Source organism: Garra rufa, chromosome 18 (assembly GCF_049309525.1).
Source record: "Garra rufa chromosome 18, GarRuf1.0, whole genome shotgun sequence".
Lineage (NCBI taxonomy): Eukaryota > Metazoa > Chordata > Actinopteri > Cypriniformes > Cyprinidae > Garra > Garra rufa.
The window spans coordinates 9,491,453-9,623,387 of NC_133378.1; the positions used below are offsets into that span (position 1 = coordinate 9,491,453).

Genomic DNA, 131,935 nt, shown 5'->3' on the forward strand with positions numbered 1-131,935 from the left:
GGGGAGTAGGGGTGGAGGAGGGATGCCAAGAAACTATCGCTGGATGGAGGTAAGACGGCTGGTAATATATAGAGGATGCGCTGATTGAATGATTGGTTAAACAGGTTGCACCTGTGCCGAATGGGTTGATTATCTGATCGTGCTCCTCCTGAACCTTGTTTAATCAAACATCATTTAGTATAGTTTTATTCCGCAAGTATACCCAAAAGTTTTCTTTATATGAACTTTACATCATACTTTAAGTATACTACTGTGTCCCTATTTAGGTATTAATTTGTATACAATTTGTTATATTCATATATCTGAACATACAAAACATCAAAAGAAAAAAACAGGGTATCTGCTTGTAAACAAAAAACTCTTGCTTCATGAATTCTTGTGTTATAATCACTTGAATGTGGGTAAGTTTCATAAATATTAAATAAATAAATAAATAAATAAACAACATTTTGAACAAAAAAACTATTCATGATTATCAAAATGTAGATGGAGTTGATCAACACCCCAAAGCTTGACAGTTCTATTCCATAATGTTACACAGTTTTCTATATCTATGGTGTTGATGCTGTTTTATGTCTGAGGGTTGTGTTAGATAACGTGTGGAAGCATCTGTTGTTTCGGTTTCTTCTTCACGTGTGTTTTGGAAATTCTGTACAGAAGATGTACAATAGCGCCCCTATTGTATAACAATGAAAACATAAAATGTCATTTTAAGTATATTTCTGAAAAGTATATAAATCACATTTCTGAGAAGTACATAAAAAGTATACTGAAAGTATACTTTCCTTTTTAAAAGTTTAAAATAAGTATACTAATAGCACACTTGAACAAACTTCTTTTTCGTAAGGGTCGGTTGTGCACTCGTTTTGGCGGTGCATTGTGGGATTGAATGAGTGCACTCGAAAACGTCTACTATGGTTTTGGACACTACTAAAAATGGCTGTCCACTCAAATAGTCCGCTATTTAAGGATATAGAGGGTGATTTCGGATACAGCCCTAGTTTTCCACCTGATTGGCTTCTGTGCATGTTCTAACACCTGTAGCATATCAGTTCATAAGTTTGATTTATTGATAAGTTTGATATCTTAATATTTACCTGCACACTTTAAATGAGTCGTTGTAAAAGTTTTGATTCTAACCCTATAACCTGTCTGACTTGTCCCAAAGCAACACGTGCAACAAGTCTTTGCCTGGAAATAATTGAAGCAATCAAATTTGAGACAATCGATAATTTATCATCCTTATTTATTGCTGTTTAATTCATGCCCCCTCCTTACCTTTGCTTCTATAATTGGAGTGCCAATGGCAAGACTTAAAATAGAATCCAAAATAAGATCCTTTTCTTTCCTCTGTTCTCTCTGGCAGGCTCTGACTCGTGAGTGTGTTATCATGTATACTGGCTGACTGTATTTTATACTGTCAACGTGATTCTCACGAGTGAGCCAACATGAATCCAGCTTGCTGTCTTTGGGGTAAACATTCTGGGACATGAACTCTTGTGCAGGTTCACAGGTAAATGTTTTCAGGTAATGGCAAAAAAAATATGGCATAAGAAAAATAAGTGAAAGTGAAAATATGGCATAAGAAATTCATAAACTTGAAGGATGAACTAGAGCTATTTCTACAAGATCACTAAGTAACCACTTTGGCTACCCTTACCAAAAAGTATACTTCAAGTTTAAGTATACTTAAGTAAAGTTCAAGTATATTTTAAAGTATACTTTATGTAGTAAGTATACAAATATCAGTGTACTACTAGTATACTATTAAGTGTACTATTTCAATACACCTTGGGACTAAATTGGCCCACTTTCTAGTATATAAAAGTATACCTTTAAGTATACTTTAAGTACAACAGTAGTTAACTTTGAGTACACAACTAGTTTACATCTATGCTTCCAGTTTGTACTGCACGTATACTAAAAGTGAACTTGTAGTTGTACTGATAGTTTACTAATTAAATACTTTTTTAGTACACTTTAAAGTCTCAGTAAACTACTAGTTTATAGTTTAGTAGTTTTATACTGCAAGTATACTAGTAAGTGAACTTTACATCATACTTTAAGTATACTACTATGTCCCTATTTAGGTAGTCTCGCGTAGCCAGACCTTTGTTCAGACTGACGGCTGAAGGTCTGGAACTCATGGCAGCTTTCATTGGCCAAGGCCCGCCCATAAAGCCGTTTGACCAACATGTCAAACAACCAATCACAGTTAGTTTCGTTCAGCGTCACGTTTCGGTGCGTGGAAATGCCCCCACAACAACAGACTGGCGTGCAACAAGCCAGTCATTGAAATAACCAGCATTGAAAGTTAACGAAGAAGAGGGCGAACAAGCAGTAAGTCAGTAATTTGTTCGCGAACATCGCAAATGTGTATAACAACAATGGCGTCTACATAAGCATCTTTTAGCGAAACACGAGTAAATCAGTCTGCGTGGAAATCCGATCAAATTCAACTAATCAGATGACGACTTCGACATTCCTGAAGTGTTTCCAGTTAAGTGTACCATATGCATCAGACGTTTAGCCAACGTTCCTTGGGCGTGACGTCTGAGGCTGAGACTACTATTTAGGTAATAATTTGTATATGTTTTGTTATATGACTTCTGAACATACAAAACATCAAAAGAAAGAGCGATATCTGCTTGTAAACAAAAACTTTTTTATTCTAGCTTCATGCATTCTTTTTTATACACACTTGAATGTGGGTAAGTTTCATAAATAAATAAATAAATCTACAACATTTTGAAAAGCTAAAATAAGAGATTATTCTTGATAATACATGATAATCAGAACGTAGATGGAGCCCAAAGCTTGACAGTCATTATTACCTCTTCATGGGTTGACATTTTATTCCATAACGTTACACAGTTTTCCATATCTATGGTTTTAATGCTGTTTTATGTCTTATGATTGTGTCAGATTACATGTGGAAGCATCTGTTGTTTCGATTTCTTCTTCACTTGTGTTTTGGAAATTCTGTCTAGAAGATACAGTGCAATAGTGCCCCTAGCATATAATAATGAAAACACGGATTCTCAGAGCTCAAATAGCTCAAATACAGGTCCTTTTCAAAAAATTAGCATATTGTGATAGTTCATTATTTTCTGTAATGTACTGATAAACATTAGACTTTCATATATTTTAGATTCATTACACACATTTGAAAGTAGTTCTAGCCTTTTATTGTTTTAATATTGATGATTTTGGCATACAGCTCATGAAAACCCAAAATTCCTATCTCAAAAAATTAGCATATTTCATCCGACCAATAAAAGAAAAGTGTTTTTAATACAAAAAAAGTCAACCTTCAAATAATTATGTTCAGTTATGCATTCAATACTTGGTCGGGAATCCTTTTGCAGAAATGACTGCTTCAGTGCGGCGTGGCATGGAGGCAATCAGCCTGTGGCACTGCTGAGGTGTTATGGAGGCCCAGGATGCTTCGATAGCGGCCTTAAGCTCATCCAGAGTGTTGGGTCTTGCGTCTCTCAACTTTCTCTTCACAGTATCCCACAGATTCTCTATGGGGTTCAGGTCAGGAGAGTTGGCAGGCAAATTGAGCACAGTAATACCATGGTCAGTAAACCATTTACCAGTGGTTTTGGCACTGTGAGCAGGTGCCAGGTCGTGCTGAAAAATGAAATCTTCATCTCCATAAAGCTTTTCAGCAGATGGAAGCATGAAGTGCTCCAAAATCTCCTGATAGCTAGCTGCATTGACCCTGCCCTTGATAAAACACAGTGGACCAACACCAGCAGCTGACATGGCACCCCAGACCATCACTGACTGTGGGTACTTGACACTGGACTTCAGGCATTTTGGCATTTCCCTCTCTCCAGTCTTCCTCCAGACACTGGCACCTTGATTTCCGAATGACATGCAAAATTTGCTTTCATCCGAAAAAAGTACTTTGGACCACTGTGTTTTATCAAGGGCAGGGTCAATGCAGCTAGCTATCAAGAGATTTTGGAGCACTTCATGCTTCCATCTGCTGAAAAGCTATATGGAGATGAAGATTTCATTTTTCAGCACGACCTGGCACCTGCTCACAGTGCCAAAACCACTGGTAAATGGTTTACTGACCATGGTATTACTGTGCTCAATTGGCCTGCCAACTCTCCTGACCTGAACCCCATAGAGAATCTGTGGGATACTGTGAAGAGAAAGTTGAGAGACGCAAGACCCAACACTCTGGATGAGCTTAAGGCCGCTATCGAAGCATCCTGGGCCTCCATAACACCTCAGCAGTGCCACAGGCTGATTGCCTCCATGCCACGCCGCATTGAAGCAGTCATTTCTGCAAAAGGATTCCCGACCAAGTATTGAGTGCATAACTGAACATAATTATTTGAAGGTTGACTTTTTTGTATGAAAAACACTTTTCTTTTATTGGTTGGATGAAATATGCTAATTTTTTGAGATAGGAATTTTGGGTTTTCATGAGCTGTATGCCAAAATCATCAATATTAAAACAATAAAAGGCTAGAACTACTTTCAAATGTGTGTAATGAATCTAAAATATATGAAAGTCTAATGTTTATCAGTACATTACAGAAAATAATGAACTTTATCACAATATGCTAATTTTTGAAAAGGACCTGTATACTTAGACTTAGAAGTATAAGTTAAGTATACTTAAATGTCATTTAAAGTATATCAAGAATATTTCTGAGAAGTACATAAAAAGTATAGTAAAAGCATACTTTCCGATTTTTTTGTGTAAAAAAAGTATACTAACTTGAATAACACTTGAATAAATTTCTTTTTCGTAATGGTATCCACTTGGAAGTAACTATTTCCTGTTATTGTGACTTGCGATTCAGACTTAGCCGCCACGATAACAAGAAGAATAACAGTGTATAGCAAACAGTAAAACTATTTTAGCACAAACCAGTGTGTTTATGATAATTTATGACAATAAATTCAAATAACATAACCGCATAACAGACTAGGGCTGCACGATTAATCGCACGATGTTGTGAGGCGCGTTTAGTGAATGAAGCCGGTACTTTGATTAGTAGTAAATCTCCATCACATGCATTCAGCTGGAGCGGCAATTAATACACAGAGACGTAAATCACTGACACTTTTCAGTGATTTATGCCTCTGAACGCTCCAGCTGAACGCAGCTGAACGCACGTGATGGAGATTTACTACTAATCAAAGTACCGGCTATATTGACTAAACGCGCCTCACCCTATAACAGACAGTTTTTTTTTTTTGTTTTTTTTGTATAGTTAAATACTGGAAGCGGCTGACACCGAAAGCTTCGTACATCCAATTTGAAAATGACCGTGTCCCCCTTTTTACCTTAAAAGTACAGTGAATAGCAGAGTTTGAATGGCTGTCATGGGTCATGCACAAATGCTACAGGTAACAAATAAATTCCTTTACTCGAATTTAATTTAACAGAGCGGACTTCCAACAAAGATTTATCATTCTGGTAGTCTAGGCATTATACGATTTAACGATTTTCTATAGGTTACATCTTTACGACAGTAGTGAGATAATTGACCGATTTAAGTGAGTCACTGACTAAATCGTTGAACATTCAAAATCATTAATTCATTTAGGAACGAAACGCTGCGCTACTTTGCTCGAAGAAGCGTGATGATTCTTCTTTGACTGTGGAACTACTTTCATGAATTTAAGTAGAAACATGTTGAGTAACTAAATATATGCAGTAACTAAAATGTTACTGAATATTATACTACGGGGCTGTTGAATGCTTAAATCTGATTGGCTGACGAATGTTCTAAGGTGTGCATTATTTTCAGGGAAACGCACAGCGAATGTAGTTCCAGGCAGCTCTTGACCGCATTACATGTCTATATCACTTCGCCACACGATTTCAGTTATTTCAAAGGTCCTTACAGCCTAAAACTGCAAAATAACCAAAACCCACAACTACACTGACAAATAAATACAGTAAACAATAGGATAAAACGATAGATTATTATTTATTTTTTTTGCCACAAAATGACATTTTATTATGTACAAAAAGCACATATTTCTCCCACTCTCTCTCCCTTACAGACGCACACACATACAGTTTGCACACATGTTAGCATACGTGCTAATGTTGTTAGCGCTGCTCTGATGATTACCAACTTAAAAACTATGACATTTCTCACAAGCGAGGTAACAACTGCGTGGTCTTGGAGAAAATGAACTTAAAGTTTCACTATTAGTAGAGACGCTGCTGCCGATCACTTTTGAGAGACGCACAGACTGAGAGAGGTAATTAACAAGCTTAATCTCTCTCTCCCTTTCTCTCTCTTTCCGTCTGTCTGCCTGTCTGTCGGTCTGTCTAAACTTCATTATTAACTGCATTAGTTTGCTATCAACGGCTCAAGCGTCGTTACTAGGTCTAAAATGACTTTTTGGAATTAGTAACAAAGGGTTGGATGAGCTGCGTAAGAAATTAATCCTACTTACAATAGCGTTTTAAGGACAAAAACCGGACAGATATCTTGAAATATATCATCTGATCAATGTCTTCAGGTGTGGTAACTGTAGTATAAGCAGAGTAGTTGACTTCAGTCCGTTGAATTCATAGAAAATAATGCACATTATTTCTTAGCCTATGGGCGAAACTTACGGCTTATTAGCCGCTATAGGGAAATAAGGAGAAGAATAACAACGTGCACTACACGGTAAAATTGTTTTCACTACAAACCAGTGTGTCCATAAATAAGATAATACATTAAAATGTGACCCTGGACCACTAAACCAGTTGTATGTAGCACGGGTATATTTGTAGCAATAGCCAAAAATACATTGTATGTTTTTCTTTTTTGCCATAGATCATTAGGATATTAAGTAAAGATCATGTTCCATTAACATATTCAGTAAATTTCCTACCGTAAATATATCAAAACTTAATTTTTGAGTGTTAATATGCATTGCTATGAACTTCATTTGGACAACATTAAAGGCGATTTTCTCAATATTTAGATTTTTTACACCCTCAGATTCTAGATTTTCAAATAGCTAAATTCTATTCTAATCCTGTTCTATCCTAAAAAAATGGAAAGAATTTATTCAGCTTTCAGATGATATATAAATCCAGGGTCACAAATAATGTGCTAAAACACAACAATTTGCAATATCAAGCAGCAAAACAAAAAAATAGCTGGACGTGGATAAGACTGGAATCCAGACCCATAAAAATTACAAATGGCCATGACCACTCTTATGGGAAAAATAAGGTGGATAAATTCAGTGAGGAAAATTCTATAGGCATGGCAACCATTCCTTAGTAAGATCCTAACAACCACATAGAATATATTTGCAATGCCATATGCCATAATAAAGCATCCAGAACACCTCGGTAATAGATTAGCTAATACTACAGGGGAATATTCAGAAACCCCAAGCACTGTATATATTTGAAAAGGAATCCCATTTCATACAGCCCTTTAAAATGATACATTGTAGCATTTTGATCACTACAGCAAGGTTTAGAAATATAGAAACTGAGAGTTGTTTTGATAGCTGTTTGCTTTTATTCCAAGACGTTCCCTCAAGTGAACTAAGCAGGTGGTCATAGCAGCCAGATATGACTGCGTTTACCCGTAATTGTCTGTTCCCAGCCTCGGTAAGTGGGTAGAACCAGGTCTCCAGTTTCTCCCTCTCATCAGGCAGCCGCTGAATGGACTTCCGTGCTTGACGGAGCTCGAATAACCTGTGGCAGATTCAGACAGGTGAGAGCCAGGTAACTGCTTCCCTTTTGTGCCTTAAAAGATTGCCGATGCTTGGATAGAGTGAGTGAGTGTGTGTGGGTGGATATGAGATTGAGAGGGGAGTGTAGGCCTTTGATCTTCAGGGGCAGGGAACGGGGCAAATCTTCCAGCGGTCCCTGTAGCTCCAGCCGTATAGGTAACCCAACCCTGTTTTGGCCTCCGACTCAGCGAGCAGGTGCCCAGAGGTGGGAACTGTTTGCAGAGCTGTGTTTGGTGACAGCACGTCTAACTTTCAACTTCTCCTTTACTGCCGGCACATTGTTCACAAATCCCTGCTTTTCAGCGTCTGAGCTTTTCATACTTGCTTGTTCTTTCTGTTTTGCTCTTCAGGAGAAATAGCGAGAGCAGACTTCATTCATGCTGTACAGAAAAACACAAACCTCACAGTCTTGCAGCACTGCAAAAATGTTTTCCTAGAATGTCTTTTAGCTAGTTTTGCAGTAAAAAAGATCTAAATATTGTATTTTTACATGATTTACTTGACTAGTAAAACCTTTTTAAACAGAATATTCAGTTGTTTATATTTTAAGCATAAATCCAACAAAATGCATTGAGTTTTATGCTTATTAAAATTGGTTTGAATCCTATTTATACAGATATTGCTTGAATAAAAATGAGGGAACAAATAAAATATTATTAATACATGACACTGAACCCCAAAACGTCTTAAGTAGCACGGGTATATTTGTAGCAAAAGCCAAAAATATGGGTCAAAATTATCGATTTTTCTTTCATTCCAAAAATCATGAGGATATTAAATAAAGATCATGGTTCATGAAGATATTTTGAAAATGTTCTACCAATTTATCAAAACTTATTTTTTTATTAATATGCATTGCTAAGAACTTTATTTGGACAACTTTAAAGGTGATTTTCTCAGTATTTTGAATTTTTTATACCCTTAGATTCCAAATTTTCAAATAGTTGTATCCCAGCCAAATATTATCCCATCCCAACAAACCATCAATGGAAAGCTTATTTATTTTGCTTTCATCTCAAAATGTTCAAAAAATGTACCCTTATGACTGGTTTTGTAGTCCAGAGTCACATATTTCACTTGCTTCTTTTAGAGAGTAATGAGATTAAACAGATATATATGCTTAAAAAAATCATGGTTTCAAAAGAAAAAGAAACAAGAGATCAGTCTCACCCTGAAGTTTGAAATCAAAACTAAATTTTTTACATTTAAAAAATCCAAAACGTACACATTCTCATTGGTTTCCTCATGACTGAATTATCTCAGCTCACATTTATTTTATAGCTTGTTTATTTCTACTTCTATATAGAAAGAGATTTTAGGGAGAAAACGTGCATAAATGAGATCTCTGCGTCTTTTGAGCCATGACAGCATCCTATGAGCAATTATATTTTCCTCTGGGTACAGGCAATCCTCATGTTTTATTTATTTAATCTTTCTCATTCAGCATCTCTTACCTTTCACCACGTCTTGCATGACACGACTGGAAACTGAACTGACACAAATTAAACCTCAGAGAGAGAGGGGAGTATTGCATGTTTGTGGATCTATATTGAGGCTGCCCTCAGGCAAAGCAATTACCGCAATGAGTGTTTGCATGATAATTGAGCTCTTGATGGTGTTTGGTGTGTGAAAGGTTGACCGATTTGCTGGTGTGTATGTGTGGCTAATGCAGAGATAATGCGCAGCAATGACTACAGTTCTTTTTTTTTTTTGAGTGAGTGAGTGAGTGCAACAAAGGCTCCACAGAAAATGGGCTCAGCTGAGGAATTTTAATGAATTAATGGAATTCATTTGAGCCCATTGTGAATGATTCTAAATCAGATGAATGAGCAGCGCTGGAGATCCTCATGCTGAAAACATGAAAAGCATCAACTACTAGAAAAAGACTTTGAAACAGATGGGATGACTAAAATTAATGCGAAACAACTGAAGCTCTCAAACTAATGTTATTTGATTCTCAGGAACCAGCCACAGTATAAGAAAAAGAAAATGTGTCTCAATAACAATCAAGACCCCCCATGAACACAACAAAAACAAGCTTAAAAATAGTAGGACGAAGCAGAACGAGAAGAGTTTAGTGCTTAGGCAGTACTACGCAAGATCCATCATGGGAATTCTTCCAGAAGCCAATGCCAACATAGTAGAAGATGATCACAATAACACAAACATTGCGTCCTTTACAAACAATTCACAATGTAACATCATCTGCAGCCACGGTGAGAGTACTTAAAGAGTTTTACAGACATCTTGGAGGAAACCTTACACAGCTTCTGGAAACATCCTTGATATTTCCTGGAAGCTTGCATGTTGTGGTACATCTCTATAGTGTTTTTCTAAGACCCTTGATGGCAATTGATCAGGAGTTTGCCTGATCCTTTGAGACATAAACAAATAGTATTTATCACCTAGCGAACTGGAAAATTCCATTGTCCACTTTTCCAATTGAAGAAACAGCGCAATATATCAGCTAAAGCGAGACCCACCAAACAAGCCACGCAAATGTCTCTTGCTCTGTATATTCATGCCTCTTGCGGTAAAGAGACACCCTGCTGTACAAGCTGGGACAGCAGAGTAGTAAATCTGTAGTTTGTTTGGCTGAGCATGGGGTTGAAGGGAGCCCGCAACTTAACTCAATTATTGTTGTTCGGGTTATAAAACACCATGTAAGCGTTGCTCCGAGAGAAATGGAGCGAAACAATATTCGTGTATGATTTATATGGAGCAACAGCAGGAGAAGCGGTTGCTGCTTGACAGCTAAATTTGCGTTGCAGGATCTAGGGGAACTTTCCACGAAAGTCTGGAATGCAGCAGTTGTAGAAAAGTAATTACGAGGGAATGGCTGTGGTACCTCTAAAGGTATGATGGGAAGGTTATGTTCGTCTCTACCGCATACAGTCCCCCCTTTCAGAGTTCGGCTCCCCTGCTTTCTTCCAACCATCCACTCCAGCTGCCTGAGGCAGAAAGAGCGCGCGAGAGAAAGTAGGAGGAGTGCTGCACCGGCCGGCTCCACCCTCCGAAAGCTCCGGCCAATCCGAGGAGCGCTGCAAGCTTCCACTACAATAGGTGAATGTCTCCTAAGTGAGATGAGAAGAGAGAGAGAGAGAAGACCTGTGTAAGCCCCTGACTGACTCATTCACCCATGGGAGTTTGAAGTGACAGAATAAATCTACAGAGACGAGGCTCAGGATAACATTTCAGAGAGCTGAGAGCGGACAGACACAAACACACAAACTGAGCTACAGCTGAGTGAGACTGCAAAGAGACAGACAGATATACAGCTCATCCACAGGAAGACAAGAGTTGGAGTCATTGTCATGTTGGTGGTGTTACTGATCCTGCATGCCGTCTCGTGTGCCCATTCTCACGGGCCGCCGGGTGCCGCCGTGCCTGGTAAACAGTGCCCGTCTGCGTGCCAGTGTGAGGAGGATGGCATCCTACTGCTCGTGGACTGCTCCGAACAAGGACTATCCAGTGTGCCGGCTGATCTAAGTCCTTTGACGTCTTACCTGTGAGTACACCCTCCCGCTTCGGTCACCTGCTTTGCTGAAACAGTGAAGGGTTGGGAAAGAGTTCCTGAGGGATGTTTGGTTTGATTACCTTAAAAAGGACGCTGAGAGATTATTGTTTTATGCCTGAATGAGGGGTTTGGAAGATATGAAAGGCTTTAGGTTAATAACAGAGTTCGCTTCTAGACTTTACGTTAGACTTCAACTCAAATATTAATGATTGTTTAGAGGTTAACACAAATTTATATTATAATTTGCTACAAACATATGTGAAGAAATAGGCTGAGAAGAATCTGCGGTTTCATGCTCTCAGCGGTTGCACAAAAGACATTTTGGTCTTCATAAATCATATTTATGCTTGAGCGCACCTGTATCTAATGTAGTCTGTGGCATGTTTTCTTTTATCTTGAGTAGTTTGTTCATGGTTTATTAGGATGAGTGCAAGTCAGGCTACCTGGCATTTGTCTGATTTGACTGCTTCTGCTAAGTGACAGATGGATTTGCGCTAAAATGCCATTGTTTAATTGAACGCATGACCTTCATGTCAACGAGAACCATATGGGAAGTGTTTTTCTCCTCTGCTTAATGCTTATATTTTAAATTATCATTATTATTTGATTTATTTGTCCTGTCCCAATTATGATTATGGGATAAGATGCATTACATTTTTTTCCCCCTTTGACATTTAATTTCTGACCCACTAGTTTAGGATGTGTGACATGCATGTGACCAGTGTTGATGTGCACCTTCACTTAGGACTGTAATACAAACTCCACGCACATTAGCAAAATAATGTTGACCCAAACGGGACACTTTCAGTACAAGCAAACCATACAGAGCGCTCGGCCGTTCGTTACCAAACGTGAAAAGCAATGCTTGTTTCCCATGTGTCCTGTGACAGTTCTCAGTGCAGCGGTATCTGATGGGAACGTGTGTGTAGAGTGATGCAGTGGGGCGCTCCGTACAGTATTGGGTTTCTCCATGTCAGCTGGAAGCCTGTTGGGTTTAAGTCCATGCTAATCGCTAAGGCATGCCATATGTCCCCTGATTGTGAATGATGACGCAAAGGAGGACTCAAATGTTCGCTCATAAAACGTTGTCCAGCTCACGTGAATCAATAACTGGAGAGAGTTGTGTTTCAGGCTTCGGAGGAAGCGTAGCCCATGGTTGGGAATTGGATTGCAAACACATGTACCGCAACCTTTCAAACATATTGAAACGTCTTGAGCAGTGTCTCTGGACAGTTGCAAGTGCATAAGATTGGATCTCTGTTTTATACTGCCAGTGTTATAGGGAATTTTATTGCGTTGTGCAATATATCGCATGACTTCATATTTGAAATGTATTACTTTTATTCAACACTGTAGCTAATTTTCTTATAATTGTATTAATATAATTCTACTTTTTATAGAATCTCAGCCAGTTTTATTGGTCAAACTGATTCCTCCAGGTATTTCTCAAATTTCCATAAAAACTCCATAAAGCTTCATTGGTCTTTGCAAATCAGACCAGCATTCACATTCAATACCGCGTCTAGCACTTTCTTTCTTCCCCGGAGGAGAGCAGATTGATTGTAAATATTGACTGAGCTTTGATGTGCATGTCATTGTTGAGATGTCAAAGTGTGTGTTTAAGCACAACAGGACCGTTCTGCAAGAAAGCTCTGTTCTTCTGACGCCATTTACTCAAAGTGCTCATTCATCGGCTGTCTTTTTTATGCCAAACTTTTAAGAAAAGGGTTTGCATTAGACATGTACAGAACACGCAAATGCTTTCCGGTCCGATTTCTATTGCTTATGCGCTGGCCTGTCATTATTATTCCACTTTGAACAGCTATAACTTTTAAGCCTGGCCAATTGTTGCATTTTCTTTAAGTTATGGGATGTATGGTTGCCTAGCAACCATTGCTTAAATGTGCAATATTTGAAGACTTTAAATTTTTACATTGTTTCTAATTGGGAATACATTTTCCACAAAGATCTATATCTATTCATCATGAACTGCTTTATCAGCACATCTGAGATATTTTACATTTAAATATGGAGATAAGTAAAAAGCATCATATGCTCAGTGGATTAATTCAACATTATGCTTTAATTACTACTTACTTTTTTCTATGCATATAGCAAGCAGCTATTATCCATCACCATTTTATGCATGGCGGCTCTTGCTTAACATTAAAAACAGTTCACAGAGCGAAAAGCAAAGCACAAGTGGGAGCTGTGTGAACGTGCTACTGAGAAAGCAGGCAGCAGCGCTGGACATTCTGCCAGTATTAAATGCCTGTCCTGTCTCGCTCTACAGCGATTGCCCATATGGGACAACAGGTGCCCTGGGGCGCGGAAAAAGTCTGTCACTAAGAGAGTCTGTTTTTGCACTGATTATTGTTTGTTTCTGTTGGTTTCAACAGGAGTGGATGTTAGGTACATCAGATGAAGAAAAGTTTGCTGTTTTGTACACTAACATGAATAACCCTCGCCTAAACACACTGACTGTTGATTGATTTATATTTGTAGATACGGAAGATATAAAAAGCCTGGAAATTAAGTCTTCACACAAACTTTTCACCAGCAGCACATCAGATATATTTTAATTGCATGATCGCAGTACATCCATACACACATTTTACCTCAGCTAATGCTGTTTTGTATCTGCTGTTCAATAGTTCACCCAAAAAGGAAAATGCATTTACTTACCCTCATGTCCTTTTCAAACCTGTATGACTTTCTTTCTTCTGCGAATCACAAAAGAAGACATTTTAAACAATGTTTTTAACTGTTTTTGTCTATACAATGAAAGTCAATGGGGCCTAAAACAACATTAGGCTCCATTGACTTTCATTGAATGGACAGAAATTGTTTTTCAAAATGGCTTTTGTATTTAATGAGGTTGAGTAAATGATGACAATTTTAATTTTTCACCATTTGGCCTTTTTAATGTCAAAATTATGTTTGTCTTTCAGTACAGATGCAGACAGAAGCTTTTTAGCCTTTCAGGAGACTAAAAGGCATACAAGCACTAGTTTGACCTTAGTCGATGATATTTAGTATATTTAGTTTTTAAAAATAAATAAATTTGACAAACTTAGTTTTGAACTTAGTTTTAATGCATTATTTGGCCAACCCAGGATTTAAAAAAACCTACGATAAAGATAAACCCCTTTATTTCAAAGAAAACACTTTTTTTTCTTTTTAGTGCCGAAAACCAGTTAACATGAGGTCAGTTCACCTGAAGATGAGTGCAAGCATCAACCAGCTAAAACATCAACACACAACCAGCTCAAACCTCAAAGCTGTCAGCCCATTCCCTGAAGCCAAGGTCCATAAATTTTCATCTCTCTCAGGGCAATTTTCTACACAAACACAAATTAATGTTGAGCTCGAGCTGAGGGCTGCAGACACATGTTTTCGCTTACTGGCCCGCCTCAACTTCCAGTGCTTTGGCCTTGAAACCTTTTAGAGACAGAAACAAGAACAGAGCGAGTGTGTGAAAGATGCCTTCAAGATCTGAAGTGTGTTGTGTTATCTGATTTGAGGGCCATAAATCTATTTGAGGCCCTTTTGGCTAGTGATTTATATTTTAAGGGTCAAACAGGAAGAGTTAACACCTAAATCACAATTTAACAAATATTACAAACAGCTGGAACAAATTTTATATACACTTATCAATTATAGTTTAGCTCAGTCAATGTGAAATGCTGTCCGCAACCCATTTTACTTCCATAACATATTTATGAACAAATACAGATTATACCTACATATTATTGGTATTATGTCAGTAGAGAATTTGCAAGAAACAAAGTAGGAGACAGATGGGGGCAGAATCAGTAAAGTACCACAAGATTTGAACTTGGGTTGCCAAAGTGTTTCCCACAAGGCTACTGGCTCCAGCTTACTATAATTTGATAAAATATTGACTAAGTGCTGTTGACAAAACAGATGTTAAAAGTATGTTTCATTTTTGAAGTCATAGTTAACCTAGTATTTAGCGCACACAAGTTGCTACGTAGTTTGAATAGAGCTCGCATCATTTCCCAATCTCTTTCCCACCGCTTTCTTGCATCCTTTCCGGGTCCACGCTCTATGCTGTCAATAAAAATGGTAAAAGCATTAGCGAAAACTTTCAGAGGAAGGACTTCTCAGGATCAGGCCTCAGATCTTCGGGGTTGTTTATGCACTTTTGAATCCTAGCGAATTCAACTCTGGCAGCCTACATCATTAAACGGCTCCAAGGGCTCTAATGTTCTCTCCGTTTAACCACCTAAAGCTCTTCAATGAAACAGGGTGATAATGGTCTTTTCATCCTGGCAGTGGTGAACGCTTTGAGCTTTATAATGTGGTAAGTTTGTAGGCTGATCCCTCAGGGGGTGCTAGCAGACAAACTGCACGGACAATCACTCACAGCTTTGATGCTTATGGTACCACTGCAAAGCAACGCAGCGGGATTCACGTAGCGCAAAGAGCTGAGGAATAACATCACAGCTGAGGTGCTTCAGTGGATTTATATTGGTGTACGTATACCCTCCATCAACAGTCCATTACCAAAACCCAGAGTCTCCAAGAAGCAATACTCAAAAGTTAACAAATATATGAAACACATGGACAAATTTGGCATTCTTGCTGACTGTTCCTCAGAGAACGAGAATAAAAACTTTCTTCAAATGAGGCTCCAAATGTCAACGGGATATCTGGAATGGCGAGTTTAATAAAACCTCCAGCTGACGTCCACAGTTTACAGAGATGTACATGTTTGCTGGGGCGAAATTTCACCATGGGTTCGTGACCGAAGCCAGAAGAAGGTGAAAGTAATGTATTATGTCTGGTGGAAGCGGGACGACGGCTTTGACTCTGACCATAGATTTCAGCTCATGGTACCCCAGTGGCCTGTTTACCTGCTATGTGTGTCAGGACAGGTCATGGACAAGGCATCGGGGAGGGAGTTTGATCTTTTCAGAGCATTGGACAATTCAAACAGACATAGGAATCTGCCACACCGATGTGCAATGTAGTGAGTGAGTGAGAGGGGTCAGGATGTACAACATACCCTCCAGGCTGTAGGACAGAACGAGGTATGTTTACACCTGAGAGTGTTATAACCCTACTTAGAACCAAATTACATTCATAATACATAAGCTTTTTCTCACTGCTTCATTTTATGACTTTACTTTTTAAACTTCCCTATACAACTTGGGGAATTTGTGTAGGGAAAAAAACAACACATTCTTTCATAAATTCCTGAAGAGAAAGCCTGAATGGAAAGAAAAACAAATAAACAAAAACAGGCTGTGCATTTTTTTTTCTTCTCCATGCAAAATGTCTTGTCATTAACACACGACTCCATTTGTGTACAAGCTAGTACACATACGGGGAGTCGCAGACTCAACCTCAGCCTCAAACAAACATGGGAGTGATTGTTCATTTCCTTCTCTTCCCGTTACCTAACAGTGAAACGAGAGCAATTAGTGCCCTGTGAAGTCAGCCCGAAAATAGTCAGAGCCCATGCAGGATAAATAAACCAGTGGACCTACCGCAGACTGCCTCATCTCCAGAACATCTTTAAATAGATCCAGAGCTGGAGAAGAAGACCCGAATGCTTCTACTCAGTGCGCTGTAGAAAAGCCAAACCTGAGGAATGAACTCTGTTTGGGACCCCCCAAATATTATGTAGGATTGAGATGTAGAACTCGGTTATGTCATCAACTTCATCATTCCAGGCCACTTCCTTCCTGACTTCCTGATCCATCTTTGAAATTAAGACACAAGGCTTTCCTTTTTTTTTTTGTAGGAAAGAAGGAATGAAATTTCATATCTCAAGTGGTTCTCCTAGACAGCAATCAGATCAAGTAGACAATAAAGTGAATAATTTGCTTTGCTTTTTGAAATGTATGTAAGTTTCAGAAGAGTTTCAATATGTTATCAGATGTGGCAAGACAACAAGATCTGCCATCTTAAGTAGGGCAGTTCAATGTTTTGTATGAGGAACTTCAGGAAAAAATATCTGACAAAGATGATTCTGTAGGGAATCTGAGTGCCCGATCTATGAAAGCGCAACCACTGAGCAATAAAATTTTCCTGTGGCTTCTGGTGAGGGAATAACAATTGAATCAGTGGCTAAGTGTGGATTCTGTCCTTTTCAATGGCAGAGGATCATAAATCACCCCTTGGGCAAGCTTGACAATCCATCAGAGACCTCTATGGGGGTCTGTGTGGGGGTCTCTTAACCTGTGGTTAAGTCTTTAGCCACATTTCAACATAGGCTCTTTGGATCTGACAGAAGCTATAAACTGTGCTTTTGAGGTGACATGTTCTCACCCCCTCAAACACCACTGGAAACCTTAAGGGAGGACAATGGCTGGGAAAGAAGATACCAGAATCCTGTTCATTAAGTGGAAATGCTAGATACAGAAGCTCAGATTTCAGATTCATGAACCTAACCGTAAAGAAGTCCGGTCACACCAAAGCGGGAATGGTTAACTGCTCATCCAGAGGTGCTTGGTATCCACAAATGTGAGAAGATGTCTACTCAAATAAAGGAGCAAATTAAATCTTCAGAGTTTCCAAATAGATTACATGCATACAGCTTACAGCATTACACAGTCCCCCCTAATGCTTTTTTAATGAGTTTGTTTACATTTGCTGCATTGAGAATATACAACTCATCCAAGATTGCAATATGTGGACCAGGAAGGACCGCTGGCCAGACAGAGGCAGGCTCGTAGCAGGAATTTTAAACTGAGATTTTCCTTATCTGAACTATTTAGGGCTGTGCCTTGCATCAGGAAAGATTTCTCATTGAATCCTGGTTACTATCTATGTATCAGGCTTATTTGAGAAGGTTTCCTCACCAAACTAGGAAAGGGAAATCGCATAACCTGCTTCCCTGTTACTACCGAAGGAAGATTTGCGTCAAACGTTATTAGTGCAGCAACTGGAAATATTCTGTAATCACACAAAAAAATTTAAATTCATCTAGGAATGCAAGTTGGAGTGACACTTTTTTTTAGACTTCTGATAGACTGCTCTAGTTTATTATGGGCTTTGGGGTCTAGCAGGGAAAAGATGAGAGAATGGTTGCTTAAGGAAGGAGCCATGAAGTATGCATAACATGTCGAAGTCGCATCACTCACAGCTGCACATCTCTGAAAGATGTAGAGCTACAGTCCAAAGAAATCTATTCAGTGCCCACTGCGTCATAAACCAGCCAACTAAACTCATACAGTACCTCACATGCAGAAGTGGTGTCCTTAAACTGTGAGGAATATACACATCAGGAGCCTTGTAAATAAGTTATTTGAAAATCACAACTACATAGAGTTGTGCCAAAGAAAACGAGTGCATTGGAAGAACAATTGAAATCAAAGCCAATTTTTGCAATAAACAGAAAATAACCGCTTGTTACCTGGAAGGATGGACCCGGAAAGATCTGCTCAGTTTCCAGTAATGCCATTAAGAAACTCTATTGCAGGCACGAACCTTGCGGTCTATAAAGGTACAATTCTTCATGACTTAAACCACTGCAAGTTTTTACTTGCCAAACTGCTGGCGAACATCAAAGGTATAGGCGAAAAGGCATTACAGATGATTTGCCACTTTGAATAAAGACAGTTGTTCTGCTTTGACTTGAGAATAAAAAAAGAAAAAATGCCCAGCATACAGTATCTGATGAAAATAAATAAAAAGAATAAGAGCTGATGCTGAGGTCACCATCTGAAATTTGTGTTTCAATGTGTTCCATTGGCTTTGACATGCAGATTAGGTTTCCCAACTCTAAGCAAAACTCAAAGCAAATGTCAATGGAAAAACTTTGTCATTTGCCTATTGAACAATCTTTATCTGTAAGAACCATTTCCCATGGCCAGCCTCCTATGAAGTCCGGCAAGGCATCTCGTACATCTTCTTTAGAGTCTGCAGGGACATGGTGAGCTCCAGCCAGTGAAGAGGAGAGACGGAGAGGGCGTTTCTCCGCCCGACCTGCAGCTGTCTCAGCTGCTCGCCACTGGGGACACCAGGAAATTTATTGCAATAATCATCTCTCTAGGCAACACATTAAATAGCACACTCCTGCTTTGAAAAGGCTTTGAAAGACGTTCTCTTTGATACTTGATTAGAGAGTGAAGTTTTCAGGAGGTGGCAAACAGTCTTAACATGTAGAGAGATGTTGGATATTTTTTTTCTTCCTTTTGTGATAAAGCAGTTGATTGGTTAGTTTACTATATATGAAGGGAGTAATTGTTGAGTTTGCATATCAAATGTTGAAGGGACCCAGACTGTATTTTCGATCAGCTTTTACGTTTGCATCATATTTACCTTTATTCCTTAATATTCAACCTCCACCTTTCCACATTTCTACCAGAAGCTGGTCAGAGTGGTTTAGTGTAAACTCGTATATGTCAAAAAGGAGTTTTTGTTTGTAAAAGGCTGAAAAGAAAAAAAACGACAGATTGGGCCCAGTAATGATTTATCGGTCGTTCCAGATGAACGGCAAGTAGAACATGCTGAATGCATCACAAAAATGAAAACACGTGTGATTTACTTAACTCTCTTTGCAGCACAAAAGTCACTTGTAGACTGAAATGAAGTCTGGGCAACATCTGAAACATTACTTTAAAAGTTATGAACATACTTTAGGAGAACTAGGCTTGAGATATTGTAAAGTTTTAACATCGATTAAACTGCAAGAATAAGTCTGAGCTTTTTTGAGCAATGTTGCTTGGGCACTTTCCCATTGAGAATGGGCAACAAATTTCTATTTGGTTACTTTAGATCGGTCATGGGCCCTGTGTCTCACCTGGTTGCCTGTTGACTGCAACATTGCCCAAAATTGCCCAGAATCATTGCTCAAAAATGTTGCCCTGTGTGTCATCAGTCTTAGACCATAAGTGTTTCGGGATACTGCAAGTGTTGGGGCTGCACCCTAGCAGCTAGTGTCTTTATCTAGCCACAGTGGATTAAATCTGGCTTGCAATGTTTTCAGTCACCCCCTCTTGTGTCCTTTCCCTGTCTGCCTCAAGTGTTTCCAGTCCTGTTCCTGGAGGACCACTGTCCAGCAGAGTTCAGATCAAACCCCAAATAAACACACCTGAACCAGCTAGTGAAGGTCTTCCTAGTGCAACCCCTACACCCGGGTCCTACTCGCACCGGGTTTGAGCGGGTCTCTGGGATGGGAGGCAGGCACACTCCCAGAAGCGGTAGGTGCTGCGTAGGTAAAATCTCACACTAGCGACTAGCCTCGTTAGTGTGAGATTTTACCTACGCAGCACCTACCGCTGGCCTCTGTTACACTCAGCCCCCTAAACCTCACTCCCATCCAGGTCACGGCACCAATGTAACACCTACACCCGGGTCCTACTCGCACCTGCTCCAAGCAGGTCTCGAACCTGGGTAAACCGCATACGAGGCGGGCACACTAACAAGGAGGCTAAAGACTGCAGCCTCTAGCGTCTGTCACTAGTGTTCCTCTTGAGATCAGGGGAGTGAGGTTTTACCTGTGCAGCACCTACCGCTGGCCTCTGTTACATAGGCATATTAGAAATATTCAAGCAGGTATGCTGATGCAAGTTAGAGCTAAAGTCTGCAGGACAGTGGACCTCAAAGACTGAGAAACTAAAACTAGACAGACAAGTGAATTTACAGTGAAAACTTTTGCACATAGTATTTATTCACCTTAAAGACCTACAGCATATCAGTTTCTAGTCTTTTCAGAATGTTTTGACAGAATGTTCTGAGGCATTTAAGTCCTGATTAGGCTGAATGAAATAGAAAATGATGGAAAACTATACATCATGTGGCTAGTAGCCTCATCTCAGCTCGTAATTTTAACTTGAACCGCTCTCTTTGGCAGTTTTGACAGAATGTTAATCCACACATCAGTCCTGATGTGCAATTTCATGGATATGTTTTTATGTCATGTGCAGTTCATGAGACAGTTCAGAGGTCGGTCTGTCCTTCCACATAGTTTTTCTCTATTGCTCATCCACTCTATTTACTCATCCCTTCACTCTCAAATATTTGTGGCTCGGTCTTCCACAGAAAGAGTAAGAAGCTCATGTCTTTCTGTCTTCTTTTCTCGTTTTCTCCCTTCGCGACCGCAAATTGTTGTCATTATGTGACGCATTGCAGTGGTGATGGCTAACCAGAGTCTGGCCTGTGGAGAAAACCACGACAAGCGAATTAAGAGCTGAGGGAAATTGAGGTCCTGTGTGTGTGCGTGGACCACCCAGACTCTCATAACCAGAGGGTGAGACCACAAGCAGGAGCGACTCTGACTCTGTTCTGCCGCCCGCATCTCGGTCCCTCACTTTCTGTCTATATTTAGATCTATTTGTTTCTCCTTTGTCTCCTTCTCAATCGCTCTTTCGACTTGGTTCTCTTGGTCTCACACTCTTATCTTTGCGGTCGTATAAATTGAAGCCAAACCCATGAGACCCTATAAGTTAATTTCATTGGGCACTTCACTTATATGCTATGTAATTTAATGTGCTCAATCTATTTTATGGTTATATATACAAAAAAAGGAACATTTTATTACTTAATGGCTGTTTTTTATAGTTTAATAGAAGTAATAGGGTTCTCAGTTGCATGATTGTCTCAGATGTTTTTCCTAAAATTAAAAATAGACACCAATAAGACAATTGTTGACATGACGTAAGTAAATTTTAGCAAGATTCGGTCTTGGTTTTATTATCATAATCCCTGAGGATGTAGCAAATCTGTGCTTTTGGAAATCATGAACACACATTTCTATCAAAGTCGGAAATGTTCGCATGTGTCTTGGCCCTAAGACTTCCTCTTAGGTTCCCCTCTTCCGCATTGCATTCCTCTCCATAAAGCAAAAATGGTTTCCATGCGGATTGCCCATTATGTCAGTGGAGCGATGGTTATCGTTCCTGACCCAGGTCAAGGCGCACTGTAAACAGGACTGTGTTCAGAGGCGGGGTGGTTGAGGAGAGGAGCCACGCTGAAGCCAGACGACGGGACAAGCCCACTATCAGCCCCAGCATCAGGCTGCTGGCTCCAGACTGCTCCCTCTCAAACTCCTTGCAGACCTGGAGCCTCCCACCCCCCATCTTACCGGGGAGGGAATGGGTGTTGGTTTGGGTGTTGGCTTGTGGCTGATTCTCAATGTGGCTATTGAATCCACAATGCATGGTGGATAAAAACTTTACAGCTAACCTGTTACCTGGCCTTTGATGATAACTTACAAAGATCACTTATGAAAAGCAATGGTAATGTTAGTTGTTTTGCATGTCACAGTGTATCCGGGTTCAGTAAGTTGCACTCTATATAGAGCGTACACAAATTCTTTGACATAAAATTCATCAGTAATACCCCAGGCATGTTTTTTAAGCTTTTACTTCTCTTGGCTAAATATGACTACAGGGATTTTCTGGGACATAAAACACAAAACCTATCCACTTTTTTCTTCAATGCGAAAGTAAGCCTTACACTTAGAATAACGAGATAACGTTAACGAGAAAAATAACAACTTGAAGTAACTGGTAAAACAGTTTGCACTACAAACTAGTGCGTTCATAATTAAGATAATACATTAAAATATCAAGCAACAAAACAAGCTGTTTTGTACAGCTAAAAACAGCTGGACGTGGATGACACCAGAAGCTTGACCCATACAATTTACAAATGGCTGCAGCCGCTCCTATGAGAAAAAAAGATGGATTCACTTGCTTGCCTTTACAGCCTTGTGCAAACTATTCTAATTCACACTATTCAAACTTTTTAACTTCTAGATTTAAAAAAAAAGACTAAAAGAGTCTGATGTTTAGTGGAGGTGATGTTACCCACCATGATATATTTATTTTTAGCCAGAAGTATAGCTTTTTACTGCTGGCTTTGAAGTGCCTAGAAAATGTACAAGATTTGTGAAGATTATCTTCATGAATAAAACACCTGAGAACCATAAACATTTATTGGTGACAGAGTTTTGTTTCTGCTATAATCCAAAAACAAAAGAAAAATCCTGTTGGCTTTTTGCCGAGTTTCTAGCCTTTCATTGGCATCCCCATTGAAAAAGAATTGCAATATTTTGATACTTTTTTGGACACTGTTATAGATATATTTTGATTATATAAATTGGCGCACAAAAGAGTGATTTATTTGTGAACCTGGCACCAGTCTAAACAGCAGATACAAAGCATTTTATGGAATATTATGAAATATTATCAGAAAAAGTCATTCTCAGCCCAGTATACATAATTTAAATTGTCAGACATCAGTTTTATTTTGGTCCAGCTATTAATTTTTCTCCATTTAGTGAACTTTAGTGGTGGCCAAAAGTGACATGCGGCTAGTTCTTTGTCCTTTGAAGCTGCATTAAAACTGCAATTTGGACCTTCAACCTACTGAACCCCACTGAAGTCCACTATATGGAGAAAAATTCTGGAATGCTTTCCTCAAAAACCTTAATTTCTTTTTGACTGAAGAAAGAAAGACATGAACATCTTAGATGACACAGGGGTGAGAAAATTCTGTAATCTGTAAATTTTTATTTTGGATTGAACTAATCCTTTATAGATTAAAAATGAAAAATCATATCATTGTGGCACATATTGTGTTTATCGGCTTAATATGGTCATAACCTGAGTTTGGATATAATGTTGCATATAACAAGGATGGGATATAGCTTAATTTAGAGCAATTTACACAAGTCTGACATTAGCATGTCGTGGCTGGCATTTTGAGTTTGTGTTTTAGCTTTTATATATATATATATATACAATGTGTTATCCCACAGGATCCATGTAAGTGCATTACTGTAAATGTAAGTTTTGCTTTCTGTCACTTAAAAACATGCTAAAGATGTTTGCAATAGAGTTTTTTATCCCACTATTTTTAAGTATGTGTAAACCCATAGTCTGAAAGCACTGAATGTGTACATAGTGCGCTAATATGCGGTGAGAAGCAGGTACATTCAGAAAGTCACCAATTCTCCCTTTGAAGACTCAAAGGAAATGTGTTGACAGGGAGTCTGTTGAGGAGGACAGGGTGCGGTTTGATGTTCACGAATGCTCACATTGCTGCCGGCTCAGTGTGTGTTTGGCTGCGGGCCAGGACGATGTTGTTAGAGAACAGCACTGAGTGAAAGATAGATGCCTGTAATTACTCAAGTGCCAGTACATTGAGGAGCCCGCAGAGTTCAGATGACCACAAAGTCTCTATTAGAACTTGTTTTGGTGACACTGAGGCTACAGTATTAGTTAAGCACATTATAATGGATTAAAAATCACAGTAAAGACATTTATAGAATGACTTCTGAAGGATGTGACATTGGAGTAATGGCTGCTTAAAATGTGGCTTTCCATCACAGGAATAAATATACTAAATATATTGAAATAGAAAAAAGATCCTGAACTTTTGAACTGTTGTGTATGCATCCAAAACACCCCAGCAACACTATTACAACAATCCCTCTAGAAAACTGTCTTTGATCTTAGCTTTCTCTACGAGTCTTTTCGACATATGCATGATTTATCTCAGCACAACCAAATGCCACCAAAATCAGTAGAGAATCAGCCTCTGTCTGTGTGCTGCCTATGAGTTTCATTACTCAATTAGGAATGACAACATTAGTGTTGGTTCATAACCTCTAGATTAGTGGATGGCCCTCATCCCAGGACATTATGGTGACTGCACAGTTCATCAGCGACTTCTTCAACATTTCTTAGGCGGATAGAAAAACAAGTTTTTGACAGCAACAATGGAGTGGAGAATTTAATAACTTCCTTCTGCATTCTTATTGAGATCAACAGTCTGCATTCCTTTTGTCAAATTAAACAGGCAAATAACTGTGGAGGGTTGTACAGATGGCATAAACAATCATTTATTACCAATATATATTAACAATAGAAGACAGAATAACAATCATCTGCCAATAGCGACAATAAAACAGAAGTTTTCCCGTTAATTGTCTAATTTTTCAGCATGTTTTGGGAAACTTTAGTGCTAGTGCTTTAGAGTCTAACACTGTGACTAAGCACTAACTGTGCTTGTGTTAACATAAAAGTGATGCATTCTCCTGTTCAAAAGACTATAAGTAAACCATTTATAGGTCGATTTGTTTTTTGTGGTGCACATAATTGCTGTTTGTTTGAGAATTCCATCCAGACTTGCACAGCAACAGCCCAACCAATGGCATAAGTTTGGGGCGGGGCTATAGGTTTGCTAACCAATGGCAGATTGGTGAAGTGTTTGGAAAACCTGTTTGAAAACAGTAATTAGTTGCGCTGCCTGACTTAAAGAATTGTATGTGGGTTAGAAATTTTGTCTGACATATACCATCAAATTATCACAACCGGCTGGCTCATTCTGCTTCTCCAGAGTGGCTGCACGAGGTCTGAAGATGACACAGCTGTTTCACGAATGGCCAGATTCACAGATGACAAAGTGTTTTGTGTTTATTTTGACAACTTCAGTTGCACTAACTTGAGTAAAAACTCATGTAACCTTAACATTATGTTGCCATTGTATTAAAGTCAGCATGAAATCAAAATTTATTTTTTTTGGCTTTTAGTATGAATATTTTAACGTAAGGTTATCTAAAAGCTAGTGTGTTTCAAAACAATGACAAAATTCGCATTTACAAGATATTAGCATTCAAAACCTACAGTTTCTAACTTCCACCAATAGGTATCAACGATTTTGATCACATCACCCTGCACTTCAGCTTCTTATCAAAATTTCTGTCCAATCAAATGATCTAGAATCTGAAGTGTCCTGCCCACTACATTATAATTAGACGCTGAAGCTGCAGCTAAAATTGGTCACTTGTTCACATAGTTAATATTCTCTGTATGGCGAATGGCACGTAGTGCACTATTTAGGGGGTAGGGAACGATTCTGAGTGTAAATATGCTTTCTATTGGATTGCACTGTCATGTGAACTGATCATATACGTGAATCGTCTCAGACCATAAAATGCATCAGACTTATTTGAATTCTATACAGAATGCTATATTTAATAGTGATATGAATGAGTAACAGTTTAATATTGAATCTAAAGGGGGAATCTATTAGACTGTGGCTGTCATACGCTGTCAAATGCGGCTTTACCAAACTCAATGGCTCTGGCCTAAGCTGTGATATAAACGAAATGCTTTTGGATATTTTAAAAAGGGGGCGATGCTACTTGATATGTTCAGCCCTGTCTTTCTGTTTCAGTTGAATATACGTCAACACATAGAATAAAGATTTGTGTTTCAAATCACTTCGGTGGACCTTTTAAGCAGTAGATTAAGTATTGAATGAAAAACATTTTTTTTAATGAAAACATCTGAAATGTTGGTGAATATGACATATTTCATCTTATCTACTTTATTTGTTATAAAGTATGCAAGTGTTTTTTGGGAAACAAGAGTGTCACTCTGGGAAGCAGAAAGTGTCCAACTTAGGAAGCATTGACATGATATCGTTTTCAACTTTTTTATGTTTTGGCCATTCATTTACATGACAACAGTATTTTTGGAGCCTGAAAATTCTAACTTTTGCATAATAGGTTTCGGGGGAAAAAATACCGAAATATCATCTCTGTAAACTACAAAAATGCACATTTGTGCAAAACTGAGCAAGTAGACATGTAATACAGCATTTTTGGCCATTTTTACAGATCTGTGTAAACAGGAATTGCTTTGACAATTTTGTCTTTTGTAAACTTTTCCATTTTCAGTACATAGTTGTCGTGTAAACACTTTTAATGTCTTCATTTACAACTCAAACAGCTGCAAACAGCAAATCCAGCCACAGCCGAAGTCAAACACAACTATTATTTTTGCCTTTGGTGCTCCTAGTGACTCAGAAATTCCATTATTTTTACTCAGTCTGACCCATAAAAGGTTGCAAACTTGTGTTATCACATTGTTTGACTTGAAAACACTTGAATCTAATTAATTCAATGTAGACGTTACCACTTCAAAGGGTTAGTTTACCCAAAAATGAAAATTAGCCAATGATTTACTCATCCTCAAGGCATCCTAGGTTTATATGACTTTCTTCTCTTAGTTAAATCCATCCGGAGTTATATTAAAAATCTTCCTGACTGTTCAACAGTCCAAAAGAAGTCCAATAAAGCACATACATACATAATAAAAAGTGCTCCACATGGATCCAGGTGGTAAATATAGGCCTCCTGTAGTGAATCAATGCTTTTTGTAAGAAAAATATTCATATTTAAAATGTAATAACCACTTTTCACCTGTCATACTGATGTTGCTGATCTTCCGAAAACGAATGTTTGTTTACAGGAGCAAAGGAAGCAAAGTTTCCTTATATTAGCAAAGGACAACCAGTCTCATATTGGCTTATATTGAAATCCTCAGACATTTTTCTTTACAAATCCTTGATTTGTCCTTCTAATTTGTGACCAGTGTTTTGTTCTCTAAACTCTTAAAAATAAAGGTGCTTAACGATGCCATAGAAGAACCTTTTTTGTCTAAATGGTTCCATAAAGAACCTTTAACATCTAAAGAACCTTTCTGTTTCACAAAAGGTTCTTTGTGGCGAAAGAAGGTTCTTCAGATTATAAAAAGGCAAGAAAGAGATGGTACTTTAAAGAACCTTTGACTGAATGGTTCTTTAGTGGAACCAAAAGTGGTTCTTCTATGGCACCACTGTGAAGAACCTTTTAAAGCACCTTTATTTTTAAGAGTGTACTCTGCACTTCTTTGTTCATCACTTCTCATCGGCGGATGTGCAACACATACATCCTACGCCATTTGCCCAGAACAGCTTTCGTCTATGACAGTAAGCGCAAGCTAGAGAAAAGTGATTATTATGTTTTAATTATGGATATTTTTCTTACAAAAATGCATCAATTCACTACAGGAGACATTTATTCACCCCCTGGAGCCATGTGGAGCAATTTTTATTATGAATCGATACACTTTATTGGACTTGTTTTGGACCGTTGAACAGAGACACCCACCCACTGCCATTTTAAAGCTTTGAAGAGCCAGGGCATTTTTTTAATATAACTCCGACTGGATTCAACTGAAAGAAGAAAGTCATATACACCTAGGATGCCTTGAGGGTGAGTAAATCATGAGCTAATTTTCATTTTTGGGTGAACTATCAGCACACTCTAGGCAGTTTGTTGATGTCTGAGCGACACTTGATGCACTCACTCAATAAAAGTCCCTCAGGAGCTAAAGATGCAGTGGCATTGTGAACAAACACAATGCAGCTTCCGCTGAAGACAAAGGTACATTTATATTCCTGGGGAAAGAGGTGGCAGGCATGAGGTTTCATTCGCCCCACCTTTAAGATGTACATTGCCCTGGGACAGATGCTAGATGACAGGGTTATTACAGCAACAATAGCTTTAGTAAGGGCGGAGGGAGAGACAAAGAGGAGAGCTAGGCTTAGTCACAGCGATATTTCCTGTTTCTGTCAAAGGAATGAAGAGAGCTAAGGTGTCAGTGTCAATGTTTGCGCTCACGGTTTGAGATTGCGGAGTTGATACAAGGTGATGATGGGAGGGCAGGAAGTGTGAGGTGATGATACGGTGGGACTTGCCCAGTCTGTACTTGTAGGAGTTGCCTTAGAACAGGTTTGTTTATTGAAGTTAGTTTGTGTATGAGCAAACAAAAGATGTTGCCTTCGGTTTTCTCGGATCTCGGATTCTCAAAGGTTTCGCGATTACTCCCACAGGGTAAGATGTGCACGCTCACATTGCAGAGATTCCTCCTGCGCCATGGAAATCTGCCGGACCCCTGTCCTGTCATCAACCCCCATTCTCTCCCGCCACAAAGGGGGCATTGTGTTCAGTCCCAGACCCGGGCAGACTGTCCTCAAACCAATCATGTTTGGCAAAGTGAGCCTCGTTAGAACAGAAGGATTAACAGGAAGATGAGAGCTGGAGTTGCTGACAAGATGATGTGTACAGGAACTCCTTTAAAACCTTCAATGAGAAGCGGTCTGATATGCACGTAATATGGACCTTATCACAGAAAGCATCTCAAAACGTCTTCTCTTTAAAGCCTTCACACAGAAATTAACATTTTATCATTATCTGCTCACCACCATGTTGTTCCAAAGTTCATAACCTGTTGTTGTTGTTTTTTTTTTACAAAGAAGAATTTTTGAAGAATGTTAATGCAGCTCAAATCAAGACAATCCGATTTTTTGTTAGTAATAATAATAAGAAGCAATATTTTTACATTTTAATAAAATATAATTTTAACCCTCTGGGGTCTGAGGGTGTTTTGGGGCCCTGAAGAAGTTTTGACATGCCCTGACATTTGTGCTTTTTTCAGTATCTTAAAACATTTTAATGGTTAAAGTCAGATTACATTGTACGCACACTACAAGCCCTAGTGCTGGACGAGTTTCAGTGCTTAAAAGGTATGTAAAAATATATTTTTCTAAGAAAATGACTGAACGTTTCGGTAGACAAGACCCTTCTTCGTCGGCTGGGATTGTTTACAGCCATTTAAACTGCATTTAAACGGCATTTTAAAGATTCAAAAATCGGGGCACCATTTAAGTCCATTATATGGAGAAATTTCCAGAAATGTTTATCTCAAAAAACATAATTTCTTGACGACTGAAGAAAAAAGACATAAATATCTTGGATGACAGGGGGGTGAGTAAATTATCTGTAAATTGTTGTTCTGAAAGTGGACTACTCCTTTAACACAATTTCCTAGCTCTCAGAGTATTTCCTCAAATCTCTAAGCTGGTTTGCCTGAGTACGGTACATCTTGAACCCAAAAGACGACTTTGTCAGCATGCTTAGCATGACGTGGCAGGCCGCAGTCAGCACGCAGCGAGGGCCCAGCTCTCCGTAAACTCCCCTCCCACCCATCCAGGGCTCAGATCTGTGGCCAAGTGTGGTGAGTAAAGCCTGCTCAAAGCTCTCTTCCAGCAGCGGCCAGATCCGCTGGCAGGCAGGTGATAAATAGTCCCAGCGTTAATGACACTTAATGCTTGCCCAAATCCCTGCAGTAGCATCAAAGACGATAAGAGTCCCTGTGCTAATGCCACTCTATGGAAGGAAGGATTACACGGCAGAGAAAAGGAGAACGCGGTGACGAGACAACGGTGAGCGGGAAGAAAAGCGGGAGATCACAGCGACACTTAGAGCCAACAAAGGCAGCGGGAGACGTGGAGGAATGCGTTTTTGGTGGAGGACCAGGAGGGGCTGGGTGCAGGGGTCCTGGGATGGAGCAAGGGATTAAGACACTCGAAATGTCTTCATTAAAGCAAAAGTTCAGCCAGAAATGAAAATTCTGTCATCATTTACTCACCCGTATGACGATCTAAACCAATTGGAACAAAGTTTGTTTTTGAACAGTTATGGTTACAAACACGTATTTTAAGTGTGTTTTGATGGCCAAAACTAGGCCATTTGAAAATTTCAATTGGTGTCATTATTCTGTAAGTATCATAGAATTGGTTTAAATGGGTTGTTCTCTTATTTCAAGTCGTCTGGAGTCAAAGGGCAGCTCTGTATGACAAACTGACCCAAAATTCATTATTCAATGAAAATCTTTCACTCAGTCTGTCCGATTCAAGAATGAATCATTCCAGCCGGTTATGTGAATCAGAATCAGATCAACCAAAGTTTTAAAGATCAAAAGAATGATTCATTCACAAAAGTATGATTCATTCACAAATCTGACATTGTTACTTCTCACATGAAAGCGAGGAGAGATTTTCATTTTTTTAAAGTAAATAACTTTGGACTGTTCTCACACAAATATAATAGGCATGACTTCATCGTAAGGCTTGGAATATATTGCATGGTTTGTTTGTATGACGTTTTCATGGTGCATTTGCATCCAATTTTTAATTTATTTCATTCAATTATACTGGTTTAAAAGGAAAAGATGTAGTGTCATTTCCATGCCCTTGTAGACTGGAGGAAAATGAGGGAGAGAAACCGATATGGAGATTGTTTGAAGGACACAGGCACTTTAAATAGAGTCCTCTTGGAAAGCGCTGGCTGAGGCTTAGGTGTCACACACATTGTCCCATTTCAGAGAGCTGCAATGTGGCAACAGCGCAACTGGCAAGCGGTTCAGACAGAGTCCAGAAGTTCTTTCTTACTAAATTACAAATCAGTAAGAATCGCACATTAAATAGCAGATGAGATGCTTAAACTGTCGTCTCGGATTCCAGAGACTTTGTTTTGTGGGTAAGATGATCTTTAAGAGTTCTTGAAAGAATCAGTGATGGAATTCTGCTATAATCCAGGTATTTTCATTAGGTAATTGCACATCTCCCTTCAACAATATGATTCAAATGCCTTTGCATTTACTAGCCTTCAACAGTGGTGGACGAAGCACACAAATCAAGCACTTGAGTAAAAGCGCAGATGCCCTAAAAAATACTACTCTAGTAAAAGTACTCATTTTCAGTTTTACTTGAGGAAAAGTATGAAAGGACTTGACTTTTATTTTTTTGCAGATCTATGGACCATGTTTATTATTTCTTCTATCCAGCACTAGTCAGACTAGTCTTTAATCAGACATTTAATATGTGACATTTGTAGCAATAGCCAACAATATATTAGAATATTAGGTAAGGATCATGTTCCATGATAATATTTTGTAAATATTCTACTGTAAATATATCAAAACTTAATTTTTGATTAGTAATGTGCATTGCTAAGAACTTCATTTGGACAACTTCAAAGGCGATTTTCTCAATATTTTGATTTTTTTGCACCCTCAGATTTTCAAATTGTTATAATTCTCAAAATATTGTTCAATTCTTACAAACCATACATCAATGGAAAGCTTATTTATTCAGCTCTCAGATGATGTATACATATCAGTTTAAAAAAACAGACCCTTATGACTTGTTTTGTGGTCCTGGGTCACAAATGTATTGATCTGCAAATAAGAAACCTTATTTTATTACCAACACTTATGTTAAAACATTAAACTTCAATACAATCAAATATCAAATTAAGTGTGCATACAAATGAAACATACCATATAGCACTTTGAAAATTAGAGAAAAGCTCAATTGTGTATAAGTATGTAATGACAAATATATAAATGTTGAATAGGGAAAAATGCATTGATGGAAATACTATACAGACATACTGGTTTAATATCATTCAAAAATACTACAGCAGCAGGAAAGATGCATGGCTATTAAGCATTGCATTATTTTACAGTACCTAAAATTGCAATACAGATGGTGACAAACAAATGCGGACATGTCCACATTCAAGCATGCCAAAGGGTTTTAACAACTCATCCTCTTACAGCAGATTTACGTCATAAATAACTGACTGTCATGAACCAAATATGATTTTTGCTTGCAATAATCAATGCTAAAAGTGAGGATTAGTGACTTACATTTTGTGTTAAATGTCTCACCTGGGGGGTGAAAGCTTTCTGAATTTGAAGATTAGGGTAAATTAACAGAAACTAAAATGGTCTTTTAGGCAAAAAAAAAAAAAAAAAATGTCCACATATTCACTCTGTTCAAAAGTTTTCACCCCTGGCTCTTAATGCATAAGTTTTCCTTCTGGAGCATCAGTGAGCGTTTGAACCTTCTGTAATAGTTGCATATGAGTCCCTCAGTTGTCCTCAGTGTGAAAAAATGGATCTCATAATAGTTGGAAAGAGTACAAATACACAAAAATGCTGACAAAACCAAAAAAATTGTGGGACCTGAAGGTTTTTTCTGAAGAACAGCAGGCAGTTTAACTGTTCGCGACAAACAAGGGACTAGTATTAAAAAAAAGGGACAAGTATTAAAAACCAAGCGTATGTAAAGTTTTGAACAGGGTCATTTTTATAAATTCAATTATTATTTTCTCTTGTGGACTGTATGTAAATGCCTTTATGTGAAATATCTTATTCAGGTCAGTACTAAATTAAATATAACATGCCTTTTGTATGAACATTTTGCAGATTCTGCAAGGTATATGTACACTTCTGACCTCAACTGTATTAGAAGGCACCCTAAACAATGTTGTTAAAATACTTTTAAAAGAAATGCATAACAATATTGCATTGCTGCATTACTTAATTACTTTTAATGGAAAGTAATGCATTATGTTATTTTTGCATTGCTTTTTGTCACCTGAGCTGGGCTATGTTATTTATTTTTAATAACAAAAATCCCAAAAGTTATATTTTTGACAACTGTAAAGGCCTTTTCACACCAAAAGTGAAATTAATAAGCCTTAGGCTAAAGAAAGCACCTCTGTGCTCAGGAGACATGTCAGTGTATGAATGTCATATCAGTGAATAAATCAAATCAATCTGCATTACTTTTTTGAAAAAGTAACTCCGATGTAAATTTAAAAGTAATGTTTTACTTTATTATTACTTAAAAAAGTAATTGGATTACTTAACTCCCATTACTTGTAATGCGTTACCCCCAACACTGGTTGTAAAATAATAAAAATGCAACTATACACATAATTGACATGATAATGTAGTCCACTGGACACTTCAAACCACTGCTACAAAGCCACTGCCATGTATGTGGGTCAAAGGCTGCCGATTATTGTATAGCATGCACTGACTTTTTGTGAATGTTTCTGTGTCTGTACGGAGGAAGTAGGACTATCAGTCCACTTCCTGTGAGTATTGTCCAACGGTGTGACCTTTGACTCATGCCTCTAGTCCAAACGGCGTCATCTTTTGTCTATATGCAAAAGGAGGCAGACGGAACAGAACAATGTCTGTTCTGCTTGTGTCCGTGTGGGAGGTAGAGGAAATTCTGGGATATAGAGAGCCTTCTGTCTTAAGGCGCATGTTGTGTAGGCTTACCCTCTGATGCTGGTGTTTGTATCACATTTGAATTTCTCTGAATTCAATTTGCTGTTCGTGCTTTATAAAAGTGCATAAAAACATCCTCTCGGGGCCTAATTCTTTGAAAGCTCAGCAAAGCTTTTTGCGTACGAGTGCATTAGAGGAAATTCATGCCAAAACAGCCGAGTTATTCATCTCAGATGGGCTTAAAAAAGGACAGGGTGATAAAAAAGAATAACGTCAATCTAGATTTAATAGGCGGCAGGGCTTCAATGGAGTTTATGAACAGGAATTCTCAGCCCTATCAGTGTATGTGTGTGTTAAATCAAATGACATCCTAGCAATGCCCCGAGGGAGAGAGAAGTATAAAGCGCAGCTCCCATGACGCATCCACAGACTAAACATCCAATTTAGCCACCCAGACATCTGACTCTCTCTCTCTCTCTGCTTCTTTTTAAACCATTAAGCATTTGTGGTATACGGAAAATAAAGGACGTCCAATGAGAACGCGTCTTTGCCTCCCTCATTCTTTCTGTCCTCATTTTCTTCTTTTTTTTAGCGCTCGCCTTGTGTTTTTCGCTCAGGTGAAAGAGTGTCCTCTTGTTGTGTGTGAGTGAAAGGGAGGCCACTCAGAGCAACAAAAGACAGAATATGGAGCTCAGGAAGCTTGACAGTATGTAAAAGAAAAACATGTCTCTAGGAAAACAGAAGGAGGGGAAGTGAGTATTGTTTCCTCCTTCCTGTGTCATTGTGAATCTGTGTGAGGAGAATGCTAAGCCAGACGGCCTTTTCAAGGCTTGAGGAAGGGCAAATATTGTTGTTCTTTTCACCAAATTTCTCTCTCAGTTTTCCACAGTTTTTTCGCCCATTCGGGGTCGAGGTATCGAATGCCTTTCATTGTCGTGTTGGCCTCAGTCGATTACATAATTGACATACACTCCGTTTTCGAGAGTTTTTCTTTTTGGATCACTCAGCAAACATTTCCTTTTCAAATCCATTCTGGCACCTGCTTCAAAATACACCTTTTAAATGATCAAAGCAATTTAAGCAAGCACTCAAAATAGTTCCTGTTCTCACTAGCATTTTCCTGTATTTATTAGCTGTTATCGACGGGAGCTCGTGTCCAGACTTGCGTGGGAGCACAGTCACTTTGGAGCGGAGGGATGTAAAAGATTTGAAGGTTCAGCCAAAAATAAAAATTCTGTCATTATTGACTCAAGCTCATGCCAGTTTAAACACATGTTCTGTTATTTGTTTGAGGAAAAAAAGGAGGATTTTGAAGAATCTTCATGTATCTCTTTTTTGTTTACAGTCGCTACATCTGTTAAGTTCTAAAATTGATTCGAAAAGAACCATCTCGATTGGATTGTTGAGTCAGTGAGCTAAACTAAACTTGAACTAAACCTTTTTTACACTCCTAAAAATAAAGGCTCTTGATTGGCATCAATGGTTCCCTGAAGTATCTTTAACATTCATTGAACATTTGCATTGGACAAAGGTTCTTTAGAGTGGAAAAAGGGGTATTTAGATTAACACTAAGAAAAAATGGTTCTTATAAAGTGATAGTTTAACCAAAATTGAAAATTCTGTCATTATTTACTAAAGCTCAAGTCTATTTTAAACACATATGCTTATTTGTTTAAGGAAAAAGGAGGATTTTGAAGAATCTTCATGTATCTCTTTTTCGTTCACAGTTGCAATATCTGTTAAATTCTAAAATTGTTAAGGTTTCAAAAATTGTTAAACTGTTCTATGAAATGTTCTTTGGAGAACCAAAAATGGTTTGTCTATAGCATCACTGCGAAACAAACCCTTTTGGAATCTTCATGTCTATGAGTGAATCTTTCCATTGCACAAAGCTTATGTCATACTGGTTATTTAGATTTAAATGTTTAAATGTTCTTCACACTAAGAGAAAAATGTTTTTTTTTTTTAAGGTTAGATCACCCAAAAAATCTGTCATTACGCAGCCTCATGTCATTTCAAAACCATACACTGTTATTGTTTGAGAAAAAAAGAAGGGTTTTAAAGAATCTTCATGTTTCTCTTTTCAAACGTTCACAGATGCCACATCTGTTAAGTTCTAAAATTGAAAATTCTAAAATTGTTAAGTCAAAAACCACCACGACTGGATCATTGAGTCAGTGAACTGAACTACAGACCAGGACTCTTTTCTACACTCTTAAAAATAAAGGTTCTTCTGCATTGTTGGTTCATCTGCATTGTTAGTTCGATGAAGAACCTTTACAATTCATGGAACACTCCTAAATATAAAGGTTTTTTATTTCCATCAATGGTTCCTTGAGGAACCTTTAAAATTCATTGAACATTTTCATTGGACAAAAGGTTCTTTATAATGGAAAAAAGGTTCTTTAGATTATTGAACTGTTCTATGAAATGTTCTTTGAGACAACCAAAAATGGTTTGTCTATAGCATCACTGCGAAACAAACCCTTTTGGAATCTTCATGTCTATGAGTGAATCTTTCCATTGCACAAAGCTTAGTCAGACGGGAAGAAGGTTATTTAGATTTAAATGTTTAAATGTTCTTCACACTAAGAAATTTTTTTTTTTTTTTTTAAAGGGTTAGTTCACCCAAAAGATCAGTGATTATTTATGCAGCATCATGTCATTTCAAACCCATACATTGTTATTTTTTGAGAAAAAAGAAGGATTTTAAAGAATCTTCATGTATCTTGTTTTAAACGTTCACAGATGCCACATCTGTTAAGTTCTAAAATTGAAAATTCTAAAATTGTTAAGTAAAGAACCACTTCGATTGGATCATTGAGTCAATGAACTGAACTCTAGACCAAGATTATTTTCTACGCTCTTAAAAATAAAGGATTGAAGAACCTTCAACATTTATGGAACATTTCTACTGGAAAAAAAGGTTTCTTTAGATCATTGAAATGTTTTTCATACTAAGAAAAAAGTGGTTCTTTTTTTAAACTGTTTTTAAACTGTTTTAAACTCTGAAATGCTCTTTGGAGAACCAACAGTGGTTCTCCTATAGCATCACTGCGAAACAAACCCTTTTGGAATCTTCATGTCTATGAGTGAATCTTTCCATTGCACAAAGCTTAGTCATACTGGTTATTTAGATTTAAATGTTTAAATGTTCTTCACACTAAGAGAAAAATGTTTTTTTTTTTTTTTTAAAGGTTAGATCACCCAAAAAATCTGTCATTATTTACGCAGCCTCATGTCATTTCAAAACCATACACTGTTATTGTTTGAGAAAAAAAGAAGGGTTTTAAAGAATCTTCATGTTTCTCTTTTCAAACGTTCACAGATGCCACATCTGTTAAGTTCTAAAATTGAAAATTCTAAAATTGTTAAGTCAAAAACCACCACGACTGGATCATTGAGTCAGTGAACTGAACTACAGACCAGGACTCTTTTCTACTCTTAAAAATAAAGGTTCTTCTGCATTGTTGGTTCATCTGCATTGTTAGTTCGATGAAGAACCTTTACAATTCATGGAACACTCCTAAATATAAAGGTTTTTTATTTCCATCAATGGTTCCTTGAGGAACCTTTAAAATTCATTGAACATTTTCATTGGACAAAAGGTTCTTTATAATGGAAAAAAGGTTCTTTAGATTATTGAACTGTTCTTTGAGACAACCAAAAATGGTTTGTCTATAGCATCACTGCGAAACAAACCCTTTTGGAATCTTCATGTCTATGAGTGAATCTTTCCATTGCACAAAGCTTAGTCAGACGGGAAGAAGGTTATTTAGATTTAAATGTTTAAATGTTCTTCACACTAAGAGAAAAATGTTTTTTTTAAAGGGTTAGTTCACCCAAAAGATCAGTGATTATTTATGCAGCATCATGTCATTTCAAACCCATACATTGTTATTTTGAGAAAAAAAGAAGGATTTTAAAGAATCTTCATGTATCTTGTTTTAAACGTTCACAGATGCCACATCTGTTAAGTTCTAAAATTGAAAATTCTAAAATTGTTAAGTCAAGAACCACTTCGATTGGATCATTGAGTCAATGAACTGAACTCTAGACCAAGATTATTTTCTACGCTCTTAAAAATAAAGGATTGAAGAACCTTCAACATTTATGGAACATTTCTACTGGAAAAAAAAGGTGTCTTTAGATCATTGAAATGTTCTTCATACTTCATACATTTTAAACTGTTTTTAAACTGTTTTAAACTCTGAAATGCTCTTTGGAGAACCAACAGTGGTTCTCCTATAGCATCACTGCGAAACAAAACCTTTTGGAAACACTTTGTCAATGAATGAATCTATCCATTACACAAAAGCTTCTTTATACTGCAAGAAGCTTCTTTAGATTATTAAAAAGTTCTTCACACTAAGAAAAATGGTTCTTTTAAAGGGATAGTTCACGCAAAAATTGTCATTAATTACTCATCGTCATGTTGTTCCAAACCCCTAAGATGTTCATTTATCTTCAGAACACAAATTAAGATATTTTTTTATGAAATCAGAAAGCCTTCTGTAAGAAATGTTTAAATAAAGCCATTAATTTTGTTTTCTTTAAGCACAAAAATTATTCTTGTAGCTTCATAACACTAAGGTTGGACACTTAACAACGTCCTTAGTATCTTTCTGGGCCTTGAACGTAGTTGTGTTGCTGTGCAGAGTCAGAAAGCTCACAGATTTCATCAAAAATCTTAATTTGTGTTCTGGAGATGAAGGAAGCTCTTACAGGTTTGGAACGACATGAGGGTGACTAATTAATGACAGAGTTTTAATTTTTGGGTGAACTGTCCCTTTAAGAGCTGAACTGGTTCTTTCAGAATTAAAGTGATTGTTCTATTGCATCGCTATGAAAATTCTCTTTTGGAACCGTTATTTTTTTAGAGCGTATGAACTGTTAATCCACAAATTAGACAGAATGATTTGGGCTACTTTTATGATGCCATTGGGCCCTGCACAAAATGAGAAAAGAAAAAAAAAATGTTCTGTCATTTAATTTATGTCATGCAGGGCTCTGTATTACTGTCATGAACGGTTGCTTTATGGAAAATAGTTGCATGAAGATTCTTCAAAACAGAGAGAGCAGAGAGATTCAAACAAGTTTGGCCTGACATGGGGGTGAGCAAATGATTTAAGAAGCGTTTTGGCAAGAAGAAGAAAGTACAGGAGGAGATAAAGCCACAACCTGCGTAAGGAGAAATGAAAGCGAGCGAGCGAGCGTGTGAGAGATAGACGGATATGTCTGCAGGGCCCACTTTTCTCTTTTTGGGTTTAACTGCAAGAACAGCAGGACTAGAGCAGCCGTGTTAACGACAGAGAGCGGTTGAATTGAATCCAGCGCTTTGAAGAGAACGGCAGCACCTGAGGATGGCCTGTTTGTCTTGTGGCTTTCCACCAGTGGCTCAGGATTCACAGGACTGTGTAATGTTTACCCAAACATGTCAGCTTTTAAGGCTGGAGGGTGATGAAGGGAGGGATTAGGTCTGCCAGCCCGGAGGAGGACGAGAGTATGAATGGAGCAGAAAATGCTGAACGACAGACAGAAAGAGAGAGATACTGTGGAGTTGTAGTAGCTTGGTGGGTGGGACTGAATGGAAGTCAGGAAGTGAAAGAGGTCAAACAGTTTGGAGAAGATAGGGACCACCGGAAAAACATCATTCATATCCTCTGTACATCCTTCATTGAAGCTGTTAAGCGAAGAGAGAGGATATCACAGATAGTGCAGGAAATGTAACTTCTCACCAGCAAATGCTACTCTCATTTGCAAATTATGTAATCAAAGATGCATCCTCTGTAGTATATATAGTGCCTACTCAACAATCATACACTAAATGGGAGAATTCATAGTGCGTATAATAGCGCAAATGCACATTTAGGCTTTGAACTCAAGTCTCCCTAAACTCTCAAAATACACTGTTTGTATAGCCATCATTTGGATAAACTGTAATTGTATTTCATATTTATAGTCAAAGGCTTCTAATCTGTATTTATGTATTGTTTCATCATTAATGATTTGATCATGCAATTTGCAATGCATAAAAAAAGATTGAAAAATTGTATGCTCACTGTTGCAATCGTATTATTAATCGCAAATAACAAAGTGTCAAACAGGCAAGTTAGCGAATAATAGTGCATTTGTCCTAATGTAATTTTGAATCTAGTTTGTATTATGATCAAAATTAACTAATTAATGAATTAATTAAAATAAATAATAAAATAATAATAAAATAAATAATAAATAATAATTTAAATAAATAACAAATAATAAAATAAAATATTGATCATGACTTAAGAGTACTTTAATAAAAATATAAATAAAAAAAATTGTAGGTTTTGGTAACTACAGTAAGTTGCAGAAGTTGAAAAATAAATAAAAAATTAAAATGAAATGAAATGAAAAATACTCAAAAGTAAAATAAAAAAAAATATGTAATAAAATAAACCTTGGTAAAAAAAAAATGTAAAAAAATGCAAATAAATTAATTTAATTAAAAAAAAAACGATCACTAGGTGAGAGAAGCTGAGAAGTAAAAAAAAATCAATAAATACTTAAAATAACCATTGCTCATGAAGTGAGTAAAGTAAAAAGTAAATAAATAAAATAAACCTTGAGAGAAGTTATAAATAAAATAAAATGAAATAAACCCTGGTAAAACAAAATAAAATAAAATACTTAAAATAACCATTGGTCATGAAGTGAGAGAAGTTTAAAAAAAAGCAATGAAAAATGAAATAGGGGTGATAAAAATGTAACAAAAAAAAAACTGGTCGCTAGGTGAGATAAGCTGAAAAAATAAAGTGAGAGAAAATAAGCAAAGAAAAATAAAATAGGTGTGATAAAAATGTAAAAAAAGAAAATAATAATAATAATAATAATAATAATAAGCAAATAAAAAAGAACATAAAAATAAATGAATACTTAAAATTATTATTGGTGAAAAAATAAAAATAAAAATAGGTGTGATAAAAATGCTAATAAAATTATGTAATTAAAAAAGGTCACTAGGTGAGAGAAGTTATGAAAAATAAAATAGGGGGGTGATAAAAAAAGTAATAAAATGCAAATAAAATAATGTAATAAAAAAGAAAACCTGGTCACTAGGTTGAGAGAAGTTATAAATAAAGAGAAATAAAATAGGTGTGATTAAATTGTAATAAAATGCAAATAAAATAAATCTAGGTGAGGGAAGCTGGGAAGTTAAAAAATAGAATAAAAATGAATTAAATAAAGTGTGAAAGGTATAAAAAAATAAATAAAAAATAAAAAAATAGGTGTGATAAAAAATTTAATAAGTTGCAAATAAAATAATGTAATAAAAACCCTGGTCACTAGGTGAGAGAAGTAAAAAAAAAAAGTGAGAGAGAGAGAGAGAAGTTGTAAATAAATAAAATTAAATAAAATAGAATAAAATAAACCTTGGTGAATAAATAAATATATACTTAAAATAACCTTTAGTCATGAAGTGAGAGAAGTTAAAAAAATAAAATATGTGTGATAAAAATGTAATAAAATGCAAATAAATGAATGTAACAAAAAAAAAACTGGTCACTCAGTGAGAAAAGCTGAAAAAATTAAATTAAAATGAATTAAATAAGTTAAAAAAATTAAGTAAAAAATAAAAAAGTCCTTAAAATAACTAAATTCATATAAACTTAAAATGACTAAAATATAATGTAAATATACAAAAAGTATAATGTAATAAACTAAAATTCCAATCCCTGGCTATGAAGCAAGAACAGTGTGCTGGAGGTGTGAGGTTGCACTCATGCGTAGAGTATTACGGCCGGCTGCTCCATTGTACAAAGAGGAACCCCTATCCCCATTCTGTCTTTTAAAGGGCAACTATGATTTTTGCCTTATCGCACGTTATGTTGTGAAGCTTCGACTTCAATCGCTCCTTCCTCTCCAGGGTGGTCTCGTCTGAAGCTAGTGCAAAGACACTTTGAGAAGCTCTGGCCCCTGACCTACAGGAAAGTGTTTGTGAGTTAGTGAGCGTCCGTGGAAGGAAGACAAAAAACAGGAAGCGTGCCAACAAAGCTGAGATTGTTCCAGTAGTGCTGATAAATGGCCGGCTGTCATCAAGAAGCCGAGAGAGACAGAGAATATCTCTAATGAACACTCGTGTAACACCCTTATCGGCAAACAAACGTATCGGCCCAGTGTCCTTTGTGTGCGACGTGGGAATCGTCCGCAGGTTACAGGACACGATTTCCGAGCCGTTTAAAGAGTGTTGTTTTGGGTCTCTGGGTCTGTCTGATATGCCATTACGTCAACTTGGAGTGAATGATGAACTGAAGCACGGCTCCGACCTCCACACTTTGTTTCACCCGAAAAGGGCTTGAGGTTTCTCACCATGGAGACTGTATCAACTTCTCCCAAACAGCCTCCTAATCTAGGCATCTGTCTCACCCACTTTTCCCCTTCCTTTCTTCTTTAAAAATATTCTTATGCTCCTCGGCAGGAATTTTGCATTTGTCAAATAAAGTTCCCAGAAGTTTCCTCGCTGTTCGCAGTGGACTCGCCCTTAAGGTTTTTACTAATGTGGTAGGTCTGACTCAGAGATTGAAGTCATCATCATCATCCAATTCATCATCATCATCATCTTTGTCGACTTCTGACACACCTTAATGTTTTTTGAGGCTGGAAAGTTCGGAGCGCTCTTGTGATTTGGAAGTTTCCATTTTTCCTGGGATATTTTCTTACACTGATCCTAGGCAAACTGTACGCTAAATGGTGTTATTGTAAAGGGAACAGCATGCCATGCTTTTGATGATGAGCTGGCGCGAGGCAGGCGAGATTAAAGCATACCTGTGCCAGGGTTTGGCGGAAGGAGCAAGCCCTCGAGAGCCACTTCAAAGATGGCTATTACATAGTCTCCTCTCTGTTGCTGTGCCTCGACACGACCGACAGAGCAGTCTAGTCATGTCCTCAGTGCTGGATTCCTTCAGCACCCTGCTTTTGCTGTTGTCCATGTTCTATAACGTAGAGTGCTTTGCAAAAGTATTCATACCCCTTCATTTTTTACACATTTTGTTTTGTTGCAGCATTATGTTAAACTGCTTTAAATTAGTTTTCCCCCACATCAATGTACACTCCATACACCATAATAATGACAAAGCAAAAAACAGATTTGCAAATTTTACAAATTTATTAAAAATAAAACACTGAAATAAGTACATTGTATAAGTATTCATATTCATACCCTTAACTCAGTACATAGTTGAAGCACCTTTACAGCCTCAAGTCTTTTGGGGTATGATGTTTGCACATCTGCATTTGGCAATTATCTGCCATTCTTTGCCTCACCTTTTCATCTCTCAAGCTCTGTCAGCTTGGATGGGGCTGGCAGACATTTTCTAGAGTCCTAGTTGTTCCAAATCGTCTTCCATTATAGATAATGGAGGCTACATGCTTCTGTGAACCTTCAATGCAGCAGATTTTTTTCTGAACTCGTCCCTAGATCATTGCCTTAACACAAGTCTGTCACTGAGCTCTACAGGCAGTTATCTTGACCTCAGGACTTGGTTTTTGCTCTGATATGCATTTTCAGCTGTTAGACTTTTTCTGAGAGGTGTGTGCCTTTCTAAATCATACTCATTCAAATGAATTTGCCACAGTTTAACTCCACTCGAAGTGTAGTAACATCTAGAAGCAATATGAATGCTCCTGAGCTAAATTCCGAATGTCCCAGAAAAGGGTATGAATACTTATGCAACAGGATCTTTTCAGTTTTTTATTTCTAATAAATTTGCAAACCTGTTTTGTGCTTTGTCATTATGGTGTATGAGATGTAGATTGATGTGGGGAAAAAAAAGTAATTTAAAGCAGTTTAACATAATGCTGCAACAAAACAAAATGTGAAAAAAAATCAAGGGGTATGAATACTTTTGTAAGGCACTGTATACCTTTATATACGTGTGAGTAACATGAAAGCATTTTTGTGTATTTAAAAAAAAAATAGAATACTGTGAATTTATTTATTATATGCCGTGAATATTGTAAAAATAAAAAAGCCTTGGGCGTAAAGTGTGAGAAAATAATAAACTTAAAATTAAATAAATAAAATACTGAGCAATATTAATTAACAGTATGTACTTATAGGATTAGGGTTAGGTTTACGGTTAGCTGCATGTAATTATGCATCATCCTACAGTAAGCATGTGTGACAAGGTCACTGTAAAATAAGGAAATAAGGAGTTTTGGGGATTATTATTCATTCTTAGGCTGATGATACACAGGGCAACTTTTTGAGCAATTTTATAGGGCAACTTTTTTTGAGCAATGTTGCTTGGGCACTTTCCCATTGAGAATGGGTAAAACATTTCTATCTGGATAATTTAGATCAGTTGTGGGCCCTGTATCACACCTGGCTGCCTGTTGACGGCAACATTTGCCAAAGTTGCCCGGCAACATTGCTCAAAAAGTTGCCCAGTGTATCATCAGCATTAGTAATTTTTTTTCACACAGTCAAAAATAGTTACTTTTCCAAAAACTAGATACATTCAAAAATATGGTGGATATCCTTAATACGTCATTGACGCAATTGCAAAATCACAAGCCTTCAGTGTATATATAGCAGAAAAACAATCATTATAAATGGATATTATATTAGGGTTAAGGTTTGGTTTAGGGTTAGTTGCATGTAACTATGTGTCATCTTACAGTAAGTATGTGTAACAAGGTTACTGTAAAATAAGGAGTTTTTGGGATAATTATTTGTTATATAATAGTTACATTTCCAAGGGTTAGATACATTTAAGCAGATATTTAAAAAGTTTTTTTTTACTTATATGTACTTACTTATATGTACTTATTCATCAATGACGCAAATGCAAAATCTAAAGCCTTCAGTATATATATATATATATATATATATATATATATATATATATATAAACATACAGTTTGGGATAATTATTTGTTATATAATAGTTACATTTCCAAGAACTAGATATATTCAAGCAAATATATAACAAGTTTTTCTATTCATAATCTTGGATATGCAAGATCACAAGCCTTTAGTATATATAGCAGAAAAACGAACATTATAAATGCATGTTCAGCAGATTTCAAAGAATTGGATAAAAACACGTTTATATATATATGTATATATATGTATATATATATATATATATATATATATATATATATAAAACGTATGTCATAGGGCCTTAAAAATATTATTTAACTTTTAATAAATTCCTGGTAAATTGTGTAAGTTTCATGATCTCAGTAAATTAGACATGTTTTTTTATTATAAATGTAGAAAAAAGATTCTAGAAAAATTAAAATAGAAAAAAAAAACAGAACCCAGAAAAATTAAAACAGAAAAAAATGGAATTTTGAAAAAATAAAACTTTGGGAAGAAATAAAATTGATTTCATTAGGCCCTATTTATTTAATTTGTGTCTTTGTTTTATTGTATTTGTCTTTTAGTTTGTTACTTGCATCTATGTTCTTATTATTAATAACAAAGATAAAACTTTTCCTGTTGTTCTACGTTTTTGTCATAGTATCGGTTCAGTAGTAGTATCGAGATGTTTTATTCAGGTATTGTACCTATTTTGCCAAAAACTGGTTTGTAGTTTTTTCCCCTACATTTGTAGATGTTTTAACTTTTTTAATTTGTTGAGGGCATTCAAAAACATGTTGGCAAGTACAAACTATAATTTCTCTGTAAATGATAAACATCTTTATTATTTAAGGGGTAAGAAAAAAACGCTTTTTCATCATCTCGACATCCTTATATGTCATTGACCCAGGATGTAAAGGCATATAAAGAAAAATTTTGTTATCAATACACGTTCTGTTAAACAAAACTATTACTGTTTTATACAGATGTGATATGTCTACTGGTACAGTACATACTCCTGACTATCATTTCTCTGTAAATGATAAACATCTGAAACATTTACGAGGTAAACTCCAGACTATGCTGGAGGAAACAACACACGCTGTCTTTCTCTCTTGCTGGGCTTATGTCATGCGTCCTTAGAGAGCTAAAAATGCTTTCGTAACCTACACTTCACCTCTGTCCAGAGCGTTAAAGTCATGAAAACATGGCAGGGGGACACAGGTGGTCCTATTTCACTTAATCATCCACTATATATCAGGGAGTCATTCTACAGTTGCAGTGGCATTCGCTTTTAGATGGCGAAATGTTAAACTGGAATGTACACTATCTCACACACTGACAAAAATGTAATGTAAGTAATGCAAGCAAATTCCATAAATAATTACAAAAAAGACAACACATTGAATAACACATTGAATGCGAAATTTGGAGGTAGAAGGACTAAAACTGTAAACAATTCCATTTTTTAAATGAAAATGCTACCGCAGCTGCAGAATGAAGTTGAAAACAAAGGCCAGAATAACATGTAAATGTATGATGAAGGGGGGAGAGACAGCAGAGAGAGGCAGCAGCTGTTTGAAACTAGTAAAGTCTTCATTGCATGTGTTGACGTTTACGAGTATCATCTTTCCGATGGCCGTGCATCAAAACCCCTACATGTGCAAACGCTGGGGGGGTGAGATTGCGAAACAGCCTCGATATATACCATCTCCTGCAGGGTGTACTGAAGTGGACGAGACTGTTATGAACAAACGTGCCGCACTGCCTGAACACACTTACTAATAATTGAAATAATCATCAGGAACCATGTGTTCAGCGCCTGGACATGGTTGCCAGATATTTTATTTAGTCTCAAAACATTGTGCGTATGACCTCTTGTGAACCGGTCACATCTGCCTTTCTTTAATTAAAATAGAAAAAAAAAACTATAAAGAAAATCAATATCTTCTTGATTGCAGTGGTTGCAATATGAAGCTGCATGTGCAGTGTGAAGAACATGAGTTTCTCTGTAAAGACAGCAGGAGATTGCTTACACATCTTAATGTTTTAAATCAACATTGCCCATTTGGCTAAAAAACAAAAGTCGTTTTCATTAATTGTAATTATTGCAATAAAAAAGCAGCATGTGTTAGTTGAGTGTGGAAAGAACTAAGGATTACCACATGAGGGAGCGGGTTTATAGTGAAAGGAAACTGTCAGAATCAGGGTTCTTATCATGTTCTAAAACTGAAGACGTAAGATACTGACTTTGTAACAAAATTAACTAAAGTTAAGATGAAAAAGATGATCTGAATAAAAATCCAAATCCACTCTCTGACAGTAGGTGGTGCTTTTAGAGAAGCATAAATCTTCTGGTTACTTCTGTACACGGAGCAGAAATACCTTGGTTACTCCTGTACACAAAGCTCAGCACAACTTTCTATTTCTTAACACCAATTACAAGAGTAGACAAGAGACTGCGTCTAAAAGCTAAGGCAGCTGGTTGTCTCACTGCCTTAAGGTCACATTAGCAACCGCATTAGTGAAATATAGCAAAATATTGTGAGCAAATAAAAAAGTTTCATTGTCTCTTCTCAGTTGTATAGAGATTCAAGTAGAACCACTCATGTAACGGTGGTGATCTCAAGAGATGCACTAGCGACTGATACTGGAGAGGCTATGGTCTTTAGTGCCCTTGTTAGAGTGCCCACAGACCCAGGTTCGAGTCCCACTCAGAACAAGAACAAGATGGGGTGGTTACATTGGTGCCGTGACCCGGATGGGAATGGGGTTTAGAGGGGTGAGTGTTACAGGCCAGCTGTAAGAGATGTGCAGGTAAACCTCACTCCCCTAATCTCAAGAGACACATTAGTGATTGACACTATAAGCTGTGGTCTTTATCATCCTTATTATGCTGGCACATGGGTTCGAGTCCCACTCAGAACAAGGTGGGTATACTGGTGCCGTGACCCAGATGGGAGTGAGATTTAGGAAGGTGAGTGTCAAGGAGGCCAGCTGGAAAGAGCTGTGCAGGTAAAACTCACTTTCCTGATCTCAAGAGATGTGCTAGAGGCTGCAGTCTCATGCATTTGGAACAAGAACAAGCAGAGTGGTTATGACTGGAGGGGTTACATTAGTGCCGCAACCTGGATGGGAGTGAAGTTTAGGGAGTGACTGTGATGGAGGCCAGCTGGGAAGAGGTGCACAGGTAAACCATACTCCCCTGATCTTAAGAGAAAAAAACTAAAAAACTAAAACTAAAAGCTGCAGTCTTAAGCATCCTTGTTAACACGCCCGCCACCCATGCTGGCCACCCAGAATCAAGTCGCGCTCAGAATAAGAGGGGCGGTTAAGACCAGATGGATTAAATTGGTGCCATGACCCAGATGGGAGTAAGATTTAGGGAGGTGAGTGTAACGGAGGCCAGGTAGTCAGAGCTGTGCAGGTAAAACTCACTCCCCTAATCTCAAGAGATGCAATAGCAACTGACACTAAATGCTAAATCTTTAGCATCCTTGTTAATCAAGTCCCACCCAGAACAAGAACGAGGTGGGGCAGTTAAAACCAGAGGGATTAAATTGGTGCCATGACCCGGATGGGAGTGAGTTTTGGGGGGTGATTGTAATGGATGCCAGCTGGGAAGAGCTGCGCAGGTAAACCTTACTCCCCTGATCTCAAGAGACGCACTAGTGACTGATGCTATAGGCTGCTGTATTTAGCAGCCTTGTTAGTATGCCTGCCTCCCATGCCCTGACCCAGGTATGAGTCCCACTCGGAACAAGAACAAGGCGGACCGTTTAGGATCAAGGGGGTAACACTCAGACAGAAGTTACTTTCAAACCAAGCAGGTCTTTGTTGCTCAATTTGGCAAATTCACCTGACCAACTTAAATACAAATGAAACTTGCATGGGAAAGTTTTTTACCCTTACACAAAACTCCTGATTCGCATGGATTTCTATTGGAATGACTGGATTTCACACACAAAATTTCACAGAGCAATGTGGCTGGACCTTTCTGACTTTGCAGGCAGAATTTGTGCACAAAAGTACCCCAAGAAACTGATTTTGGACAGACTTCTAGGGCAGCATAAAGGTTTAATGATCTATGACAAAACAGATATAACTAAGTTATAACTAAACAAATATTTAAATAATAATAATAATTTCTCGCTAGAAATGAGAAAACCGAGAGATCTTGGTCAGAAATCTACATTTACACACAAACTGACCATCAAATTATGTTGTTCAGCATGGTGCAATAACAACTGTTCATTTGAATTATGCTTAGTGCACCAAATTTTCTTGAGAAAGTCTGATGTTGGAGTGAAGAGATCTTTACACATTGCTAAACTAGGTAGATACTAGAAAAAAGCAAAGTAGAGATTGGAGACAGCAACTGATGGAGATTTAAGGCGCTGTTCACATCAAGAACAATAACTATAATGATAAAAATAGTAGCGTCCATATAAACAGAAGATAAAGTTTAATTTATTATAAGTTCACATTTCAGTTTTGTAATCTTACAGTTTAAATGACCTCTTTAAAGCAGGATGAATTCTGATTGGCTGTTGGGCTGGGTGATGACATAAAGGGTGTGTAGAATTGCCTATACGTGCCAATATTTGATAGTAATATTCTGTAATTTTATATAGATTATTAAGTTATCATGATAATTTTGTTAATATTTTATATATCGCCCAGCCCTAATTGACTGTCAGTGTTTCTATCAGTTACCACCTTTCAAAAATTTTTGTAAAAGTAATTGAGCGATTTTGTTTCTCTGTGCCATTACTGTTATTTTTTGGTGTGGACTCTTTTAAATTTTGATGATTTTTACAACTATATAATTATCATTAAGGTTATCGTCCTTGGTGTGAACAGGCCTTAATTGATATTTATTTTAGTGCACGGATTATGCTGAGATTTTATATGTGGTTTGCTGGGTGTGAGACGTGTTTCAAACAGCTATAATTCTTTTTTTATAATAAAGATTTAATATTCCGTTAGTTCTGTGTGGCTGCTGTTGGCTAGCCGTCGACACCTTGATGGCAAACGCTCATTAAGCCATAAATACCAGCTCATGTGTGCGATATTGGGAGTAGTTCAAAACCCAAATATTCCCTCCAGTTTAACAGGTTTGTGTTGACTGCATTCCATGCCACCATGTCAGTGGAAAACAGCGGTGGTCAGGTCAACTCAATCTGTTTCTTTTTCTGAGTGAAGTTTTCCAGGCCCCATCTACAGCAAATTAGCTTTTCACCTTGTCATGGTTGACACACTGACAAAACAAATAAATAGCCAAGTATCAAAGTCTCTGTGATGAATATTTTCAGACTTTTCAGTTTATCTTCTCAAGGCTGGTGGTCTACGGTTGTGAGAAGCTGCCCTTTTGGCTGTTCCAGACCTCCAGGGACAACAAATGAAGTAATGTTGCCGTTTGGTTGCATCAATGTCGACTCGACATTGCCTAAATGAAAACCTTGCTAAAATGTTCAAGTTCAGATGTTCAAGGACTTTGCAGAAAAACCACTTTAGCCCATTTCCAATTCATCTTAGCTCTAGACCAACACTGCAGCACTGTTACACTTCTGGAGCGACACAGCCCTCGGTCTGAATAATTTATTACACCTGTAGGTTGAGTAACACCATTGAGATCCATCAGGCTGTATCCGAAAGCTGAAAAACGCTGCCTTCGCAAACGTAGCTGTCTAGTGTGTCCCTCAATCTTGTGTGTGCGGTTGGTGGAAAGAATAACAAAGGCGCCTGAAAGAGCCGCTAAAAGAAGTGAATGGTTTTAATCATTTAATTTTCTTCAATTTATGAATAATTTCTAAAGGGAAATAAGCACTGTAGTTACTGAATTTTAGCTTGGTTATGTTCAAAGATCATGTGAATTTATTCTAGTTTGTCAGACATGAAAATAATGTATAAATATGCACCATTTATGGGTACATACGGTACTGTCCTAGTGACAAGCTAAACTAAGATTTTAGAGCAGGAGACTGGGGAGATTTTTTTTTATAAATATAATACATGGTCTACTAAGATTAAACAGTTACTTTTGAACAGACATTGATGGATTTTTGCCTAAAACTAAAACTATTGTTTTTGGTATTAAAATAACGCTGAACATAAATATTAGATGAAAAACTTAAACTGTTGTCTTAAACTGATTTTAAGTTTAAGATAAAGTACTAAAATGTATGGAAGCCTGTTTCCACCATTGAATAAAAAAAATTGTAATTGAGACTTTTTGACTTTTTTCTTGCAATTCTGACTTTTTTTTCTGAGAGTTGTGAGATATATACTCCCGAGTAATAAAGTAAAAAATTAGAGATATAAACAAGCAAGTCTGACTTTTTTCTCAGAATTTTGATATAAACTTACAACTGCGAGATATAAAGTCAGAACTGCAAGATACAACCTCGCAATTCTGAGAAATTAAGTCAGAATTGTGAGATAAAAACAGGTACGTCTTTTTTCAGAATTGTGAGAAATAAACTCAATTGTGAATTATAAAGTCAGAATTGTGAGATATAAACAGGCAAGTCAGATTTTTTTCCACAGAATTTTGAAGAAGTCATTATGTCTACTTTTGAAGCAATCGATAGCAACATTTTGGAAGAAACAGTACAGCACCTAAAATCATCAACCTGCCACCTTGACACACTTCCCACATCTTTTTTCAAAAGTGTGCTTAACTGTTTAGAAGCAGATCTCTTAGAAGTGGTGAACACCTCACTTCTTTCTGGGACTTTTCCAAACTCCCTGAAAACTGCAGCTGTTAAGCCCCTTCTGAAAAAGAAAAATCTTGATAACACCATATTGAGCAACTATAGACCAATATCAAATCTTCCTTTCATAGGTAAGATTATTGAAAAGGTTGTTTTCAATCAGCTGAATCACTACATAAACTCAAATGGATACCTGGACCATTTCCAATCTGGCTTCAGACAACATCATAGCACAGAGACAGCGCTCATAAAGATAATAAATGATATTCGCCTAAATTCAGATTCTGGCAAAATATCAGTGCTGGTACTACTAGATCTCAGTGCTGCGTTCGACACTGTCGATCATAACATTCTTTTAGATAGACTGGAAAACTGGGTCGGGCTTTCTGGGATGGTTCTCAAATGGTTCAGGTCATACTTAGAAGGGAGAGGTTATTACGTAAGTATAGGAGAGCATAAGTCTAAGTGGACATCCATGACATGCGGAGTCCCGCAAGGCTCAATTCTGGCGCCGCTGTTGTTCAGCCTGTATATGCTCCCACTAAGTCAAATAATGAGAAAGAACCAAATAGCATATCACAGCTATGCAGATGATACCCAGATTTACCTAGCCTTATCGCCAAATGACTACAGCCCCATTGACTCCCTCTGCCAATGCATTGATGAAATTAACAGTTGGATGTGCCAAAACTTTTTACAGTTAAACAAGGAGAAAACAGAAGTCATTGCATTTGGAAACAAAGATGAAGTTCATAAGGTAAATGCGTACCTTGACGCTAGGGGTCAAAAAACAAAAAATAAAGTCAAGAATCTGGGTGTGATTCTGGAGTCAGACCTCAGTTTCAGTAGCCATGTCAAAGCAGTAACTAAATCAGCATACTATCATCTTAAAAACATTGCAAGAATTAGATGTTTTGTTTCCCGTCAAGATTTGGAGAAACTTGTTCATGCCTTTATCAGCAGCAGGGTGGACTATTGTAATGGTCTCCTCACCGGCCTTCCCAAGAAGACCATTAGACAGCTGCAGCTCATACAGAACGCTGCTGCCAGGATTCTGACTAGAACCAAAAAATCAGAGCATATTACACCAGTCCTCAGGTCCTTACACTGGCTTCCAGTTATGTTTAGGATAGATTTTAAGTACTTTTACTTGTTTATAAAGCACTCAATGGCCTAGGACCTACATACATTGCAGATATGCTCACTGAATATAAACCTAACAGACAACTAGGATCGAGTCAGTTAGTAATATCAAGGGTTCACACAAAACAAGGGGAATCCGCTTTTAGCTATTATGCCGCCCGCAGTTGGAATCAGCTTCCAGAAGAGATCAGATGTGCTAATACATTAGACACATTTAAATGCAGACTCAAAACTCATCTGTTCAGTTGTGCATTTATTGAATGAGCACTGTGCTACGTCCGAACAGATTGCATTATTTTATGTATAATCATTTTACTGTATTAATTAATTTGAAATCATTTTCTTTTTTTTAAATCATCTTAAATGTTCTTAATTTTGTTTTTATTGTTGTGATTATTATTTTAAATTTTATGATTTTTATGCTATTGTGATTTTAATTCCTTTTTATGTACAGCACTTTGAATTACCATTGTGTATGAAATGTGCTATTTAAATAAACTTGCCTTGCCTTGCCTTGCCTTGATATAAACTAGTGTAACGGAGGCCAGCCAGTAGGTGAAGAGACGCACTAGCGACTGACGCTGGAGGTTGCAGCCTTTAGCCTCCTTGTTAGTGTGTCCGCCTCCCATGCCAGAGACCGGGGTTCGAGACCCGCTCAGAGCCCGGGAGTGAGGTTTAGGGGGGTGAGTGTAACGGAGGCCAGCCAGTAGGTGCTGTGCAGGTAATGCCGAGTTCAGATTGCACGATTTTCAAAGCAATCGCGTCACAGATGTTTTCACTCTGCATGACTACCTGGGGTAGCATTCTGTCGCTGCTGTGTTCACTCTGCACGATGGATCGGCGACAGGGGGTTTCACACTGCATGACTTTACAATAGGAAGAATCGCCCACAACTTTGTCCCGGTCCGCAAACTACATCTCACAACCAAACACACGCGAGAAGTGACATGGAAACAACGCGAGGTCAGGCGTGCAAGTTCTCACGTGAGACTGGTATTATTATAAAAAAATGGTAGCCCGCAAGAAGCTTGTCATACAAATTGCATGTGCACTCATTTGCAGCGAAAAGAAAAGAAACCAAAGCTATTCTTGTTGATACTGTGGTCTATACCTTCGTAACTCCTCTCCCAACTTCCCGCTGGCCTGGATGTTGCTGTCTTATTGGCTGTAGGTAATCGCCGATGTGATTTTCAGTCAGATCACCTTTCACACGCCATGATTTTGAATCGCCGACAGGTCCAGATATTTAGCATGGCAAATATCTCACGGGTGTCGGCGACACGTCGGCGATTCTCTCAGATCGCGTCTTTGATAGTTCACACGTCTTTGATAGTGATTGTCACTCACGTGAACGAGCACCGATTTGCCTGTGATTTCGGGCATTTGTCGGCGATTTCTCAAAACCTGATGCCAAGTCAAAATCGGGGCTAAAATCATGCAGTCTGAACTTGACATAAGCCTCACTCCCCGATCTCAAGAGACGCACTAGCTATTGACCAAGTTAGTGCGTCTGCCTCCCGTGCCAGAGACCCGCTCGGAGCAGTTGCGGTAGGACCCGGGTGTGAGGGGTTACACTAGCAATTGCAAGTTATAATGTCAGAATTACAAGATATAACCTCGCAATTCTGAGAAATGAAGTCAGAATTGTGAGATATAATCATGTAAGTCTGACTTTTTCTCAGAATTGTGAGATATAAACTCAGTTGCGAGTAATAGAGTCAGAATTGTGAGATATAAACAGGCAAGTCTGAATTTTTTTCACAGAATTTTGATATAAACTAGCAATTGCGAGTTATAAAGTCAGAATTACAAAATATGAACTCGCAATTCTGCGAAATGAAGTCAGAATTGTGGGATAAAAACAGGTACGTCTGACTTTTTTCAGAATTTTGACATATAAACTCATTTTGTGAGTAATAAAGTCAGAATTGTGAGATATAAACAGGCAAGTCTGATTTTTTTTCTGTGAATTTTGATATAAACTAGCAATTGCGAGTTATAAAGTCAGAATTGCTAGATATGACCTCACAATTCTGCAAAATGAAGTCAGAATTGTAAGATATAACTGACTTTTTTTCTCAGAATTACAAGATATAAACGCACAATTCTGAGGAAAAAAAGCAAAAATTGCCTGTTTAAATCTCTAAATTCTGACTTCATTACTCACAACTGCGAGTTTATATCTCACAATTCGGAGAAAGTCAAGATGTAAACTTGTAATTGCGAGAAAAAAGTTTTTTAAATTCAGTGGTGGAAATGGGCTTTCATAAAAATGACTAAAACTGAAATGAAAATGAATTAAAACTATATATGTATATGTAATTTATAGTGCACATACAGCAATCAAGACTGACCTAAATGCTGATAAACAACAATCTAACAAACAAATAAATAAATACAGACAAATAAACACACAAAACAAGATGTTACATGGTAAAACTCAAAGAAAATATGTTTTACGAGAAGATTTAATATATTAACTAACATTTACTTACAATTAGCAATATGTTTGTTACAATATTTATTCATATTTGTTAACAAATATTCATTGTTTGTTCATGTCAGCTTAAGTCAGTTAACTAATAGATGCAACTTTTTATTTTAATACTTGTTAAATTACATTAACTGAGACTAATTAATGCTTAAAAAAACTATTGTATTGTTAATTCATGTTAATAGACAGAACCTTATTAGAAAAAAGAAAACTGATAACAAAAGCTTGCTGATATTGGTGTGTTTAAAATTTCTACCAGCAGGGTCAAAGCTAATTAGACTATACTGATCAGTTAAAGTATGAGAGTGAAAATGAAGATATATTTCTGACCCCAAAATGCCTCGTAATGGAGAAGGTCAAATTTAGAAGATAAATATATTAGATGACCAGGATGGCCTGATTAGATTGAAGGCAGAAAACATCTGGAACACAACTACACACACGTTTACTACAAACCAGAGAGGAAATTACATCTGTTGAACAATAATTCAGAGTGGAAAGTTTTTCCTCTTTTATTGTTTTTTTTTTCCTCTCCACTCTTCCTCTCTGATGGATGGTAAAATGTGCAGGTGTGGGTTTTCTTTGATATGAGAGTCCACATGTTTCATTCGGAGGGTTCTTGGCTGCCTTTGGAAGAAACTGTCAAAGACAGAGCCTCTCGTTTTTCAGAGATTGTCCAGGTCTCTGACTGAAAGTGTTGTCTAGATCAGACAGGGTGTACAATCAACACTATTGATTAGATAAAATTGGCACAGCTGATAAAAACATCAGATCCGGGCAGTGCGCAAAATCACAAACAAGCTCTGGAGTCCATTAATTAATTGAACTGGAAATTGAGAGAGGCATCCATGATAATAATAATACAAAACACAAGGCCAGATTTCACCTCGTAATCAAGGCTCGTATTGTTGCTGTGCTTTTGAAGCCAGCCAACTGATTTGTTTTCATTTGAAACGTGAGATCTACTGTGTTGGATGACTCATAATTACTGTAGTATAATCAATATTGTGCAGTTTTTCTTCTTGATTGCACTTAAAGCTTAATGAATATCGTAATGTGGAAATTGAGGACGTTGATCAACAATCATGAGAGTGTCTGTCAAAAGCTCCAGCTACAGTATTACACGAAGGGTAAAATATGTGACCGTGGAGCCATGATGGTAAATTAATGAACTCATAAAGTAATCAAGCAGAAACTCATAAACCAAATATCACTATATTTCACTGCAACATGCAGACCTTAATTAAACAAATCAATGGTTTTCAACTGTTGGGTCACGCACCAAAATGACTCACAGTTCTGGTCTGATGACCAGGGAAAAACAATGCTAAATATAAGAAAACACTATATAATCTGTATAGTTTTAACAGACTTTTAAAAAATATTTTCATAAATTACTGTGACTAATATGACTAATATTGATTAGAGAACAGGTATTGTATCCGTTAGCGTTCTAATTCTTCTTCTTCTTCCGTTTCTTCCGCTCTTGAGTCTATGGCAGCCCATAGAACCGTTTGTGGGAAAGTTGTGAAATTTGGCACACTGATAGAGGACAGTGCCAACATTAACCATAGCAAGTTTGGAGTCCGTAAGGCACAAAATCAAAATTCTTTTTTTCTCTGAATCCTTGGCTCATGCCGAGTCGAATGAATACCAAAATTCAAAAATCGTAAGGTTTAGTTTTTGTAAAACCTACTTTTTCAAACTCGTCCTAGACGGTTTGTCTGATTTTCACCAAAATTGGTTCAGATTGTCTTTAGACCATGTTGGCAAAAGGTTATGGAATTCAAGTTGATTGGGCAAGCTGTTCTTGAATAATGCGCAAATGAATTCTGCGAAAAGCATGCAAAAATGGATGTGAGGCCATATCTCCGCAACGGTTTGGCGTATTGAGACCAAACTTGGTGTGTGTTATAACAATCATAACATGAGGCTACCTGCAGTGTTTCGGCGCAGTGCTACCTAGTGGTCAGGAGATATGAAAAATGGCTATTTTTGCTTATAACTTCTCAATGGTTTGGCTAAAAATCACAAAACTGGTTGCAGAGTCAAATGATTCCCAATTTTCCCATGTCAGCCATTTTGAATTTTGTAGTAAAATGCTATATATTTACGAACACATTGACGTATCATTGCAAAACTCGGTATGGGTCATCAGCACGATGCCCTGACGGAGTCTGAGAAGTTTCAAGCCAGCGCCACCTAGTTCAGTGATACCAAACATGCCAGGTTTTGCCTTATGGTTTGTGTAACATTGCATTTTAGCGCTTAAAAAAAAACATTTGCCAATATCTTAGAAACCGTTACTCCTATCAACACGAAACCACCGTAGGAAATTCGGAAACATAGTGTGTCGATTATATTTTGATGCCCAATTGCCAAAATTTTCATAGTAAGTGGCAAAAAAAAATGCAAACAAAGTCAGCTATTGGTATTTTTTTCTCTTCTCATATAGAAAAATGTCTATAACTCCAAAACAAAATTAGATATTTTCACCAAATTACACTCTAAGGACACACACAAATTTTGGTGGGATTGTGCCTCTTGGTGGCGCTATAATTGAACAAAAAATGTAATTGCCATTGACTACAATCGAGTATTATGATATCAAATGCTACATTTTTACCAATGCATTGGTGTACAATTACAAAACTTTGTATTGTACCATCGAGACCATGACCTGAAAGCATTCAAAACGTTTTGAGACAGTGCTACCTTGTGGTCAAAAGTGATAACCGATTATATTGTATTGTAGTGGTTGTTTTATGGGGGGGGGGGGTTCACTCATTTTGACTAAAAACACCTTAAAATGGCTTCAATTACTCATTGCTGCACTTGTTCTGATGCTTCCCTTGCCTAGTGCTTGACCCCGTAATTGCTATATATTTTTACATATTGCTGGTTCTGTGCAGTTTGTGATAATATTAATACATTTCATGTTTCATTAAGAAGGCATATTTGTTTTTATACATTGTGTTTTCATTTTAAAAATGTACATATAGTTTTATTATATGATATGCATTATATACTGTTCAAACGTTGGGGATTAGTAAGTTTTTTTATTATTATTTTTTGAAAGAACACTTTAGTTTATACTAAAATAATTCTAAGATTGATCAAAGATTAATGAAATTTATCAAAAGTGACAGTAAATATGTGACCCTGGACCACAAGACCAGTCTTAAGAAGCATAGCAATAGCCTAAAATACATTGTATGGGTCAAAATTATCAATTTTTATGCCAAAAATCATGAGGATAGTAAGTAAAGATCATGTTCCGTGAACATATTTTGTAAATCTCCAACCATAAATATATCAAAACTTAATTTTTGATTAGTAATATGCATTGCTAAGAACTTCATTTGGACAATTTTAAAGGCGGTTTTCTCAATATTAATTATTTTTTTTGCACCCTCAGATTCCTGATGCTCATTTATTCAGCTTTCAGATGATGTATAAATCTCAGTTTCAGAAAATTGACCTATGACTGGTTTTGTGGTCTATGTTCACATATATTTTTGTTTCAAATAAATGTTGCTCTTTTGGACTTTCTAGTAATCAAAATGTCCTGGGGAAGAAAAAAAAAATGATGCAGCAAACTATTCTACATTTATAATGCTTCTTGAGCACAATGAGTTTATTAAAAAGATTTCTGAAAGCAAATATGAAAATGTATGTCATTGCCGTTGACCTCTATTTCTCTTCTCTTTTTTTTTCTGGTTTTAGGGATCTCAGTATGAACAACATCAGTGAGATTCAACCCAACGCTTTCCACAACCTGCACTTTCTCAGTGAACTGTAAGTACATTTGAACGGCATTTAAATGACATTTCAACCTGAATTGCCGTGTATTTCATCCGATAATTCACCTCTATGGTGTGACAAAACGGTATACACAAAAAATCCAGTTGATGAGTGGTTATTTATGTGAAGTGGTTCAGTGAAGGTTAAGATGGAGACTGACGTAATTCCAGATGTGTTATACAAGACCTAGATAGAAGTGTACCATAAAATCTGGAATAAATAAATAAATGAAATCATCAGCTTTGGTGATAATGACCTTAGCATGCATTGTATATTTGCCTAGCTGATGTAGTTGATTTTATATAAAACATTTTCAATATTAAAATTAGTATGTTATATTTGTACCTACATTAAAATTAATATAAAAGAAATTAAGCTAATAAAAACAGCTAAACTTGTTAAAGCAAGATTCATAACCCTGGACCATAAAACCAGTCATAAGTAGCACAGATATTTGTAGCAATAGTCAAAAATACATTATATGGGTCAAAATTATAGATTTTTCTTTTATGCCGAAAATCATTAGGACATTAAGTAAACATTATGTTCCATTAAGATATTTTGTAAATTTTCTACCGTAAATATATTAAAAACAATTTTTTTATTAGTAATATGCATTGCTAAGAACTTCATTTGGACAACTTTAAAGGCGATTTTCTCAATATTTAGATTTTTTTTTTTTTTTTTGCACCCTCAGAGTCCAGATTTTCAAATAGTTGTATTTTGGCTAAATATTGTCCTAACAAACCATACACCAATGGAAAGCTTATTTATTCATCTTACAGATTATGTATAAATCTCAATAATATGAATGCATAATGATAAATAATAATAACAATAAATAAATAAACAGGCAAACAAACAAATTAATATAACTTTTTTTATAATTTTATCTTCCAAAAAATTTGGCGGACAATGCAAATTTTGCTGTTTTCTATGTCACATCTCTGAATTGCTAAAACAGATTTAGGACCCTATGAAATGTGTTTATTTTTTCCCCTCCAAATTCCTGTGTTTTTCATTTATCCTTTTTCCGTATTCCATTTTCTTTTTCTAGATTGTGTTTTAATGGTTAAATACAATTTTATTATTAAAAAGCACGTCTAATTATTGAAAACAACAGCCATTTATAATTACAATAAATAAATAAATAAGGCCCTATAAAATACATTTTATTTTTTCTTAAATTTAGTTTTATTTTTAGCAAATTCTGTGTTTTCCAATAATTTTCCGGATTCCATTTTCATGGTTTCATTCAATTTTAATAATAAAAAGCTTTTTTTTTTTTTTTTTTTTTTTCTCCAGAAATACTGTGTTGCATATTTACATTTATTGGCCATACATTCTGGTAAATATTCCTTAAAAATAATGTTTTAATAATGATTTTATTAGTAGTACTACTACTACTATCATTACATTAAGTAACTCATTTCTGTCACAATTTCTTCAAGTTAAACCAAGCTACATAATAGATTTAGGGTCCTAAGGAAATTTTTTTCTTTTTTTTACTCCAAATTCCTGTTTTCCATTTATCATTTTTCCATATTCCATTTTCTTTTTCTTGACTCAGTTTTAATGGTTAAATTAAATTTTATTATTAAAAAGCATGTCTAATTATTCAAAACAACAGCAATTTATTATTACTAATTGTAGTTGTAATTATTTTTCCATTCTAAAGCCCTATAAAATACATTTAGTTTTTTCTTAAATGTAGTTTTATTTTTAGCAAATTCTATGTTTTCCATTATTTTCTAAATTTAATAATCAAAAGTATATATATTTTTTTTATTTTGATTATTATTATTATTATTATTATTTTTTTTTTCAGAAATACTGTGTTGCATATAAAAAAAAATTTCTGGTAAACATTCTGGTAAATATTCCATACATATAATGTTTTAACAATAATTTTAATAGTAGTAGTAGTAGTAGTAGTAGTACTATCACTACAGTAATTAAACACATTTCTGTCACAATTTCTTCAAGTTAAACCAAACTTTTATTTTGATGCCTTGCTGTAAAGACCTTTACATTTCTGTCTGTATATGATTTGTATATGGCTTTTCTCACAAGAAACTGTGAAATGCTGATGAAGTGTCTCTCAGAGCAGTTCTAGAGGTTGTTTATGTGGTCATGTACTCATATGTTGAGGCAGCACACTGTAAAAAGTTTTTACCAGTTTCAACTTAAAAACTTAAGTTTAGCAGCTACCTTAAGATTTTAAGTTAAATCAACTTAAGCCATTTAAATTTATAAGTTATATCAACTCATTTTTATTGTAATAAGTTAAAATGACTTGTAGTTTTAAGCTGATTTAACTTAAAAACTTAAGGATTCATATTTAAATAGTCTTTTCTGACTTAATATTCGCGTTTGAAGTGTACTGAACTACTTTTGATTTATTCATCCCAAATTTGGCAAATTACGCGTTATACAGTAACTTTTATGTCTTGACTCGTTTTCTGCATTGCAGAAATCATAGGGCCCTAGTCAGATTCGTGCAACACTGCATGTGCCAGACATAAATGTTGTGTTCAAAGCTCAAAGACATACAGAGATGCTGCAGCACTTCCTGCAGCTTCATCAGAGCCACATAAAAGATCAAACATATTTTAATCCGACATCTAGCATGTACACGCTCTGTCTAGACCTTTACATGTCAGGCATCAATCAAAAGAAGTTGAAGGCTAAAGCAATATAGCATGTCTGCTCACACTTTTCCCCCTGAAGGACCAATTAGCTCAGGTGAGACCTAGCGTAACCTCTTTGAGAGTCTCTGGAGAGCGTTAAGGTTGAAATGAAAAGCACCTGGCCGCTGTGGAGGCTCACACATGGTGCCGACGGCGGCAGCAGCAGCAGGTCTGCGCAGCAGCTGGGACTCTCAGCCACCTGACCGACACAAACAGGATGGATTGGGAACGGCTAGAGCTGTCAGAAAGTGTTGCGTGACGTGCAGACGGCAGGAGGGCTGCAGGAAATGTAGCATTTTTGTAGGAGTCAATATTTATGGTGTGGCTGTCAAAGCAAACGGGCAATTCCTCATTCCACTTCACTGAATTAGTCCAAGCTTCCCTGGGAATGGTGTGCTCTTGCTACATTTCAAACAACAGGGTGATGTGGGGGGAAGAAGTCGAAACTTATACAAAATCGCAAACCTGAAGTCATTCTGTACTGAAACTGATGTCCTAAAATCTCTGTTCAACTAACAAAAACAATCTTGACTCAATACAGTGCTGTCAAACGATTAATCGCAATTAATCACATTCAAAATAAAAGTTTTTGTTTATGTATTATGTATATATAAATACACACATACAGTATCTGTATATATTTAAAAAAAAAATTACATGTATTTAAATATATATTTAAATCCATATAACTGATATTAAATATAAATATTTTTTAATATATAAACATCTTTATATATATATATATATATATATATATATATATATATATATATATATACATGCATGTGTGTATATTTACTGTATATATACACATAATAAATATATTATGTGCACAAAAATTTAATTTTGGATGTGATTTTTCATTTGAAAGCACTAAATATCATTAGAATTGTATTTTGATTAAAACTAAACTTCACTTTTTTTGTTTGTTTAAAATGTATTTAAAATTCCTGACAGACTAGAACTAAAAGTAAAAATAAACTAAAATATTAAATAAAAATGTATTACATTTTATTTATTAAATAAAATAAATGTTAATTGAAATCAAATAAATAAATAAATATTATAAATTATTAAAAAAATATTATTATTTTTTTCTGCTCATTTCTAAGGCAACATTTCTCATTTTTATCTAATTTATCTTATTATATAATATGCATGCATTAATTAGATATAACTAAACCCTGAATAGTTTAAAATAACTTAAATAATAAGACTTAAATAGAAGCAATATATATTATATTATATTATATTATATTATATTATAGTATAGTATAGTATATTATATTAATTATATTTATAGACATACTTAAAAACAACAAAAACTAAAAGTAACACAACAAAATGACAAAAAGTAAACTAAAACTCAAATTAAAAACTAGTATGTATTTGAAAAAAGTTAATCTTCTTAAATAAAAATATTTTACATTTTATTTATAAAATAAAATAAAATAAATGTTAATTGAAATAAAATAAATAAATTATAAAAAGACAATATACATACATACATACATACATATATGTATATGTATATATATATATATATATATATATATATATATATATATTTTTTTTTTTTTTTTCCTGCTAATTTTTAAGGCAACATTTTTCATTTTAATCTAGTTTAATTTATTATATATGCATGCATTTACTAGATATAACTAAAACCTAAATAGTTTAAAATAACTAAAATAACTAAAACTTAAATAGAAGTAAAACAATATATAGTAACATCAAAATATTAAATAAGTCAAAAACTATAATAGTTCTACACTATAAGATATTATAATACTCATTACAATCTCAATGATACTAAAAATAAGTTTGTTAATTCAACTTTTAAACTTAAATTAAATTAATTTAATTAAAAAATGTATTCAAGATTTTTTTTAATAATATAAATTGTGGAAATATATTTAAATGAATACAATTTAATAATAAAATATTACGAATTATGCATTTAAAAATATATTAAATATATTGACGCAACATATCATATTACTGATATATGATTATCAGTCATTCTTGAGACATGGGACAAAACATGTCCACCAATTATAACTGCTATTAGTTTTAAAAATAAAACATATTTTCAATTGTAAATGCTATGGGGATTAATAATAGAATGTATTTAACACAATTATCCCCTTCAATTTCATTTGCTCATTATTATGTGAAATCTATGACACTTATTGTCTTCTCACTACATCTAAAACTGTGTGTCCACAGAGAAGGGTTTATTCATTCATATGCTATAAAATGGATTAAAAAAAATTTTAATGATGAAAAAGATCTTGTTTTATCAAAGGCAACACTTAATAATATCTCATATTAAAGCAAGGTTGTTTTTCAGTCAGACATGTGTGTTTAATAAGGTTTCGAAGGTGTGTCCTCACTTTTTGTCAACACCGTCAGACATTACTTAAAATGTAATAAAATCAGGGAATATCAGGGGCTATCACTCTAAAAGGACCCCCTTGCCACAGTCCTCTTCTGCAGAGTACATCAATGTCACACAGGCTCTGTTAAGTTTTATAGTTTTAGAATATTTTAATTCTAATGTTAATATTTCGTGTGTCACAACTATGATATGTCAACACCAAACATCCAATTTCTGAGAAAATTATTTGAAATCTTTAAACCATTTTATTCTCCTGAAGCAGGTTCCATTAGCCCCTAGCATCACAGAAAAAAAAACTAAATGTCTACTACATGAACTCCATTTGTTTTGTGAAAGAAATGGCAAATTTGTCAACACCGTCAGATGTCACCACCGTAAGATTTTGTGTTCCAATAATATATCAGAATACTTAAATGTGACTCTTGAATAGAAGCTTTATAAACAATAACATACTCACTGTTTGTTGTGGTTGTTTTAATACAGTAATTAATTGATTCAATGTATTTGCATAGTTAAAATGACTACAAATTCAGGTTTTGGTCAACACCGTCAGATGTGTCAACTCCGTCAGTTCTGTCACCTCCGTCAGATGAATATTTTGATGATATTTCATTATGATATTTTATATTTGTTGTGGAATTGTTGGTTACATGTGAAAGTGTAATCTGTCTACTAACATGGGAATGTGTTTTGAAATGTTAAAAACATCTAGAAAGCTGTTAAAGATAAAGTTGAAATTATATTACACATTCCAAGTTAAAAAACACATTTTTTTTAAAAAAAGAGAAAAGTTGGGAGGTTGTATCAAAGCATAGCTCAGTAGCTTAGTACATATAATATACATAAATGTAGTTTCCTTTGTCTGAGTACAAAGTTTTATTTTTTCAATTTTAGCACCCTGTTTTGTCCCACCTCTCAAGAATGACTGTTATATATTCGTATTTTGACACAAACTAGAATATGCCATTTTTTCTAAACCAACAATTGTAGTGCAGAGCCTAATATTTCACAATATCTTTTGCAACCTCTTTGGTAAAAAAAAAAAAAAAAAAAAAAAAAAAAAATTATGCTAATTAAAATTCTGCACTACTTCTTTATCTGTAATTAAGAAATGACATAAATGATAAATGCACACATCACCACACACAATACATTATAACAAATATCAATATCTAAAGTGTTGATGCAATACTGTGAGAAAAACAATTGTGTCATATTGAAATATGATTTTAACGCCTCAAGCGCTGCTTGGCTCATATCCTGGATCCATACTAACATTGTACACCTCTTTAAAATCACATCATTTTTAATTTTGACTGTAGTCATTGTTAAGGAATATAATGGGCTTCTTTGTTTCTATTCAATAACTGCATTATGAGCAGCAAGAAACTCCTCGAGACGGTTTGACTGAAAACACATTACAGCGATATTAGTGGGAGATAAATTTCATGCTTGGCTCTCTTTGAAGTGCTGCTGGGAATGATGAATTTGTGTGTTTTCACCCTTTCTGGTACTCATTTACACCCTTAGGCACCGCAGTTTGCGCAGAGTAATTTCACGAGTCTAAATTACAATTTTGAGGATCATCAGTAAAGTTCTTTTGCCCCGGGGATGACGGCGGGCTCTTTGGGCGCTTTTTCTTTTAGCCTCCATAGCTGCCTACCAAACTCCAATGATTAATTTGAACAATCAGATGTGATCAGATGTATAGGATGAGAGAACACAGACAAGTCTTTATGTTTACCGTCCAGAGAGGCAAGATTTGACCCGACCCAAACGCTATCCCTCCACATCCTGTGTTTGAGTTATGCACTGCATGTCTACTTCAATCAGGACTGAGGCTGGGCCATCAACATCTACTTGTTCACTTCTGTAACACTATAACCCACCAAAGTCCCTCAGCATTACATAAACTACTCCCATGACCTGCGGCTGTCAGACTTTGGCTGCTGGCCTATCAACTCCAAGGTCATCTGTAAGTGTGGAAGGGGGAAGAGGAAGTCTTGTTGTGCGCCTCTGGGACAGATGAAACGCAATCTGAGCCGAGTATGTCCTTCCACTTCCTAAACCCCACCTTTTGACTTGGGCTCTATCTCACCTTCTTCAGAGCTGATGAGCTCACACGATAACTCTCATCCAGTGTTTTGTGTTGCTTATATAATGTAGCAAATCTAAACTAAATAGAAATGATTTCAACAGCTTTACTCTGCACGCCACTCAACACACACTCACAGTTAAATCCAACTGAATATTTTAGACAGAACTTTATAAATATAAACAGTACAATTATTTCATCATTTTCTTCAGTATTGTCCAGTAACGAGTGAAATATGTCTGCCCAGTATCTCAAATGGTTTTTTAGACTGTCGAAATGCACTCTGGGATTGACTTTTCTCTGACAAACCGTACAGTCAAGCCTGAAATTATTCATATCCCTGGCAAATTCTGACTTAAAGTAACATTTTTAAATTTTTTTTTTTTTTTTTCTTTTTACCGGAAATGACACAGGCTTCTCCCAAAAGATAATAAGACGATGTACAAGAGGCATCATTGTAGAAAAAAAAAAAAATATTTATCAGCTTTTATTTACATTTGAACAAAAGGTGGCATGTCCAAAATTGTTCATACCCTTCTCAATAATCAATAGAAAAGCCTTTATTGGCTATTACAGTAATCAAATGCTTCCTATAACTGCTGACCAGCTTTTTGCATGTCTCCACTGGTATTTTTGCCCATTCATCTTTAGCGATGAGCTCCAACTCTTTCAGGTTGGAGGGTCTCCTTGCCATCACCCTGATCTTTAGCTCCCTCCACAGATTCTCAATTGGATTTAAGTCAGGACTCTGGCTGGGCCACTGGAAAATGTTAATTTTTTGTCTGCTAACCATTTCTTCACCACTTTTGCTGTGTGTTTTGGGTCGTTGTAGTGCTGAAATGTCCACTGGTGCCCAAGGCCAAGTTTCTCTGCAGACTGCCTGATGTTGTTGTTGAGAATTTTTGAGGTATTGCTCCTTTTTCATGGTGCCGTTTACTGTGATTAGGTTCCCTGCTCCACTGGCTGAAAAACACCCATAAAACATTAGGTTCCCACCACCATGTTTGACAGTGGGGATGGTGTTCTTAGGGTTGAAGGCTTCTCCTTTTTTACGCCAAATGAAGGCTACATCATTGTGGCCAAACAATTCAATTTTTGTTTCATCTGACCATAAAACAGAAGACTAGAAGTCTACTTCTTTGTCCAGATGAGTATTTGCAAAGGCCAAGCAGGCTTTTGTGTGCCTTATCTGGAGAAGTGGTGTCCTCCTTGGTCTGCATCTGTGGAACCCAGCGGTGTGCAGTGTCTGTTGGACTGTCTGCCTTGAGATGTTGCCACCAGCAGAGCCCAGATTCACCAGGATGGCCTTGGTGGTGATCCTTGGATTCTGTTTTATCTCTCTCACTATCCTCCTGGCCAGCACAGGTGTCACTTTTGGCTTCCGACTACGTCCTCTGAGATTTTTCACAGTGTGGAACGTCTTGTAATTTTTAATAATACTTTGCACTGTAGCTTCTGGAACTTCAAAACATTTTGATATGGTCTTATAGGCCTTTCCTGACTTGTGAGCAGCCACAATGCACAGCCGCAGGTCCTCAGTGAGCTCCTTTGTCTTACCCATGACTGTCCACAAACCAACAGCCGAGAGCTTCTGTTTTCCACCTGTTGAGTTGATTAAAACAGCTGTTCCCAATGAATCAGGGTAATTAGGATGCTTTAGAACAGCTTGGACTATTTGGAATGGTATAGAACTTTGGATTTTCCCATAGACTGTGACAGGTTGCAAAGGGTGTGAATAATTTTGGACATGCCACTTTTTGTTCAAATGTAAATAAAAGCTGAGAAATATTTTTTTTTCCACCTTTTGTACATCATCTTATTATCTTTTGGGAAAAGCCAGTGTCATTTTCAGACAACAAAACAAATTGCTGGTTGAATAAAAGTAATTTGCCAGGGGTATGAATAATTTCGGGCTTGACTGTACGTTTTGTGACATATGCGATGTAAAATGTCCACTGAGTGGCGCTAAAAGGGAGTTTGTTCCCCCTTGACTTTTATTAAAGACATTATTTTTTCTGAAAGTGTGCATTATCTTTAATGTCAGATTCTTATATTTAATCAATAAAGTCATGTAGAATAAAAAGACGTTTTAGGTTGTTACCGCACAAATAAAATGATTATCTTTTCAATCAGAGGAAACACAGGCATTTGTAACCTGCAGTTACAAATGCTGAAATAATGTTTTGATATTTTAAACCTAAAACATTGAATGCTAATATGTGAATTTATTTAAATTTACTTTAAATTTTAAATTAAAACCACCAGTAGGAGGCAGCATGTCACTGTTAATTAGTGAGTCATTGCGATTGAACCAAATGATTTAAAACGAAACACTGTCATGTTAATCAAAAACAAAATACAGTTCTGTGGCTTATGTTTTTTTTTTTTTTTTTTTTTTTTTTTTGGTGAAATAGAGCAAGAATAGGCAATATGGTGTTTAAAACATATTTTAATATTAACTTCTAGTTTATTGAACTGTGATATTGATTAACTATATGAAATTATATAAATATGCATTGCCCCCATATCCTGAATTTTGGGAAATGCATTTTATTAGACTGAATCATGCAGTAAACGCACTCTAAATGAGTCATTCTGATGAGTGTTTAAGCACTCAAAACGACTCTTATAATCAGTGAAGCTCTCCATACACTGTATGATAATTATATATCTCTTACTTACATAGTTCATGCATCTGATAAGCATCTTTTTGTTGCTTATGATGAGGGAATTTGCGAGTTTCAGTTGAACAAAACTAATCTGAACACCTCTGATTGGCCACTGCATTCTAAACTCAACAGAGTTGTGTGTGATTGGTTATAATGCGCAGCGCTGTAAAAATGTGTGAAAATAAAATATGATTTAATGTGAGCAGGTCTAAATTTAATACAGCAATCAAATCTTTTCATTTAATTTTCATTTTCACTAGTTTCATGTTTGAAGTATTAGTTTTATTGAAATCCCCAAGTATATCTTTTTGGGTCCCTTAATGCTTATGGGAGGTCCAGAGTTTAAGTATAAATTAAATATTACAAAGTGCAAAATCCAGTTACTTAAGTATGTTAAGAAACTACAAGTGCATATTTAATACAATTAAGCACATTTTATTTTTCACACGTATCAGATAAGATCAAAGAAAACTTCAATGTGTATAATTTTTGTATCAAGTTTGTATTAAAAAAGCACAAAGATCAGAAGGTTTGAGAAAACAGGAGGGTTGGTGAAAGAAATGAATTTCAGGCCTTCAGTATTTTTAATATCTTTCTCAAGTGTAACCCAGATTAAAGAAATACTTTGTACTTATCTCATGAACCTAACAATGATTTGCCCTGAGAATACAAAACTACTGCTGACTAAAGTGGTCTAGCTGGCCTCTCAGCATGGTCCAGCAAGTCGTTCAGCTGTTTTCCAAGTTTCCAAAACCACTCTAAAACCCAACAAAACAGACCAGCATAACAGGTTGGAAGGAAGACCAGCTAAACGTCATAGGCTGGTAGCACTCAAGTGCAAGCTCCTTTCCCAGGCTTGAGCAGTAAGTGACCTATCAGCACCTTTAAGAAGGGAGCACTCCGATGCTAAAGACCTGGAATTCCTGTCTCACACCCGTCCTCCTGTTTTCTTAAGTCTTGCAATCTTCCTCATCCTGTGTGAGACACAAGGCCACGGCCAGCTCCCCTCTCCCACCTTTCGTTCTGTTTCCGTAATGGCTCTCAGCTGAAATCACAGTTCATGGCTCCTTCGTCATCAACCAAACAAACCGCGGCCAGATTGCTCTGTTTCTTTATTATTGCAAGCTGATGCTGAGCCATTAGAGGCCTAAAGGTACCTCCATCTCACAGGACAGGCCCGTCACTGCTGATGGGGTTTAATGGGTGCATTGTTGCCCCATTTGAAAATGGTTAATCCCTCATGTGAAGGCCATTAATCAGCAGCTCTGACGGCATTACGGCTGACTGGAAATACGGCTGGTGTTTGCTTTACTAATTGCGATTTGTAGCGAGCGGGAAGCTCTCACGTTCTCTCGATGGAAGGTTAACTGGAGATACTGTCAGGAAATGCATGAGAACTGTTTCCTGGTAGGTTTAGCACAAGTCTTAGAAATCAACAAGATTTTTGTCCAGACTTTTGACTGGTAAAGGCCCCAGTTTACTTCAAGCAAAACTGGTGTGACGTCAAAGCCAAAACAAAGTTCGTTTTGAGTTCATTTCGACTAAAGTTTCCTGGAATAGTTTGCTCCAGATGCTAAACACCTTTGAACTACCGTTGGTCCGTGACGATGACGTAATAGGTAGGTGTGGCTCTGCGGCTCCGCCTTCTTTGATATGGAAATTTTCTGCGGTTTATTTCTTCCGTTTAGTCAGTCGAGGTCAGATGCGAGTGAAAGCAGTCTGGAAAGCTGAAATTTTAATTGGAACTTACACTGACACTGATATTTCATGTTTAATACTATAAAGCTGCTTGCTTTGAAGCAATCTACTGTATAAAGCGCTATGTAAATAAATATGACATGACCTGACTGGACTGCCAAATTTTATATACAAATAAGTTGTTTGCACCCCTAAACCGCAGCTCAGGTATTTCAAACTTATTTTTACCCCTGAGCGAAGAACGGAAAAGCACTTTGCCTTAAAAGTGAACACCTGGCTTTGAGCGGCACCCTGGTGGCGTGCGCGACCCTCAGAGCCTAATCCAGCATAGGACTTGCATTATGAAACAAGGCTGGAGCGCACCAGGCCGTGATGACCCTTAAGCCCCTCTCTCGCCGGCCCACTCTGACCGCGTACCCAACTAAGCCTCAGCATCTGATGTTTTCATTGCAGATGCTTGTGCAAATCAATGAAAATGTGATGAATACTGCTCTTTCTCTCTACCTCTCCTCTGTTCTCTGGGGCCAAATTTAGAGATGAAAGCTTTGAAAGGTATCATATGAGGAAAAAGACCAGCTGCAGTTTTAATGTAACCCCCTCAACAGACTCAACCCTGCTTTGGTCCCCATCTCCGATTTTATGACAAGAAGCCAAAAAAAACAAAATATAGAGCTCATGTCTCTGGCAGGCTTCAGCCTTGGAGGAGTGCAAAAGGTTTTGTTGGTCTCTACTGTCCACTTTCATGTCGTAACATTTTATGAGACATACTTGTTGCTTTGTGTTGCTTCCAGTGAGGACATGACTGCCATGGAGAGGACTTTAATGGTGTTTTGACCCTTTTGAGGACAGAATAACAATGAGGCATGAATGAAAACACAAATATACGGACAGAGACAGACAGATAAATAAAAACAGAGAGACAGACAGACAGATGAAGAACAGATAAATAGACATGAGAACAAAGACGTGAAAACAGAGAAACAAGCAAGAATACAGATAGACAGACACAAAATATCTAGATAAACAGATAGACAGACAGACAGAAACAGAGACAGACAGATAGATAGAAATAGACAAACAGACAGACAGACACATAACCAGACAGACAAACAGACAGAGACATATATAGGAATAAAGACAGACAGACAAACAGACAGACAGATAGTTAGAAATAGGCAAACAGACAGATAGACACATAGATAGATCGAAAGATAACCAGACATACAGACAGAAACAGAGACAGACAGATAGAAATAGACAGACAGACAGACAGACAGACATACATACAGATAACCAGACAGACAGATAAATAACCAGACAGACAGATAGAAACAGAGACGGACAGACAGAAACAGAGACAGACAGACAGAGAAATAACCAGACAGACAGATAGACAGACAGACAGACAGACAGACAGACAGACAGACAGACAGACAGACAGACAGACAGACAGACAGACAGACAGACAGACAGACAGAAACAGAGACAGACAGAAACAGAGACAGACAGACAGACAGACAGACAGACAGACAGACAGACAGACAGATAAATTACCAGACAGACAGATAGAAACAGAGACGGACAGACAGACAGACAGACAGACAGACAGACAGACAGACAGACAGACAGACAGACAGACAGACAGACAGACAGACAGACAGACAGATAACCAGACAGACAGATAGATAACCAGACAGACAGATAGAAACAGAGACGGACAGACAGAAACAGAGATAGACAGACAGACAGATAAATAACCAGACAGACAGATAGAAACAGAGACGGACAGACAGAGACAGACAGACAGATAAATAACCAGACAGACAGATAGAAACAGAGACGGACAGACAGAGACAGACAGACAGATAAATAACCAGACAGACAGATAGTAACAGAGACGGACAGACAGAAACAGAGACAGACAGACAGATAAATAACCAGATAGACAGATAGAAACAGAGACAGATAGACAGACAGACAGGAATAAACAGATAGACAGACAAATATGGGCAGACAGACAGACAGACAGACAGACAGACAGACAGACAGACAAGACAGAAATAGTTTGAGTTTTGCTCAGATTTTGGGTGATTTTTCACATAGAACAGCAATAAACACAAAAGCCTAAACTTGGCTTCATCAATGACGGAACAACCTCTGTGAGGACACAAACAGTAGTACAACTGTGCTCCAAGTGGAGAAATCATTGGTACATCATAGTTTACTATACAAGGGGAGGTAAATGACGGTGTAGCTTAATTGTCCAAGAAATACAGAGGGGTCCTCAGCAAATTTACTAAACACAAACCACAGCAAAAACACACAAATCACGTCTTGACAATGTTTGGAATTCACATCTGTTTGGTGTATGTTTATACATGTAATTTGTGTATTTTCACACAAAAAATTGTGTTTACATTTCAGCTGCAGTGAAAATCTAGGTAACGAGAAACAGTTTGAGACGGATAAATCTTTTTTAAGGACTCTGGTATGTGTGGAGAGGACGCTAGGTTTGATTTTAAAGGGATAGCTCACCCCAAAAAATGACAATTGTGTCATCAGTTACTACCTGTATGACTGACTGTCTTCTGTGGAAGTTAATAGATGCCAAAACTCTTTGGTTACCCATATTCTACAAAATACCTTCTTTTGTATTCTGCAGAAGAAAGAAATGCATACAGGTTTCCATTTAATGAATTTAGTACGCTACGCTTTAATCTGCATTTACAAAAATAACAATTCCAAACAGAGCTTTGCCAGAAAAGTCATAAAGCTATAAATCTGTCAAAATGTACAAACCAAAATTGTAATCTTCATAAAAGCTGTTTACATTGCACATTTTTACAAATTGGACTTGCGGCTGAACAAAATCCCTCTTTTCTCTATAAGGATTCGGTCACATGACCTGAAGGAGGTGGTAGTGAATCATTTTGATTGACGCCTGTCAGTGCAGGTGACAGCATTGGAGTCACCTACCGCAGAGTGCTGGATGCTTTCCCCCGCTCTGTCCTGCCATAATAAACCAGAACCCAACCGGCAGCCCCACTCATATGGAGCAAATTACACAGCCCGTGTTGCTATATCCATCAAACGCAACCCTCCAACACACACACACACACACACACACACACATGAACACATGCACAGACTCAGTGTAGTAATTTGTAACATGTCTTGTTCAATGTGATGGTCGTCAGATCAATGTGAAGTGATCACAGAGATGAGCTGTACACTCCCCACACACTTACAGTATGAAAACAGAGAACCACACACAGAGAAATAAGCTGTCTTCACATCAGAAGAAGCTTCTGCTGAGCAGATGAGCAAATACAGACGCGTGATCATATATATTTCGGCATGAAGGCCGATGACACGCAGTTAAAATAACACCTTGTGCAAAACGCAAAAAATGAACATGACACAGTGTCTGCTTTACACTGCAGTAAGATAAACAGCGGGCTGCCACAAAATAAATAAAGTCCTGCTATTAGCAGGAAAGTATAACTTCAGAAATCCTTTAAAGTGAATGGTAGATCTCCTTACACACATCAAACGAAAACTTCTTGTGAATATAAATAGGTCCTTTAAAAACACACTTAGCAGACACACAGAATAAAACATGTTGTGGCAGAGGTCGGCGCAGCGCCAGAACTGACACTACTGTATTTAGATATCTTACACCCAAGATTTCCAGGATTTCACTTGTTTCCGTTGTGCATCTCTGTAACATTTAATTCCATTTTTTTTCTTCTTTTTTTAAAATATATGAAGAATCGTCGTTTCCAGAGCAGGTGGAACTTGTTTCCTCAAATTTCACATAATGGCTCTATAGAAAGCCACCAGGCACTTATTACCGAAGCCACCTTATACATTTACACATTTGAAAGATGCTAAATGATATGAAATTGCTTCTGCATTTAGATATCTTACACCCAAGATTTCCAGGATTTTACTTGTTTCTGTTGTGCATCTCTGTAAAATTCAATTCCATTTTAAGTGGTGCTAAAACCACTTTATTTGAAACATACAAATGTTAATCTGGCATTTTTTTAGTATGTTGGTTGTTGGATCGCAGCAGTTCACAAACGAAATGTGCAGCCATTGCTCTATCGAGATTAAAAATAATGTATAACCTAAACAAAAATCTGGTAGTGTTCACATTTGCTGAAGTAACCATCTGATTTTTACATGCTTCTACAAGTCTATCACTCTTTTTTTTGCTAAATGTGTTTAACAGGACTCGTACCGGAGAGCTTCGTATAATAAGTGTGGTGTTGTATAAGGTGCGCTACTGAGCAAGTTTACTGAATCATAGCCAGACAAACAGAATGAAACATGTGGCAGAGCTTGACACAGTGCCAGAACTAATAATACTGTAATTAGATATCTTACACCCAAGATTTCCAGGATCTCACTTGTTTCCATTGTGCATCTCTGTAATATTTAATTCCTTTTTTGGGTTTGTTTTAAATCTTATTTATGAATAATTGTTGCTTATGGCCACTATAACCAAAGCAGGTGGAACATGTTTCCTCAAATTTCACATAATTGCTCTATAGAAAGGTGCCAGGAACTTATTAGCGGAGCCAACTTATCACATTTACACATTTGTAAGATGCTTTCCATGCAAATGGAAAAATTAACCTGTGGTAACATTTTCGCAAAATGTTCAGTCATGTTTCTTGACACTTTCAAAGTGAAATGTCTAGTGAAACAGATTGAAGATGAAAGATGAACTTGAATCTGGTAGCTTTTAGTATGTTGGTGGTTGAATCACAGCAGTTCACAAACAAAATGTGCAGTAATTGCTCTATTAGTTTAAAAATAACGTACGTGAAAATTAACATAGTTTAAAATTAGCTAAATGAAACCCTATGCAAAACCTAACTGATAGTCTTAAAAGGGTCAACGGATGCAAAACTCACTTTTACATGTTGTTTGAACATTAATGTGTGTAGGCAGGTTGTGTACACAATCACCCTACAATGATAAAAAAATCCACCCAGTGTTATTTTTTAATCTTTAAAAGTAATTTTCTTTTTTTAAAAACACAGACAGAGGCTGCTCCCATGATAGTTGATTGACATGAGTGCCTTACCTTAGACCCGCCTCACCAAGATGAAACAGTCCGACTCAGGTGCAGGGGAAGACAAGAATGTCTCAGATTGAGTGATTGAGGTGTTCTGTTGTTGGATGTAATAAAGAACATAGCAATCGTCATTTACTCCCAACATCTGAGCTGCTAAAGATGCAGAGGATTAACATTACTTTCGTTTTTGAAAGGAAAGCACCAATCCCAATTTACATATGCGTTGATGTTCATGCGAATCATTCATGATGCAGTTTCACCCACAGCAGAAGTGAGTATAATTGTTATGCATCTTTGCAAATGGCCTTTCTTAATAATGTGCTAGTTAGCAAGTTTCACATCTAAACGCGACTAAATGCAGCTAAAATAAACATTACGACTCGTCATACCATGGCAGAGAGAGGCGGGGTGAGCAGAGCTTATTAGCATTTGAAGGAACATGCAACAGAATAGCTCACTCTAAAAAGGGCTGATTTTGACAAAGTAAAAAGAGTGTTTTTTTACACTACCACTGAGAAATTTGAACTAAAGTATGTTATAGACTTCTTCAACTTAGGAAAAATCCAATGACCCCTTTAACAAAAGCAAACAAGACAAACTCATTTGCTGAAGTAACCTTGCGATTTTAACATGCTTCTACATTCCTTTGACTCTTTTATTTACAGGACTCATACCTAAATGCTCCGTATCATGCAGTGCTGTACCAGGTGCGCTACTAAGCAAGTTTACTACATCAGATTCATGTACATGGAGCATGTGATGGAAAAATTTATTAGTTTACAAGTCATGTGCTATAAAAATAGTGTTGTTTTACGCCTCTAGCATTCATTTCAATTGGTAATTGCAGTGAATTATATGTAATGGTTTTTGGAGTTTTGCAGCAGCGTAGGTAGAGGCCTGTTTTTTCTCTGTCGCTATTTTATCAATTCATAGATTCCTGATGATTTAAAAACCACAAAATTGGCATTGCTTGTATCTGACGCCCATATTTGAGCTACAGGAACATGGCGAAATCTATACAATATCCGTCAGACATTTGGACACACCTTTATTATTACCATTATGTCCCTGACACAGTAATAGCAAGAAACGCATTATCTTTAATAAGATTCTTACCCTGAGGTTGGTTATTAACCATATTGTGGAGTGTTTAAACGCATCTCTATGGTCACTGCGCAGTTCGAGCTAAATAAATAACTAGATTGAAGGTTGCCACCCACCTCCTTTTGCAGATGATCTCCTGGGGCGCACCACTCCCCACTCCTCTCTTTTAATTCCCTTCTTTTCAATCTCTCATTGATCTTTAATCCCTGTCATTAAGCATTCATTTAACACTCGTGAGTGAAGCGTGATTAAACCATCTTTAGAGTTCTGGGTTTGTCTTATATCCTGTAATTAATGAAAGATAATTGGAGTGAGTGCAGACCGGAGGACAGAGAAGCTTACAGTCATCAGAACAAAAGCTTCCATCTGCTTTAATGACTGAGCTTAATATCAGACTGTACTGTATCCTTTCCTGTACCTGGCGCCTTCCACTACACCGCGATGACGTGACCTAATTTTCACTACCACAGTGACTTTAAATCTGCAAAATATGGCTGTGCAAAGTTTTATTGGAGCAGGCAGATCAAACAGGCTTATGTTTGAGTTTGTCAGGCTTTAATTTGCGATGTAACCAAAATCCGACTTGCAGCGAGATAAAAATCTTACTTTCATTTTCGTGGTCTTGCAGTAAGCCAATGGTAGCTTTAAGTCATGCATTGTTTGCAACGCTTGCCTCTGAAGTCACACGCCGTCGACCTTAAAGGGGTCGTATCGTAAGCAATCAAATTTTCCTTGATCTTTTAAGATAAAAAGGTTTGGACTATGAAAACACACCGTAACTTTCAAAACTCCAAGCTGCAAAGATGCTCGACATAGGATCGCCCACGTTTACATGGTGGTCAGAAACTTAAGCCACCTAGTCAGGGCAGGGAAAAAAGTATGACAAGTAGTATTTGTATTAGTATCAGAAGAGCATGAATTTGACTACCAAATAATGGCAAAAAAAATATTTGTTAGACCAATTAAACAAGCACAAGGGCAAAGTGAAACTTGGAGTGGTGAGATATTAACTAAAAATAGCAAGAGAGTCAATTGTGAGATAAAAATGTAATGCAATCCTATCTTAATACATATATAGAAACGTAATTTTATCTTTGCAAGAAATACAAGTACATCAAATATGACATATATATGAAAAAATAAAATATGACTTGTTTTGATACAAATCAAGCCCTTATAATTCAAGCTTAAATGTTCAAAACAGTGACATGATGTGATGGCCTCTTTAAAGCATCTGTATTTTACTTTAGATGTCATCTCCTTTCTTCTGTAGATATTGTCAGGACAAAATATCAGCAAATCGAGTGCTCCGTGCCGATGTCTTTCATCAGACAGCGGTCTGATATTACAGTCACAATGTCAGACGCAGATAAACACACTTAGATTAGCACCTACGTAAAAACCCACGTGTTTACAGATAACCTCTTCTCCTTTCTCTTCTCGTCTCTCATCTTTTCTTCACCAAAGATAATGCCCCCTGGAAAGACTGGATAGCGAAATGCAGCCAATCATTGCCTTTCAGAGCAACCCTCATTTTGATTCTCCGAAGTTAACCAAAACATGGTAACATACTGCATTTAGCTGAGGTGATTTTCATTGTACCATGACTTAAACTGTCTGGATATCTCTGACACTTTGTCAGATTAGACTGGGTGTTTTTTGATCTCCTCACGGATTCTTTAGATATAACTTATGTGAATATTTCTTATATCATAATTAGGGCTGGGACACGATTAATCGCGATTAATCGCATCCAAAATAAAAGTTTATGTTAACATACTAAATGTGTTTTTACTGTGTATATTTATTATGTATATATAAATACACACACATACATGTATAGCCTTTAAAAAATACTTATATGTGTGGATAGTTATATTTGTATTTAATTTAGATTATATATAGAATTATAAATATTTTATTTATTTTAATTTAATTTTTATTTTCAGTTTTCTTTGATATACATGTTTGTGTGTGTATTTATATATACATAATAAATATACACAGTAAACACACATTTAGTATGTTAACATAAACTTTTATTTTGGATGCGATTAATCGCGATTAATCGTGTCCCAGCCCTAATCATAATATAATTCGATTTTAAAATGAAAGCTAAATGCAAATGTTTATAATGTTCTCTCACTAATAGTCAAAAGTTTAGACACACCAGCACATTTTGCACACTGTGAAATTATAGTAAACTCATCAAAATCCTTAAATAACACAAAATGGAGTAAGAATTGTTAAGTATTTTAGTAAGTTACTAGTCAATACGGTTAGTTTGTAGTGTACCTTAAATTATTTATAATTTTAATATTATAATATTATAGCTTGGGAAACAACTTGTGAAATCAAAGTTAGGACAATTTTGGTATGGGGAATCAGTCTTAAATCTTATCTGTTTTTCTGAAATGTAAATTTTTGGTTAGTCTTATCAGAGATGTATGACAGCAAAAACATATTCCAGGATTTTTCAAATCTTCCTTCTCACACAAGTGCCCACATGGGACCGAGCGTGAGCGCTGCGATAAAGATCTGTGTAAATGCCATAAAATCAATCCAACTTTTTACAAGAGAATCAAAAGGGAGCCGTGCCCAGCCTATTTCCGCACAGGTCAGAGTTTATAGTGATGATGAATACATATTTGAGAAGACAAGGTCACTTTTAGGGAGCTGGCGAGAGTTCGGATTTCAAAGCCAGAGGAAGTGCAGTCACAACGTGTACATTTTTCCATTTGCAGATCCTCCTCAGGCCAGGATCCAATCAAAAATGATTTAGCTATAGGAACGTTTTCCATCGTGCTGTGAAACTGATATCGTAGGAGACTGCATTGCGAATAATACGGCCCGGTTCTTAGGGTTTCAAAACCAATGATATTTTCACCAGTCAGAGAATTCTTTAGTTCGAACTGTTCAATAATGCAATGCACATGTGGATTAAGCGGTTTGTTCAAGTAATCACTATTTGTGCAGGTTTGCATTTGCCATTGTCTTGCAGTGTGCTCACGGTAATTGCAAAAATCAATTATTTAATAGGTAGACAATGCTACCTCAAGGACATAGTGTGCATTGATCTCTATGAAAGTAATTTTCATAGGCCTCATTCCAAAAAAGGACAAAAATGGTTTAATCTTAGCATAAATGCAAAATCTGTCAGAAGTTTGATTATGGATGAGAAGGGACAGAAGGAATCTGCTGACATTTTTATGTGCTGATTGAGGGGAAAAAATGTGCATGGTTGAATATGTTAAACTGCAGTTACACTCTTAAAAATAAAGGTGCTTCATGATTCCAGAGAGGAACCTTTGTGTCTAAATGGTTTCATAAAGAACCTTTAACATCTGAAGAACCTTTCTGTTTCACAAAAGGTTCTTTTTGTAGAAAGAAGGTTCTTCAGATTATGAAAAGGTAAGAAAGACTCAATGGTTCTTCTGTTGCATCAGTGTGAAGAACCTTTTAAAGCACCTTTATTTTTAAGAATGTACCAGCTCAACATACTGTAGCATCATTGTTTCAACTAACGATGTGAGTTTTGAAGCAGCATGTTTAGTTTTTCCAACCAATGGCAGCCTGTTTGAATACAATCGAGTGTGCAATTATACCATTTCATTTTGTCACCTGAATTGCAAAAAATACTAATTTCAGCTACAGTAATAAACAGTTACACATTACATTTTCGTGAAAGACAGGTGTTGACATTTCACTAAAAACGGAATACTTTTACCTAATTCTGCTGGAATAGATTCCATGTGGATGAGGAAAACACTTCATAATTCAAATTCCTCATTGATGCATCCATGAGATGAAAGTAAATGAGAATATATTAACGAGGTCCACCAGTGTGAGTCTCATCAAGACCTTATTTTTCTTTCCTCACTAACAACTCTTCCCTGAAACTCAACTATAATTACCTCTCCACGAACAAACTGAAATTAAAAAAAGATGAGTATGATTAAAGTTTTACGGTATTTTGGCCCCCAATGAGGCATCTAACAGAAGACAGATGTGCTGCAGGGGGCCTAACCCTAACCAGCCATCCCAAAGTTTTTTGTGCTGCCTGTTGTCAACACAGCTTTCAGTTGTCTAATGACAACGGCCAGCCTCCACCTTTTTACACACACTATCTGCAACGCAGCCGATTCTCGTAAACTACTCCCAATAAACATGCGGTTGCTGCTTTATGAGGTCGCAACTGATGCTAAAAACGGACTGGAACTGCAACAATGGAGCTGTTAGTAGGTTGTGATTACGCTTTTTGACAACCAAATGTGTCCTGACACTTAATTTCAACAAACATCTGTGGTAAAGTTGCCGTATGAAAAAGCTCAGCTCACACTTCATCTGATGGAGGCTTTTATTGTTTGGTCTGATTTGGACAGACGCTGGAGATCTCACACTACTGCGAGTAAATACGCCTTATGGAACTTGCATCCAACAAAACGCATTAATTCTGTTTTGAAAAACTCTTTTTGAGTTTTACACCATTTGCTCTGAAGATCCGTTTAGAGCTAAACCCAACATGTATCGAAGCTTTTGAAATGGTTGCCACCAATAGCATATTTTTTTATTCACACCTTCCTTAATCTCACAATTCAATGGTCCTTTGTAGGGGATTGAAGTGTTGAGGGCAGTTTAGACAATTTTGGACTGAGAGCAAAGACTAGTAAGGCTGGCACAGGTTATTAGGGAAGGGTTCAAAGGGGTTCTGTTTAATGCGGTGTCTCTTCGGCTGTTTTCACACTTGGTTTGATTGCTTGGTCTAACCCTGAGTTTGATTCCATTCCTCACTGGTCTCTTTTCATGTTGCTCTTTTGGGTTTGAAGAAGTATGTGTAGTAGTAGATCCCCATCATCAATAAGGATTTTTCATCTGCCCAAATCAACAATAAGACTACCACTGTGAGCAGTATCGGCTAACGACTGAGGACAAGATGCCACTGTTTCCTTCTCCAAAGGCAATTTATTCTGATTCATTAGTAGCCAACCCTAAACAAACACACCTGATCCTAATAAAGGTGTTACTCAGGATTTGTTGATGTTAAAGGATTAGTTCACTTCCAGAATAAAAATTTCCTGATAATTTACTCACCCCTATGTCATCCAAGATGTTCATGTCTTTCTTTCTTAAGTCGAAAAGAAATTAAGGTTTTTGAGGAAAACATTCCAGGATTTTTCTCAGTATAGTGGACTTAAATGGGAGCCAATGGGTTGAAGATCCAAATTGCAGTTTAAGTATAGCTTCAAAGGGCTCCACTCGATCCCAGCAGAAGAATTAGGGTCTTATCTAGCAAAACGATTGGTCATTTTCTAAAAAAAAATGTAAATATATATACTTAATGCATTTTCAATGCATGAAGATTCTAATGCGCATCGTAGAGCTAGTGCACAAAGAGCATTTGTGGTTAAAAAGTATATTTCCATTTCTTTTTTCTTTTTTTTAAGAAAATGACTGATTGTTTCACTGGACAACACTCTTATTCCATGGTTGGGTTTGTGTAGAGCCCTTTGAAGCTGCATTGAAACTCCAATTTGGACCTTCAACCTGTTGGCCACCATTGAAGTCCATTATATGAAGAAAAAAAGGCTAGAATGTTTTACTCAAGAACTTTGATTTCTTTTTGACTGAAGAAAGAAAGACAAACATTGGATGACTTGAGTAAATTATTAGAACTTTTTTATTCTGGAAGTGAACTAATCCTTTAAAGGCAGGTGTGTTGTAGCAGGTTTGAAACTGAAATGTGCAGAAAAGTAGACCTCCAGGAGCAGGTTTGGCTGCCACAAAAGAGGCATGTATTGTGTTCACATTGACTGAAAATAATGCCGGAGTTCACGTGAATCAAACCGGACCAATTTTCTGACCGATTGGTCATTTTCTAAAAAAAATTAAATTTATATACTTTTTTAACAACAAATAGGCGTCTTGCACTAGCTCGACCTCACACACTGAGTAATCACGCACACGTGACATAGGCGGAAGTACTGACTTTGTGTTTACAAAGCGAGCGTGCAAAGAAAGTCAAACCCTCTTTACAAAAAAAAAAAAAAAAGGTAAAACAATGATGTTGGACTATTTTAAAGTTGGAGGAAAAAATTAGATGGAGTTCTTCGCCTTACCCTACCTTTCTGAACTATATGACTTTAGCGTGTGACTTTTCCAATGTGATTACACAATGCATGAAGACGCTAATCCACATCGAAGAGCTAGTGCACAAAGAGCATTTGTGGTTAAAAAGTACATTTTTATTTATTTTTAGAAAAAGACTGATTGTTTCGCTAGACAAGACCCTTATTCCTTGGCTGTGATTGTGTAGAGCCCTTTGAAGTTGCAATTTGGACCTTCAACTTGTTGGCTCCCATTGATGTCCACAACATGGAGAAAAATCCTGGAAAGTTTTCCTCAAAAACCTTAATTTCTTTTTGACTGAAGAAAGAAAGACATTAACATCTATTGATGACATGGGGGTGAGTAAATTATCAGGAATTTTTTATTCTGGAGGTGAACCAATCCTTTAAAGGGCAGGTGGGTTTGGGACTGAAGTGCGCAGAAAAGTAGACCTCCAGGAGCAGTTTGGCTGCCTCTGCAAAAAAAAAAAAAAAGGCTCACAGATGCAGTTTAGCATAGATTGTGTTCATATTGACTGAAAATAATGCCATGAATCAAACTGGACCAATTTTCTAAGAAACTTGCTAGAAACCACACCATTATTCAGAAGACCATTTCCACACCAACCAAATAAAGCAAAGACCAATGTCAAACAGAAATCTGCATTATAATTTCTAGTGCAGGGGTGTCCAATCCTTCTCTAGTAGAGTTCAGCTAGTTGGAGCTGAAATCTGTGAGACAGTGGCTCTCCAGGAGCAGGATCAGAAACCACTGCTCTAGTAAAAAAATGTGGGGTTTCAAGAGCAACCTGATTAAAGTTGTGGACTGAATGAATTACATGACACTAAATGCAGCATTTAATGGCAGAATCCAGTTACAGTTCAATGCCTTTCATATGCAGACACGACCTCCGTTGAGTTACGAAATCCTTCTGGATTTGTCCTTCTGTGTATACAGTGCACCAAAACGTAATTGCATTGAGATATTAAAAGAAATCTCATTTTGTTCCCGTTGCCAGGTTCAATTTTGAAGACTTTACAAACATTCTTAATATTCATAACAATACACTCATCATTTCTCAGAAGAATATACAACATGTTGACACAAGTGGCTTAAGAAAATTAGCATTAAAGCTATGTTTGTCTGTTACGCGAGGCAATACATAAAGCAGAACGCTCTAGTGTTTAGACACATGACTGAATTATAACGAGGGATAAAAGTTGACCGCAGAGCTGGCACGAGCTCGCAGCAGAACAGCTTGTTGTGGTACGTGCCTGAAACCTCATCCGACACGCATGTGAAACCGTCACTGGCCTATTTACACGGGGTGAACCGCTAAGCTTCGCAGCCTCCAAATCTGACACTTTTATTTTTGCCTTCCCCAGCCCCTCCATGCCCCTGCTTTACTTCCCTCTGTCTCTTGCCCGACGCAAAACAAATGTTTGTAAAAGAGTGGCGGCACACGGTCTTACCAGAAATAGAGTCGATGGATGGGAGTGTGGTCTGGCACCACATGAAGTGATAGCCATTAAAAACCTCAGAGACTTCATGGCGGAAGACGCTAGTGTGTGTGAGCGCATAAGAGAGTGTGATCTGTCAGACCTTGACATAGACCCAATCCTAGGTTTTGTCGTTATGCTTTCCGGGCTCGTGTGGCCCTTAATGTGCCTGCAGACAACACGCTTGTTGCTTTGCCAGAGCTGTCGCACCCATCACATTAGCTAAGCTGACTTACATGCTAAACATTGGCAGCAATTCTCAAAACGTTCATCTTGTCACACAAAAAGAACCATTTGGAGTGCAAGAGGCTACTCCGACGGGATGGAGCAACTTTGAGGCAGAGAAGTTCGGAGGTATGGGTGGTCCTGTTTAGGCTGTCATGACTCCTTGTGAGGCTTCGACAGACTTTCCTCAAACTCTGCCACCCAGGAAAAAACAGGCACGAACGCTTATTAAGTGATTTGTTTGATAAACAAATTGATTAGTCCGGATGGGTGAGCCTACAGCTGGATGATATTTGCTCTTTCTCTGGGAACGTCTTTCCCATGTCTTTCCGAGGTATCAGCCATGATGCTCTGCTTGGCTGCGGCTGTTCTACAGCAATTTTCTAAGAGGTCAACTGAAATTTCGGTAGATGATTATGACTAAAATTGGATTTTGGCACCTATAGCCCACTTTTGGCACTGAACGCATCTGTTTAAGATTGTCTGTTTGGCATCAAGTGACATTATACAATCTGACCACATTATATTCTTGTTTGAAAACACAGTTTGCGTTTTAGTAAACACATCAAACTCAAATAATTCACACCCCGGCTGTACCGCGAGGCATTCAAAGGATACCAAGGTCTAACAACATACCGTAGAGTAAATTTTCCACTTCAATAGCAAATCTATCCATTTTATCTTTGGCCATTGTATATAAATTCAGTTGTACTATGACATGTTTGTTGCCACAAGAGGCAAAAGGAGCTTAGAGCGCATTCATATCTTGGCTCCGCTTTCAAAATGTGTTGACGTGTTTGGAGACCATACAAAAGAGAGATTTCTGTACATGAGCGGTAAAGACCAGCGGCCAGAGAGATCTGAACCCCAGCTGCTGTGGTTCTTGTGTCCAAGGAGATCTCTCACTTTTGTTTTCACCGTGGGCTCTTGAGCGCACGCACATGCACATTTGCCTTTATGAATTTAGCAGATTGTCTTCTCTCTGGTAAAGTCATCAATGTGTTGGACTGCAAATGAACCAAAGCACTTCTTTTGTCCTTCCACAGGAGACTCTCGGGCAACCACCTGAGACACATCCCTGGCCCCGTGCTCCAAGGCCTCTACAACCTCAAAGTCCTGTAAGTAACGAAAGACAGAAAGAGCGAGAGCGTTTTTGTTTCAGTTAATGCTTCAATGGAAAATAACATTCAGGGTGATTCACTCCGAAAAAAAAAAAAGACTTTTGTTGCAGTGTCACTCACTGTAAAATTAGAAACAGAACCTCTGACAGGTGATGATTCAGGTTATGCTTTGCGGTGAACGGTCACTGAGCTCGTATTTATGCATGGGTGTTTGTTGATGGTTTATTGACAGATTTTAATTTTATTGACTGTCCTAAACCCAGTTGACTGAATTGAACAGGACAGACAAAGGCCAGGCATGGAACAACTTCATTGACGCCAACATGCGTCTCAAAATTTCCACAAAGGAGTCCATGCACCTTTCCATGTCGTCCTGGAAGCTACAGTAAATTTGCCCTGCATTGTCATTCAACAATCCAGTGACACTGATTTTTTTTTTGGATTGCACACCACAAGAAAATTGCCCTGCCACATCAAATAATTTTACTGACCCATGAAGTAAAAAATGTATTTGTGTTGCACTTTTCAGAACTGTTTCAGTAAGCTTTTTAAAAATGTTAGTTTTGACTGTTTCTAGATTTACATTTTAATAGGTTAATGATAACAAGAATTTAATTCAGTTTAATATTTTAGTATCCGTTTGCTTGTTTTGAAAACAAGATAATGTCTGTCATTGTCAGAGTTCTTATTTCAGCAGTCAGTGTAGACAAAAAGGGACTGGGTTGGGTATAACAATAGTTACAAATTTTCTCAGTTTGCTTTCTACGCCCTATTGTGCTTTGTACTATCTTATTCAACAACCAGACTTGTCTGAGGCACGAGTACCTGACCTCCTGACATTTAAACTAATGTGCAGTTTTCAATGAGCTAGTCAGAATCAAGACAAGAAAAACATCACATCAAAAACATCTGCTAGTGCAAATATGACAAAGCCACGCGAAAATGAAAGTGTTGGGGGGAAGAATGTGTACTTTGTGGCATTTGAATGACAAAATAATAGAGGCTTGTTCACAACGTTATAAAAGGCCGCTGGACATTTTAAGTCTAGGTTCACAATGCCTATTGGTGGCACCATGATTTCCTTGATAAGGGCATCCTGCCCACAAAGGCGTATTTATTCCTTCAAACACTAGCGATTCTCTGCTGCATGGTCAAATGTCATGAGTTTCATTTGATTGGACATGATAAAGCTGTCTGCCTTGTAATTAAAGCTCAACGTCTGCGGCCGCGTGCTCTCACGTTGGAATAATTTGCTTTGTTCGGTGAGCTCAGTGTCATTGTTCTACCACTTCCTGTTTCTTTCGTTCTTTTATTCGACAAGTCCTGTGAGCATGACCTCAGTGGCCCACCCAGGCAGTTTCTCCCCCTCATTCTGTTTCGTCTTGTTCAGTCTCTCTGCCCCTCCCATGTTCTGGTTTTGTCCACTGAAAAGTGCACCACACAGTACCTGAAATCATATCTCCTGACTGATTGATGTCAGCGACAGGTAACCTCATCAGCAGTAAGCTCGACAACTCTTGTGCCCAGAAGCCATACTATTCAAAGGCCTTAATAGTCTGTTTCTTGACAAGTGTTAATGCTCAACTATACCACCCAGCAAACACATATGGAACTGACTAGTGCTGACTTTTTTTTTTATACATTTCCCTAATACAAAAAGAAGGCCACCCATTGCCACTGAGATGATACTTGTTTTATTTTTATTGTAATCACATTTAGTGTTTTAAAATATTTATTATTTAATATTGACCAGAGCAGAATTTATAATTTTACTAATTTTCCATATCTTTGCAGGATGTTGCAGAATAACCAGTTAGAGAGATTGCCCAGTGAGGACCCGTGGGAATTACCCAATTTGCTTTCTCTGTAAGTATCACATAGTTCAAGTGATCAAAAGCAAGCTTGGGCTGTTAGAGATTTACATGGAACAATGGTGTATATTAAAGCAACATTGGATAGGTCGACATGCCAAGTGTAGACCTCCTGGTTGTGACCACAGCTTCAAGCTTAGCATCTGGAATAAAATGGATTCACTTGATTCAAAGATTGGTCTCATGTGAAACGTTATTCTGCTTAGAAGCTGCTCCCATTGTAACAAAATAAGTTTAAATGGAAGTGGAACTGTTTTTCCAGAAACATTTACATGATCAAGAACCGTGTATCAAATATGACATCATAAGCACAGCACAAGTAACACAATAAATGATTTAGCACCCCTTTATCAGATAAGGTCTCTAGCAGTAGAGTTATTTGGTCTATAGTGTAATCTAGTCATGAGGTAACTCTTGGTATTTTCCTCTAATAGAGTTGATGCAGGAAAGCCCAGTTATTTATATGCCTATTAGGACTATTAGGCCCTTCATTAAAGAACTCCCCACTAGGGAGGATCATGTTTGCAATTTAGGACACACATGGTAGTGGTGAAACAGGTGTTCTATATAGTAGAGAAACACATAGGTGTTTGTTGTGGATTTTCTTCTTTTTTGGATTTTTGGATTGGAAAAAATATGCCACGCAGTTCTTTGCAGAGGAGGTCCAACAAATAAGGAATTGAGAAAAGAGAAACCAAACTCATAGTAGTTCTTGTGTGTTCTGAGCAATTCGGTATTTAAAATGAATAGAGTTTGAAAATGGATTCCGTGGATCTGGGTTTGTACTTTTTCCTAAAGAGCTATTAGCTAAATGCTAACTCACAAGAGAGACAAATATGATATTCCAGAGGTCAGTCTTTATGAGGAAGGCAAAACGTGACTACATCACATTGAATATCAGAACGGTGAAAAAGAGGAACCTTTACAGGGCTGTTGGCGCATCTGGAACCCATGAGAAAACCGCCAGACACTGTGCACTGGCTCCTGAGTGAGCGCTGGGAGATTCAATGAGCTGTGAAGAGCCCAATTTTCCATCAGTTACTCTTCCCTCTTCCCTCCTAATCGGAATCATGCCCCCTTCCTAACTGGTTCCCCATGAAAAGGTCAGAATCTAAATATTGTCTGGTATTTTGTCTGGCCTTGTCCATCCGCTCCACTCACATCCACCCATCGACTCCTTTCAATTATTCCCGATGCCAGTCAGCATCCCATAGTGGAGCCGCACACCCACTTTTTCCAAATGAATAATTCCATGTAAATATCCATGCGCTCATTTCCTTCTACCTTTGCGAGGATGTTTTCATTAGAGTCATGGCGTACAAATTTAATTCCTTTGCCACCAACAGAGTTTTTTTCCCGCATGGAAGACGTGCCTGGTTCCAGAAGAGGCTCCAGACGTGCATAGAGTGTGTCCAGGCCCTCCCTGTAGCGAGGCAGAGACTCTGGCATCCATCCAGCCAACTTACGCTCACTTTCAATCCCCCATAACAAAGAATATGCAGCGATTTAGCTAGGTGCTCTATCCCGAGTTCCCACAAGAGTAGAAAGGCATTTAGTTCTCAACAAACATGTAATTTAGGGTAATGATAAGATGGGGATCGGTTAACCACTGGGGGGGCTGCAAGGTTTGAAGTCCACTGGCGCCCGGTGTAGACAGAGGGAAGATGAGTTGGGGCAGGACAGAGGATTGGTGATGAAACTCATCTTTGTTTCTTTACTAGAGTTTAGGACTGTAGGCTATACTTGCTACACTCAGCACAGAACATCCTTTGATGTCAAGACCATCCTTCCAGGATTTAGTATGAAAGAAAGATCTGATAAAGATCCAGCAACAAGACTCACCTTCCTTAAATCAGAGGCAATGCAATGCCTCTTGATCATATGATGCCTACCAATGAGATTTCACACAAAAGGGAGCACAAAAGCAATGTTTACACATGCAACGTCAAGTTTTAAGCCAGATGATTAAGACATCATCAGCGAGTTGTTGGTGTTTACCTAGCAGGGTTGCACAGCATGGAAAGTGTAGTCTGAGAATACGGGGCGTTTTTCAAGCCAAATGGCATTGTAATTTGGGTTCAAGTTTTTCAACTGATGCTCGTCGTGCATTACCCTGAAGGACTTGAGGGTTGAGAAGGCCTGAGGGGAGGTGAGAAGAGGCCAGTGCAAAATGAATGTGTGTGAAAGGTCATGGGGGAAAAATGCAGAGGAAGTGCTTGCGGCTAACTCCACGTGCTCTGCTGCTATCATACATCACGACTTGCTGATCGCTAAGGTTCAGCACCCCCCCCCCCCCAATCCACTAATTCCAGGGGGCAACATTTATTAGATCAAAGGCTTAACTTGTTGACATAGGGAGGACATTCATCTTGGTTGTGGAGATGTCAAGGTCTGTGAACAACAGCCTTGCAAAAAATCAGGGGAGAATTTCGATTCGTGAAAGAATCCAAACGTCTGCACTTTCAATTATTCCCAGCAACCTCTGATGTTTTTTTTTTTTTTTTACAGCTTTTATCTTTAGCTCAGTTTCTTTGTTTAATTTCCAAAAATCAGAGAGAAAAACTGTTCAATAGCGTCTTAAAGCCTTCCAGTCAGTGGGGAGCAACAATTGCTTGGTGGCTTTAACCAAATCAACTCGCCATGCCACAAAGCCATCAAATTATCAATCGGTGCTTTATTACACCATATGAGCGCAGGCAAAATGAAAGAGGAATGGCCAATTTTCGAAACGCCTTCATGTGGTTGGATTGAGAGTGGAATCTTTGCCTCGGCAGCCCTCGTACGCCTGGTTTGTGATTGCACAACTTTTCTTTGTAGCCTCTGAAAGCCACTTGTTGTGATTTAGCACCCTTTCTCCGAAAGCTTTAAATTCAAAAACGTGAAAACCCACAAAGCATAGCACTCCACCTGTGGGCTCCCGATGTTTCATCAAACATTCAGAGTGGCGACCGTGCCAAAACTCTCATTAAACAAGTCCATGCTGGAGTAACTAAAGATAGCTTCATAAAACACTGGCATATAAAGCACTTGGGGGAAAACTAAATCACTCAGGTAGTGGTGCCAATCCTTACACCAGAAGAACAAAAGATAGAAACAAAGAGGCAACAAAATTATCCTTTAATTATGATATCGTCAAAGCAGAAATGTTGTGACCGCAGACCACAGCATGGTATCTCTTTCTGTTTAGCCACAATTGGTGCCTCCTTTGTTCATCTTTTTATGTACCTCTGTAAGGCGTGGCAGTTTGATGAATGAAATGAAAGAGGTAGATTCCGTGACAGGACACGGCACGGACAAGGAGTGTTACAGTTGACTGGGTCACAAACATTGTGGGGCTGGAGTCACGCCAGGGCAGGCCTCAATATCAAAAAAGCTAGTGGATCTAGTTGACACAGTTTCAGAAACTTCCTTCAGTGATTCATCTACATGAAAAGGAATATAACACCATTCCTGTAATTGCTTATTTTCAGTAATATCTCCTGATAATTCGACCTGGTTAAACATGACTATCTGCTAAATTTCTGCACCGTACATAAACTGCATACTGGAATAAACATCTGCTTCTGTTCATTCTAATAAAAACAGGCGTCTGGATGCCAACCTGATTATGGAGGTGCCAGCAAGGACCCTCTCGGGTATGCGGTCCCTCCGGCACTTGTGGCTTGATGACAATGCCCTGACAGAGATCCCAGTAAGCGCCCTCAACGACCTCTCCTCGCTCCAAGCTATGACCCTTGCCCTAAACCGCATCACCCACATCCCAGACTACGCCTTCAGGAACCTATCCAACCTGGTTGTGCTGTAAGTGTCTACTTCCACACAACATGAATAAACCAAGTAGGGTGTATTCCTGGATTAACATGCTTAGTAGTTAACCCCAGAAGATATGTAGTCCCTTCAATCAAAGGGGAAAAGTTGAATGTTCTTAAAGCCCCCAGCCCTTGATCCAGGGCCATGTTCTATTTAACTAACATCAACTGTTGTGCATGTGCCCGTGTAAGGAATGGAAACCAGGAATTAAGAGGGAGTTGGAACACATACCTTGGTTTGACAGGACACCACAAGAATCTTAAACTCTTTCAATTACAAAGCAGTGAAACGATAGCGTAGATTAATTTGATATCTCATCCGCCGCCGGTTTACGTTTATCTAAAGCTATGTACACAGCCTAACAGGTGTCATTCCTGGGTCTTGTTTTGATGTTTACTATAACCCTAATGAACGTTTTCATGTTTAGGCATCTTCATAACAACATGATCCGGACCCTCGGACAGAACTGCTTTGAGGGTCTGCACAGCCTCGAGACTTTGTAAGTAAGATCATCCCTTCATGAAAGACTGAAAACATGAAAGCATTTCCTGTTTTTAATGCAAACAACCCCTGATCTGTTATTTGATTTTGGCATCCTCATGGAATCATTATGGAAGGGGCTGCGTCTATAAATATAAATCAAAATTACTAGCAAACAGGCCTGACTCTACTTATGTTCAGTGGTTTAGCTTTGTATGAACTATAAACAAATCATTCTTTACACAATACGTCTGCTGTTGAGATATGAACATGTTAATTGCAGTGCCATGTTTTCTAAAAACACTCTTATCTCTAATTTAAATTAAAGAATGTGTGTGTGGCAGTCTTTCATTTTCTACAATAATGTAGAAACAACAATGTCCTGACAATGACTTCAGTGTTGGGTGATTTCTGTTGGGTTGAGTTCCATACAAAAGTACTCGTGTGCAAGTAGAAACTATACAGTGATTTTTAGTGGCTGATGTTGGTATCACAGGCTACAAATAATTTTTAATACACTTCCCTTTGTCCCATAGCTATAGAAGCCTGTTTCCACCACTGGATAAAAACAAATTAAATGTTATTGAAACCTTTTATCTCTCAATTCTGAGAATTATAAGAGTTATAAAGTCATAATTGCATGATATAAAATCACAATTGTAAGAAATAAAGTCAGAATTGCGAGATAAAACATACAATTCTGACTTCTTGCAAATGCAAGTTTGTATCTCGCAATTATTAATTAAAAAGTTATAAAGTCCAAGTTTGAAGAGGGAAAAAAGACTGTTTTCAGAAATGCGAGTTTATATCTCACAATTCTGACTTAACTTCCAATTGTGTTATAAAGTCAGAATTGCAAGACATTAAGTCACAATTTTAAATTTTTTCTCAGAATTGCATGATGCAAAATCACAATTGCAAAAAATAAAGTTAGAATTGCGAGATAAAAACATGCAATTCTGACTTCTCACAAATGCAAATTTGTATCTCGCAATTCTGACCCTTTCTTTCAAATGCAAGTTTGTATCTCACAATTGCGAGTTATGAAGTCTAATTTTGAGGGGGAAAAACACTTTATTCTCAGAATTTCAAGTTTATTTCTCACAATTCTGACTTAATAACTTTCAACTGTGTAATAAAGTCAGAATTGCAAGATATGAAGTCATAATTCTGAGTTTTTTTTTCAGAATTGCATGATATAAAATCACAATTGCAAGAAATAAAGTCAGAATTGTGAGATAAAAACATGCAATTCTGACTTCTTGCAAATGCAAATTTGTATCTCGCAATTCTGACTTTCTTTCAAATGCAAGTTTGTATCTCGCAATTGCGAGTTATGAAGTATAATTTTGAGGGGGAAAAAGACTTTATTCTCAGAATTTCAAATTTATATCTCACAATTCTGACTTAATAACTTTCAATTGTGCTATAAAGTCAGTTTTTTTTTCAGAATTGCATGATATAAAATCACAGTTGCAAGAAATAAAGTCAGAATTGCGAGATAAAAACTTACAATTCTGACTTCTTGCAAATGCAAATTTGTATCTCACAATTGGGAGTTATAAAGTCTAATTTTGAGGGGAAAAATAATTTGTTCTCAGAATTGCAAGTTTATATCTCAATTCTAAATGAATAACTTTCAATTGTGTTATAAAGAGTTTTTTTTTCTCAGAATTGCATGATATAAAATCACATTTGCAAGAAATAAATTCCAAATTGCGAGATAAAAATGTACAATTCCGACTTCTTGCAAATGCGAATTTGTATCTCGCAATTCTGACTCTTTCTTGCAAATGCAAGTTTGTATCTGGCAATTGCGAGTTATAAACTCTAATTTTGAGGGGGAAAAAGACTTTATTCTCAGAATTGCAGGTTTATATCTCCCACTGAATAACTGAATAACTTTCAATTGTGTTTTATCAAGTCAGAAAATTGCGAGAAACTCAATTCTGAGAAAAAACTCGCAATTCTGAGAACAAAAGACAATTGTGATATACACTCTTAAAAATAAAGGTGCTTCACAATGCCATAGAAGAACATTTTTGTCTAAATGGTTCCATAAAGAACCTTTAACATCTGAAGAAGCTTTCTGTTTCACAAAAAAACAGAACCTTTGACTGAATGGTTCTTTGTGGAAGCAAAAATGGTTATTTTATGGAATCGCTGTGAAGAACCTTTTAAAGCACCTTTAGTTTTAAGAGTGTATAAACTCACAATTCTGAAAATAAAAGTCACAATTGGGAGTTTATATCACACAATTCTGAGAAAAAAAATAAATAAATTGTGAGATGTAAACACACTTGCAAGAAAAAAGTGAGATGAGTCACAATTACCTTTTTTTTCCTATTCAGTGATGGGAACTGGCTTCCACACATAGCTTCATATATTTAGCATAAGGTCATTAAATTGAGAAATGTAATGGGATATCATTCATAATGTAACGATCTTATTTTTAAGACAAAAGTTTCTTGTTTGAATACTTATGTGATTATGCTTTCTATCACTACACCTAGTTGTTTGACCCAAGTTAGAGGTGGTTTATTTGAATTTATATTATATTAGGGCTGGGTCAAATTTTGGCAAACTGGCAGTCAGCAATTCAATTGACAGTCTGCATATAAAAGCATAAAATTCATATAAATATATGAGTATGAACAAATTCATATACTAGTAAAAAAAATACAGTATAAAACATCACGATTTTAGGGCTACTGGTTACAATTTTCATGTCACAGCTAGACAACAGCACTCATTCCCTGCCAGAATTTGGGCTATATAACTAACATATTACTGCACAAGGTAGACTGAAATCAAATGTTAAATAGGCCCAATAAATACACTAGAAACGCTATTAAAATTCATGAGAAATTTTGAAAGGGGCTTACGAACCAGAGCCAGTGCATATTTGTAATGTAATGTATGAAAGACATTACATAGACCATGCTATGAAAGTTTGGCTTTAAAGGAATAAGCATATGCTGAAGTCATGGTGGTCTCCAGGATACCGAGAGGTTCACACCTGCTTTTTAACAGCCTGCTGAAGTGCTAAAGATGACGTTTTCCTCTTTACGAGAAGGACTTCAGCCTTGAGAATTGCACACACTGAACTGAACACTTCATTTGAAAGCAATCACTGAGACACTGTGTGCTGAAACTCTCCCGTGGCGATTCTGTGGCTCGATAAATTTGGCTTTTGGAAGGAGATTTGTTTCAGGGAGAAAATATTTTATCGCACTAGATTTAAGCTCTTGAAAATGACAAAAATGAAGGCTAGAGTCATAGAAAAATTAGTTACGATACATAATATATGTAATATAATGTACATTCAACCCTTTTGTACAACCAGAATAAATGCATATCACTATCTTCTATAAGTATTAAGCTTGCTTGCATTACAGTTAAAATGCCACGCTAATAAAAAAGCGTCATGTTGCATATTGAATGACATTTTAATTACCGTTATAACGATGGCTAAGCAAGAAGCTAATCTTCCTGAGGCAAATATGCTTATATGTAACATGACACACTGGAAGAAATCATGCCAGCTGTCTCAGTTCAGTTGCACATGTGTGTTTGGGAAGTGTTGAGCTTCTTGAAACAGCAGATGGAAACATGTTTGGCTTCTTTAGGAGGTCTCAGACATCTTTTCGTGGGACAATATGCATCTTTTTATGGATGGCGCTATAATCGGCCATCACTGTAATTATCTCTGAAAACGCATTCACAACCATCAGACATAGTGGCCACCACAGTGTTGTTTTGTTATGATGCCTGATGATTTAGCTTTCAAACAAACTTCTGCGTGGTTTGACGAATTGTAAATCAAGGTAACTGACAGCTCCCATTCTAAACAATGAGGTCTTCCCAGGAAATGAAAGGCATTCCTCTTCTCCGCCATATCAAAGTAACGTCTCCAAACAAGACTGACAGATGTTCTAAACAAAACCAGGATGTAGACATGGCAGAACCACGCGGCACGGCTCACCCACAGCAGTGTGTTCCCAGTCTCTCCATATGCAGCCAATTTTATAGGCTGCAAGTGTGAGTGGATTTCCATGCAGCGTTTGAAGAAAATTACTTAAACACTTACATGACTTAATAGAAGTGAGCGAACTTAGGAATTAAAAGATGTGGGTTCACATTCAACTTTAATCTCAATTTTTAACGTAGTACTAAAATACCATCATAGTTAATGGAAGTGCCATCATTTCGCAATATTATTTTTTATCAACATTTATAAAATAGTGCAAAAGTTTTGCACAAATCTGTAACGCAAATACACCTATTGGGCGTGCCTCTGTGGTGCTACAAAAACATTGCTGTTTGACTATTTTTACAAATTTTTGACTTCATTCTAAAAACACTTTTGACTTTATACTCGAAACACTGACTTTATTCTTGTAATTTTGACTTTATTCTCGAAACATTTCAACTTTATTCTCAATTTCGACTTTGTCATAATATTTTGACTTTATTCTCGTAATATTGTGACTTTATTCTCATAATATTTTTACTTTATTCTCGTAATATTTTGACTTTATTCTCGTAATATTTTTACTTTATTCTCGTAATATTGTGACTTTATTCTCATAATATTTAGACTTTATTCTTATAATAGTTTGACTTTATTCTCATAATATTTTTACTTTATTCTCGTAATATTTTGACTTTATTCTCATAATATTTTTACTTTATTCTCGTAATATTTTGACTTTATTCTCATAATATTTAGACTTTATTCTTATAATAGTTTGACTTTATTCTCATAATATTTAGACTTTATTCTTATAATATTTTGACTTTATTCTTGTAATACTTTGACTTTATTCTTATAAAGTTTCAACTTATTCTCGTAATATTTAGACTTTATTCTCGTAATATTTAGACTTTATTCTTATAATAGTTTGACTTTATTCTCGTAATATTTCAACTTTATTCTCATAATTACAACTTTATTCTCGTAATATTTTGACTTTATTTTTGTAATATTTTGACTTTATTGTCATAATATTTTGACTTTACTCATAATTTCGACTTTATTCTCGTAATATTTTGACTTTATTCTCATAATATTTTGACTTTATTCTTGTAATACTTTGACTTTATTCTTATAAAGTTTCAACTTATTCTCGTAATATTTAGACTTTATTCTCGTAATATTTAGACTTTATTCTTATAATAGTTTGACTTTATTCTCGTAATATTTCAACTTTATTCTCATAATTACAACTTTATTCTCGTAATATTTTGACTTTATTTTTGTAATATTTTGACTTTATTGTCATAATATTTTGACTTTACTCATAATTTCGACTTTATTCTCGTAATATTTTGACTTTATTCTCATAATATTTAGACTTTATTCTTATAATAGTTTGACTTTATTCTCATAATATTTAGACTTTATTCTTATAATATTTTGACTTTATTCTTGTAATACTTTGACTTTATTCTTATAAAGTTTCAACTTATTCTCGTAATATTTAGACTTTATTCTCGTAATATTTAGACTTTATTCTTATAATAGTTTGACTTTATTCTCGTAATATTTCAACTTTATTCTCATAATTACAACTTTATTCTCGTAATATTTTGACTTTATTTTTGTAATATTTTGACTTTATTGTCATAATATTTTGACTTTACTCATAATTTCGACTTTATTATCGTAATATTTTGACTATATTCTTGTAATATTTCGACTTTATTCTCGTAATATTTAGACTTTATTCTCATAATAATTTGACTTTATTCTCGTAATATTTTGACTTTATTATTATTATTATTATTATAGTTTGACTTTATTCTTGTAATAGTTTGACTTTATTTTCATAATATTTCAACTTTATTCTCGTAATATTTTGACTTTGTCATAATATTTTGACTTTACTCTCATAATTTCGACTTTATTTTTGTAATATTTTGACTTTATTCTCATAATATTTCGACTTTATTCTCGCAATATTTAGACTTTATTCTTGCAATATTTAGACTTTATTCTCATAATAATTTGACTTTATTCTCGCAATATTTAGACTTTATTCTTGCAATATTTAGACTTTATTCTCATAATAATTTGACTTTATTCTCATAATATTTCAACTTTATTCTCATAATTACAACTTTATTCTCATAATATTTTGACTTTATTTTTGTAATATTTTGACTTTATTGTCATAATATTTTGACTTTACTCTCATAATTTCGACTTTATTCTCGTAATATTTTGACTTTATTCTCATAATATTTCGACTTTATTCTCATAATATTTCAACTTTATTCTCGTAATTACAACTTTATTCTCGTAATATTTTGACTTTATTCTCGTAATATTTTGACTTTATTCTCTTAATATTTCGACTTTATTCTCGTAATATTTCGACTTTATTGTCATAATTTCGACTTTATTGTCATAATTTCGACTTTATTGTCATAATATTTTGACTTTATTGTCATATTTTGACTTTGTCATAATATTTTGACTTTATTGTCATAATATTTTGACTTTATTGTCATATTTTTACTTTATTGTCATAATATTTTGACTTTATTGTCATAATATTTTGACTTTATTCTTATAAAGTTTCAACTTTATTCTTATAAAGCTTTAACTTTATTCTTATAATATTTCGACTTTATTCACATAATTTCAATTTATTCTCGTAATATTTTGACTAAATATTTCAAGAATAAAGTTGAAATATTATGAGAATAAACTTTATTCTCATAATTTCGACTTTATTCTCGTAATACTTCGATTTTGTTCTCATAGTATTTCAATTTTATTCTCAATTTCGACTTTATTCTGGTAATATTTCAACTTTATTCTCATAATTTCTACTTTATTCTCAAAATATTTCTACTTTATTCTCATAATTTCAACTTTATTCTCATAATTTCTACTTTATTCTCGTAATATTTTGACTTTATTCTCAACATTTTTTTTACTTTATTCTCGTAATACTTAGATTTTTTTTCTCGCATTTCAACTTTATTCTCGTAATATTTCGACTTTATTCTCATAATATTTCAACTTTATTCTCATTATTTCTACTTTATTCTCGAAATATTTCAACTTTATTCTGATATTCCAACTTTATTCATGTAATTGTTAACGTGGCACTAAAACGCCATCATAGTTAATGGAAATGCCATCATTTCACAATACTTTTTTTATCAACATTTATAAAATAGTGCAAAAGTTGTGCACAAATCTATAATGCAAATACATCTATTGCTAGGTTGATAGGTAGGTTTGGGCATCCCAACCAGCCCGCCAACATTGGTTTAACCAACGGCATAGGTTTAGGGTGGGAACATCTTTGTGTCGGACCATGTTTGAAAAAGTATTATTTTTGCAATTTCATTGGTGACACTAATGGTGCAAACATCACTTCAGCTTTAAGCGAATTTGTCATCAAGAACCTCTTTAAATATTTTTTTCTTCTCACCTCAAACGTAGGCCAACTTTGCTTTAACACTCTTGTGCAACACAGACACACTCACACTCACGTACACCCACACACACTGGAATTAACCAAGTGCTTCGCCCATTCTGGACGGCGGCCAACGCGGGTCCACCCCTATTCACCAAGCTCACTTCAAACGCGCTGGCCACCTGCCAGAAACGTTTTTCCCCTTAAAAGAAAAAATAAAAACTAAAATATATAAACATTTGGACTGTTTTGAAAGTGTACACTTAACACTAAGGGATAGGACATATAATTATGGGTATGAAGAGACACATTCAGCGTTGGGTATTGTAACCTCGGGGAGCGGACGATATGACTAAGGTCTGGGCCTTCACAAGGGGATACGGGGCCAAAGGCACCTATTAATGCCGCCCAGTCGCCTTTACTAGGCAAAAAGAAGGGTTTGTAGGAAAAAAAAGAAAAGTCTCTTGTTCAATTATAGGATTTTCCCAATAATTATTCTCTGAAAAACTCAGATGAAAAAGAACGCCGAGATCCAAGGAAAACAACATGCAAACTACGGCCATAAACACATTGTTCTTGCACCTGCGTGTAAAGGCCGCTCGCCCTTAGCAACCGCCCATGTTTTGGTTCAAGCGCGGTTTTTGGACGCAGGTTTCCTAGAAGGATAATGAAATGCATACAACAAAAATAATGTATGCAGAGGAGAGGTCACGTCATGTCAGATTAGCTTAGAACAGCTGTCTCGGTCTCCAAGGAACGACCAACACGAAAAACCCACAAGGTCACAGGGAGGGATTCTGACTGATTGGAACCACAGCTCTTAAGTGTTTGCTTATGTTACAGACACGTAGGATGAAAGATCAAATAAAAACGTCAAAACACTTGGGCTAATATGTGACGAGACAGCTAATTGTTGCTTGAAAGGTGGTCTTATGCAAGACGCAACTTAAGAAAATGGACATAAACATCACGTACTCAACGTTCTTCTGCTCTTATGGTTGCTCTTCTTTCTCTAGGGAGTTGAACTTCAATGACCTCCAAGAGTTCCCCGTGGCCATTCGCACACTCGCCAAGCTTCAGGAACTGTAAGTAACCGAGACTAACTTACCCGGCATACATGCGTCAGTGTGCTTCCTTTAAAGTGGGCCGCTTGGCCTGGCCTCGTGCTTCTTGTAAATCCCGCTTAGTCCCTAGAATGTGGTTCTCAAGCGCAAGTCTCCTGAAAAAAGCAGATGCTTGGAGATGAGCGCTTAAGTCCTTCCTTCTCAAGTATCCTAAAGTGTTTTCTGCCTGCGGGACGGCCTCCCGACAGGTGTTTCTGTAAGATACGAAGGATGTTTACATGGGCGAATGTCAATTGACGCAACCAAATGGCTCACACGTGTGCTTATGGAGGAGCTTGAGATAAAATGCAACTGGAGTCGATTGTCCGAGGTGATGAATTCATTTTCGGCACCCAAAAAGGACCTTATAACCTTGTTTATTTAAGACGCGTAATTATTTTAGACTGTTTAGAATTTTCGGATTACAATTTGCTGTGCCATAAATTAACTTTAGCATGTTATATTCTTAGTGACGGCAGATGATGATGAATTATAAGCTGCTGCTGCAGTAGTTGAATGTGAGGCCGCTCTGAATACAATTTATAGCCTATACGGAACAGATGCAGTTAGCAAAGCTGATCTTGATCGCTGGATTTCCTCATCCCATAGTGTGCAGATGGTCATATTCTCAATCTTCCACAGGGGCTTCCACAACAACAACATTAAGGCCATTCCCGAGAGAGCGTTTGTGGGGAACCCACTTCTCCAGACCATGTGAGTATCTTGTCTCAGCAACGACACTAAAGAGTTTCTCTGTTGACTAAACATGCCTCACTGTGTGATAGACAGACATGTTATAAAAGTCTGTTTATCTCAGCCAGTGGACCAGGAAATGTGTGACAAATATTTGGGTCATTTTACAAATGGGTGCGTTTTGTGTCCCTCTTTTATGTTTAAATATGTGCAAATGCTATGTGTAAATAACATCAACAATATCCAGTTTTATTTCTAAACGTATTTGTCCTTCCTAGAAGCAAATATTTTAGTGAACATAATGGACACTAATATATGTAAAGGGTGTAATTTTATAAATTGAACCGTACTTTAAGCAAAATTTAGGATGGTAAAAAGGTTGCCAAGACTATTTTGCTTGTTTTAAGCAAAAACTCACTTAATTTTGACTATTCTGAAAACGAGACAATAATTTTCCCTTGTCTAGAAAATCCTTCTTGATTTAAGAATTTTTGATATTTTAGCTGGAAACAAGACAAAAAATCTAAGTAAGTAAAGCATTTTTTCAGTGTAGGATTGCACAATATTTGGGCTAGATACAACTACACTGCAAAAAAATGCTTTTCTTATTTTTATTTTTATTTTGTTTTGTTTCCAGCCAAAATATCTAAAAAGTCTTAAATTGAGAAGTATTTTCTAGACAAGCAAAAATTATTGTCTTGTTTTCAGAAAGAAAAGAAGTTAAAATTAAGGGAATTTTTGTATGTTGCTTACCCCATTGGCAGATTATTTTGCATGTTCTAAGCAAAAACTCATTTAATTTTGACTTTTTTTTCTGAAAACAAGAAAATAATTTTCCCTTGTCTAGAAAATCCTTCTTGATTTAAGAATTTTTAGATATTTTGGCTGGAAACAAGAGATGGCCAAGATACAACTACACTGCAAAAAAAAAGGCTTATCTTGCTTAGTATTTTTGTCTTATTTCTAGTCAAAATATCTGAAAAGATAAAGATGCATTTACTAGATAAGCAAAATAACAAAATATTTAGTCTTGTTTCTGGGGGGAAATGGCTAAATTAAGTGCAGTTTGCTTAAAATAAGTAAAATTATCTGCCAGTGGGATGAGTAAAATACTTTTTTAAGATTTAAGAATATTTTACTTACCCCTCTGGCAGATAATTTTACTTGTTTCCAGGGAGGAAAAAATAAATAAATTAGGTGCATTTTTCTTAAAACAAGACTAAATATATTATGCCATTTTGCTTATCTAGTAAATACTTCTTAATTTAAGAATTTGTAGATCTTTTGAAAAATACTAAGTAAGGTAAGTCTTTTTTGCAGTGTATTGAAAATCTAAATATTAAGAAAATAACATTTAAAGTTGTCCAAATGAAATTCTTAGCAATGCATATTACTAATCAAAAATTAAGTTTTGATATATTTATGGTAGGAAATTTACAAAATATCTTCATGGAACATGATCTTCACTTAATATCCTAATGATTTTTGGCATAAAAGAAAAATCGATAATTTTAACCCATATGTATTGTTGGCTATTGCTACAGATATATCTGTGCTATAAAAATATATAATAATAATAATAACAAAAAAATAATAAGAATGATAAATACAGCCTTTTTGGGAAGTGAAGTTTACCACACTCTACCCGTTAGAAAATACATACGATTTTTTATTGAAAAAAAAGGACATAAAAGTATGTCAAAAGATGTCATTTTGTCTACGGAACAGTACTTTTTTAATATGCGATAGTTATAATAGTAACTGAGTTGGAATAAAATTAATTGATAAAAATTCAGGGATAAAATAAAGGCAAAATTTGCTTATTTTCTGTTTACATTTTAATTAAAAATATGGTTAAAAATAGTTAAAATTCTAAAATTTGGTTTTATACTTCAGTCCTGTTACTACAAACTGATTTTTCAGCCAGCAGAAATAGTTTGTAGAAATACACTGCAAAAAATGCTTTTCTTACTTAGATTTTTTTGTCTTGTTTCCAGCCAAAATATCTTAAATCAAGAAGGATTTTCTAGACAAGTGAGAATTAGTCTTGTTTTCAGAAAAAAGGTCAAAATTAAGTGAGTTTTTCCAAGCCAAATAATCTGCCAATGGGGTAAGCAAAATAATCTTACTTTAAGCAGAAAACTAGATTATTTTGCTTGTTTCAGGCAAAAAATACCTTAATTTTAACTTTTTTTAGTCTGAAAACAAGACAGTTTTTACTTGTCTAGAAAATCCTTCTTGATTTAAGAATTTTTAGATATTTTAGCTGGAAACAAGACAAATTCTAAGTAAGAAAAGCATTTTTTGCAGTGTATCGACATAATCTTTAAACAATATAGCTAACTTTTAATGTTTAGTGTTAATAACTAAATGAATTGTAACACTGTCAACCCTGTAACCGTGCAGTACAAGGAATAGCTATATCTCAGCATACAGCATGTTAAGTTTTATTAATTTAGATTTAATATAGATATGACATGTGTAATCTATTAATGCTTAAATACAATCTTTACTGAAACAACATAAATACATCCTTGTCAAACTGGAACAGGCACTCATTCGATTTCTAACAAAAGATGTCTTTTTCTTCTCTGTTCAGTCATTTCTACGAGAATCCCATTCAGTTTGTTGGCAGATCAGCATTTCAGTTCCTGCCAAAGTTACACACGCTGTAAGTACAAGTCTATGTGTGAAATGATAACATCCACATGATTAAACAGAGCAGTTTGGCTTCCAATAAGGCACCTCTCAAGTACCACTTGGCAAATGTGTATAATTTCCATTTCATCATCGCTTTCATTTTGATGAATACTGTAATCTTGCTCGCCTCTTGCCATCACGTCTCTCATAAGTAAACATTAAACTAGTAATTTGTCTCCAAAAAGCAGCACGATTCAATTATAACCTCATAAATGCCAGAATATGAGATTTAGCTTTTCATAAAACTAATAAAAAGTCATTTATCTCTCTCTAGTTACACATACATACGAATGCTGCGAAGGTCTATTCGGCCCTCGTTATTTGGATATGAAGTCTACCGTCTTCCGTTGTTGATTTTGGGTAGTGTTGCGAGTCTAATCAAAATGATGGCATCAAGTGCAATAATATTGCCTCTAGATGATGGAGAGCTAAGTGTGTACGGTAACAGTAGACATCCCTGTGGTTTTGCTGGACGACATCTTCCTTAGCGGAACGATCCTCACTAATGAGTTATCTAATCTCGTTTTAGCTCTTTGAACGGGGCCACTGAGATCCGAGAGTTTCCAGATTTGAAAGGAACCACCAGCCTGCAAGTTCTGTGAGTCTGAGATCAAATGTCCCCATTTCACGCAGGATCGGTTTCACTTAAGAGACTTCCAGAAGTTCTTCCCACCGATGAGGACAAAGGAATAACCGTTGACAAAATAGAGATGCTTTTACTGAACTCTCAGCATGTCAGACAGTTTCAGACGAGGTTAAAAATGATGCTCAGGCAAAGGCATACTGAACCGAGCACTTATGTTTACTGCTGAATGATCAGCTAATATGAGGCTCGGTATTTTATTACTGATCCTAAAAGCATGGAGGATTACCTCGTTCATTAGGGTTAAGGGAGAAGCATTTTCAAATGTGACCCTGGACCACAAAACCAGTCTTAAGTAGCACAGTCATATTTGTAGCAATAGCCAGCAATACATTGTATGGATCAAAACTATAGATTTTTCTTTTATGCCAAAATCATTAGGATATTAAGTAAAGATCACGTTCCATGAAGATATTTTGTACCGTAAATATATCAAAACGTATTTTTTGATTAGTAATATGCATTGCTAAGAACTTAATTTGGACAACTTTAAAGGCCATTTCCTTAATATTTAGATTTTTTTTGCATCCTCAGATTTTCAAATAGTTGTATCTCAGCCAGATATTGTTCTATCCTTATTTAGTCAGCTTTCAGAATAGCTTTCAAACCCACAAGAAGACCTCAGTACTACTTTTTGCTGACAGCAGCAGATTTATGAATGATTCAGAGCAGATTTTCCTCATGCTTTGAACCCTGGCTAACCAGCTCCTGCAGCGCTGTCAAAATAAATACAACTTGTGCGTGTATTAGGCAACATAACATTCTGTAGTTTATTTACTAATGGTTTAAGGCCATTTTTTACATTTCTAGAACAAAAATCTAAACACTGGATGAAGTCGGTTTCAAAATTCTTGTTTAATTTTTTTTTTTTTTACATATTAGAGTCAAATGTTTTTACAGAGGGGATTTTGGGCATCTCATTTTGTCACACCATAATTCAGAAAAAACTTAGAACAGACAGAAATTTAATTTTTTATCAATTTTGGGGGAATACAATTTTGTATAAAATCAAGCAAATTATATATGAAGTTTGATGAAAAAAATCCCTCTGTAAAAAAACCTTCAGAATATAGACAGGAATAAAAATGTAAAGTTTGGGGTAAGCGTTACTGAAGTGGAGATTTATGGCTCAGTGTAGTTTTAGAAAATGGCCTTTAAAAACATGTATTGTAATTGAAATCTATTGACACAAATAGATAAAGTTGCATAAAAGAAACCCTTAGTGTCTTTTGGGTGTTTTTTTCCCACTAGTCTGAAAAAAACACTTTATGAAACACCAAAAAGGCCAAAATCTCAAACTTGACAGGTGCGTGAAAAAAACAGTGTTTTTCTTCCCTCAAAAGTAAGACAACATTAATTGAATTAATTGAGAATTTTGAATACTGTACACTTATTTATTAACATCAATGGTTCTTTGAAGAACCTTGAACATCCATGGAACCTTTCAAATGCAAAAAAAAGTCATTTAATTGCCTGTTTTTTATTCACTGTTTCTCTCTCCTGTTTGGCACACACACACGCTCAGTGTAAACTTTCCTGTTTGATTTTCTCTCAGTACGCTGACCCGAGCTGGACTGACCGGACTGCCATATGATCTCTGCCACCTGCTCCCTAAATTAAGAGTGCTGTGAGTTTCCAAACACAAATACGCACCTGCAACACACAAACACATTCGAAAGCTCATCTTGAAATGATTCCTAAAAGGTCCGAGCTGGCAAAGGGACTCCCTGAGGGATTTGGTGTAGCCAAACTTTCAAGGAGTTCCTAAAAGCCTCTTTAACATGAACTTTAAACAGGATGGTGTTTAGCCAACTTTGCTGAGAGGTCATTTTTGATCAGTTGTGCCATGCCTGTGCAATTTTAAATTGATTAAATACTTATTTTGCCTTTATCACTGTGTTTAAGATGGATAAGAGCAACCACTTTAAGGTGTACAAGCTCGGTTAGAGAAACCCCTGCAGGAAGAGTTAAACTTTATGTAACTGTTCAAATCAGGAATTAGACCTCTGGGGAAAGTAGCTGCTTAACATGCCATTCTCTATATATTTGCTTTTTCTCTCTCTAAGGTTCCCTCTTACGTAAACACTATAAAACCCTAATTGGATACAAATAAAGAACACTACAAGAAATTGTCTTAAAACTAAATGACAGCGCATAATTGCTGCCATGCAGCTAGGAGGACACATTATAATGTAGTTATAAATAAATGGGAGAGATGGTACATGTGTAGAAAAAAATGGGAGAATTCTAACCCTAATTTGACATCATGCCAATTTGAGCTAAAGAAGCAAAGTCATACCATTATTATCAGATTTTTAACGTGTTATTGAAACTTCATCTTCACAGACAGTTTTATATTCAAATAGACAAACTACACTGTAAAAAGTTTTCACCAGATTCAACTTAAAAACCTAAGTTCAGCAGCTGCCTTAACATTTTAAGTTAAATCAGCTTAAAACTACAAATCATTTTAACTTTTTACAATAAAAATGAGTTGATTTAACTTGTGAGTTGAAATGACTTAAGTTGATTTAACTTAAAATTTTAAGGGAGCTGCTAAACTAAACTTTTTAGATTGAAACTGGTAAAAACTTTTTACAGTGTATATGAGAAATGACATGCCTCAGTGGGACTTATCACAAGCCTCACCAAACAGAACTACTAAAATAATGATTGTTATGTGAAAAAATGCATTTTTTTAAACAGACATAGAAGAATAAGTATTTCAAGTATTTCAACACCTTTTTCGTAACGAACATTTTGGCGATTCATTTACACAAGAGCATTGTTCTGGGGGCCTGACAACGCTATCTGTTGAAAAACGGGTTTCGAATTGCTAGTTTTTAAAAATTCCACCATTATTTTCAACATGCAAACTACAAAAACAGTGGTTTTATGTGCACCGTATTACGGGTTCAGTTTATAGGTATGTGCGCAGGAGTGTAGTGTTACCTTTATTTAGTTGTTTTGGCCAATCCATGTGAACGGAGATTGTTTTTGACAAAACTGTAAATAAAGATCACGATTCTCCCACAATTCTGAACTAAACAAATTAAAGATATTTACTAGAGGTTGTGACAAAATATTAACTGTCTATTCAAAAATGTTATTTAAAAAATTAATTTGAATGAATAAAAAAAAAATTGAATGAAGGATTCAATGACTCAATTATAAATACCTTACTTGTTCCATTACTGATTGAATCAGCGTTTTTAAACAAATTTCTAAAATGAAAGATTCTATAGCTATGATCACTTTTACTCGTGGGCGGAAATGGTGCTTATTCGCAAATGTTTTATGTAGGGCTGTTAGTTTAACACGTTTTACTTAATCATTTATGAAAAAAATACTTTTTTTTATGTATTGGCTCACCAATACTTTCCCCTAGGGGCCGATATATTCTACATAGACAATTCACCCAAAAAATTTTTAATTACGTCTCGGTTGGTAAAAAAGCTGTTTTGGTTACCAGTGACTTTCATTGCATAAAAGAAAAAAAAAAGAAAAAATCACAGCCAAATGTAATTTGCAATTAGTTAAACTAATTAATCGTCACATCATGTAACTTTCAACCATCACTGTGGTTGAAAGTTCGGGAAACTGTTTCATACCTAAACATGGTAACTGCTCTGTGTAACACAGAATTAAATGTTCCGATATGACTTTATCAAAGGTTTAATAGACACAGGCAAATCGCTGTCATGTAGAAATAAGATCAAAAATCAAAATCACGATTTTTTTCTTTTATTTCAATTAATCATGCAGCTCTACTTAAGTCAAAAGTAATTATACACTTCCTTTATATATGTCCATATATATTCATGCTTTTTGAGATAGAAATTGTATCGTGTTGAGAAAGTTTTACACAACCTTCACTGATAGCACTCTTCAGTTAAGAGGAATCTTCTATTTACAGACAGTCCTAATCTATATGTGTTTGATTTTAGGGAGCTGTCGCACAATGTCATCGAAGAGCTGCCGAGTTTCTACCACTGTGCCTCTCTTCAAGAGATGTGAGTACAGGCGTCTCTCTTTCTCTAGTGAAATGGAAATAGAGTAATATCACTAACATATCTACGATAACTCTAAGAGCCCCAAATAACCCACATAGTATTTGACAAATGACAGTCATTACTGTAGCAATCCATCAGTGTCTATATATGGGAAGCTTTCAAGTGTGCTCATGGTCGCTATGCATGCTGTCTGCCATAGTGTGTGTGTGTGTGTGTGTGTGTGTGTGTGTGTGTGTGTGTGTGTGTGTGTGTGTGATATGCTGTAATACCAGTTCTTTTGTTTTGACTCGGCAGAGGTCTACAGCACAATCTGATCAAACAGATTGAGATGAACACATTCCAACAGCTCAGCTCTTTACGTTCACTGTGAGTACTGTACACACAGACATCATCTGCTGGCTGTAAGAGTTACACTAAAAAAGACTCTATTTGGGACTTTTCAAATTAAATACACATATTCAATACAAATCGTATTAGCAGTATATTTTTTGTGAACAATTTAGTTTGCTTTGATGACAGAAGCACTCAAACTGCATGATTAATTTGAAGAATCAAGTTCACCTGATCAATGTTACACAATTACTTTGATTACTGACCTAAAAATAATTTAAATCTTAAATATTTATTTATTTATTTATTTATTTTTACTTTCAGCATTAAACTTTTCAAAATGTAACATGGAATATTGATATTGTGCCAAGAGTTTCCACAGATTTTAATTGAAGCATAGAAAAAAAAGTTATATATATATATATATATATATATATATATATATATATATATATATATAATTTATTTTTTATTTTTTTACGTATTGGCTCACCAATACTTTCCCCTAGGGGCCGATATATTCTACACAAATTAACCATAAACATCTTACACAGCCAAAAGTCAGAAAATCACATGCTAAAACTTAAATAATAATTATTGTTGTAAGAATTTGGGAGCAAGACTGTTTTCAGATATCAGACCTTGAGAACAACAGAACCTTTTTTAAATATTGACTGTCAAGATCCGAACGAAAACATTTCTGCTTTTCTGAGAAAATGAAAAATGGCAGATGTACGGATGAGTAAATGAAGTCTAATTACAGGGATCTAAGCTGGAACAGGATCAACACCATCCACCCTGATGCCTTTTCCTCTCTTCAGTCGCTCATTAAACTGTGAGTATAATGTATGCAAATTAGTGCCAGTGCATAAAGATTACACACCTCAGAGTCTAGATGACTGTTTAGTCGTACAAAAACTGTTATTAAACTGTGACTTGGCACAACCAGCCCGGTTGCACAAACACAGAGATGCCATGATGCACACTTTGGGGTTTCTGTTGTCTGTGAAATGCTTTGGTTGGCTCAAAGTGAAAAGACTAAGGTTGTAATCACGGTTAAAAGCTTCGCGCAGCAGTGAAGACATGCTTCGTCAGTCACAGGTGATTAAATGCAAGCAGTATTAGGTAAAGAATGTGATGAATGAATGAGTAAGACTGATACAGAGTGACAGAGTGTGGCTGATGAATGTGTGCCGCGGTGAATGACAGTAGAGCCGTCATACCAATACTAGTTTTACTTGTGCAAATTCATTAACAAACAACATGCATGGAAAAGGCAAACCACTAGAGGAAGTCAAAACCAGCACTATTTGTTGACTGTTCTGGACTCAATACAAGTACAGCTCCATTGACAGCATCCATGGCATGCTGTTGATTACCGCAGAAAATAACTTTGACTCGTCCCTCGGTTGCAAAATCAAGCGAAAATAATTTTCCGTGGTAATAAAAAGCATGCCACAGATGCTGTCGATGGAGCTTAACTTGTATTGAACCTGGAACATGCCGAGTTTTATTTAAACTGACACATTCTAGCTTTTATGAGGGTTAAAAGTTAAAGGTCTGTGTGCCAAAACATGTCAGTTTAAATAAAACTTTAATCAACAAGTGCTGTTGAATTTAGACTCTGTTAAATAAAGACAACTTTATTGAAAAATGTTGATATTTTAAACAAAAATATGTATTTGTACAGTGACCACAAAATGTGTTTGGATTTAAAAAGGTTTGAATTTCAAAATATAAGCTAAATATTAAATCAAGTTTAATTTATTTTACGAAAACAGTTGAATTTATAAAAATGGCATAAGAACCTAGTTAGTTACTTGTTATTCTAGTATACACACACACACACACATTCAATTGGTGCTAGAACGTAGGGTTGCGACAATAAATCATTGCATCGTAAATTGAGCAAAGATTCAGCATAAATTCCGTTATTTTCCGAATGCATTGTGATTCTCTCTCAAATCAATTCTGAGTTTAGTTTTTAACAGCAGATTGCACTGCATGCTTTAGAAACAGCCATAGTCTGCTTGCTTCCAACTCCTTACACACACACACCAACCTAAAATAATCATTCGTGAAGTTTGAAAAGGTTGAAGCGAATTACAAGTGGGCTGTATTTACATTCATCTTGCGTCATAAAAGCATTGTGAGCCGAGGTGCAATTACATGGCGCTCATTAGAGCTCTTCTTTTTGAGTATTTAATTTGGTTAAAGGCTAGATTAGAGCGCTATCTGAAAACTAAGTGCAGAATCAATTCCAAAGGGGAATCGCGATGTATTAGAGAAAATCTCAGAATCAAGACACGAATTGCGATGCATTGATTTGCCAGAACCCTACTAAAACCTCATGATTCTTCTACTAAGATTTCCAACAGATCCCCAAGAAGGCACAATGTTACATTTTAGGTAGATACTCCAAATGGAGCTCTATTTGCATTTTTTTTTTTACACATGATGATCCATATGTACTGTATTTCCTGTCTCCATCCAGAGATCTCACTGGGAACCGATTGAGCAGTCTCCCACTCACTGGGTTAACAAGCCTCACTCATCTCAAACTGAAAGGAAACATGGCACTCTCACGTTCCTTCAGAGAGGAAGACTTTCCCAACATAAGGTACATTTGGGGTAACCAATAACCACCATCCCACACAACAACGGATTAGCTAGACTTAAAACACTTTTACGTTACATCATCAAAGAAAATTCACAAGTGTCTCTGGCTATTAAGTCCCACAACACGAATGCCTTGAATAGCTCAAAAACACATGAAGGTTTAACTTTGTTTTCAGGGAAACGTTCAGCTGTTTATAGAATTGACAGTTTCAAGATAATCTGTTGCTGAAGGAACATTGTGTTCATTGGTACGAGTAAACTGTTTCTGTTTAAGTTTCCTAGAATATCTGGCTCAATTCAAGTCATCTGACAGGGGGAAAGTTTATTCCAAGATACCTCAATATTCACAATACAGAGAGCCTGTTACAAATATCCAGTCCCGATTCATCAACCGCTATGTGCTTTGGAGACAGTCCAAAACTTCAGTCTTAAGTACTTGCGTGATTTGATTAGCACCTCAGAAAATGGGAGATTACGAGTATTACCATTTCCCAAAAGCAACTGATTAAGCAAAAGCAAATGAAAGAGAAATTATGATTTAAACCATGACCCAAATACATAAAAAATAGTCATTGCGGTTAGATGTATTGCTAGTTTACTTCATGCGTCATTTACAGATTGATGAATCATTCTTTCTCCGATTTTTTTTTCTTCTGAAATGGGATCTTTTATAGCTTTCATATTTCCTCAAACTGATGTAATATGTACTTATTTTTAATGTTCAGACTCCATTTGGCACAGCAGAAGAAACAATTGAAATAAACATAATTGTGGTTTAAAAATATTTAACGGAACATATGAAATTTCCTTAATTTTGTTTTAGTTTTACACATTGTGTCACTGTTGTTGAAACAGGGTAATTGAGATGCCATATGCCTATCAGTGCTGTGTTTTTGGAGCCTGCAACAGCTACAAAGCAGCCAGCCAGTGGGAAGAACAGACGGGCAGTGAAGAAGAAGATCTCCAGAAGAAAGCTCTGTCCTTGTTCCCCATTCACAACGACAACAACTGTAAGTCCTGCAATTTCACTAGGCCAATATTACAATTTCTTTTAAGCATAAACATTTAGATGAAATACTGAGAAACAAAAGTTTGTCTCGCTCATCTGGTACAACATGGGTGTCTATTCCTGCTCCTGGAGGGCCACTGCCCTGTGGAGCAGTGTTTTTCAAACCTGTCCTGGAGGCACCCCTGCCCTGCACATTTTGTATGTCTCCATCATTTAACACACCTGACACAACTCATCAGCTTGTTAGTAGAGACTACAAGACTTGAACTGGGTGTGTCTGATAAGGGAGACATACAAAGTGTGCAGGGCAGAGGTGCCTCCAGGACAAGTTTTAAAACCACTGCTATAGAGTTTAGTTCTAACCCCAATTAAACACACCTGAACTTGCTAATTAAGGTTTTACTGGGCATACTAGAAACTTCCAGGCAGGTATTTTGAGCCAAGTTAGAGGTAAACTCTGCAAGACAGTGACCTTCCAGGACTAAGTTTGGACATCCTTGTGCTTAGGAAACCAACCAGGGGGTGTCAAATTCTGCTCCTGGGGGGCCACAGTCTTGTGGAGTTTAGCTCCAATCCCAATTAACCACACGTGAACCAGCCAATCAAAGTCTTACTAGGGATAGTAGTAACTTCCAGACAGGTATGTTGAGGCAAGTTGCAGCTAAACTCTACAGGACAATGGCACTTCAGGACAAAGTTTGGACACCCCCCTGTGGTACAACCATTTTAGATCTTTGATGTCCCTATTAACAAGCTGTTGAGTTTAATCAAATGTTTAATTTGGGAGTCATACAAAATGTGCAAAGTTTGGGACAGGGGTAGGCAAGTTCAGTCCCAGAAAGCTGATGTCCCACAGAGTTTAGCTCCAACCCTGAAAAAAAAAACTAAACTCAGGACTGAGTTTAGACATCCCTGTGCTTTGGGTTTGACTAAGGTTGGAGCTAAACTCTGCTGGGCAGCAGCTCTCTAGGACCGAACTTGCCTGCCCCTGGTTTGAGGGGGTACTCTAGGACCTGCTTTGGTAGGTCAACCCCAATTAAACACACCTGAAACAGCCAATTAAGGTCTTACTGGGCATAGTAGAAACTTCACAGGAGGTATGTTGGACATCCCTGTGCTTTGGTAACCAATTATCTAAATCACTGGTGTTCAGTCCTGCTCCTGGAGGGCCACCGTCCTGTAGAGTTTAGCTCCAACCCCACACACCTTAACCAGCCAAAAAGGGTCTTACTTTGCATAGTAGAAACTTTCAGGGAGGTGCAGTATGTTGGACATCCCTGTGCTTTGGGAACCAATGATCTTAACCAGGGGGTCCGATCCTGCTCCTAAAGCCACTGTCCTGTAGAGTTTAGCTCCAACCCCAATTAAACACACCTGAACCAGCCAATAAGGGTCGGCCTTGGCATAATAGAAACTTTTAGAGAGGTACAGTATGTTGGACATCCCTGTGCTTTGGGAACCAATGATCTTAACCAGGTGTGTCTAATCCTGCTCCTGAAGGGCCACTGTCCTGTAGAGTTTAGCTCCAACCCCATTTAAACACACCTGAACAAGTCAAGGTCTTACTGGGCATACTAGAAACTTCCAGGCAGGTATGTTGAGGCAAGTTGGAGCTAAACTCTGCAGAACAGTGGCCCTACAGGACTAAGTTTGGGCACCCCTGGTCTAAACATTGCACTGATGGTGCATCTTGAGAACCCCTGATTTACATTGTAAGAAAGTGGACCTTGAAGGCCAAAGCTTGGAGTACAGAATTTAGCACCAAACTCACCTGCCTATCCACCTTATTCTTTGATGCAGAAGTAAACTTATGGGCGAGACTTCTAATTCATTATTCGCTATAGGAACATAAGAATAACAACATGCAGCAAACAGTAGAACTGTTTGCTCTACAATCCAGTGTGTTCATAATTAAGATAATTAATTAAAATTATATGGTAAGATGCACCAATTTGCAATATCAAACAGCAAAACAAGCTGGTTTGTACAGCTAAAAATAGCTGGAAGCAGATGAGACCAGAAGCAAGACCCATAAAATTTACCAATGGCCGTGGCCGCTTATACATAAAAAGTGGATAATTTTCTTGTAATCCTAAAGACCTTGATTAGCTTGTGCAGGTGTGTTTGATTAGGATTGCAGCAAAATTGCAGGAAAGTGGATCTCGAGGGCCAGGGTTTGAGATCCCCTGATGTAAAAACTATTGCACTGAACAGAACAGGTAGACTTCTTGAGGTGGTCTCTTTATCATCTAAATAGACATGCAAACACCTAGAAGAAAACAGTTGGTTAGGTTTCTGGTTTTGGTTTAAGTTTCCAAACTGCAATACTGTATTGTATCAAGTCACTCAAGTTTGTACAGTAAACCTTTTATCAAAGTCCTTGTAGCCAAAAAAGAAAACATTGGCCCTACACAAACACGTTCCTCATATGAAAGGAACATAAAAGCACCACTTGTAGCGGTTTTCCACAGTGTGTGTGTGTGTGTGTGTGTGTCTATTTTTATCTGCTCTGTTCTATCTGCCAGTCTCTTCATCTTTAATTAGCACAGTAGAAACATGTCAGGGCCTTACAGTAACCGCAGGTATTTGACAGATGAAATAAAATGTGTCTTTTCTCCATGCATTCCTCGATGCAATCTGATCAGGTTTCAGACTTGAAAGGAGCTCTCCGTAATTACACTCCATGGGAAATTAGATAAACATTAACAATTCAAGTTCCAAAACATACCATTTGGCTTATCGGAAAATAACAAAACCAGAACACGAACAAAGCCTGATGATTGATTGCACACTGAAGGAGAAATGGAAAGTTGCAACTGAGATGTGTACGGTGTTGAGTGGCGCTAAAGCCCTTAGATAAATTAATCCGTTCCAGCAGACTAGATGTCCATAACGTGGTGATTTATCTTCTGCCAGACTGAGTGCATTATGCCATCTTGAAGAACACTGAAGACTGTTTCATTACACTGGTGTACATGCACAAACCAAAGGTGCCTCATGTTTTCATGTGTTCACTTGCAGATGACCTTGACTTAGAGGAATTCCAGTTAGCTATTGAAGAGTCCAAACTACAGACCAGCATACAGTGTACCCCCATCCCAGGTAAATTCAAGCCGCATCAGATCTGAACTCAAGGTCTGACATATGCCATCAAGACTATAAAGGCCTGTTCACATAAAGTACAAAGGAACTATACAACAAGCATGTTAAAAAAAGACATTTGCAAACAGTTTCTTACACCAAAACTATGCACGCTTCTCCAAATCTCCACCAACACTTCAACCTAACAGTATTTGATTATGCTCTGATGAAACTTCAAGTGTTGCAATTTCCAGAAAAAGAACAAAGAAAAAAAAATGAACAAAGAAACAAAGCAGTTTTCAGCTATTTTAGCTCTTCTGGTTAGATTTTTTGATGGCTCATTTTTCTTTTTGCATTTTAATAAGACTAAAATGGGAAAATGTGGGCTGTCTTTCTCTGTTTTATATTTTAGATCATTAAGATATTTGCAAACAATTTTTGCAACAAATCCATTCACTAACCCAGAATTCTGTAATTTACTCAGTTCAGAAACCTTTTCTGAATTACAAAAAAATTTACCAAATAAACAAATGACAGACTCTATTTTTTGATGCTTTAGATGCGTTAGTTCTCATGAACAAAACACAACAAACTGATGTGTACCTTATTCATAAAAATTCAACATTTGTTAAAACCATTTTAGAAAGATTTGCACAGAATTTTGTATAACATTTTGTCATTTCACTTTTTTCAGGTCCATTTAAACCATGTGATAACCTGTTTGACAGTTGGGTGGTACGGCTTAGCATGTGGCTCATCTCTTTGGTCTCGCTGATGGGAAACAGCCTTCTCCTCGTGACAGTCTTTGCATCCCCCAGCTATCTCTCCCCTGTTAAGTTCATCATTGGCACCATCAGTGGCGCCAACCTACTTACAGGCCTGTGCACCGGCACCCTGGCATTGGTTGATGCCAGGACATTTGGAGAGTTTGCTCTACATGGTGCTCAATGGGAACTGGGTGCAGGATGCCAAGCAACAGGCTTTCTTTCAGTTCTAGCCTCGGAGGGCTCCATACTCTTCCTGACCTTGGCTGCAGTGCAGTGTAGCGTATCCGTGTCTTGCGCTCGAGCCTATGGAAAGTCGCCCTCTCTGGGAAGCGTGCAAGCTGCAGCAGTGGCATGCTTGGTACTTTCACTGGCAGTCGCCGCTTTGCCACTAATTGGGGTCGGGGAGTACGGGGCAACTCCGCTCTGCATGCCATCTCCACTGCCAGACGGTGAACCTTCCACGTTGGGTTTCATGGTCGCTATGATAATGATGAACTCCCTGTGTTTCCTGGTGATCACCGGAACTTACATCAAGCTGTACTGGGACCTGATGAAGGGCGACTTCGACAGCATTTGGGATTGTGCCATGATCAAGCATGTGGCCTGGCTCATCTTCACCAACTGCCTGCTCTACTGCCCCGTGGCCTTCCTCACCTTCTCCTCCCTTCTGGGACTCTTTCCTGTGAGCGAGGAGGTTGTCAAATCAGTCGTCCTGGTGCTTCTGCCTCTTCCTGCATGCATCAACCCCTTGCTCTACCTCCTCTTCAACCCACACTTCCGTGAAGACGCACGTCTTCTTTTGAGCAGAGCTCACCTCCATCATGACCGCAACCTGGATTCCTTCGTCTCTGTTGACACGGAGAAAAGCTCATATGACTCCACTCAAGCCTTGGTGTCCTTTGCCGCTGAAGCAGATGCAGCGTTCGAGAGTTCATCAGCACCAAATCCAGAGACAGTTGCCCGGTTTTCTTGCCCACCCTCAGTGCCTCTCATCCCATGCCAGATGCAGATGAAACCCTCAACAGAGAGGGAGAATGTTGCAGAGAACCTGGTCAGGTCAACACCAGGACTCATTGTCAAAGAGCAGGAGCACCTTAGGAGCAATGGATTGGACACTCACAATGGATCCTCCATCTTCTCCGGAGTCTACCACTCCCCACATCTCTCAACTCACTCTTAAGTCTTCTCCTAAACTCTAAAGTTTTTAAGGACCCTTTGAGCACGAGAAGTCTTGTGTCCACATATGAACTGACCCCTAAAACCTTCAGAGCTAACGAACAATGAACTGTTTTAATTTGGGACTATATATATAAACCATACTGTCCCGGTTGCTACATGACATTTAAAAAATAAAAAAATAAAAACAAATATAAAAAGAAGTGTAAAAAAAAAACAAAAGAAAAAAAAGGAAAAGCCTAATCGCATTTTGTGACCCAATGGGCCATTCAGTAATTGAAATGGATATACCATCCAAAAATTAAAATTCTATCATTAATTACTCACACTCATGTTGTTTCAACACCCATACAACCTTTGCTCATCTTCGGAACACAAATTAAGATATTTTTGATGAAATCCGAGAGCTTTCTGATCCTGAAAGGGTCTTACCATTCGAGGTCCAGAAAGGTACCAAGAACATTGACAAAATAGTCATCAATAGACATCAGTGGTTCAATTGTTCTCCTTCGCATCACCCTAGCACCATTTTAGAGAGTACCACGAGCTTTGATCTGCACATAACAATTCATGCACGTTTGTCATAAAATTACGGTTGACCCACTGATGTCACATGGACTGTTTGTGGATGTTCTTGGTACCTTTCTGAACCTTGAATATGGTAAGACCCTTGCAGTCTATGGAGGGTCGGAGAGCTCTCAGATATCATCAAAAATATCTTAATTTGTTTTCCAAAGGCGAACAAAGGTCTTATGGGTTGATAACATGGTGCGTAATTAATGACAGAATTTTTATTTTTGGGTGAACTATCCCTTTAAGCAACAATCAAAATGTTCAAAACAAATCCACATTTATTTTTTTGTAACTTGTTTGCGTAATTAGGCTTAAAGGAATGTTCTGGGTTTAATATCATCTCCATACATTAAATACTGACGATTTTCACAGAAAAGACTCTTTTGACTCAACCCCTTTTTTAAAACAAGCAAATAAAAAAAAAATAATAATAAAAAAAAAAACATGTGTTATTCACATACAATGGAAGTCAATGGGGCAAAGTACTGCACCGGCACAAAAATTCAAATTTACATTATATCTACAAAACAGTGTTACAGAAAGACAAATCCACTGACAGAAATTATGTTGGTAATGCATAAGCGGAAATTAATCCACCTACATCACACAGCATGATCACTACATTTCATTGCTTTGAACCTGGAACATTCCTTTAATTGGGAAATATCACAGGGATGTTTAAGTTTTGCTGATGTACAAGAAGTTATGCATCTACATATTTCAATGTGAAAAATGTCTCTACAAAATGCTCAATTCTTATGTACTCAAACTTTTATGCATTCATTTCCAAGTATGTATATATCAAAGTCTCGTTAATTATTTGCAAGTGGTTACTTGCTTACGTGCCCCTAGTGAATTTAAAAGAAAATGTATGGGAAAATGTATATGGTCAAATAATATTTAGTGTCTTGAAAAACAACAACAGCAGCAAAAACATCATGCCAACAGGTGCTAAAACATATTGCCAGACGCATACTCTCTGCAAGTACACAGAAGGCTTGGTCAATGCTGTGCAAGCTTTTATTCATGCTGTATTTAGCATGCAAAATGGTGGAAAGAAACCTTGAGATACCTTCAAGTGTTTGTGCTACTGGATTGCATCTCGGCAACTAACTGACTTCTGAATCAAAAATGCAAGTTGAGACTTTATGCTAAATTCATAGCATAATCCACCTGACAGTAAAAACTAATTTTTCTAATAATTCGTAATTCAACACATTTCAGAACTGAACATTAAAATTTAAGCCTGCATAGCTAGAAGCATTTGTGTACTCGCATTGACTATGTTTAAGCTTAACAATGTAATTTTTTTTGTCAAGTCCAAAGGATTAAGGTAGAGCAAAACATGAAATATACTGAACATGTCAATGCTATAAACTGAAGATAAGAACTGAGTGATTTGATTAGGTTGTAATAAAGCTTGGTCGGGATCTTTTACAGATTGTAAAGTAGGCTAGCTAATGTATTGTAAAATATAACTACCTCTGATCTAGCATGCTATACCTTTTTATCCTTATTGATTTATATTCTTTTTATATTAAATGTATATTAAAATTAAATTTTTATATTGAAAATTTTAAGATCTTTGTACAACAGACACTATTCTGGATGTAAATATTTTCCTATTTCTGTATACATGTGATAAAGAATGATTTAATAAAGTTATTAGTTTCATAAATGTATGTCTTGAAGACTACTGGACAATTCAGGGAGATATGAATGTAAAAATATATTCAAAGGTACTACTACATTTTCGTCAACAATAAACTCCTGTTACAAAATAAACTGTATAAAATGCAATCAATATAATTTTAGATGTTCCGAGATTATCTCGGGTTGCTCTGAAGTGCTTCCAGCGCCTCTCTTGTTTTCATATTTTTATTCTTAAGAAAAATCTTTTCATCTGACTGTGTGCACAACACCCTTCAAACACAAGATCAGGCTATTGAATAGAAGAACCCTGGCTCCCCCCAGTGTTTGATGTGTGTGATGACAGTGTATGAACTGAAGACAGTCCTGAAAAGAAACACTCTTACCTTGTTATTCTGGATTGCATGGTCAGCCTTTCCATTTCTTGGCGTTCTCTCCTATTGGTTTGTTTCATTTAAAATCTGAGGACTGGAAAGCATGTCAGTTCATTAATTTTAAGAGGAATGTTACAGCAATTACAGTCAGTGCGAAAGCTTGCATACAAATATCCAAACATGAAAATTCTGTCACCCTTGACTCACCCTTATGTCCCAAACATATAATACATATCCTGAAGACAAATTAAGATGTATAGCATATATTTAATCATCAGGTAATGCATATGAATCAAGTATTCCCTTTCTCCTGATGACTTTTTTGCCTGGTTTCACAGACAGGGCTTAGACTAAGCCATCATTAGGCCATCAGTGCAATTAGGATAATTAAGTAATTTTTATAAACATGCTTCGAAAAAAAAAAACATAAGCACTGATATGTTTTAAGATCAGCCAGTCAGTGCAAGTTCCTTTCAGTTGAAACAGCTCAGACTTACAAGCTTCGCGTCGGGCGGTTATTAGCCTCCACGTCGTGCATTTAAAATCCTTTAATGCACGGCAAACCGTTGATTATCCCTTACTTAGTGTACGCAATTTGTTGTTTAAATTTTCTGTAACAATGTGTTGAAACGCTGGTTTTGTACCCACCTTTTTCCTCAACGTGGAACTAAGCCTATATGGGTGAGACTTCCAGTTCATTATTCGCTGTAGGGAAATAACAAGAAGAATAACAACGTGCAGTAAACAGTTAAACTGTTTGCATTACAAACCAGTGTGCTCATAATTAAGATAATACGCTAAAATAATATGGTAAGACACCAATTTGCAATACCAAGCAGCAAAACAAGCTGTACAGCTAAAAATAGCCAGTCCCATAAAATTTACAAATGGCCGCACCCACTTTTACGGAAAGAAAACAATAGAGGGTTTGCACTTACGTCACAATTTGGTCGGTTACCCGGATGCGCGGCCATATTGGCGATACTCGGATGTAAACAAAACATGTGGAAGCTGCTAAATCATATAGAGAAGGACTTAGTAAGCAGGAAAGGGCGCAATATTTCTACAAACTAAAGTTAATATGTGGTAATAGATACGAGCAGTATTAATTAAGATATTAACCTAATATTTCACCTACCTGACTGGAAATGATAACAAACATGAATATTGTCAATATTCTTGCCATGGAAACCAGGTTCAGTTTGGCCAACAACAAACGCCTTTTGTTACTCAACAGTTTTTTGCACTATTCTCCTTGATTTGTTATAACTTTTGACAGTCTACAGTACTACAAATGTTTTTCCTGGTCTGACCAAAACATGACAATAATTGATCAATTTCAGCAGTAATAATCAGCAAAATATGCGAGTTATGTTTGATTCAGTGCCACCAATATGGATAATTGATGATGCATCGTAAAAACAATCTGTTGTTATACTCAGCTTTATAAATGTTTGCACCTCATTATATAGATATATCGTATAATGTCACTCATTGACAATATTTACTCTTGTTGAATATATCTTTATTTAACAATCCTAAAAGTGTGCAAGAGCAGATATACACTACACAAAAATTTATTTCACAGCAGTAGCAAAAATAGCTTGAAATGTGATGAGTTTCTCTCTTTGGTTCTCCATTCGGACATCTGTGAATCCAGAGGACTGCAGTGCCTCCATGTAGACCTCAGGACGCCAGCTCTCCCCACTAAACATGTTCTTGGAAGCTACTTTTTTAATACTCTCTAGCCTGAGAGCTGTAACCATAATTCCACCTGAGGAAGAGAAAATAAATTAAAAATATTTAAAGTAAAGACAGTACCTACTCCGTTTAGTCTCATTCACTTCTTAAATGCATCCTTGTTTTTTTTTTTCTTCTTTTAAAACAAATCTTAATCTTAAACATACATACACTATATTGCCAAAAGTATCCTTCTAATGAAGAGGAGTTTGACTTTGACTAGTAATTTCCATGAGTACAAATCTTAATGTTTAAGCATATAACTATATTAACTACATTGTGTTCTTCTAATTTTATAGCAACAGATTGGACAGGACACTTTTCTATTCTAACATGACAATGCATCTGTATATAAAGCAAGGTTTAAAAAGAAACTATTAATTCAGTCAGTGTGGAAGAACTTGACTGATCTGGTAAAACCAAGTCCTAATCCCATCTGAACACCTCTGGTGTGACTTTAAATGCAGACCTTGAGCTAAAAACTCATCACCAAACACCATTGACTTGTACATTCACCCTATGGACAAAAGTATTGGGTCACCCCTTCTTTAGAACAGAAAAAGGCACTTCCAAAACTGTGGCAACCAAGATGGAAAAATAATTTATGTATTTAAAAATTGCATTTCCATCTCTGTTGTTGTTTTGGAAGTGTCTAAAATGACTGTACCCATATGTGCAAATCATTGGCAATTGGTAATAAGTTTTTGGCTCAAGGTCTGCCTTTAGTCACACCAGAGGTGTTCAGCTGGCTATAAAGGAGTAGTTCGCTTTCAGAACAAAAATAGATAATGTACTCACCCCCTTGTCATCCAAGATGTTCATGTCTTTCTTTCTTCAGTCGTAAAGAAATTACGTTTTTTGAGGAAAACATTTTAGGATTTCTCTCCATATAGTGGACTTCTATGGTGCCCCTGAGTTTGAACTTCCAAAATGCAGTTTAAATGCAGCTTCAAAGGTCTCTAAATGATCCCAGCCAAGGAAGAAGGGTCTTATCTAGTAATGGGTTATTTTCTAAAAACATTTAGAACTTCTATACTTTTTAATCTCAAATGCTCGTCTTGCCCAGCTCTGCGTGACCTCTGTGTATTCCAGTTCAAGACAGTTAGGGTATGTCGAAAATCTAATTTTCTCCTTCAACTTCAAAATCGTCCTACATTACTGCAGAAGTACCGTCCCAGTGTTTACAAAGTGAACGTGCAAATAAGATCGAACACCCTTTACAAAAAAAGGTAAAACAGCGATGTAGGACAATTTTGAAGTTGGAGGAGAAAATGAGATGGGAGTTTTTCAACTTTCCCTAACTGTCATGAACCGGAATACACAGAGTGCACACAGAGCTAGACAAGATAGCATTTGAGGTTAAAAAGTATACAAATTGTATTTTTTTTTTTTTTTAGAAAATAACCAATCGTTTTGCTAGATAAGACCCTTCTTTCCTCAGCTGTGATTGTTTAGAGCCCTTTGAAGCTGCATTTTGGAAGTTTAAACTCGGGGGCACCATATAAGTCCATTATATGGAGAGAAATCCTGAAATTTCCTTACGACTGAAGAAAGAAAGACATGAACATCTTGGATGACAAGGGGGTGAGTACATTATCTGTAAATTTTTGTTCTGAAAATGAACTAAACCTATAAGCAGACCAGTCACTTTCTTTTTGAACCTTGCTTTTTACACAGATGCACTGTCATGTTAGAATAGAAAAGGGTCCTGTCCAAAATTTTGCTACAAAATTAAAATAATACAATACCCTAGAATATCATTATATGCTTAACATTAACATTTGTACTCATGGAAATGACTAAAGTAGTCAAACCTGTTCATTATATTTTGGCAATATAGTGTGCATTGCTTTTGGTTTAGAGATTTTATTGAAACACTTTTCGTGATCTCACCTGGTTTCATTACTCTGTGAATCGCTCTCCCTCCTGCTTTCAGATCCGGCCAGAAGTAATAACAGTTGCAGTGAAACACCTTGTCAACCGTGTTTTCCTCTATCGGCATGGTCACCACATCACTGTAATACAACACAGCCTTTCCTCTGGAAATCTGCTCCTTCATGCGCTTACTGGCCATCTCATGCATGTATTGAGAGTAATCCACTCCGATCAGTTTCCCCTCCGGGCCCGTGAGGAGCTGCGACGCCGCCTGCAGACCGAGGCCCGGCCCGTGACCGAGCTCCAGCACCGTGTCGTTGGGTTACTGCGGTCACACCATCTGCGCTTCGTAAAAGTGCGGTCACGCCATCTCCGCCTAAAGTTACGTTGCGCGCCTATATAGATATTTACGGTAACAAACACCTCCGACCTAACGCGGCGCATTTCATGTTACTAAACTGCTTTTAAGAACTGCATACCGTAGTCAGGACCAATGCTATTAACAATCTCTCTATCTCTGTCTCCCCCCCCCCCCAAAAAAAAACTATTAATCTGACATGCGCAAAAAAATCATAAAAATATAAAAATCGAATTCTTTTCTTCAAACTCCAACAGATTTTTGTTCTGCATCCTATCACTGTGGTGATTTACATGCTGTTTAACGGTTTCATTATTTTATAATTGAATACCAAAGTTTTTTTTTTATTTATACCATTTTTCTCAATATAGACATTTTTTTAAATCATAAAAATATGAAATCAAACTAATACTCCAGCAGATTATTGTTCTGCATGTCCTGTATGTTATATGCTGTATCATTTATTTTAATTACATACCAAAGTCGACATATGCTATTGACATTGCTATATAGGCATTTTAAAAATTCATAAAAAAATGAAATCAAATTGTTTTCTGAAAACTCCAACAGATTATTGTTCCTCATCTCCTCAAGTACCACTGTGGTGATTTTCAAGTTGTTTTACTGTATCATTTTTTAATAATTTCATACCAAAGTCGACCTATGCTATTGACATTGCTATATAGGCATTTTAAAAATTCATAAAAAAATGAAATCAAATTGTTTTCTGAAAACTCCAACAGATTATTGTTCCTCATCTCCTCAAGTACCACTGTGGTGATTTTCAAGTTGTTTTACTGTATCATTTTTTAATAATTTCATACCAAAGTCGACATATGCCATTGACATTGCTATATAGGCATTTAAAAAAATTCATAAAACAATGAAATCAAATTGTTTTCTGAAAACTCCAACAGATTATTGTTCTTCATCTCCTCAAGTACCACTGTGGTGATTTTCAAGTTGTTTTACTGTATCATTTTTTAATAATTGCATACCAAATTCGACATATGCAATTGACATTGCTATATAGGCATTTTAAAAATTCATAAAAAAATGAAATCAAATTGTTTTCTGAAAACTCCAACAGATTATTGTTCTTCATCTCCTCAAGTACCACTGTGGTGATTTTCAAGTTGTTTTACTGTATCATTTTTTAATAATTTCATACCAAAGTCGACCTATGCTATTGACATTGCTATATAGGCATTTAAAAAAATTCATAAAAAAATGAAATCAAATTGTTTTCTGAAAACTCCAACAGATTATTGTTCTTCATCTCCTCAAGTACCACTGTGGTGATTTTCAAGTTGTTTTACTGTATCATTTTTTAATAATTTCATACCAAAGTCGACATATGCTATTGACATTGCTATAAAGACAATTTAAAAATTCATAAAAATATGAAATCAAATTGTTTTCTGAAAACTCCAACAGATTATTGTTCTACATCTCCTCAAGTACCACTGTGGTGATTTTCAAGTTGTTTTACTGTATCATTTTTTAATAATTTCATACCAAAGTCGACCTATGCTATTGACATTGCTATATAGGCATTTAAAAAAATTCATAAAAATATGAAATCAAATTGTTTTCTGAAAACTCCAACAGATTATTGTTCTACATCTCCTCAAGTACCACTGTGGTGATTTTCAAGTTGTTTTACTGTATCATTTTTTAATAATTGCATACCAAAGTCGACGTATGCAATTGACATTGCTATAAAGACAATTTAAAAAATTCATAAAAATATGAAATCAAATTGTTTTCTGAAAACTCCAACAGATTATTGTTCTTCATCTCCTCAAGTACCACTGTGGTGATTTTCAAGTTGTTTTACTGTATAATTTTTTAATAATTGCATACCAAAGTCGACGTATGCAATTGACATTGCTATAAAGACAATTTAAAAATTCATAAAAATATGAAATCAAATTGTTTTCTGAAAACTCCAACAGATTATTGTTCTACATCTCCTCAAGTACCACTGTGGTGATTTTCAAGTTGTTTTACTGTAAAACTTTTAATAATTTCATACCAAAGTCAAGACAAACGCTGTTTACATTGCTTTATAGGTATAAAAAAAAATATATATATATATGATATCAAATTGTTTTCTGAAAACTCCAACATGTTATTGTTCTTCATCTCCTCAAGTACGACTGTGGTGATTTTCAAGTTGTTTTACTGTAAAACTTTTAATAATTTCATACCAAAGTCAAGACAAACGCTGTTTACATTGCTTTATAGGTATAAAAAAAAATATATATATATATGATATCAAATTGTTTTCTGAAAACTCCAACATGTTATTGTTCTTCATCTCCTCAAGTACGACTGTGGTGATTTTCAAGTTGTTTTACTGTAAAACTTTTAATAATTTCATACCAAATTCAAGACATATGCTATTTACATTGCTTTATAGATATAAAAAATCATCGCGGTCATCGCGACGGCAAGGTCGTGGCAGGGGAATCTAACGTCTCTGTTCCCTCCTTCACGGAACGAGGGTTACCTACATAACCTAAACGTTCCCCTTCAGTCGAATCACTTCCACGTTACATTGGGAACAAGGCAAGGCAAGGCGAGGCAAGGCAAGGCAAGTTTATTTATATATCACATTTCATACACAATTGCAATGCAAAGTGCTGAACATAAAAGGAATTAAAATCATAATAGCATAAAAATCATAAAAATTTAAAATAATAATCACAACAATAAAAACAGAGAATTTAAGAACATTTAAGATCATTTAAGATGAAATGTATTTTAAAATTAATTAGCACAGTATACATAAAATAATGCAGTCTGTTCGGACGTAGCACAGTGCTCATTCAATAAATGCACAACTGAACAGATGAGTTTTGAGTCTGGATTTAAATGTGGCTAATGTATTAGCACATCTGATCTCTTCTGGAAGCTGGTTCCAACTGCGGGCGGCATAATAGCTAAAAGCGGATTCCCCTTGTTTTTTGTGAACCCTTGATATTACTAACTGACTCGATCCTAGTGATCTGAGTTGTCTGTTAGGTTTATATTCAGTGAGCATATCTGCAATGTATGTAGGTCCTGTAGTGCTTTATAAACAAGTAAAAGTACTTTAAAATCTATCTTAAACATAACTGGTAGCCAGTGTAAGGACCTGAGAACTGGTGTAATATGCTCTGATTTTCTGGTTCTAGTCAGAATCCTGGCAGCAGCGTTCTGTATGAGCTGCAACTGTCCAATGGTCTTATTGTGAAGGCAAGTGAGGAGACCATTACAATAGTCCACCCTGCTGGTGATAAAGGCATGAACAAGTTTCTCCAAGTCTTGACAGGAAACAAAACATCTAATTCTTGCAATGGTTTTGAGATGATAGAATGCTGATTTAGTTACTGCTTTGACATGGCTACTGAAACAGGTCTGACTCCAGAATCACACCAAGATTCTTGACTTGATTTTTTTTTTTGACCCCTTGCATCAAGGTACGCATTTACCTTATGAACTTCATCCTTGTTTCCAAATGCAAAGACTTCTGTTTTCTCCTTGTTTAATTGAAGAAAGCTTTGGTACATCCAACTAATTTCATCAATGCATTTGCAGAGGGAGTCAATGGGGCTGTAGTCATTTGGCGATAAGGCTAGTTAAATCTGGGTATCATCTGCATAGCTGTGATATAGCAGTTGGCACAATCCCACGTGCCGGCAGGTATACGTGCTAGCAGGTGGGAGTGTTAATGTAACCTTCCCAACGTCCTGGGGGCCAATTGTGGGGGACCCTACAGGAATGCCAGTTGTACGGAAGCATGGTTGGGGGGCGGAGCACATGAGATCTTTCCATGTGGAAATAAAAATAATTCAATATATCCATAAGTTCTTAGGGACATACGAGGGAAACAGAGGCCTTCTGGTTGACCACCGGAAAATACTGAAACATATATTGCCACAACTAGCGGGGCGAAGGAGACCCGGCAGGAGCACAGTCAGGAACTACTCCGCAACTAGCCCTGACTGCGGGGCATGGAGGACCCAGGGTTAATGGGAAAATAGCACACGGATCCTCATGGGAATGGCGCAGCAAGCCGACACCAGCCGACCTCCCCTCACCTGAAGTCCTTATGTTAGGACACGGGAGGAAACAGCCTCTACGCAAAGGTTATAAAACCTAGCGAAGGTATTCAGTGTCGCCCAGCCCGCAGCTCTACAGATATTTGCTAGCGAGGCGCCATGAGCCAACGCATAGGATGAGGCAACACTCCGTGTGGAGTGGGCACGAACACCTAAGGGGCATGGCAGTCCCTGATACAAGTATGACAGGGAGATGGCATCTACCACCCAATGAGCCAACCTCTGTTTGGAGACCGCATTCCCTTTCTGCTGACCTCCAAAGCAGACAAAGAGCTGCTCGGTGCGTCTGAAGGGCCGAGTGCGGCTTTCATATATGCGTGAAGCACAGACTGGACACTACATAGCCAAAGCTGGGTCTGCCTCCTCCAGGGTCAGAGCTTGCAGATTCACCACCTGATCGCAGAAAGGCGTGGTGGGAACCTTGGGCATGTAGCCGGGTCTCAGGATAACGTGAGAATCGCCTGGCCCGAATTCTAGGCACGCTTCGCTAACAGAGAAGGCTTGTAGGTCCCCTACCCTCTTGATGGAAGCCAGGGCAGTCAGGAGTGCTGTCTTAAGTGACAGAAATTTTAGCTCAACTGACGCCAGTGGCTCGAATGGGGCGTCCCGCAGGCCTTGGAGGGCGAGGGAGAGATCCCAAGAGGGTACGAGGTGCGGTCTGGGAGGATTGATCCTCCTCGCACCTCTCAGGAACCTCACGATGAGTTGGTGCTTACCAAGCGATGTTACACCTACTGCATCATGATACGCTGCGATAGCAGCAACGTACACTTTGAGAGTCGAAGGGGACAGCCTGCCCTCCAACTTCTCTTGCAGGAAGGAAAGCATTACTGCAATCGTGCATCTCTGTGGGTCCTCTCCGCAAGAGGAACACCAGTCAGCAAACAGACCCCATCTCAGTGCAAAAGCCTGCCTGGTAGACGGGGCTCGGGACTGAGCGATTCCTATTCTATCACGGCCTGAGGAAGGAGAGGTCTGCGGGTGTCAATCCTTGCCCTAACAGGGAGGGGCTGCCGTGAGGGAGACCTAAGTCCGGGTGGGCCACTACCGTGGCGCAACCAGCAAGACTTACACCTCGTCCTCCCTGGACTTGCACAGACGTACTTGAGCCCCGGAGGTCAGCTGTGTGCCAGTGCCACTTTGAGAAGAGGCGACTGGCAAAGGGAGGAATCGGGAAGGGCGAGCGAATGTGGCTGGGCATTGGCGAAATAGCGTCACGGGGTGGAGTCGCCATTCCGCAGGGTGGTTGGACTGCCGTGGAAGCCAACAGGACGTACGGTTAAGTTTCCCTGGCATCATGAGAATGGCATGTAGCAATGTCTGCCACGTTTGACTCCGTAGGAGCAGATGGTGGATGAGCTCTAAGTGCCCGTTGCACACAGCATCTCAACCTGTGGAAAGCCACGGGCTGACTAGTCAGCAACACTGCAGGAAAACTCCAGTCCAGATTGAGCCGAGATGCTATGTCCATCTCAGGACTCGATCGTGCTGAAGCGGTCTCACATGAAACGAGCTCAACGGAAAAACGGCTGAAGCTGTCATGTGCCCCAGGAGCCTCAAAATTTTGAAAAGGACCGATGAGTTGTGCCTGCATAATCGTAGGCACTACAGCACTGACTGCGCACTCTTGGTGGCAAGGCGGGCTGTCCTGTTGACCGAGTCTGGCTCCAGCCCGGGAAAAGACATCCCCCTCTATTCTAGAGGGAGTCTGCTCTTCTCTCGGTTGGCCTGAAGGACCAGATGGCAGAGGTGCCGAAGCACCAAGCACTCGCGAGTGAGCTGAAAGGCACCAGTCATCGAGACGGTTGTAAACGCGAATCCCTGTCTGCCGAAGAGGGGACAGGAAAGCTCCCGTGGCCTTAAGAAGGATGCGGGGAGAAGGGGACTGGCCAAATGGAAGCACCTTTCACTGAAACACTCGACCCCCGGGGGCAGACCGCAGAAGGGGTCTGAGCCGGGGAGGAATCGAGACGTAACAGCGAGTGTTCTTCAACCCACCCCTGGAGACGGAAGCATACTCGTATGCACTTCATCGTGAGCATCTGATCCGATAGCCTGAAAAGGGGCTGAAACAGAACTCCATCCAGGATGGGTGTTTATCCACCATTCTTTCTGGGCACGTTGAAGTAGAGACAGTAAGACCCTAACTTCAGCTCGGCTAGAGGGGCAGGCTGGATCGTATCCTCCGCAAGCAGGACAGAGGCAAGCTTGAAAAGGGTACCTCTGGTAACAAAATGGGAACAAAAATGTAAAGGGTACCTCTGAACCTGGGCGGACGCCTGGAGAGCTGAATCGCAAAGCCAAGCCATGCCGTACCGTCCGTATCAACCACCGTGGCAGTAGCAAGGGAATTGACCGTCGTGACCGTGGTGGGGCAGCCTGGGGGGAGACAGGGAAAAGAGACTGAACCCAGAAGGATGTACGTCCTGGAGAAGAGTCAACCTGCACTAAGCAGTGCTTACCTTCTTCCCTGGTTTCTCTTTTTGAGAAAATGTGGGTACCGTCGAACTGGGGGCGGAGGGTGGCGAGGGGAGAGGAGCTGGGGAGCGGGCAAGATGAAGAAGGTGCCCGCCACATTTTGACCAGCTCCTCGTGCACCTCTGGGAAGAAACCTCCGAGGGGTGCTGCGCCGCCGGGATGGCATCCTCACTCTCAGACTCTCCCTCTGATGCTGCAACAGACATCTCCCCCTCCTGTGGAGTGCCAAAGGAGACGCTCAGCCCGGCATGCGGGGAAGTGTACTGCTCTGGCATCTCGGCGGGACCACGCTGAGGTGCGGAAGTCCGCAGGGCGTTTGGGGCCGGCGGAACGTTTGGCACAGTGATCTGCAAGTCTCCCTCGTGTCTCCCACGGTGGCTGAAAAACATTGATGGTTTAACCGCCTACCGCGGGACGATGAGTGGAGCCGTCTCACGAACGAGCGGTGAGACTTCAGCATAGCCATGGTCATGTGTTCGCAATGAACCCACAAACCATCCGGGAACGCTGCCCCAGCATGTTCACGACCTAGACATGTGAGACAGCGTTCATGTCCGTCCAGAGAGGTGAGGTAACTGCCGCACCCACAAACGCACGGCCGGAAAGCCTTTCTTAAAAGAACGTCTAACACAGCCGTGAGAAATTGCTCTTTTAGTCCCGGTCTGCCCAGGCAGGAAACCGCGGCACCACTGTGCACTCAATGGGGCTTGCTCGCTGGAGGCTTTGTTGAGGCCGTGAAAACGGGCGCCTGCAGGAACACTTCTTTTTCTTCTGTCCCAATGTAACGTCGTAGTGATTCGACTGAAGGGGAACTAATAATAAAAAGTTTTTAGAGTTTTCAGAAAATAATTTGATTTCATATTTTTATGTTTTTATTAATCATGTATTTATAGAGAAATATTATTGGTCCAGATTTGGTATGCAATTATAAAAACAATTAAACTGCATGTTAAGCTGCATGAAAATCACCACAGTGGTACTTGAGGGGATGAAGAACAATAATCGTTTGGAGATTTCAGAAAACAATTTGATTTCATATTTTTATAAAAAAATTTATATCTATAAAGCAATGTAAATAGCATATGTCGACTTTTTATTAAAAAAGTATACAGTAAAACAACTTGAAAATCACCACAGTGGTGCTTGAGGAGATGTAGAACAATAATCTGTTGGAGTTTTCAGAAAACAATTTGATTTCATTTTTTTATGAATTTTTAAAATGCCTATATAGCAATGTCAATTGCATATGTTGACTTTGGTATGGAATTATTATAAAATGATACAGTAAAACAACTTGAAAATCATCACAGTGATACTTGAGAAGATGCAGAACAAACATCTGGTTGAGTTTTCAGAAAACAATTTGATTTCATATTTTTATATTTTGTTTATACCTATAAAGCAATGTAAAC

At 37.0% G+C, this 131,935-nt stretch overlaps 1 protein-coding gene across 1 annotated transcript; it reads left to right on the top strand.

Moving 5' to 3' along the window:
- Nucleotides 1–10,945: 10,945 nt before the first annotated feature.
- Nucleotides 10,946–119,116, top strand: lgr6 (leucine-rich repeat containing G protein-coupled receptor 6). The gene is made up of 18 exons (XM_073823058.1): nt 10,946–11,239; nt 58,862–58,933; nt 85,561–85,632; nt 87,430–87,501; nt 91,092–91,307; nt 91,744–91,815; nt 100,249–100,317; nt 100,978–101,049; nt 103,628–103,699; nt 104,258–104,326; nt 105,927–105,998; nt 108,319–108,384; nt 108,679–108,750; nt 109,478–109,549; nt 111,209–111,334; nt 112,189–112,343; nt 115,364–115,444; nt 116,118–119,116. The coding sequence occupies exons 1-18, from the start codon at nt 11,046–11,048 to the stop codon at nt 117,368–117,370; spliced, it is 2,877 nt and encodes a 958-aa protein (XP_073679159.1). The 5' UTR covers nt 10,946–11,045; the 3' UTR covers nt 117,371–119,116.
- The last annotated feature ends 12,819 nt before the right edge of the window (nt 119,117–131,935 follow it).

Coding starts and splice junctions, on each gene's coding strand:
- lgr6 (XM_073823058.1), top strand. CDS start 11,046: ATGTTGGTGGTGTTACTGATCCTGCATGCCGTCTCGTGTGCCCATTCT. Junction 104,327..105,926: donor ACCACCAGCCTGCAAGTTCT/GTGAGTCTGAGA, acceptor ATTTTCTCTCAG/TACGCTGACCCGAGCTGGAC. Junction 112,344..115,363: donor CATTCACAACGACAACAACT/GTAAGTCCTGCA, acceptor GTTCACTTGCAG/ATGACCTTGACTTAGAGGAA.